Raw genomic sequence first — 144179 nt, 5'->3', positions numbered from 1 at the left:
GCTGGTCAGCTTTTTTAATGCGTGGCTCATCAGTCAATTAAGAATTGTTTCTACTTCATACTAATTATCTCACACACATTGTAATTTAATGTGCTTTGTCTCAGGCACCACAGAGATCGTACATCTCACAGGTTGGAAAGTATGCTTATAATTCACAACTGTAAAGACTTAAATGGAGAATAAGCATTTATTTTAGGTTTCTGAGAAGCTGATGGAAGCATTTCCTTCTGTGGTTCATCAAACTCACTATTGAGATACTTCTTGGTGAATCTGACAGTATGAATGTTCCTATCATAAACCTCTTGCTAATAACAAAAAATATGCCCTTTGTTATGGAGGTTAACTTGTGGCATTTAAAGGTAAGACCGGGTATTTAAAAATGAACAATGGAATCGCGATAAAGAGAAAATCAGACTGATAAAGAGAAAATCAGATTCAAAATTTTTGGACAGTAGGGCATGCAGTAGAAAAAACGAAGATATTTCCTTTGTTTAAACATATATTGCTTTCTAATCCTCAGAATTTGATAGAACTCTTCTGTTAATAGAAGAGTCTTCCCTGGGAGAAGCATTTCTAGGTTGATGAGGGCTTGATAAAAAGTTAAATCTGAACTGGCATATGAAGCAGTGTCTTTAAGCATGCAAGAATTGCCTGTAAGTGTCTAATGTCTGGGTGTACAGTGATGATAGAATGAAGGTGGAGGCAGATGGGGATGTAGGTTTACTGTCCCTGCTTCTTAAGTCCTCAGCCTCTAGTCTTAAGTCTCATGGTTTCACATTAGATTAATTCTGAAAATGGGTTATTTGCTTTTTAAAGGAAACACTGTTACTTCTTTGATCATTCCTTGTATATTAGTATGTTCCATTAAGTAACATTGACTTTTTTTCTTAAACCAGAGATGTTTGCCTCCATTGTATGTAACTGCAGAATAAATGTGGCTATTTGGATAGACACCTCAATGCTGCTTTGCGAGGCAGATGGTGAAAGAAAATGGTGTTCTTTACATGAGCATGCTGTGGTGAAGTAACCAGCATCCCAGGCTTTGATGCTTTTACTGCTTCAAATGTAAAAGTAGTGTTTTGTAACTTGCTTGGGCTCTGTACTCGTACTTGCTTGATACTCCACAGCTCCACACTGTGAGCTGGCCACAGCACTGTGCTGGGAAATCCTGGTGTTAATCTTGAAGTTTTCAAGCGTGCCCCAGAGCTGTGTTTGTAACCAACATTTATGTGAGTTTCAGCTGCTGGGAGTTACTCTGGGAAATTCTGCTACAGATCTGGGGAGCCTTGCTTACATGTAGACGTTTCTACTTCTCTGGGATGAGACACTGCCCCCAGTCCTTAGTGACTAGATCTCTCCTAAACTGAAATTGCCTCTAGGCAGAGTACTGTTTATATACAACATGTTTATTTTTAATAGTTTGGGACTGTGGGGATTTGAAACAAGAAAATGTGTTAATTCGACTGGCAATCGAAGTCTACACACATGATCATACCATGCTCTGAAATGTTTAAGAATCAGCTTACAATCCAGCCTTGGTTTTTTTTCTGACAAAAAAAAAAAAAAAAATTAGCTAAGTTCATATAACTCCTTTTGAATTAAAGATTTTAAGGTTCATGCAAAAGGATAGGCACCCTCAGTAATACCCTAGGATTAGAGCCCCCTCAACTGGATTGGAGGAAATATTGACATTGGAACTCCAAATAGTTCAAGAGTTAGGTTTAATTACTTTTAAAGTAATGTATGTTTACTTAAAACATACATAACTGGTCTCTTTACATATCTTTTTACTTTACAGTAAAAAGGCAGAGAGTGCTCTAAAACTTAGAAGCAAATTTGGGAAATATTGCACCAAAAGAGCATTATAAAAAACAAAGGTGATACTTGTAAGTAAGCAGAATGATACAGAATGATACCTAGGGTGAAAAGAGAGGTGCGACTGGAAATACATTTTGGACAAAGAATAATGTAGCAATGTACGTTTCACTTTCAAGATGGCTTCATTATATTTGTATATAAGATTTGGTGCAGGGAATAGGACAGTTAATATTGTCCAGCAGCCAACATAATGGGCAGTGGGCCAGAAGATTCTTCCCAGGATGACACTTCTCTCTACACCCCTAGAGTATATTTCAAATAAATTAATGCCTAGTATGAAACTTGCATGACCAAATGCAGTCAAGTTTACATTTTTCAGTACTTCATGATTTGAAACTGCTGTAAATCAAAATGACAAATTAATGGCTAACTGGAAGCAGACTTCTTAAATGTACCTCAGTTATTTGTAATCCATTTAGTTCTTCATTCTGTGAAGAGTCAATTCTGAATGTACCCCTGTTGTGTGTATGTTGAATGAGAATATCAGAAACTTAATTTGAGATTCTATGAATTCTTTTAATTTAATCAATACATAGATTTATTTATAAGAAAATACTTAGGAACCATTGCAATACTTTTTAATACTGAATGATTTCTTCTGAATGCATTTTTTTTTTGCCTGGCTTTGATAAGCTTCAGCACTTGCTCATCAATGTCCAGATTGTTTTGTATTAGATCAAATTTGAAATGTTTAGGCACAGTGTTGCCAGTATTCATAATGCTGCAGTACTCATATGCAATTAATCATAGGCATCTGAACAGGCTCTGCAGTCAATGAGGCTAGTAACATGGGCAGGATTGCTCATCAGGCCATTATCGTATGCAATCACACTCTTACTTACAAATAGGTAGCTCTTTACATGTTAAAAGCAGATTTGAGACAGAATAAAACTGCCAGTGGTTTCAAGTTCTAGTAAAACCTTTATTTATTTGTTACAACACTTAGGTGAGATTTTTCCCCAGATTTTTCCCCAGACCCATTCAAATTTCCAGAGCTATCAGTCAAGATCAGTACTGGAGTTCCTTGACTAAAATTTTAAGACTGTTGCTTTTTGCTTGTCTTACCCTTACCCATGTCGATACAGAACTAGATTTAGTCTGAATTTGTGTTGGGGGGGGGGGGGGGGGGTGGTGTGAATTTTTTTTTTGTGGTCTGTTTTTTTGTGTGTTTTGTTTTTTGTTTTTGTTTTTAATTGTATTTAATCTGAGAAGATACAAAAGGAAATGGGATACAAGTGCCCCGGGAATTCTAGTGCCCCAGGAAGCAGTTTCAGGCCTGGCACACGTCAAAGCTATGGCAAGGCAGATTTAATTCCTCTTGCTGGTGTGAAGCTCTCACTGGCCCAACCTATCTTTTCCCCAGTTTTCTTCTCCCACCAGGCAAGGGTGACTGACTGCTGCTAGAAGGGTCAAGGCACTTGCAAGAGTGGAGACCCAGAATTGGGTAATCTTTATGCCCTTCACTAAACATAAGTTTGTGTGAACCAGTAAAGATCTTGGTTTTTTTCCTTGAAATGCTATTTTTAAATTAGAGCTACATAGAGCTTGTTCCTCTCATTTATCCCTGTCTCAACCAGTTCTTTGAAAATGAAAAGTGCGTAAGCTGTACTGAGTCCAGCTGAGTTTTGTGCACTTTAATTCAGCTGATCTGATACAGCTGCATATATTCAGAGTTGGTTCATATGGTATTCTTTCTCTACATAGTTTGTGAAAGCTGATCTTAAGCAGACTTTAGAGCATAAAGCTTTGCTTGATCAACAGAAACACTTTCAGATTTAACTTGGAATGCTAAATTCCCACTTGGAAATGAAGGACAGACTGCAGAAGGGCAGACCAGATCTTTATATGAATAATTTGTGTGTTTTGATGTTTTGGAGCTTCCTGCAACTTCCTGTGTAACTTGAAAGGGTTGTGTATGTGGAACTTTGTGCCATTTTTCTGGTTTAAAGCCTGAAAATAGTCCAAAGCTCTTCCTTGTTGTGATCAAACTGTAACATAGATTCTCTTAAAAACCAACAAGCAAGCAAAAAATCCTGGAAGACCTTTCCTTAGACTTTCTTCTAGAACAGATTCAGATCAGCAGATGAGACAAAGATAATGACACAAAACATTTGGAAACTCTTCCTTTCAGGGACCAGGTTATGCAATGTTTGACAAAGATCCAAACTGACAGCATAAAACTGTTTGTGCATGTTTGAACTGAATATGGAGTAGGATTTGTTTCTTTAATTTTGCTATAAAGCCAGTACAGTGATTGCATTTCTGAAAATTACTTACACTTGTAAATTAGGGGACATAAGACTGAGTGGAATGCAGTGAGCCTGGAGCCTCCGTTGAGAAGAAAACAGTCATCATCTCTCCCGATTTAGGCAAATGGAAAAAGGAAATTATGGGGTGAAGCAATGAGTCACTATCTCATTTGGTAAATGTATGTGCCATTCAAGCCAGAACCCTTGGATTAATTGTAAAAACCCCAGGTTGAACATAAGCCTTTGTCCTGCTGCAGTTGAGAAGTTCATGACTACAGGGCAGTTATGACAAGTGGGTTGCTTCTGACTTTAACGAAAAAATGGGTTAGGCTCCTGCCAGAGAGCCTTGCCAGCTGCTTGTGGCTATGTTACTTGCTGTACCGGTCAAATTTCTAGCTGCCAGATGAAAACTAAAGTTCTTGCCACTTGCTTTATAACTGTTGAAAACAAAGATATTTTCAAGATGCAGTAAAGTGAGCCAGAGCGTTTTTTTTTCACAGTGGTAAAATCAGGATGGTAGTTACTGAAAAAGTCTTTGTATGCACCACAGAGAGCACAGGGATATGCTTGCAAGTACTAGTACGAATTGCACATTTACAGCGGACCTGGGCAAGTTCATGGTTGATGTGTGGCCCCACCTGCTGGTAGAAGAGGAGGAAGGAAGCATGAGGGAGGAAGGAACTTCAAACCTAGCAGCTTCCAGGTTGTGTTTTAATCGTCGCAGAAGAATAAAAGAGAGGACTTCTTTAAAAAAATATTTTAATGGACCAATTGATATTTCTGTGAAAAATGTATTAATTGGGGCATACAGACCCCTCTTTTGATCCTCCGAGATGGCCTCAGACCTGAAAAGGCTTGTATAGCTGAAATGCATCTTTTTTATTCCAGGTGTATCAATTAGTCTAAAAAATTACTACCTTTTGTTACGCATATTGTTTTAAGAAGCTGAAAGAATAAGACAGTTCTATTTTGATGCTGGAAGAAATATTTTTCTGGCTTGGTATCACACTGATTGTAATATGCCTTTGTATAGTTACAGCAGTGGCATTATGTTGAGTGACTTTTCTTACCTTTCTTTAGTCTTCTGTAATACTGTTAATACCACTTGCTGACATGAATGTTCCTGAGGCAGACTTAAAACAAGGCAAAGGTGAAGTAGCCTGCTCCTCTCCTTTGGAATCATCTTGAATCTGTTCCTTTAGCTATGATCCAGGAACATCTGAAAAAAAACACAGGTTAGCAAATAGTTCTTACTTAGGTTTGCATATGATAACATTATTTTCTGAGTTTCAGCAACGCATGGTCCTAACTATTTGCCAAGAATGTATCACTCTGCACCCCAAGCAAATAACCATGCCTGCTTAAATAGTTGTGTGATGCCATATAGCCATCCAGATTTTCTTATCTGAAAGAACACAGTCTTGTAACTGCAGCTGGCTGTGCACTCTTTCACATCTGTGTCTTGCTCCAAAGCCGCTTTCTGTGATGAACATCCATGAAATCAAACTGAAGGCTAGAATACAAAGAGCTGCTTTATTTTCATAGCTAAGAATGAAAAGGGGAGTTACAGGATTTTAAAGAAATATTTATTTTAGCTGGAGAAGGATTTTAAGTCCTGAGAAAACTTTGGTGAAAGTCTAGGTACTTCAGAGAATTTAAAGGGAATTTTTTGCTTTAAAAAGAGTAATATTTGTGGTTAATACATGCTAACTTGCTTTTATGCTTTCAGCAAAATGTATGTCTGAAAGACCGTCCCATTTTGTGGTTTCATTAATAGGAGGGGTTTTTTTGTGGGTTTTTTTTTAGCTATTACTTTTTTGGTTTTTTTGCACTTTCCTATAGAAAAGCCTCCATCCTTGGACATTGCCTGTAGTCTTTTGGTAAAGTGTTATCAGGTGTAACTTTTTATACTAACTTTACTGCTTTTTGTTCAGTCTTTTAGGAATGCTGTATACAGCAGTCCACAAGAATAGCACCAAAATGCTATTCTTTATTTTCACATACTGATCTACTTTGTAAGAGTTTTTGTGTAAGACTGCATTTAAAAATAATTATCTAAGCTGATGGTTTTTCAGCAAAAAATCCCACAGATTCTCAGGACAGAGTTTCAAAACCACACTACTGCCTTGAGTTAGGGAAAGATTTAATTGTGTATGTTTTCCTGCGCTTTAAAAATATCCTTTAAGACTATCTTGTACTTCAGAACTGCTATGTAAACTATGACATGAATGATGAAAAAGGTCTTTAACAGTTCAGTTAGCTGTCAGATAGTTTGCTTGTATAATCTGCTAGATCGGTTTGTATACACTTGGCATCATATGCTGCGTTAGAGCATTTCCCAGAGGTTGATGCCTGAGAGATTCTTCACTACAGATTGTGGATGTAGGGGGCAAGAAGTGAGATCTACCCTTGGCGGGGCTGAACATGCCAGTTTCATCTGTGCTGGAAGATCACTCTGTGGTGTCCTGGATGGGAAGATGCTCCTGAAAAAGGCAGACCTGCTTCAGGAATTGCATTACTTCTGGTCCACTCAGCTTCCAGAAGCTCTTCAGCAGCTATTGTATTTTTCAGTAAACAGGCCAGGCGCAGATGATGCTGATTTTTCCCTATGGCTTCTTTGCCTTTGTTTTGTTTTGTTTTTAGATTGAGTTTCTGTATAAAGTTCTGTATTCTAAGTTTTAATGCTTCCTTCTAAAAAAACACAGACACTTAAAAATGTAAAGATACTGGCCAAATGCCAGACTATTCCACTTAAACACATCAGGTTGATGTAATTGAAAGAGTCTCTTCCCTCCTTTTTCTTCCTCTTGGGATCAGATACGTTAGATGAGGCATGTTCAAGCACTTTTGTGCCATTGCCTCCTGCTCACCAGCTGGGAAGGAAGGGAGACTAGTGCAACCTGAAATCTGTAGTCCGAGGAGGGATTGTACCTCCCACAAAGCATGGCTGCACCAGGTTTTTATGTTGTATTTACAGATATATTGGTGTAATTTATTTGTTGGGTTTGGGAGAGAAAACTTTAGTGCTGGCACCAATTGGTTCCTAGATCTCCTCATCCAACTGGGACAAGATTAGTGGGTAGCAGATAATCACGGAGGATTATTCTTGGTGAAGAAACTTTTAAATGATATCAGACATGGCAGATCCGTATTTCAAGGTGTGCTATGGCTTCTCCAGCAGACTGTCTCAAATGGGAAGTCTTAATTCAAAGTTACCTTTTAATTTCCAAGCTCTCTTCCTTCCTAAGCTGTTTTTGGGTGGAGGTAGACCAAAGTGCTTAAATTAGTGGTTCCATTCACTAGTTTCCTAATTATGGACTGTGGTAGATAAGGCTGCACAGTTGTGTCTGGTTTTGTTATCTTTTTATCCAGGAACATTCCAGAAATGTCCAGTTAAGGACAAGGATTTGCAGTCCTTTTCTTACTTGCATGGGGTGTTCAACCCTGCGACCACACATTCCAGTCGTCTAGTGCTAATTTGCAATTTTTCATGTGCTGCGCTTGGATGGAGATGCAAAAATGTCTGTTGTGTTTATGAATTTAGCCTCGAATTGTCTCCTCGCTGAGATATTCCTGCTTGGCATAGGTGAGGGGTGACGGAGGCCATGGCAAAACCTTCCATCACATTCCTCTTTCCTTCTAAGTGACTGGTTCACGCTTGAGGGGCACCTGCCCTGCTGTGGTCTGCAATGGGCTGTGAGGCTCCAGGACACCATGTGCAGTGGGAGTGCAATCTGTTCTCCTGGTCTTCCCGTCTCCACCAGTGGGAGGGTCTTCTGTTGAGGGGTCAACACTCTTTAAGAGCAACTCTGAAACAGGATACTCTTGGCTGACAAGGCTTTGTGCCTCTTACTGTAGTAAAGTCTTTCACTCTTCATTTGATATTACACTGTTTTCAAATTAGCCATTCCCTTGACATTTTGAAGCAAGTTATTTTGGGTACTTTGGTGTCGAATCTGTACAGATGTTGGAGTATAATTTAGAATCTGTTCTTGCCGGTTTAAATCTAGTCCCATTGTTCTGAAGCCAGAATAGCATGGCTAGTTGTTAGCCTACATAAGCAATTTTCTCATGGAGAGAAAGATTTAGGGACACCTTTAGCTCCAGAGCAAGCCAGTTCTGAGAATAAAGGGTTTTTATAGTCGTCATTGCAATTGGCCTGGTCAATAAAGAAAGTGTTAGGAAAGTATATGCAAAACAGCAAGTAACAAAAACTTCATCTCAAATATCTAGAAATAAAGGACCTCTCTTCACTCGGTGAGGGGTCCTTATGGGCACAGAGGGATGAATGTTTGAATTCTCTTTGCTGTGCTGTATTTATAATTTATTACCATTGGTTGAAAGATTAGTGTGCATTCCTCACCACTTTCATGTTTTTCTAACTTCCTCTTGGGTCAAATTTAGTGCTGACAACTCCATCACCCTTCTGGTAGTCGGAGTAAGCTGCAGTCCCTTATGTGAAGTGAGAGACTTTGACAATCCTGTTATTATCAGCACACTTTTGGGGAGGGGGGGGTTAGAAAATCAGTTGTTTAAGTATGTTTATTACAGAGTGACTAGCATGAAGTTTTGCTTCTTTAGCCAGTTTCCTGCCTTTTGGGAGAACTCTGTCTGCTAGAGAAACGTTGGGCACTTTTCTGTTCTGTGTAATGCTAGTCACTGCTTTGGACTATTCTTGTAGTGATAAAGTCTCTTGTATCTTTAGTATTAAAACTTGGCACTGAAAAGGATAGTGGGCTTCCCCAGTGATTTAAGATGTAGGACTTTGAGTTGCATGTACAGTTTAGCAAAAAAGGGGAAGATGGTTACCAAGTGTTACGCTTTTTCTCCAGATGTTTCCTCTAAGACAAATATCTAGGGTAAGAATACACCAATAAGATGAGAATGGTTTTGGTTTTTTGGTTTTTTTTTTTTTTGTTGCTTTTCATTGTCTGTTTAAACAGCTAGTCAATCTAAAACTGGTAAATCATCTGGTAGTTGAGATGGGGCATGTCCATGCTTGTTAATGTGAGCTGCTCTCTTCTAAACAGATTATTAAAATGCATTATTCAAAATCCCTTTGTATGCAAACTAAAAATAAGATTATTTTAAAGTACTGATGTTCTTGAAAATATTATACATGATTGTTTTGTTGGGTTTTTTTTGTTTACTTGAAAGACTTGTTCATACAAGAAGCAGCAGGATCCTATTCTACTTTCCTGTAAATTGATGGCAAGATGCATTTTAACTTCAGAAGGAACAAGGTCAGACCTATAGTCAAGGTTTAGCAGCACTGGGGTAAATGCGCGTGATTATTACTCCCATTTCACTCAGGCAAAATTCCCATTGTCACTAGGGTTTGGAGCACAAATGCTAGCTCTGTTCTAAAGAGATTCCAGTATATCAGTTGCATATAAAATGAACATGCATCAAAAACTACACAGGAAACACTGATGTAAAGAGTAGTGTCTGACTGTCCTTTCACAGATTTTGGAGACTCAGAAGGGAAACACTAGGGTCCTGGTCTAAGGCAGGGTAGAATTTTACTCAGTAATTCCTGTACAGAGCTCATAATTTCTGGATAGATTTAGGGCATGTTCCTAATTAGTCTAAAGTTCTCCCTTTAGTAGTCATGTAGATAAGTTTTTAGCCATTTGTATGTCCATTATATAGTAAGAATTGCAAATTTAGTGATAGGTGTATCTTCATTTGGGACACACACACACATTTTGTTGTTTTTGATGATAGCACTATAATTTTCACCAAGTTATTTTCTTCCACTGTATTCAGTCCTCTTAAGTTTGAAAAAATGCATTTGAAAAATTTGCCTAATGCTTCTAGATCCTTTGGCAAGGCTGTGTTCTTTTATTAGGACTGCCTGTTTTGGTAACTAATGTGATGGTAATGAGGGTTTCTTATAATTGAGGAAATTATATGGTGACAGTTGTAATTCTATATTCTGTTATTGTAACAGATTTCTACATTTATGATAAACACAGTTTTATTATCTTGATGTATGTGCATATATATACAGTAAATTGCACTCTATAGTAGGAGAACATTTTTAAGATTGCAAAACTATGCATCTAAAACTCGTATCTATATGTGTAAATGCACCTTCTTGTATTGTGTTCCACCTGATACAGTTTTTAATTACTCAGTCACCTGACCCCTTTTCCGGCTTATTCTTTTGTTCTTCATTGTGGTCTTCACTGAATGAGAATTGTTTCATTCTGGTTGTCTAGTTTGTAGTCTTAATACTTTTCTTTGCAGCCTTCAGATTCCTGTCTGGAAACAAGTTTCTTCATTGCCTCTTCTGTTTTTTTGAGTAATGCAGCTGATAACAGCTTCATGAAACTTCCTATTCACAAACACCAAGTCATCTTCAGGACACTGTTGTGAGCAAAGGTTGGATCATGATTCCTGTGAGGAATGAGGTAGACCGAAAAGACAGTTAGTATAATGACCGCTGGTTCAAGAGAGCTTAAGGTTAATCTCTTTGTAATAGGGGCATCATGTGGAAAAACGATTTAAAAAGCTGAATCTGGGGATGGAACTTAACTTAAAGAACTCTTAAGTCTTAACACTTAAATGTTCATTGAGATAACAAAAAACAGGAATGAGAATTGCATTAGGTTTGATAGTGCAAGACATTACTCATCTCAAGGAGTACTATCTGCTCATTACAGCTGGCTTCAGTTACAGAGTACCTGGTGTCCAAGAAAATTCCTTGCAAAACAGATCTTCCTGGCATACCTCTGCCTATACCATCCAGCTTCACCAGCTAGAATCCAAACATAAAAAGCTCAAAGCAAAAGCATTGCTAAAACGTGAGTGTACAGATTCAGCAGATGTTGTGACATAATTTAGTGTTCTCCCTTGTTTCGAGATTCTGAGAATTCATATTTTCAAGTTCTCAATACTTTCTTGTACATGTAAAGAATGTCTTGCAAGAGTAATATGCATTACAGGGGCATGCACATTCTATGTACCTTTTGGGTTAGGTTTTTATGGTGCGTCACTAGTAGTTTTGCATTTTTTTCACTGTATTGTGATTGTTATTCACAGTGCAAGTATTTGTGCAAATGAAGGCATGAAGTAATAAATTATAGTCCTTGAAACTTGATTTTAGTTTTCTAATGCCAGTCAGTAACTTGCTTACTGGAAGGATTTTGTGAAGATCTTCACTCTGCTACTTTTGTAACCATCTTTACCCTGCCATGCTGTAAAGCGCAACCTTATTTAATCAAAAGGTGTGGCAGTGCAACTTCATCCTACTGTGATAAACGTATTTTTTCTGCATTACTCTGTTGCTAACATCCCACGTTACATTTCTGTTTTGGGAAATACTGGTTTAGAAAGTGCAAATCAAGGTGGCCTCAGAGTAGATGATAGATGGTTAATGCGGGAGGTATGAAAAATATTCTTGACACCTGGCATGGTTATTCATTAACTTTCCAGATAAACTAAAAACACGGGAAGAGTGTTGTGCCATGGAAGAGTCTGGCACCAGACCTCTAGGTCAGATTGGAGAAATTGAAGGAGATGCTTACTTTAGATGAAGTTGTCTGCACAACCTTTGTGGTTTTTAGGTTCTTCATATTCTGTGTCTTGTAGGTTCTGATACATAAATTGCAGGGTCATTGGATTTGTAAGTACAAACGAGACACAGGAGTCTGAAGAACCATGGCATTTGGTCTTTGAAAACCCCGAGTGTGTGAATGCATGCTCCTATGAAAACCCCAAATTGCAAAAATCATTTGTAGTGGGCTAGAGAGGCATTTGACGGATTACGTGCAAGTACATACATGTGTGTTTCATTATTTGATTGCCTTAGGAGACTGGTATTTAAGTTGGCAGATCTACTTATTAAAAGCAAAGCTCTTTGGCTGGCAGGATTACAGTATGCCTGAAGGAGAAAGAGACCAAATACTGGGAGAAAGAGAATGTGTAATGTGCAGAAAACATGGGGAAGCTATAAAGCCAGTAGAAAAAAGTAGACTTAAATGTGGTTCCAATTTGTTCTGTTGGTTTCAGGTTGATAGCCATGCAGAAGTAAAAGCATGAAGTTCGCTCATTTCAGTATGAATTTAATGTTCTGGAAAATAGAGCTTTCTGTCACGTTAACTAAATTTGGTCACCTGTTTGCAGCCTGTCAAAAATCTTTAATCCATGCTTTTTTTCCTGACTCAAATGAAACCAACCAAAGCAGCTTGCTCAGAAATTTTATGAAGCACTGTCAGACTGTGGCATAAGTGGGCACTCTAACTGGCTCTGAAACTTTGTCCTTAGACTCGATTAGCTTGATGCAAGACCACAGTACTGACTCCCAGTATATGTTAAATTTCTGCATGTAATTTGGTGATATGTAGCTATTTGGGACAGGACCCAAACAAGAAAAAACCCAGAGCAAAACGAAGCCCAACCCAACCTTTATGTGTGTCAGTTTAGAACTAAACTACCCTACAAGGCTTTGGAAGCAACAGCCAAACAAGTTGAGTATGTGTGTTCAGAGAAGTCTGACTTCTAGCTTTGCACCTTCTTAGTCAAGCTGTGTCCCTTCACAGCCTCAGGCAGAACAGATTAGAACAGTCATTTGGTCACTGGCATTGGAATAACCAGCTGCCTTGCTCTGTCTCCTAAGGCTTCTCAGTTTGAGAGCAAGCTTTGAAACGTGGGAAGCTGATTGGTGTGTTGAAACACACACACAAAAAAAAAAAGAGAAGCAGAAGGGCAAGCTCCCCTGAGACATCAAGAAAAATGCTGTTTAAAAGTAACAATAATAAACAAAAAGCGTTTCTGTTAAAACAAGACTGAGATTTAGATGATTGCTTATACTGATCTCTCTAAAAGAGGCTATTAGGTGCACATTTACATGAAATATTATAACACTTTGGGAGGTGGCCAGCTCCTGTTTAGCAGTTCTGAGTCCTGCAAGAATTAGATGCCTGGCGGTAGCATAGCAGAGCTTGGGTGAGTTACACCAGTGTCAGCCAGCTGTCTGCTGCATCTACCATTTTTGAGGAGCTTTATCTTATGAAAGCCTCAATAAAATTCTCTGAAGATGCCACGGCTGACCTAATTAAAATACAAGTTCTTCCAGCTTCATGTGCAGATTTGGAAGGGTAAAATTAGAAGGACAGATAGGTTAAAAGATGCTTATTCTGATGTAGCAGGCAGTTCATGTGAACTACAGTCAAAACTGGAGAGTCATAAGCCAAAAAATCAGGTCAGTTTAAAATTAATGCATTCCTCTTCCTTCTGCTCTCAACAGGGAACTGTTTTTTGGAAGAATTCTCCATCAGGGAGTCAAATGAGACATCCTTTCACTTCTTGGCATGGCCCACATTTAAATAAATAAATAAATTCCTTTACAAAGGTAAAATGAAACAAGAAAGAGGTGTTCCCTTCTGGTAGGGTCAAATAAAAGTTAACTCTGGTTCTTTGTTTTGGCAAGACGACCAAGAGATTTCTCTGGAGCACAATAAAAAAATTGACAGGTAAAGCTTCCCTTTTTTTATTTCCCTCTCTCCTCCCCCTCCCCAGTAGGATAGCAGGAAAACAATTAGGATATACCTGGCCTTTTGACAGAATAGCAGCCAATTCCCAGTCCTTGCTGGCTAGCATGGGAGAAGGCTTTTTCCTTCCAGCCAGCAACTTTTCAGCCTTGCAAACCTCCACCCATTTCTTAGTGAGTCATAGCTGGAAGACCTTTTCACATGTTTGGTCACATCTTGTGCAAGTCAGGGATGTATTTTTACTTCTTTTATTGCATCCTATAATCAACTTTCTGAAACAACGGAGTGTCTGTAGCTTTAAGCTCTGTTTGTACATATGTGGAAACAGAAATAGATGTATAGATAGGTAGTGCCATTATATTTTCAGGTATGGATGGGTTAGTTAGAAGACTAGCTTATTTTCTTGGCAGGAGCAGGATGGTGGAAAAACTCTGAGGTTCTTTATGTGTGTGACCTGTAGAAGCTCTGTGCATTTGCAGCACTTAAATATTCAACAGATCAGTATTTCTTGGCTTCAACAGATTAGTATTTCTTGGCATGCTCATTTATACATTCAGTACTCCCCTAAGCTCAGAGGCAGTCAACTTGAGCATTGATCCTGGTCCCCATTAGTTTTCTACAGGGAAGTCGGAGAACATCAACAGCGTTTCCCCCTGTGCTGGAGTAGGCCAGTGTAGGGCAGCTGCTTGGCAGAGGCAAGAAAGAGAAGCAGCAGATCAGAGTGCTTCTTGCTCTCCTTTTGAGGCTCTGTAGAGGACATAAAAAGACCTTCTGCCTTGCTGCCTTCTTCTCTGTAATAACAGCTTTCTCTTTTTCACCTGAGTTAAAAATCACGTGGAAGCATGCACTGCATGTTTCAAGAAGGACGCATTTTTCTTTGTTTTAGACCCCATAGAACTCTTTAACACTGTGGGGTTGCAGGAGGTTGCAAAAGGATTTCTCCAGGTTGAAGTGCTTAGAATTATGTATAGGTTTTCTCAAAGAGAGGCTTTGCCTCTTGCTTTTAGTCTTTTTACAAATACATACTTCCAGTGGAGGCTAAAATCCTATTCCCTACCTCCTTATCCTGACATCAGTTAATCTTTGGCTTGCTGATGGTAATGTAAAATCATAGCCAGTTTTCTATGCTAGCTTTTCATTATGACCATCTTTGTTGCTATTTTCCTTTTTTTTTTTTTTTTTACACACTTCCTATAAACAGATTTTGCACTATATGAATTTCCACAACACAATGTGCTATACAGTACACAAATGAAGGTCTTTGTCCGGTCACAGTTAGCCAGCCAGTTGAGACCCTGACTGCTTTGCAAAGGTCCATGAAATTCATTCACCATTTTAACTGCTAAGGTCTAAATTAGAGTTACTTCAGCAATGGAGTGTGAGCAAACAGTGGTTTATGGAAGAGAGGTCTTTAAGTTCAAGCATTAAGCACATGTACTTCATATTCTGTGATGTGCTTTTTGTATAGCTTAATGGTTGAGATACATTGGGATGAGAAATCAACACTGACATTACTGTGCAGAGAAGTCTTGCTAGGTGTATGATGCAGTTAAAAAAATTGTACTACATACAGACTTAGAGGGTTTTTTTTTCCTTATTTGAAATTAAAGATGATGGTGGGATTAACTCTGTTAATCCAGTTCAGGAATTTCCTAATAATGTTCTTTCTATGTATGTCAGATCAGCCATGGTTTAATGGTCCTTAAGGATTAACCCAGTTTTACTTTCTTGCAAGACTGCCTTTCAGCATTGCTGTATTTCTGTTGCTACAGCTAGAGCCCTCAGCTATGGGGATTTTTCTCTCGCAATTTTTTTTTTTTTTTTTTTTTTTTTTTTTAGGAGGAGGACAAAGACTTGATTTGAAATACATTAGTTTCCGGAATAAAAAAGTCTTCTGATGCTGGATTGCTATTGCCATTGTTTGCATTTTTCTTTTCTGGGTGACTGCTTTAAACTCATTATTTATAACTTTCTGTGTACTTACAAATGTTTTCCATAATTCCCAAAAGATGAAGGAGCTGTTTTTGGCTTTTATCTGCCAGCAGCCCTGCCAGTACTTATATGTAAATCTTCCAGATCTAAACAACGTGACTTCTCAAGCACTGTAATACACTATCTTTTTTTTTGCAGTAGTGAAGAGCTTATTTTTTTCCTTTAGATTGCTTGTCTGTGGATAGTTTGAGGGGGATTGTTGCCATTTTTAATCCCATTAGTTCCTCCACAGTAAAAAGGTATCAAAACAAAGTATTATTGCAGAGCAAAACAACATGCTGTCCTGAATTTTTATGTATTACAATGACTGAATAAAAAGAAAATGATTTAAAATGTGCTTCTCAAGCCAAGTGAACTGGCCTTGCATTAGAAACATCTTCATAGTAAAAATAAAAGGAAACAGGGATGTTTTACAAGGTGGGACAGGTCATTGTGGAGAGAGTTTTGACATGCCCAGTATCTTACAGTGAACAGCCATCCAGCAGACCTATCTCAGTTACAAAGAGCAGATAATGCTGGAGCACCATTACTAACCATCATCATGGTTATATGGAAAGGGAGTTGAGGTTAGTAATCTCAGTAGGATAGTGCCAAACTAGTCAGAAGAAAATAAATGTCACTGCTTTTTAGATAAAAACTGTTCCACATAAGGAACTCTGTCTGTGAAGTTTTACCTTGTGGAAGTTACTGAAATCATCTCATCATGACTTTCCACTGGTTGGCCAGAACCAAAATTTTCAAGTGCCTCTTGAGGTGGACCTCATCATTCCTTCCCATGAAAGACAGGCAGCTGTTTCTCTCTGATGAAGATTGCCAGGAACAAATGAGTACTTATTTCCTTCCCTGTTTTGTAGGAAGAACTGAACTATATTTTATGAATTACTTTTGCATAGGAAGCTGAGTTGAAAAGAGATGATAAAAAAATCAGGTCTGAAGAGGAAAGTAAACAGGAGAATATGAGCCTATTGGACGACCTTGTGTCCTTTTACAATCTGGATAACATTCCAGGTAAAAAGAACCTCAGCTTTTCACCTCAGTTCTCTCCGTTGAGAGCACTAGGCTTTCTGTGCTGAAATGGACAGGGTAGTTTAATGGGAAAAGTGCTATGTCATTATGTGGAAAGAGGTGAAAGCAGGAACTGAAATTGCACGTGCAGCCTTAGTTCTTTGTTGCCTTAAGTTTTGAGTGCTTGACCTTGTGGTGTTGATGCTCTTTTAATGTAGTTTTTTTTATGTGTCTCTGTAGTATAGCCAGCATCAGACAGAGGAAGCTTTGCTGCTGATTCGTTGTAGAGTGCCTGTAGTAAAATACAATGTAAATGTATTAACTTGTATATAGTTTCTTTAAAATAAATTATGCTTTTATTAGAGTTCCACTGTTTTAACAAAAAAAAAAAAATAGAGTGCAGAAGTTAATATCATGGCTTTAATATCCTTGGGAAATATGAGGCAGAGTTTGTGGGAAGACAGCTGGCATCAATTCTAAGAGATTGCTTAGTTAATCATAAGACCTGTAAGGGAGGTTTTGTTTGTTGAGAACTATCACAGGTTTGTTCCGATTCTGATAAGGACTTCCAGGTACTGCTGCAATCTGGATGTTTAATGATAAGAATAACCCTGAAGGTTGCACTGAGAACCTGGTAAGTAGGTCACAAGATGTAGCTGCCAGTGGAACATGCAGTTTGTCCTCACACCTGTGTTATCCACACTACACGGTCTCATGTGTTCTTTCTTGATATAATGTGTGGTTTCATGTTAAACCACTGCCAGAAGCTGTAATGGTAAGTTTTTCACTGCCAGTTAGTATCTCTGAGGAGAATTGGGCAGAATTATTCAAGTTCTTGCAGAGCTTGGCTCTTTTCTAGCACTGGAGCAGTGATCCAGAAGGAGGAGAAGGGAATGTAACATGCAATGTTTTGCATTTCACTGGGTCCAGCTTCTTGGTTGACCCTGTCCTGTCCCTCCCTTGCTGTGACCTCTGTCATCATCCCCTTGCTTGTGGGGATGCAGTAAGTTGGTGCCTACACAACGTTTTACTTCTCATCTGTTGATATCTCTCTGACTGAAAACTGCTGGCAGGGAACCTGCAGGCATCACCAATACACACACAAAAAAATAGGTGTTGGCTCATTAAAATATTTTCTTTCTCTGTCCTCAGTCACACTCTGAGACCATGCTGGCTCATTCTATTTAGAGATATTAACCTGTTCTTTGGTTTAAAAAGATGCTCTTGGGGACTGTAAGAACACTGCTACCCGCTGTGTTTCTGAATGTCACACAGGGTTTGGGGTGATCCCTGAGAATGAGGGGTAAGAGGGAATTATGCCTCAGTCTGCCACCCCTGGGAAAAGCATGTGAAGCTTCTAGCCATGCCCAATGCTCTACACCGTGGAAAGGAGGTGAGGTGCACCTCTCCCAGACACTTGTAGTGTCAAAGCCGCAGTGCCAGCATCTTTGGGGTTCAGCTGCAGGGCTGTCTGTCTTGGGCCCCCTCTGCTCCTCAACTTACTGAGTGCCCTCCTCTGGTTAGAAACAGAAGGGCATCTTTTACCACATTCTTGCTTATTTCTTATTTTACTGTTTCTGCTTCTCTCACAGCTCTTTGAAAGAACAGTTGAATAACCAGGTGGTTTTCCCATCTTTCCTTTGTGTTCTGGGGAGAGGTTCTTTTGCAAAACAGTTCACGCATTATGTATGGCATTATAATGCAGTGTACTGCATGCCAGAATATTGAACATGGTTAATTTTCATAAGCCTTGCAATTTTTCTGCAGAACAGGCCTGCTCATTTCTCTAATTATGTTAATACTAATTGTAAATAGTTGCAGCCATTTCAAAACCTGAATTCAGAGTTCTGGTTTGAAAAGGAATATTGCAAAAGCTCACCCATAGAGGGAAGCAGAAGACTGTCTTTACAGCAGCCTTAACTACAGACTGCTTTTTAGAAATTATCTGTGCTTCAGTTGAAGCCAGCAAAGAACATCTGTTGTCTTAATTATAGCTCCTATTTCTAAGAAGTGTATTCTGTAGCAGATGAGAAAAGTGCCTGACAGCTCATAATTTATAAAGTTACGGCAGTCTAATCTGATAGAATATTATGTACAAAATTCCTTCTCTGTACAGACAGTATCACTTCCCTTTCAACAGATAATAGAAACAGGACTTCATGAAACATTAATAAGTGTGAAACATGATTAGGAGCCAGTATTAAAATTATTAAACTATTATAAAGGAATATAGTACTTGCACTATGTTGCTTGGTGATTTTATTTTTCTGCTTATGTGTGCAGCTAAGCTTCCTTAAAGCCAGACACTGTCTTCTTTTTTTTTCTTTGTTTTTCTGTCCGCGCTTTCATTTTGTCTTACCTAGAGGAATTGTTTGTTGATTAAGGCAGCAGCTCTGTGACAAAGATTCATTTTTGTGTCAGTGTACAGTAAAGAGACCCAGATTTCTTTTCAGAGAATTGGTACATTAGAAAGTCTGACTTTCTATACCAAATAAAAGCTTTATTCTGTCTCGTTCTGCCATCTGGATGATTTTCTTTGCCTGGACTTCTTTCTCTTCTGTTCCATAGTTGTTGCCCCTTATTCTGCTTAGCCCTGAGAGTGCAGGTGGTGCAACTTTATAAACAGGGTTGAAGAGAGGAATTAGTTCTCTGGGCCCCCTAAACTTCCTGCATGCTCACTGTGCACATGGTATTTTATCAATCAGATCATTGCCTGCATATATGTGGTGATAACCCTGGAAAGAATCTAGGCAAAGTATTTGACTTATCTCAGTTACAGGATTGATTTAGACAGACAACTATGTCTTTTTTAACATATGTGAAGCCAGAATAAAATGAAGTAACATTCAATTTATATTCTAACCCTCCTAGATGCAGTGGATTGGACTATAAATGGCACAATCAGAACATACGTACGCATTTGTCCTCCTGGAAAATGTTGCGCCTATCCTTATTAAGTGCCACATATGTTAAAACAAGTTGTGTACATGCTTCTACGAAGTCAGATTGAAATGCCCTGTTTCAAGCTTATATGCAATGTTGTCAGTACCTACCTCACTCAGAGGATTCTGGAGATGCTTTGTGTTTCGGGTGATACACTGGGACTGTCTGGACTTCAGAAGGTCATGCTGGTGAGAACTTCTGCTGGTCATCCTTTGGAATAAGCCCCTTGGAAAAGTTCTTATCATTCTCTGTTACTGGTGTAGGATCACAGCAGAAGTATAGATGCTTTAAAGAGCTATATGAAGCGTATTAACCGAGTACTGTTTATCCCTTAAGGTCAGATGTTGTCATTGAGATGCCCTAGGAATAATGTTTTGCTTTATCCAGGTGTTTCTCCATTGAAGATGAAGGGAAAAGAGTGACAGCTGGTGCGATAAACCATTTTTTTCAGTACAGATCTGTATTTCCTTCTGTGGCTAAAATCAGCAGTGTACTATTAACAGAGAACATCTGAATGCAGTTGTCACTTTGTCCTCTGGTTCATATCCAACACCTGCTGACCAGTGGAAGAAACAGGCTCTGCTGGCCACATAGAATTGAAGGATTTTAGAATTGGCAGCATTTCCATCCAGCTTCCCAGTTACACTCCAGTCACGTTAAGGTCACCAGCAGGCATCGTTTCCTTATTCCTTTTCATAGCTCTGGAGTCATTCATATCTCAGGAAATCTTGACTCACAGCCATTTTTCTGCCTCCATAAAAATGAGTTTCTTGTGAGCCCAAAAGGTGATAGTGTTGGTGGGCCAGAACACTTATTTTTCTAGTGCTGGTATAGTCTTCACATCTTCTCATTTCTCCTGGATCTAGTCTCCTCTGGCTGCCAAGGCTTCTGTGGTATTCTGAGTCCACAGTCTGCCTGATTGACGACATCTCATAAAAATAAAAGGCAAGTAATAGTAGACAGATTTATTAAGCCACTTGCAATGATGTGTCAGATTCACTGAACCTTAAATCTCTTTCATATTTTTCCATGAACAGTGTAGTCTTTTAAAATCTTTCTAATGTAACCAGTACCGGAGAAGGTGGTTGAGCCTGAACAGCTCTTCCTCCCGCTGTTTTCAGTGATGCTTCTGTTGCCAAACTAAATCTTCTAAGGGTAGAAGGGTCTGAGGAGCGATATTTTTCTCTTCTAGCATTTGCAGATTAATTTACTATTTCAGTCCTTGATTTGAGACATACTATGACATCAGTTTCTTTGTCATTGCTCTCACCTTCTTGTCTTTCATCCTTGCCCAGTGAAAACCTTTTGCTAATAGCAGTTGGGTAGTTCTGAACACTGTTCTTCTGATAAATGCTATTAGGCTCTTCAAAATTACAAATGCAAGGGCAACGGTTCTCAAATCTAAGAGTGAATTACTCTCTGGTATTTATTTGCAATACCAGACTTATCTTCTGTCTTGGTCTGGCATTAAACCTGAAGCACAGACCTCAATGGAAACTTTCTCTGTAGGGTCTGGGTTTTTTTTTTTTTACACTTTCACACTGCTCTGCTGAAAGTCTCTGTACGAACTTGCTGCTTCATAAGGCTATAAAGAAACATACACAGGGCCATGGAATGACCTTTCACTAAAAGCTAGGATTTTGTGTCAGTAAGAGTCGTTTCACTCAGCTGGGTTGTGAGACCTCTGTGGCCTTTCTTCCCAGCTGATGGAAGCAGGTGCTGAGAGGGTATCTGGCCCAACTGCCACTGCAGGGCCCTGCTGTCACCCATGGGGAGGCACCTCCTGGTGCTTCCCAGTGTGACAGGATCTGAACTCATGTTTCCACAGGCCTGTCTTTGATGTGTTCGCACTGCAGTCTCCTGAAGCACTTCTGTCTCTGCTCTGGGGGTCTCTAGCAGTCAGCACAGAGGAGCATGAGGGACTGCCTCAATTCATGCTGCCTTACAGGCAGGAAAGCCAAACTGCCCTTGTTACCAATGCACCTTCACTTGAAGCTGACACTGTATGTAATGACAAATGATTAAATTCAGCCATTAGGGATCCTTACTAAAATTCAGATTCTATTTTAAGTAAGATGGGTGAGAACAGAGCAACATTTTTTGAATTCGTTTCTCATATCTAGTAGAGTACACAACTGCTGACATAACAGGATTTCACTAAAGAAGGCAAGCTCCAAATTTCCTGGAGTTTTGAATGGCAAGCATCGACACATGGAACTTTGTGGACACCTCTTCATTGTCCACAGTTTGTGATGCATTGTGTACTGATGGTGCCACTGGCAAAAGTATTTTAGGTACTCAATCAGCCATTGTTTCAGTATAGTTTGCTGGCTAATCCTGTTGGAGGCATTGTCACAACTTGCTTGACAATGACCCTAACCACTGTGTTTCTTCTGTGTTAATTCATGTGCTTATGTTTATTATAGTTAATTCCAGTGCTGGTTAAACCATTCACATTTGGACATGCTGTATGACTTTCAAACAAGGATATGTGTAAATCTATGAATACATAATTCACTATGCTAGAGAATCCAGTTGCATGTATAAAGAGTAAATCTGCATACACATAAGCCAGTTGTGATCATCCTAAGACCTGAGCTCTCAAATATTAGGCTTTATGCAGAACTGTGTTGTCACTGAATGCAATATGTATGTGCAAACATAATGTAATTTCTGAACAAAAGAAGAACATGCACGGAGTAATCTTGACTCAAAGCTAAATTCCAGTTATGATACTATATAGTTCCTGTAAAATATTTAGAAATCAAACTGCTTTCTGTGGTATGTATTGTTACATTTTAAGTTGGGGGGGGGGGGGGGGGGGGGGGGTGGGGTGTTTTGTTTGTTTTTTGGGGGGGGGAGGTTGGTTTGAGGAATTTTTTTGTTTGGTGGGTTTGCTTTTTTTTTCATTTTCATTTTAATATTCATATTCATTCTGCTTCTAGCAGTAATGAAACATTTGGCTCAGAAGCCTCAGAAGCCAAATGCCAGTTTTAAGTTTCTGCTTGTCGTTGCCAGGTACTAACTCTAAAGTATCTCTTCTTACTGAGAACCCTTCCAGAAGGTGCAGCTGTGTGCTGGTTTCATCTTGCACTTTGTGGCTCTGTTGGCAACCTTTGAACATAGTATGCTCCTGTCTCTCACACACTGCCATTGCCTTAGCACTGTTCAGGCCTGTCTGTGTCAGGGAGAGGGAAGAGTTCATGATTGAAGCAAACCCTGGCTTGTGGTTCATCTCACTGGTTTTCACTGTGTCAAGGTAAAAATAAAGCCAGTGGAAAATTCAGCTTTTATCATGTGTCATCAGAAGCTTCCTTACTATCTGGAGACCCACTACCAGACTTGTGACTAGAAAGAAGACACGAAAACTGTGTTAAAGCTTTTCAGAACCGTAATATTTTGGAGAGTGTGGAATTTGAGAAAAATTACAGCAATTCGGGGGAAAAATGATTGCTTTACATGAAAAACTGATGCTGGATTTTAGCAAAGGGATCTACAAAGTTGCTCAGCTTATTAGGAGTGGATTTGGTTCACCAAACCTCCGTGCTATACTGCAGCATGCTTCAAAGCAAAAGATGTTTTTGAAATCAGGTAATAAATGCAGGTTGCATGTGAGCTTTTTTCACTTCTCTTTTATTAAAACTGATGTATCTGAAAAGTTTTCCTTTCCCTCTGTAGATCTTAAGATGCATGCTGAGTTTTATTCTGGAACACCTTATCTAGAATCAGGAGTTCTTCAAGGATAACTTGTATTCTGCCTCTGAGTGTCAAAGTGGGTGTTTTTTTTCCAAAATTAGGTGTAGTTTTGTTTGGTTTAGCCTCTGCCATTTGCTCATTTTGAAATTGAAGGGCACTGTTCCAAAATTGGGCTGTCTTCTGTGTAAGTGTTCTAAACTGGCTTCAGCTCTGTAAGTACTGCTAAGTCTTTTGTTTTCTGACGGATATGTGTTTCGTGGGGCCTTTAACTGAAGATAATTTTCTATTTTGTGCAAAATTTGGGAAGTTTAAAGTACAAATCAGTACGATGCTGTGAGTTAATTATATTGGAGATGGCGCAATAAGTAGGAAATCCTAGAACAGGTGGGAGGTTAAGTGATTTTAATTTGTTAATGTCATCTCCTACATGCTCATGGAGGGAGTGTTTTTTTCAGTGTTGCTGAGTGCTGTAACTGTGTGAATTAGATGCATTCTTCTGTTACTGCTGTGTTGAAGATAACTGCAGGCTTTATACCTGCCATCATCTGTTTGTATATGTTTGTGTCTTTTTGCTGTAGAGCTTATATTCACCAGTGTATGCATAGTATTAAAAGAGAGGTGAATATCATGTGGTTTTAGCCAAATACACGAGTAATTTACAGTTTATGTATTTGTGGCATAAATTGTTACTATTTTAAAGGCTTTCTTCATATCTAAAATTTCAGCAGTCTCTTTGGTAGCTAGAAACTCATAATTTTCGAGAAAAGGAACTTGATATATGGAGGAAGAGACACCAGAAATCCCATAAACTCCTAAAATTTTAATATTTTTCAGATTGCATATTTTAGGGTAGCAGAGGAGTGATGGAAATCTTCCTTTTAACCAGTGTGCCGTTGGCTTTACATACTGTATGTTCTGTAGTCGTTAGAGGTTTTGCATGAAAAAAAAAGGTAAATGCATAGCTTCCAAAAGCCTTTCACTAAGTTGATTATTGATCCAAGAACACTGTACAATGAAGAGATTCTGTAACAGATTGTGATACAAACCTAGTTTATAAGCTAAGATCCTGCTTAAAGTGTACACGAAAAGAATAGAGCATCAGGATAGTTGCCGTAGGAGGCAGTCTTTGTTTAGGTAATCTAGGTAACGTCTACATCCACCTCATTCCTTATGTCCCACAGAGACAAACCAGTTTCTGTAGAGTCTTTTTTCACCCTTCAAGGGCTTCTTCCCATGAACTGAACCTGACATTGCGCTCTCCTTTTTGCTTTGCTTGGACTCCATCCCTTTTGTAGAAAATCAAAATTTAGTGTGAAATAGAATTATTTTTCTAAATACACCTTGTTTATAGGTCTCTTGCCATCATTTCAAGGCACAGTTTGGTTAATGTGAGAAAGCATGGTTCTCTTTGCTTTCAGTAGCCTTAAAGGACTATCCCTGACCTGCCTAGCTTTCACCCAAAATGTTTCAAATGCCTGTTGCATTTTACTTCTGTCCTCTGTCTCTGTTTCTCCTTGTGTCTCCTTTCTTTCCTCAGCTTCAGTTTAGACTGTTGCTGCATGCTGCCTCTAGCTGGAAGTATGAGGTGAACGTCTTTGTTCAGAGGTGACGCAATTTCATTGCTGTTATGCAAGAGGGAGAATGGTACTTAATGTAACTAGCAACCTAAGGGAGCAGAAAGTTACTTTCATACGTAAAAATATGTAAACTCTGTTCTTAAAACCTGTTCTTCCTCTGCTTCCATATAAGGGATGCATTTTATGCCCTTAGCATTTTGTGAGTCTGTTACTATCTCATAATTCTAGCTTTTAATCGGAGCGTTATACTAAGTCAGCTATCTGACAAAACTTTGGAGTTTATTATGTCTACTCGTTTGCATTTTTCAGCTACCTAGGGTGCCACCAAGGAAGGAAGTACTGTGGTTTTTAACAGAATCTACCCTCTAAAAAGCTAAGCAGACAACCCTTAGTTACAGTGCTGTCTTTTATTGCTCTATCATGTCAGTCTAGTATCATGTTTTCCTTCATTTTGTCCAGAACTGGTAATATAACTAGTATGTAGTCATCTTACTTATTCTTTCTGAGTGCAGATGCGGTATTAGAGCTTTTTTGATCCCCAGGAATTTCTCTGATTTTTCACAAGTCATTAAAAAATAATATAATCTGGTCAGAGATCTGCTTAGGCAACTCTTTAGGGACTCCTGGATGCTCATTTTCTGGGCCTCCAAAGTTAAACTGTTATGACTAACACATGTTTTTCAGTTTGAATGAACTAGAAAGTATTTCATCATTGTAAGTGTAAGTAGTGATAGGACAAGGGGTAATGTCGTTAAAGTGAAAGAAGGTAGATTTAGATCAGGTATTAGGAGGCAATTCTTCCCTGTGAGGGTGGTGAGGCACTGGCACAGGGTGCGCAGAGAAGCTGTGGCTGCCCCATCTCCGGCAGTGTTCAAGGCCAAGTTGGATGGGGCTTTGAGCAACCTGGCCTAGTGGAAGGTGTCCCTGCCTGTTGCAGTGGGCCTGGAACCAGATAATTTTAATGTCCCTTCCAACCAAAACCTTTCTGTTATTATTGTAGCATCATTCTTCTTTTTGCAAGGGGCATGTCTCAGTCTCCCAGTATGCACCGCTTCCATTGCTAGTTTGTAAATAATTGTTATTTATTGTCTTTCATTTCTCTCCTCAGTTTTCTTCATGTCCAGACTTCTTCTGTGTGTTCCTTGCTGTCTTACCAATTTTTAATTTTTGCATCTTTAAAAAGTTATATATTTTTTTGCTTCCAAAATAGGGTGAATTCTGAGCCAAAAATTTCTTTTTCTCAGTTTTGGTACATTTAATTTTTGGCTATCTCAAAGGTTTTCATTAAAAACTCTCCACTCATATTTAGCTGTTGTAGTTTTTAGTTTTGGTTTGTTGGTTTTTTTATTTCTTAATTATCCTTATTTTTTTTCCAGTTTCAGTCTTTTAGGAATAAAGTATGTGCATTTATGTATGTATGTATACATATGCATGCAGGCATACTTGTGCATGTGTGTTTAAGGATTGCTGTCTACTTGTCCATGGTGAGTTTGATTCGGCAGGGATCACCATCGCTTAGGCAACTGGCAACTTTTACTTCAGTGATTAAGCTTTGTTTATCAATCATAATCCATCAATCTATGCTAGATGTTTCTGGCAGTAGTTTAATAATATCTTTATGTAAACGGTCTTTCTTTCGAGGAGTTAAACAGGACTGCTCTAAAACTTTTGAATTACTCTTTTGGCAAAAATAGTGCATTGAGAGTAGAACATCCCTCACATCACAAAGCTAGAACATTCCTTTATGCAGTGTGTTCTCTTTGTGAAATGAGTGGCTTGCGTGAAAGCTGACTTTGTATAAAATCTGTATGCAGGTTTGTTTGAATCTGCAAAATGTCCCTTTCTGATTATGCTGCTGTTGATTCCTAACCAGTCATTGTAAAAGAAAGTTCTTGCTTTACGTGAAGCACAACACTATTAATAGTAGCATGCTTGGAAATTGAAAGGAAACAGAAGTTACTGAACTTTTGTAAGAGTGTGAAATACAGGTCTTTTTAAGTCTGTTTTACCCAGGGGATCAGCAATTCCCAGATGGTGATGTGTTTAGCTCCCTCATCTGGTGCACACTGGGTGTAAACGTTTCAGACCAAAAGACTTCCCTTCCTTGCACTGTATTTCTGCCCATCCATACATTGCAAACTTTCATTATGTTTTCTTTTCCTAGGCAATATGGAGAGTGATTCTAGGACTGACTGAGATCCCTAAAAGAATATACTATAAAAATGGAATTGTCATATTTAGTCAGCTTTCTAATTATTTGTGGAATGTTCTTGTTTAGGCCAGTGGGATGTTTGTTCCGTTCTTAAAAATTACCTGGTTGCATTATGTGTCATGACTTTCCTAAACAGAAGTTGCATTCATCTGTAACTTGGCTTATATCTGTTCTTTTACAGCTTTTTCACTTCCAGATCTTACAGAACAGTTCGCACCTCCTGATGTTGCTCCACCGATTCTTATCAAGATAGTGGAGACCATTGAAAAGAAAGGTATGCTGAAGAGCAATTTACCAAGATTTTTTTTTTTTACTTATGTGAGCCAAGACTGCAGAACTAGATCCAGAGCTGGCATTTCCCCTTTCTAGAGCTGCTAACGCAGCTTGACAGACATGGAATAATCTCATTTAAGGTTTCTGCTCAGTGGAGGCTACTTGGACTATCTTCCTTGTTTTCACTGAAGTAGTGAAGTTGTAACAGTATCTTTCACATGAAAACACTGTACTGGTGTATTCTATTCAGGTGGATTATCAGACATACTTCTCTCATACACAGTGGTGTGACACTCGCCTTATGTACACAGTGACGTTATGGTTCTGTGGATAATCAAAAATGACTTGTTACCTGTCCTGTAGAAGGGGCTGTGTGTGTCTGTTGACTCATAGGGTGCCAGAAGTCATGCTTGTAATGTAGAAGCCTCATTTAAATCTTTGAACCTGTTAGGATGTGTCAGAACTTTTGTCATGTCCTTGTCCCATTCCTGTGGGGTGGCCTAACTCAAATTATTCACTTTTTACCCAACTAAAAGACCTGGTGTTTCCAGCGGGCATGCAGAATGTCAAGGAAGATCTGGCTCCCATGTTTCCCCTGCAAGCTGTTTTTTTCCCTTAGTCTTGGCTTTCTGCAGTCAGCCTGTGGAGAGTTGTACAGAATATGTGGGACTGCTGGCAACTCTGATTTTCCTTGTCCAGCTCTTCCTGCAGACAGCAATTTGAATGTACAAAGAGGTGTCTTACAGCCTTAAAAAGCAATCACATTCCATGTGTGGTAGGTGGATGCTAGTGGGAGAATGTTGCTATTTATGCTGTAGGCACTTATTGAAGAAAACAGAAATATGTTGTATCATGGCAACAGTCACTGGAATATTAATGTATCCCATCAATTTTGTTTTGAAGGTCTGGAGTGCTCAACTTTGTATGGAACACAAGGTTCAAGCAGCTCAGCAGAATTAAGACAAATTCTTGAATGTGGTAAGTATAGTTCTCTTCCTTAAAGCACTAGTTAGAATTTGTGGTCAGACTGTTTCTCTCTTCTTTGCTCCCCTACTCTGCTTACATACATGTGCTGGCTGGGAATAATATAATATTAAAAAGGTAAGTAAAAAATATTTGTAACTTTTACACTTAGTATGAAACATCTTTCAGTTTTACAGGGTTTCTTTTTTTCATGGTTTCACTGCATTTTTTTTCTAAGAATAATTATTTTAATCATTTCTTGGTCACTTGCTTGTTCAAGGACTGACAATCTAGCTATACAGAGAAAAACAAGATGTTTTATCAGAAGCAAGATAAAGATACAGTATTCCTGTAAGGCTGCAGGTTATTATTTTGAAAACAAATGTCCATTTGTTTGCATACAGTTCTCTGTGTGCATTTTTTTGGTCCAGCAGGTGGGGAGGCAGTAGATGCACATTCCATGCCTGCTACAGAGATAATACTGGAAGGCAAAGAGAATTTAATTGATGTTGCTGCAGTAGGCTGGATTCTCAGGTTTGGGGCAGTAAAATGCAGCTACACCTCTAACACCCTACACCCATTCAAGTTTCCCAAAATATATTTCCTTCTCTTTTTTGGACTCTTTATTTCTACTTCAGGCCAGAATATACTGGCATGGCAACGTTGTCACAGTATAACAGATTGGGAGTTGATGTAGAAGTGCTTGATCACACCTTTGCAAGCTGGGTCGCAGTGTCAGGTGTGAGCTTCCACTTACAGAAGAAAGCACAAAAATACAAAATGAAACTGGTTATGTGCCATGTTGCTAAAGGGACACAAAGAAGGCAGATTCAAACTGTGAATTAGCTCTCTTTATTTTTAGTAATTGCAATTATTAACAAAATGAACAACGGCTGATAATAGGAGTTGTCTGTTCCTTCAAATCAAAAGAACATCCTCTCCTGATGGTGGTGGGAGTGAAGTAAGTATATGAGTGCAAGCAGGGAGAGGAGATGTGCATGCGATGCTAGCAACCTAAGCTGTATTTTTAGTATTGCAATTTCTCAGTCCAATTAAATCCAGATTTTCTATGGCACCAGTATGGATGTATCTCTTAATTTATCTGAATCCCTTTTTAAATCTCTAAACTGAGGTGTACCTTTATGGAAGGTTCATCTCCTGAGATCAAGAACATGTTTACATGTGTTTTTATTTAGAATGTAATTACATTTGGCAAAATGAAACAGGACTTTACTCTTTAATAACAGTGTATCTTTATGGGTTCCCTTTAAGATATCATCGGAATCTTCCAGGACAGAGCTGGTGCAGTGTGTGGGTGTCCAAATGTATGGATAAAGACAGATCTCATCTCCTCTGCCTATTGTCTTTAATTAGCAGAGCACTAATTCAGAGTGCAAAGTTAGCTTGGGTCTCAAAGTTGTGAACTGCATTAGGGTGCTATTCTGCTTGTGGATAAAATGTTCCCCATATTAACTGGATAACTGCCCATTAGCTTCAATACAGTATTATCTAGGCAGTGGCAATCCCAGGCAAAGCTACAGGTTGGGCAGAGAAGCGATTGAGAGCAGCCCTGGAGAGAAGGACTTGGGGGTGTTGGTCTTAACATGAGAAACTTAACATGAGCCAGCTTCAGTGTGCACTTGCAACCCAGAAAGCCAACTGTATCCTGGGCTGCATCAAAAGGAGTGTGACCAGCAGGTTGAGAGAGGTGGTCCTGTCCCTCTCCTCTGCTCTTGTGAGACCCCACTTGGAGTATTGTGTGCAGTTCTGGTGTCCCGAATATAAGAAGGACATGGAACTGTTGGAACAAGTCCAGAGGAGGGCCATGAGGATGATCAGGGGACTGGAGCACCTGCCGTATGAAGACAGGCTGAGAAAGCTGGGACTGTTCAGCTTGGAGGAGAGAAGGCTGTGTGGAGACCTCATAGCAGCCTTCCAGTATCTGAAGGGGGCTTACAAGGATGCTGGAGAAGACTCCTCATTAGGGACTATAGGACAAGGGTTAATGGGTTTAAACTGAAACAGGGGAAGTTCAGGTCAGATACAAGAAAGAAGTTCTTTACTGTGAGGGTGGTGAGGTGATGGAACCGGTTGCCCAAAGAATTGGTAAATGCTCCATCCCTGGCAGTGTTCAAGGCCAGATTGGACAGAGCCTTGGGTGTCATGCTACAGGGTGAGATTGGAGTTAGATGCTCTAAAAATCCTTTCCAACCCAAACTATTCTATGATTCTATGATTTTGATGCATAATTGCTGTTGTACAATTCATGCCCACACTGCAATTTTTTATCATGTGAGCTATAACTGTTTTTTTTTTATCGTGCAAATTCCTTGGTGTCTGATAAAATTGAGCTCCTACTGCAAGCTTTCCTTTGGGGAAACCCGAAATGAGGTAGAGTAGCACTGAGTTTTTCACTACCCCCTCTTGGCTACCTGTTTTTCACAGTGTAAGTAGACAAACCGCATATCTGATTCCTGTACCTCTCTGTCAAATCTGGATCAAACTGGCCAAATAGATTCAGCAGTTACTTTACAAGGGACTTGGCTAGCCTAAAAAAGTTGGTCAGCATTAATACCTCTAAATTCTTGTACCAAATGTATCTTTCTGTAAACATTTAGGAGTTTACTGCACAAGAGTTTGTTTTAAGGTGAACCCTAATCTTGCTTGCCCTAAGTAAGCATTCGTGTCTTTTCCTATTTTTATTTGTGCTGCTGATATTCCTTGCTCCAGCACTAACAAGTAGTTCTTTATGCAACACTCCCAAGTATTAGCCCAAGTCATAACCATCCTGGAAGGGTATCAGGTTTTACAAGATAAATATTAACGGTTGCATAACACACCAAGCACCAAGTTCTGCACGTGTATATTTGTTTTGACTTGCTCACATGAATATTTACAGACTTGGAGCCCCAAGTTGTTAATCAAACTTCCAGTTGTAATAGAGGTAGCTGTCAGTAGAGAAGCTGCATTTGCCCAAACCCTTGATTAATACTTACTTCACACACAGAGTATTTACAGGTAAAACAGAGAGCTGTTAAAAATATTCTGATGTTCCATAGCATTGCCAACATGCAGCAAAGTCACTGACTACGGTTATTCTGAGTTCAGCTCTGTGCCGTATGTGACAGAAGGCCACACATAGCTGTCGAAACCATTTGGTTCATCAGATGTCAAAGGGCTGGCCATGCTGTTGAGCACTGTGTTCTTCATCTCAGAAATGTTTCTTGGTGTCTTGCACTCTTTCTTGTAATTTGTTCCCCATAAACCAGATAGAAGTTAGCAGCTTTGGATTGGTATAATATCATGAGTTTGTGTATTTTTTCCAGTTCCTAATGTTTAAAAAGTATGTTGCTCTTTCCCTCTAGATGCTTCTTCACTGGATTTAGAGACATTTGATGTGCACACTTTATCAGATGCTCTCAAGAGGTATCTTCTGGACCTGCCAAATCCCATCATTCCAGCAGCTGTTTACAGTGACATGATTTCTGTAGCTCAAGGTATGATTATCACATCATTTCAAATGTCAGGCAAAAAAGCTGTTATTAGGATTCTGAATAGCCAGTGGTCTAGCTGTCACCCACAGAACAAGGAAGATTCTGCACAACCTGGCAGCATTTCAGAAAACATATATACCTTCACCATTTTTAATAAAAGTTGTTTCAATTCAGATGTAGACATGCATTATTTAGTTACCTATCTAAGTAAACATAATGGAAAATATATGGGATAACACAGTTCATTTTAGTAAGTAGAATGACTATAGAAAAACTGGGGTGAAAAATCAAGGACTTATCTGTATGCAGAAAGCTAATTTTTAACTTTTTATCAGTGCTGACAAAGTAAATGTATTAGAGGTCATGACATTCTGCAGTATGTTGGAAGTTGCAGCTTATGAAGTAAGAAATACATACATGTAAGATTCATCATCTGCAGTGGTCATTTCAAGCAAGTACAGGTTACAGGCTTTCAGCTTGTGGACCAAATAGTCTGTTATGTATCTCAGGACAGGATATTGTTACTGGTAACCTTCAAAGTCACAACAGCACCTGTGAGACTTATCTAGTGCATCTCAGAATTACCCAATCATGTGTGACACTAAACATAAGGCAGACTTCTACCAGTACACTGTGAACACATTGTGGTTTTTACCAAAATGCGTATCTGTTTCCATTTGACTTTTAAATGCTTGTTCTTTTCTCTTGCCTGAGCCATTTCACTTTTTTCAAAAGGAGAAAGAAGTCTTACTGCACTAATGAAGGACAGAATTTTTTTTTTTTTCCTCTAAAATTGATGCTTCTAAAGAAGTCATATGTAGTTTCATTTTACTTGTTGAATGTTCCTGTGCTGATATTAAGAGCCTTTTATCTGTTTGCTTGCAGAAGTGCAGAGCTCAGAAGAGTATGCTCAGTTGCTGAAGAAACTCATCAGATCTCCAAATTTACCTCCCCAGTATTGGCTCACACTCCAGTATTTGCTCAAACATTTCCTCAGAGTTTGTCAAGCCTCCAGCAAAAATCTTTTGAATGCAAGGTCTCTGGCTGAAATTTTCAGCCCTCTGCTTTTCAAATTTCAGATAGCAAGGTACGTGGGTCATCTGTATTCTATTTTGTACTGTACATATGGGTTGGTTTTACATAAGGGTAAGTTCAATGAATTAATTTCCTGACCTTCTAATGTGGAGGGCACTTCTGTAAATTTTTCCAATTTCCTTTTTTCTTACAATTTTAACAAACATTGGCAATTTTTTGTAGTTCTTACTGCTTAAACCATCTTTTTCAGCTCTGATAATACTGAATATCACATAAAAATCCTAGAGGTTTTAATCACAAGTGAATGGAATGAGAGACAGCCTGTACCAGGTAAAAACTATTTTTAATTTAAAAAGTTATATACCATTGTTTTCTTAAATATAAAATTCAACCTAAGGACAGTAAATGCTCATCATTTTTTCTTTTTTAATAAAAATCTCCAGGTTTCAATCAGATATTTGATAGGAGGAAGGCAGAGTTGCTGACTCTTTACAAAGGAAATTGTTAACTCAACACTTCATAGGTTAGTTTAAAGTAAGTCCTTTTACAGCTTATTAACAGAGAATATCCAAAAAAAAAGTATAGGGTGATGGGGAACAGAAAATTGGGCAGGCTGTGGCTTTCCCACCTCTCTAGTCAAAGTACAAGGTAAAGTTCATGGCAGTAGGATTTGTAGAGATGCTTAAGATTTGAAGAGCTAGAGCACAGCAGCAGTAAAATGCCTTATTTCTCCTGTTTATAGGTGGGTGCATTGTATAATCGCCTTCCTCAGCTACTGAAGACAAGTTTAAAATGGCTAACATTTTTGTTCCTACTGCTGTGAAATGGAAGGCTTTTTCAGCCTTGCCAGCTGTAGTATTTAGGAACCTTTCCCTAGTGTTTTGTATCCATCTGTTTTAAGCTACTTTATACCTATTTGGTTTATTCAATTTTTGTCAAAATAGTTAAGCAGGCATTTCCAGAACCACTGTGTATTTTTCTTCTTCATGTTTCATAGCAGCCAGGAGAGGCCAAACTTGTATGGACACTAATTGTCCTTTTTTACCAAGAATCAGCAAATAACTGCTAATTGTTAAAGAATTCTTGTCTTTGTCACCTGCTACAAGCCTGAAAAGGCAAAATACATTGTTGAATCCTCTACTCTTCTAAGGAGCTTGCAGGTAGCATTTTTTAAATTACATGTTTGCAACTGCCTTAGAGTGTATACATTTATATGGCTAGAGGCAATGGTTGGGAGATTACAAAGGTAAAGTCAGCAGTGAGAGTTTCTTGAGTTTCAAAGTGATGAGTTTCTTAAGTTGACCTTAAGAGATCACTTGGTTGCATATCTTCCTGAGTTGCTTCATGTGAGGGAAGTATAAAAGTGAAAGACGTTGGTGTTAGAACTGCTAAAAAGGGCTCTTGAGAGTATCATTAGGGCACTTGAAGAATGTGGCTCTATCCATCAGATTTATGGGGTTTGACTCTTACTAGAACATTTGTACATCTACTAAGCTGAAAAAAACCCTCAGATAGAAATTTTCAAGCTTTGTAGTTCTATGGTTAGCTATCCACTGCTCTTTAAAACACTTGAATGATTTTCAAAAGTTGAGTCCTGTTAGAATGTTACATAAGTTCACAGGATTAGAACATAAGTCTGATTTTCACACCAAAATTACTCAATGACCAATCATTTGAAGTGCTCTTGTTTTTATAGTCCTCATAGAAGACTGTATCTTTCAGAATTACCATCCTCAAGATTATTGTTTGTAGGGGCTTGAGTTTCCATAAAAATTGTTTAGAGACACTGTAATAAAAGGAAGATTCCTGGAAGAGATAACTTACTTGTCATATAAGTGTTCTGAGAATTACAATCTGTAATAGAATTTTAGAAGTGCAGAAGTTAAGAGGTTTTAAGTAGAAAGAATCTTGTTGAAAATAATGAAATGACAAGTAAGTGGTAACCCAGAAGCCAATCCTGCCTGGTTTCTTCTATTTTTCACAGGCTGGAGTGATAGCTTCTACTTCTGTTATTCTCAAGCCTGGATGAAAACACTCCGTCTAAAACGAGCTGTGCATGAAGTTTTATTGGTATATTACACAGTACATAGATATATTTAGTGTTGGAGATAACTTAATAGAAGGAAATCTTTGCACGGCTGTGGGTTTTTTTCTTATCACATCACCCACTAATTATCTTTCTTGCCTCAAAGCAACAGAAAGTATGCAGTTGGACCTTATGTATGTCTTAAGATTAGTGTCTTAAACTGGGTATCTTTAATTGGACATCTTAGAGCTAGAGTGATGCTTTGCACAGGTAATGCAAAAACGAGTTACTCCTAAGCCACTACTTGATTTTTTTTTTCATTACAGGACAGCTCCAGGCTGGTTTTCTTTCTTGCTGTCAGTGTTCAACAGCAAATGATGCATTTAATTTTGTGAATTAGAATAGTTCTTAGCCTTCAACAAAACTTAAAGTACCAAAGCTGAAGTACCTGTTGTGCCTACGTGTGTACTAGGTGAAGACAAAATAATGTTGCAGGAGAAGTAAGACTGGAGAAATGGTTGGTGTTTTGAATAATTGGTAACCAGATCCATTTTCTGATTCCTGTCTCATTGTTCAAGTTTATCATTAGGATAGCTGAAAGATGGTGGGCAAGCTAGGTGATGTAGCATCCCTTTTTAACACCTGAATTTAATGAACAGCCAGCCGCACATGCTTTAATTTAAAGAATAATGCTGTTTTAACACTCAGAGGAAAAGTTCATGTCGCTAAATACGCTATTCAAAATGATACCATTCAAAGAAAATATCTTAATTGTAACAGAGATAATAGCTAACAGTGCTGCTTATGTCTCACAGAATCTCATACATCGTACAGAGGTGTGAAGGCCTGTGTGCTTTAAGAGGTAAATATTGAAAAATAGGCTATATGTGCAGCTATAGAAGACCGGATCATTTTTTCAGTTCATTTTCATGGATCATAAAGGCTCCTGGCTTTTCTGTCTGGAGGAGGCCTGCCTTGGATGCCAGTCTGAGTTGTCCATGGGGCCTGATGGCTGCTCCGTGCAGTGCAGTCAATTTGGAGCTGGTGTCTGGGAAGGCAGGTCTTACGTAGGAAGGTGGGGTGATGGGAGAGCTCAGAAGTGATTTTCAGGGGGAACTCGGGCAGATGAGGGTCTTTGAGGGAGTGTTAACATGTGTGGAGTGGCTTTGGGTGTGTGAGATTAATGTGTTTCATATCACAAGAAAGGCAAAGAGGAAAGGGGACATGGTGGGAGAGCGAAGGAACATGGCTCTGTGGGCAGAAAGGCTGGTGAGGAGCGGAGGGAGAACTACCACAGCTCCCAGAAGGAGCTGCCATGGCTGTATCTATGAGTTGAAGCCTCTAATAGCCTGTGCACTAACTCAAGCTGAGCTGCTCCATGTAGGCTGCCTATCCTAGTTTATTCCTGTTTCCCAAGCTTGTAAATAATACTGTAAATAATAGCTCAAGCTGTGAAATATTGCAGTTTTAAGCATGAAGATGTAGGGTTTACTCTCACAGGGTCATAGCTAAAAGTAAGGTAGTGAGACTGCCTTACATGTAACTGCTCAAATACTGGGGATGTGTTGAGAGTCCAGGCAGTAGACACTTCGCTTTTAGGTGCACAAAATATTACCAAGCGTACTAGCATGACAGCCAGCACCAGGCAGTGTGAAGGCCAGCCTTGTTCCTTCTTCTTGGAATCCAACACAGAGCTCTGCCTGACTGCTTTGGTGGTCAGGCTCAGCCCACAGTCCAGTTGGTTTTGTCTTAGGGACAGAAAAAATATTGTACGAACGCGCTCCCTTGTCAAGACTTTGCTGCATCACATCATGGGCTGTGCTGGACTGTAAGCAGTGCTGAGCGTGGTTTGGGGCTTGCAGGAGGCAGTCTCGGGGAGAGCTTGTGCTGCAGAGGAGGGATGTTGCTCTTCCGCCCATCACCCGGCAGAGGGCTCCCCTTCTAAGCTAATAAACTCAGGCTTTGTACCCGCTTCAGAGGACAGCAAAATGCTTTATTAATCACAGTGCTTAGGAATGCCGCTGTAGTCTTGGTTTTGATAGTAGTCTATGCTTTATGTTTCTCAATACCTAGTTGAATATATTTGGTAAGACTGAACCAACATGTACAACGTTTCTAGAATTTTGTACTGATTGATGTATGTGTTTTTGTATGTAAGTATATGTAACACACAGCAAGCCTATCAAACCTTCATACATCATTTTTTTGGGGATGGGGGAAAGAAGCTTTATAGATAGAAGAACGCCAAATACGACTGAAAAAAACATAATAGGTTGATGAATTTCTGCAAATACAAATCAATAGATTCAGTTGACACCACTCAAGGTCAACTTACAACTAATAAGTATTAAGATAGAGCCATTGTGTGACAGTGCAACTTTTTGCATGCCGGTATGTTTTTTTGGTAAGACACTTAATTCCTTTCTGTAGAATGATTAGGAACTAATTTTTGCACAAGGCAGTGGAATACAAAAAGAATAAAATAAAATTTATTTGGGAAAAAGCTGTATCTTTTATCTCTGTGTTGATACCTGTGCTTTTTAAAATTATAAACAATTCAGTGAACCAGGTTTGGGTTGTCTTCTCTTCTTTGAAAGTATGCTTGTTGTGTATTGTCTCCCTATAAACCAAGAAGTGTTATCAACCCCTTCTGTGATTTTAACAGTAAACAGGAGGCATAGCGGTTACTGTCAGAAGTTAGATTAGTGCAGAAACACAGGTTACTATTCCCATTTGAAGTAGACTGTACATTTATGATTGTGCTGCATTAAATTATATACAGAACTGACAATTGTTCAAGCAGGCAATGGCTAAAATGAGAAAAGTAGGGGGTTGTTATGGGTGAAGCTAGTCAATCAACTGTAAAACATCAAAAATGTACTGCTGATATTTGGAGTTTCGTTATTAGGTATAAGTGGTATTTTGTAGCATAGGAGGATTTTGGTAGGTGAAGTATTCAGGAGGTGAACACTTTACAATAGCATTTGACTGCCTTAAGGAGCATAAGCAAATCTCAAGGGATGCAGCTACTAGAAGTTCTCACAGTTTCCAACAGGAGGGAGGAAAATATTAATGCTCTTCTTTTCTTTCTCTAAACTAAATCTTGTGGTCTGCTTCTCTTTTCACTTTGAATTTATTTCCTTGTAAAAGTATGGCTGGCAGAGATGTTAACCTCTGTAGGCAAAGGGGAGTGGGCTCTTCAGTTGCTGCTCTGTTCTTTAGCCAGTCTGATTTCCACCAAACACTGGGGCAAGGAAAAAAAATTTACCAAACTGCTCCCTCTCTATGCAGTCCCTTTTCATGCCTGCCTGCCCAAGAAATGAAAACCCTGATGTACTGCAAAACACCAAGGATACGGACAGGTGTTTTTTCTATTATTTTCAGTTTATAGGGAATGGATAAAATGCCTCACAGCATCACAGCAGGGGTCTTCAAATAGCACCTGTATTTGTGATCCAGCATGAGTGTGAAAGAAGTGATGCTGTGCTTGCAAGCAGGCTATTCTGCTTGCATGGGGCTGTTCTGAGAGATGCAGCTCTTTTCAAGAAAAAATTTTATTTTGCTTTTTTTCCAGCAGTGTTAGTAAGCCACTTCCTGCATTTGGCTGTTCATGGCAATTTTATCAACTTTAAGACTGCACTCAGCAGCCAGTGACAGAGACTATTTTAAGACCTCTTACAATGGTCTTCTCATTTACTTAGCTAAAATGAGAAAGTTAGCTATGCATTGGCCACTTGTTAGCTGATGACAACTTTTACTTTGAATCTGCCCCCCCCCCCTCCCCCACCTGAAATCCTGGCTCAGCAAATATTTGAACCTGCCCAAGTTAATCATGAAACTGAGATCTTTATCAGCGAGAGACGTGAGAGCTACTGAGGGTGGTGGTTTCTTTTTTTTTTTTTTTCTTTCCACGGTACTAAAGTCAGGTTCACTTTTTAATGATGAACCAGAGTAAGTGGATACCTCCTGCACAGCACAGAGCTCTGAGCAGTTGAGCGAGAAGGCTTGGATTTTCTCACTGCATGTTACAGCTCTTTTAGAGATTTTTATGGAACATTGGCAGAGCAGCCTTTTTCCAGATTTTTTTTTTCCTTCATTGCTTCAGAGAAGCTTCCTAGTAAAAGGAGGTTTTGAGGGTATTTTTTAAGGAAGATTTTTGTAAGAGGAAACCAAATAATTTTTCAGGTTATTGGATTGTATTTTCAGGCTGTATTACAAGGGCGAGCGTTTGTGATGCATAATTTACAAAGTAAGTGATTTTGAATTTGTGTGTTTTCTTCGTCACCTCGTGGAAGTACTGTACTATAAGTGATTACTAGGTAGAGCTGTCATGGTCTCAAGATATGTCGATGAAAGTGAGGTATCTCAGTACCTCTCCAGGTTATCTAGAGCATGGGGAATCGCCTATCTGCCTCCTGTCTTTTCTTGCCTGAAGCTAGGTTAGTCTGAGCTGAGCACTAATGTGATTATACAAGTGTGGGCAGTTCAAAATTTGGCCACCAGTGAAACCCTGGAGAAGTAACTGTTCCTGAAAGCCTTTATTCAAAGGAATAAAATATCCTGCTGATCCCACATGAGATCTAAATGCAGCAGTGTAGTCTTTGTAGGAAATCTTTATAACTTGATTTAAATAATTACCTTGGTAACTCAACTGTTTGGGTAGCAGGTGGGCTAACCCTCCAAGTTCAGTGTTTGGGCTTGTGTCTGGGGTGATTTTAAGTATCCTATTTCATTTTGGAAATGGAAGGAATCTTTAGAGCATGTCTACCTAAAAGGGGAGGGGAGTCTACTTCAGAATGAATTTAAGGTTGTTAATTTATAAAGCAAGCTATCATGCATTTTTTTGTAGCTGTTGGTACTCCAGACATGTTCTTGTATGTTGATGCTTGTCTAGAAGGGGTAAACTGCTGAGCGGCATAGAGGGGTGTGGATATGTGTGAAATATTTGGGAAGGATATGAATTGTGTTAATTTTTTTTAGTGACTATTTGTGAGATAGAGCATATTTCAGCTGCACCAGGCTTTCTTCTGATGTAGGCACAGATAGTTGCTACAGCTACTCTTTGTTGTGGTTATTTTTGGTATCTGGTTTTCTGCCCCCATAGATTATAGTGAGTATGAAGCATTCACATTGTTTTACATAGCATGCTGCTGGGGAATTAATAGTCTATTCTGTGCATGTTTCTTCCTAGAGGTCTGAGAGTTATAGTCTGTGATGGGGGGAGTTAAGAAGGAATATTTCTAAACAGTAGGAGGACACTGGTGACATAAAGTCAAGTGAGGAATGAGGCACTGACAAGGGACTCTTGCCTTTAAAAACAATTAACTTGATAAATATCTCAGTGAGAACAGTGTAGAGAAACAGTGTGAAAAGGCAGACTAAATCTTGTATCCTGACAGACTGGCTTTTTATGTTCAGCAAAATCACTTCTCAAGATCTTGCATAGTTTTGACTTTCTTCCATGATTTATGCAAGTCTACTGAATGTAAGATTACAATATTTGGGGTTTCAATTAAAAATTAGTTTAGATCAATTGGAATTGTATTTTATTACAAAATGATGGGGGGGGGAAGATATCTCTGCACATAGCACATTTTATATAATAATATCAAGTACGTCAGACCTGAATGTCCATTAAAATAATAGAAATCTGCACAATTTAAAAACATAATCCATGTTTCATTATGTGGCAATATATATGCCTCTGTATGTATGTGTAAACTGAATGTGTAATACACATACACACAGAGTCATGCTCTTTTCCCTTCTGTATCTTTAATATGTGCAAAAAGTCCAGAAGCCTTTTAAAGCTTTTTGAATGGTAAACTTCAGGCATCCAAGCAGGAGAGTGCAGCTGAGATGTGACCGACCTACTTCTAAAGGGAGCTGTGTGTGAGTGTGCATGTGTTGTGTGCGCCTGTGTGTAAGAGCTACGTGCTGCAGCATATCAGCCTTTTGTCATCCTGCCAGGATTGGACTGTACCATGCTGTAAAGTTAGGAAAATGAGATGGGAACAGGGGCGAGGAGAGCCCAGTTGTTCCTTTTCTTTTCAATACCAGGTTTATATTGCAGTTCTGCTAAATGTACATTCTTTCTGAAACTGAAATTGTCTTAAGATTAATGTAGAACAAAATGAGGAAACAGGAGTGGTCTGGTGACATTATTTTGACATGATTGGCTGAAGATTATGATGTAATAGGTTACAGTGCAGCCCCTTATAGGTTTTAAAATGAATTCCAAGACACCATTACAAAGAAAGCCTGACTCTTTTCTTGAATCTGAGCTCACTCAGTGAAACTTATACAAATGTACAATACTGTCTGGAATATGGAAGAACTGGATATAGAATATCCTAAGACAGATATAAATTGTGGCACAGACTTGATGTTTTACATAGAAATGGATCCACCAGGTAAAACTGCCTTATTATGGAAGACTTAATTCATTTTGGTCTTTACAGTAGCTGCTGAAAAATTTTTAGTGGATATGTAGGATTTCTTTACTTTGTTATTAATACAAATAGTTTTTTCTTTTTTTTTTCTTTTTTCATAAATTATAATTAAATTTTGGTTTAGTGCATGTACTTAGAATCTTAACCTGTAGAAATACCTGTCTGCTTACGTAATTTTTACTGAATTTACCTGTTTCTCTTTTGATTTTATTCTGTCAGATGTAGTTCTAGTTGTGCTGTTGTATCCAAAAAATTTTGTATTTCTGTTATTATTTTTGCTATCTCTGTTCTTTTAATCACACCGTAATTAAAAGGAGATGCTGTGGTAACAGTGTTATTTCCTGAAACAGTGATGCAAATCATTGTTTTGTTTGAGGGAAAAAAAAAAAACTTTAAAATCTAGCAATATTAATTAAAGACCTGATTTTAGATGTTTTTTTTTTTTATATCATATAAAATACTATGCTATATTGATGTACACTGTAATTTTAAAAGTATAATTTTTTGGTAGCTGGTCATAGTGTACAGGACAGGGATGTCTGTAAGGAATGATGTACTTACTGGAAAACTAAAAGAGCTGGGTTGATTTTTAATCCTGATTCCAATGTAGTTCCCCTTGCTACTAAGTCAGGAGTGCTGCAGTATCTTCTGTGGCACTCACTGGTATACGTGTGCAGCTTTGACATTGAGAAGAGGGGGATGTGGTTTTTAATCAGTCCTAGCATTTGGAACACAATTTAGTCTGTAGAATACTAAGATTAACATAAGGGATATTTGGGTCACAGATGGGTTTCTTGGAAGTGTTGGTTTTGGCAGATCATCATGCAGAATGCTGAGGATGACAAAACCCCAATTCTTCTTTAAATATGCATTATTGCTGTGGGTTTGCATCTTTTATTATTCAGGTTCTAGGTGAGGAATCAGCAACATTCCTCTAAGGTCATTACAAAAGAGGCAAAAAAGAAGCAGTTTTATGTGCTTTATTATTTATATTCACCTGACCATAGTGAAAGAAGGTAGAAGCAAACTTCAGATTATTTTTTTTTTCTCAAATGCTTTCTTCACAGGGAGAGAATATATGGTGTTATATTTTGCTTAAAATATATTATTGCAAAAGTAGCACACTTCTTTTGAAACACTACATCTTTATTGTGGACTTGTATTGTTTTCAGTAAAATATCTTAATTCCTCTAATGTCTTTTAGGGATTGCTCTAATGTCTTTTAAAGATTATTAGTAGCAGAAAACACTATTTTGTGACTTTTTTTTCTTTTTTTTTTCTCTCATTCATGTAACAATGTGTAATTCCAAGTAATATATAGTCAGGTTTTCAGTGAGTTATAATCAACTTTTTCATGTTTTTTTCCTTTCATTTGCAGCACTGCCTCCTAAGCCACCAAAACCTAATAGTGTAACTAACAACAGCATGAATAACAACATGGCATTACAAGATGCTGAATGGTACTGGGGAGATATCTCAAGGTAAATAAGCTCAAGACATGTATTTCATATGTTCTTGCTATGCTATTTTGTGTATATGTATTATGCTTCAGTATCAAAAAATTACAGTTCTAAGAGCCAATTTGAGGATATTTTCCAAAACGAATGTATTACAGTTGATTTTAATCCAAACATGACTAAAAAGTTACTGGCAGTCACATAGAATGTAGTATGTGAAATGATTGTTCTATTACTTTAAGGTACAGTATATGTAATGCTAGCATGACAGGATAGCACAAAGTAAGGATTTTCTTCTTGTCTTTCATTCAGAACCTCAACTGTAGGAACAGCAGTTAACAAGCCAGACTAACAAGTGCCATATATTAGCAACATTTTTAACTGTACTATATATAGGTATGCTAGACCAGCACTGGCTGCTCCAATTGTGCAGGCTTGTATGAACAAGCAGAAAGACCTTTGCGTGAATATAATTTCATCCAACAGTGAGAGGACATAGAATATACCATTTTTATATCGCAGTTGTTCTCCTGCAATGTTAACTAAGGTATTGAGTAACTGTATTTATTAATATGGAGATCAAGAAGATTTCTAAAACCCACAAGTTCAAAACCAGAAGATTTTAAAGCTCAGTGAGAGGATAAATGAGTGAGAAGTAGCTGAAATGATTGGTTACTTTTGCTTTCATTTTAGAGAAGAAGTAAATGAGAAGCTCCGAGACACTGCTGATGGTACCTTTTTGGTACGAGATGCTTCAACCAAAATGCATGGGGACTACACACTTACGCTAAGGTAAGATTAATTACAGTAGGTCTGTAATACTTGACAGTAAATGCAATACTGCATTTAAAATACAGTGTTCTTTAGGAAGTAGTACTTGAATTATGCCTAACTTTCCAACAAACTTTATTTGCAGGAAAGGAGGAAATAACAAATTAATCAAAATCTTTCATCGAGATGGAAAATACGGGTTTTCTGACCCATTAACTTTCAACTCTGTGGTTGAGCTAATAAACCACTACCGGAATGAATCTCTAGCCCAGTACAATCCTAAACTGGATGTAAAATTATTGTATCCAGTATCTAAGTACCAGCAGGTAATTTCATCTGTTTTCTTTGTGTTTCACTTAAATGCATAGAAATTACTGCACACTGGGGAGTCATTTACTATGAAGAACTTCAGCTCTGTTAGAACTTGAAAAAAATGAAGTGGATATAAAAATGGATATTTTTGTTTAAAACCAGCTCCACAGTTTACATATAAATAATTAAAACTTTAAATACTGCAGATACATTATTAAGAAATAAACTTATGTTAATAAATATTCCACTCCTTATGATGAAACATACAATTTTCAGTATAAAGCTGAACACTTGCAATGCAAAGTTGCTTTTTGTCATTTATTTCTCATTTGCATATTATGCATGTAATATGTTATATCTCCATGCTTATGAAAGAGGAGTCACATTTCCATGTAACTATCTAGGCATTTTTTAGCAGTTCTATCCTGAAAATGTATGCAATATAATTGTTTCTTTATGGAATATCTTTGCATCTGCTCGCCATTCCAGGATCAAGTTGTAAAAGAGGATAGCATTGAAGCAGTGGGAAAGAAATTACATGAATATAATACCCAATTCCAAGAAAAAAGCCGAGAATATGACAGACTTTATGAAGACTACACAAGAACATCACAGGTGAGCTGGATTTGAAACCAAAGGGAGAGTGGAAGACTTCTGTAGATTTAGAATGTTATTGTAAATTCATGCTGCTATCTTCCTCCATCCTCATCCTCTTCCCTTCTGGCACCACTACCATTGCCTAAAAGAGGAAACATACCTGATGTGCTTGCTCAATAAGTAGAATTGCTTATTGGTGTCTGAAAAGTCACCACCTGTAACGTAACCCATGCTGTGCCTAACTCCGACACATGCATCCAAAACAGGCATAGAACTGTCCTAATATACGAGCACTACTGACCTCATCAAGTTCTGAGTTACAGTTTTCAATGCACATTTACAGGGAAGCATTGCATTTTATTACTGGTTTTTGAAGGGTATGGTTTCACCTGTACAGAGTAGAGATGGTGTGCAGATACAGTGAAGGAAAGAAAAGCTGCCTCTGTCCTTCTTTCAGTTCAAATCAATTATTAGCCAAGTCTTGAAGTTCCAGTGAATTAATGCAGTTTTACAGACCCAGAATCAAGACTGCTTCTTAAAATGTGCAGGAAATATGCCTAAAAAATATTTGAAGAAAGGTGAAGAAGTGCAGGCAACTTGAACATTTTAAAATTGTTTAAAAGACTTGACTAGCTATGTAGAGGCAGGAGGATGGACTAGATGACATCTTGAGACCTGTCCAGGCAAGTACCTTACTCTTTTATTTCAGAAACCCAGATGTGCCTCTAAAGACATTAGTTGGTGCAAAGGGCAAAGTGCCTTGCCATAAGGCTCTAATCCTCTCAAATTAAATATAGTTATATGGAAAAAATATTGTAGGTAGCTCTTTGTCTAGCAGTTTTTCTTTCTTCAAAAACCCCATCATGGTTGTCTTTTGCACAGTTCTGTTCTTCCTGTGTTGCAAGGCTCTGCAGGCAGAATGCATTCTGGTAAAGGGATATTGAAGTCTTCTTTTACAATATACTGAAGTGTTTCTGTGATGCAACCAATAAATCATCTCCTCTATCTGATAACAACTTTAATAAAAAATATTTTATTTTCAGGAAATTCAAATGAAAAGAACAGCTATTGAAGCATTTAATGAAACAATAAAAATATTTGAAGAGCAGTGCCAGACACAAGAAAGATACAGTAAGGAATACATTGAAAAATTTAAACGGGAAGGAAATGAAAAAGAAATACAAAGGTCAGTATTTGTATTTGCATTTCAACTTGTATGATTTTGAAGAAAGAAACAGTGCCAAGTATAGATCTGCAAGATGGCAAGTTTGAAGTTGTTCATCAGGTGTTCATTTCACATCTACCCCATTTGAAGCAAAAGAAGCTTCTTTTGCAAAATGTATAGCTACATCTAGAGAAATAACCTGTTTTCTTAAGTGTCTATACCATTGAATAGCAGATTATAAAGTTATGAATAAGATACCAGAGTGTAACCTATCATGTTATTCCATTCAGAATCATGCACAACTATGAAAAACTGAAGTCTCGAATCAGTGAAATCGTGGACAGCAGACGTAGATTAGAAGAGGATTTGAAGAAGCAAGCAGCTGAGTATAGAGAGATAGACAAACGTATGAACAGCATTAAGCCAGACCTCATACAGCTGAGGAAGACAAGAGATCAATACTTGATGTGAGTATCAGTATCAATTAATAGAGGTTTTTTAAGTGTTTTTTTAATCGGTATCCAACTTCTGTGACAAAAAAAATAATTTTATTTGCAATTACTGTCCAGGTGGCTGACTCAGAAGGGTGTTCGTCAAAAGAAGTTGAATGAATGGCTTGGAAATGAAAATACAGAAGAGTGAGTATTAAAAGATTTAAATATTTCTGGTATTCCAAATTGTCTTATGTTAAAGTGAGATTAAGCATATTTAATTCCTAAACCACAAAGCGGAAATCTTAAGCCTAGGTCTCCTGTAACAGTGCATACTGTTAAAACATGGCAGGCCTATATAATGCAAGTATTAGAAAGGATTCTGTCTCGCACTGTACTCTTCATTATTCAGGGAAGTACATAATCAAGTTACTATAGCAAAGCACTGCAATGTAACCTGTGTCTTTATTCTTACCAGAAAAATAAAGGTCATAAGGTGTTAGTATCTTATAGAGATGCCATATGGATGGATTAATTGTTCAAAAGGTCTCTGAGGCATGGGGTCAGCTTGAAGGCTTTTTCCAGCCTTCAAGCATTGGTACCATGGTGCTATCTAGTATAGAGTTACCCACATTAGTGTGTCACACTGCTATTGGATGTGGTAAAACTGTATAAGCTGAAGAGTGGTCCTTCTCTGGTTTTGTGGTCTAATTAATTTTTCTGGGAAATGGCGGGGTGGTATTCTGACATTTCAAGCAATTCAGTTTACTATAGGTTCTGACAGGAGCTTGGCTAATGAGTATGTTTCACTTCATTCCTGAGAAAAAAGCAAAAAGCATCTGGGTGGTGTGAATGTGGACCAAATTTAAACAAAAGCGGTCCACAAAATAGTATCAGAAGTATAGTAACAGTGAAGAATAAACAAGTAGAAAAATCAGAAAAACGAAGTTGACCGAGTAATATTCATATCAACATTTTCTGTCTGTACAGTTTCTTGTGCATGCCTTTCACAATGCCTGGCTGAACACATAGCAAAAGTAGCAGACTGACAATGACTTTTCAGTGGATTACATTCTAGCCTTGTCCACGTCTGTTTTATTTTGTCTTGGTTTATTGAGTCTCCTACTGTTATCCTGGAAATTGTGCTTCTCTGCTCTGGCTGTACTGGTAGAAGCAGGGGATAAAAATGGCATACATGTTTTAAAGCCATATTGTATGCTCAGTCTTACCACAGCTCAAAGATGATGTAATGGAGTATATGTAGGCACCTGTTTCCAGTGGTACTCCCATCACTTTAAACAGTAGACAAAGAACAATGCCAGGCCATGGTTTTAGTGTAACATTAAAACAGTAAGTGTAACTGTTTAAAGAAAACCTTCCTGTTTTCTCACTCTGTGACTCCCCTTGCCAGGGAGTCTGGTAAGTGCTCAGATTTCTGCTGGAAAATGAAACTTTCAAAATATAACTTTTTTCCTAAAGTTGTAATGCAGTGAAATATCAATTATTTTACTTTGAGCAGCAGGTAAAACAGGAACCTCTGTCTGTATGCTCTGTTTGCAAATAGAGCCACTGCTGAATGCATTTGAATGTCATGCACGACAAAAGAGTATACAATGGGATAAGAGACCTAGAGAGAGTATAGGTCTCTCTAGGGACCTTCTTGTCATCTGAAAACAAAAGTTCATTCTTGTGTGAGAGTTTGTGTAGACTGAGAATCTTCAGAAAGACAGAACTGAAGATTAGTGAGAAGTCACGTTTTCTTAGACCAAAGAAAACTGATTAAAAACCTATAATAATACATTAGCTAAGCACAGAATGCAAGCTGAGCAGGAGAGGCAGGGCACACCAGTGCAGGCTGCTGGGGGAGTGGGGAGCTCTGGGACTGCAGAACATCAAGGTGATTGTCCACACAGCTGAGCCAGAGACAGCTTCTTTCATGGTGGGCTTTAGCTCAGAGGGTTCTTTATAACCTTTATAGTTGGTGGCTGTTTCAGTAGAGAAGGCCCTATATTATATGCTCTTGTCATAGTCTATAAGTTGAGAGAGAGCACTCTACTCTTCCACTCTTTCCACAAAGCCATCTCCTGTATAAATAATTAATCTGTCTACCTGTGCAATTGCTCATAGCTTTCCCAAGCAGCAGCTGTTGTTGATACATATTGCATGATTTTTCACTGCTGACCAAATGTTCTGATCTTTGGAAATAAAGCTGACTCAGAGGGGATTGATTTTGTTGGGCTTGCCAAAACAGTTAGCTATAGTACTGACAAACTTGCAGCAGATTCTGAAATGTAAAACAGCATCCTTTTATGTACTTCTTCAGATTTACATGAGTGTTTTTAAAACAAGCAAGAGCCAGAATTTACATTTTATTTTTATGCAGTGGTTTGAACAGTGGTTTACATCCCTAATTTTACCAGGAAGGCATTCTAGTAACCACTGACTTTTTTTTTTCTTTTTTAAAGTAATATGAAGTGGGGACTACTTAATTCATGGATTTTGCTCTGCTGTGTGTTTCACAAACACATTTTGTCCTGTTTCAACAGCCAATACTCTATGGTAGAAGATGATGAGGACTTGCCCCATCATGATGAGAGAACATGGAATGTGGGAAATATCAATAGAAGCCAAGCTGAAAATCTGCTGCGGGGAAAACGAGATGGAACATTCCTTGTTCGAGAGAGCAGCAAACAAGGCTGCTATGCCTGCTCTGTTGTGTACGTACCCTAATTTGTGAATGATGACATTTGAGGCACCTGCCGTGAGCCGAGGACACATAGACAATTTGAGTATGCTTGGATCCTACTAGTCCTTTGAGCTTAGCAGCACACTAGCAAGTCCTGAGGCCATCCTTATTGCTGCTCCATTTCTTTCACAGCTCGAACCTGTGCAACTCCCACAGATGAGCCTCATGCAAAAGAAGGGAAACCAAAGCACGGACACATTCCGTTCTGTGCAGCTGCTAAGTCCTGCCTGTCTCCTCCCTCTCTAAGCTAACACAACATCTGGGAATTTGGGTTAAACCTAGGCTTTTACCATTATCCTACCACAGAATACAGGAATTCTGTGTAGTGACTAGTATCTTAAAATTTATTGCCAGTACCTTATTTTTTAGTTTAACTTTACTGACAAACCAAAACCCATTTGTTTTGTTTGTTTTTTTTTCCTCTTTAGGGTGGATGGAGAAGTAAAGCACTGTGTGATAAACAAAACACCTACTGGATATGGATTTGCTGAGCCGTATAACTTGTACAGCTCACTCAAAGAACTGGTGCTACATTATCAACACACATCACTTGTGCAGCACAATGACTCTCTCAATGTCACACTAGCCTACCCAGTATATGCACAGCAGAGGCGATGAAGATCTTAATACTCTGGGTTGTTCGGGTTTTTTTCTGTAGAAAAGATTTGACAACATTGAGGCCTCTGGAGAGAAAAGGCTCCTTTCAGCCTTACTCAAGAATTTGAGCTGCAGTATCAAAGCTGTCTGTCTTCAGATGGGACTAGAGCTTTCTTTCACAACTGCAGTGGGAGAAATCACAGTACTAAGCTGTGAATGTATGTTTCTAATCTGAAGTGCTTTTTTTTTAATTAAGAAAAGAAAAACACAAGAGAGAGAAATCCGAACCTGATCTCCCTGCAGGGACATAGAGGCCTTTAAGCTTGGTGCTTGTTTACGACCACTCCTGAAGCTTTACCAGCTAGAACATTGGATTCTCCAGACACAAGGTATAAGAGGTCTTTGTCATTTGATTAATGGAATTTTCATGGTCACAACCTGGCTTGGATTTGGTGTTGCTGCACTCAGTGGATCCAGACACACAGCATTGTGGATTTTTTGGTTTCTGGTGAATGATATGTAGCAGAATGGCACTTTTATTTCTAGGGACACTTTAAGAGGACTTCAGTTACAGTATGTTGTTCCGAGTAATTGTAATAGCAAAGTGCCAGGAAGTGTTTTGTTTAGATGTTTGAAATCCAGTTTTAAGAATATGAAACTGAAGAAAACGGGACTTTCAGTGGCATACAATATATAATTATGTACATAGTGTTGGATGACTAACTATCATGGATGGAAACTATCAATACCAAACTGCATCTTTTTTTCCTTTTCTGTTTGCTGAAAGCTAAATTCTTAGATCATGCTATGCAATACTGAATTTTCTTTAGGCTGTAGTCTTTTCTCAAGCATATCTACAGGTTAGGCTTGGTTTTCTTTCTTGATTCCCTGTCTTCTATTTCCTTTTGTTCTTTTGCCTGAGAATATATTTCCTGATGATTATTTTTTGTTACTCATTTTGTTGTTTGTTTGTTTTTTGGTGGGTTTTTTGTTGTTTTTGTTTTGTTTTTTTGTGGGTTTTTTTTTTGTGGGGTTTTTTCCCTTTTTTTTTAATGTACAGAAAGCCAGCAACAGTTGGCTTCAGAATTAAAACTATGAAATATTCTACAATTTTCTTTGTATAGAATAATGATCTACTAGCTCAGAGTTTTAAGAGTTAGTATTTTTTTTTTTTTACTATTTTGTTGGGCAGTGCCTGATAAGCTTCAAAGCTGCTTTATTCAATAAAAAAATACATGAACATTATGAAACATCACTGAGTCCAACAATATTGTTTCAGAGATATCTTTAGAATACGGTACCACGCTGTTTGCTTCTTAAAGCATTTTGAACTTCTGTCATGATTGTCTTTGTATTTGGAAGATGAAAAATTGTGTATCCTTCTCTGATAGCAATTGCAGAAAAACAGGGGATATTTAGCTATTGGAGAAGATAGTTTGGATCTTAGAATGATTCCATTTTTCACAGTAAATAAAAGACTTCTTGACCTACTGTGGCAGAATTTTTGTCAGCATGTAATGGTATTTTCATTTCATATGAAGGAACTTTCTCTAACCTGTTGCCTAAGTTTGTTTTTTTTGTATTAGTATTGTGAAAAAGAGACTCCCACCTTTGCTGATAATGTTTGGATACAACATGGAGCTAATTAAGACTGGAAAATGTTTTTCAAATCATTAGGTTATCACATTTAACTTTTTGGATTTATTTCCATAAATTGTAGGCTCATACTATATCAAAGTGAATATTTTATAATTTCCGGCACCAGAGACTTACAGAATCATGTTTGAGTTAAAGGAAATGAATACATGAATTCCACTAACGCAGACTTACTAAGAATTCTGGGATAATTCACTGTGGGTGGTTTGCAATGGTTGCTTACTGTCCTGACCACTGAGAAAATTCACACATTGCAAACTGATAAAGTAATGAAGTTCAGAGAAACCTTGGAAATATTCTGACTAGGTGAACATACAGATTTATTCTTCCCCAGATGCAAAGGCAAGACCCATTACTATTAAAGAGCGTTGTACACACAACTAAAAGAGTAAGACCCATGGTGTTCTCTCATAATAGCTCTGGTTTAGAGATACATGTGTTTAGTTCAAAGTATGAGGTACTTCCTAAGCTATTGGAAGTAATGAGAGGAAATTTGCCAGTCTCTGGTAGTTTTCATATTATTTTTGATTCTTTACATTATTCCTTCATTTCTGAAGCTGTAAAGCTTTTGATTTTATTTTGATTTTGTGGTGGGGTTTTTTTCTTTTTTTTGGGGGGGGGGGGGGGGGGGTGGAGGTTGTCTTTGCTTCCCTATAGGTATGATTCCTGATACAAATTCTGGTAAGAAAGTAAGATTCAACCAACATTAGGATTTCAGGATAGTCACAACTTCAAAATTATTCTGAATATCTTTTTCTCAATAGAAATTTAGTCTTCATCCCTTCCTTTATTCATTCCACACTTTTCAGGCCTGTAGAGTCATGTAAATTCAATTTACTAATAACTGGCTTTTACTATGAAAAGCACCATCAATTACTCTTATCATGCCAGTTATACTACTGGGCTTGAAGTTATAAATTAGTTCGATATACAACAGTTTAACACTTGTAGCAATCCAAGATACTCTTTTGACATATATTAATTTTTGAATGTTAAATATTTTAAGAGTAAAATTGTATTTTTTTCTCTATAAGCAAATATATGTAATCTGAATTGATGTTTCACGTAGCATTTGTCAAGAAATTTTATCGTAGTTAAGGCATTTGGATCTGATTTTCCTCATAGTAAGAAATCCTCTGCTATGTCAGTGGGCCTTATCCTTAGCATGCCCAGCCCAGTATGGAATATAACTTTTTCCTGTCGTGCTCTTCATCTGTGGTTGTAGCAGAGAAAAAAATAGTGTGTGTACAAATTTGGCACTTGCTTTTCTTGCACAAGCAACTATGAGAAATAAGCACTATGTTGTGGGGATGAGTGCTTAAGACTCTTATGGGGATATCCTGCCTACACAGGGTCTGTGCAATTTGCAAGGATCACTTACGCCCTCAGATTGGTTTGAGTGGGTTTTCTTTGGTACTTACATATTGCATGGCATCTGCATTTCCCTCTCTGCTTAATACACAGTGCTAAGTCCTGTCAAAGGCCCTGTTCACTGCAGAGTTGTTTGTCCTTAATGTACCATGTTGTTCACTCCAGTTTTGATTTGGTCTCAGACTAATATATACAGAAAAACCCCATGTGGGTATAACTGAAGAAACACATTGTTTTTCTGTATTTCTAATGACATATATTTTTTCCCATCCAATGTAATTCAAGGGTGGGATTTATTTGTCATGTATTTTTGGTTTGGAGTACTTTTATTTTAAATCCCTGAGTTACGCTGCACTGCAGGCCTTTGAAACATATAAGACATAACACAGAGAGCCAAAACCCATAAGCAAAATTAGGAGTTTCTGATTTCCCTAAGTTTAAATTTGAATTGGCAGGTTTGGGGATATGTATCTGTGCATATGTGTGCACACTTGCTGTGTTTATGTATGAATACCAATATAGGTGCATTTTCACCAAATGTGATCATTTTGCTGAATTCAGTAAGTGATATAATTGACTTTGTTTAAAGACACACGCACATGCACACTAGACCTTTGTGAGTGCAGCATGTTTCCAAATGCAGTTAGAAAACTGAGTTTCTGTGTTGTTGGATATTTTCTTAAAAAAAAAAAAAAAAAAAAGAAGCTTGTCTGTATGGTTCAGTTATCTGAGAAATCTTGTCAAGCAATCTGTAAAACCAAATCTTAAATTTTCTATTTGGTGTCAACTGTTCTGTAGTGAAGAAATGGCTTTGTCTTGTAATTGGCAATGAAATAATAATGCTTGGGAAAACATTCTGATGCTTCTAATGGGCAAAACTTCTGCCGATTTTCACACAGTGCTTTTGCTATGCATGGTATTAAGTTGAGAAAGTGAATCCTGATACTGTTTCTCTTCAGGGTCACTTCAGAAATGGGCAGCTCAAACCACAATGCCTCCCGTGGGACAGGGTTCCAAAATGCAACATTTGATATGGAATCATGTTGGATTTACTGCAGTTGAAGACTACAGTGGGCTGTGGGAGTTGGTAACATTGCATTGTACTTGTCCTAATGAGATTGCATTAGCTGCCCAAGATGCTGCTACTTTATTTTTTTTTTATTATTCTTGTTTTTAAAAATAAAGCTCTGTTCTGTTAAATGTCTTTAAAACATTAAGATTACTTTGTCTTTAAATGGTCTTTGAGGAGGTGGAGGGTAAAATAGGTTGGAAATTGCCTTTTCAAGGCAACAGTGTGACAGCATGCCTCCTTGAAATTTCGTTCAAGCTATAGAGTTGATGGAGCTGTGTCTTGTTTTTAAGTTGCTTTAAAACTTGTACTAAGTCTTCAAGCTGAATAAAGGTTGTTTTGAAACTGCATTTCAGTTGTTGAGTCTTCAGTAAGGACTGATCTGTTTACTAGCATCGTTGGCCTACTTTTCCTGTCTATATATGGCCTACTTTAAAAATGAGGCCCAAATGCTCATATCATTAGAGCAAATTAGGGGGCAAATAATCTCATCTGACTCACAGCCATCCTGTGAACTGAATGGAGTAGCTGAGTAGCTCCAAAATAGTTTTGTGTCAAGCAGTGGTAAAATGACAGAACTCATCTGATACTCTTGCAAAAGCAGTACAATGATCTATGATCTTCTTTTTATACTGCAGATGAAGTTCTGGTTCTTCTGAAATCAGTGTGAGTTTTGCCACTGATTTCCATGAGGCTAGCCTACCAGCATTTATAGCTAGAAGTCATTTACTGGCTTCGTGGCTGCATCTAACTGTGAAAATCAACATGAGAATGAAGAAAAGGAGGGAGGATGGGACTGAGCAAGACTGACTCTGAGCATTTTTTTCTTCCCGTTGTTATTGATGTATGTTATCTGACTTCTTCAAGCCCATTCATACCTTGCCCTAGGAGAGGTCCTTTTGGGAAGTCAGCCAGCCACCCTGGAAGCAGAAAGACCTTCATATTCCCATTCTGCCCAAGGTTTCCATTCCAAAATCTGCCGACATTTTGCTTGCAGTAGTCACACAATACCCCCTGACTGAGGTTCTCAGGCAACACAGGCCACACCATTGCCATTGGCCCTTACAGGTTCTCACAGGAAACTTAGATTGAAAGCAATTATCGTATTTTTAGCCCACTTAATAGAAAGTAGGGCTAGATCTCTGATGAATGTGTCTGTTGCAGTTTTTCTCAGCAAGCTGATTCTTTTAAACAGACACTGAGTTTATGTTGTTCCTGCTCCCTGAAACAGTGTTGAGCAACACAAATAATTCAGCAGCCATAGCAGCTCAACATCTAAACATAAAGTTAGCTAGGTCATAAATCACACATTGTTCATCATCAGCTATTGAGAGAAATTAAGAGTGGCTGATCATAATCAGCAGAACCCTGCTTTCCGCAGGTATCTTGCCTGTATCATACATTGTAGAGAAATCACTCTTGGCAGATTGGAAAGATAGTATGCAAAAATGGCATTCTATGTTTGCTATCTGCAGACAAACACATCCCCACTTCCCCTTGCTGATCTCTTGCTAAGGCTCAATGGTCATTTCTCATAGGGAATATTAAAAACTGCTTAAATCTCTGTGCAGTTGCAAGTGGGTGTGATAGGTTTAAAGGCTTGGGAATGTTCATTGTGGGATTTTTCCTACCCAAGCCACTCGACTCGTGTGAAGCCGCATGTGAGTAACTTCACGCAAATCCCTTTGTCTGAGCTGTGAGGCCAAAAAGGGAAGAGGAGATGTGAAAACTTCCCACTGCTGCCTTCTCCAGGCCTCACTGTAGGGACAGGTGGCATCTGCTTCCCTCAGCCCCCAGCCCCAGCATCCTACCCCAGACCCAGCACCCAGGATCACGCAGGGACTTTTTGGGGATGATCACATTTAGGAAACACCTCACATTTACCCCATGGGTCTGACACAACACAGGGGCCCTTGTTTCAGAGGTGGAAACCGGGAAAGTGGCAAACGGTGAGGTCCTGCCAGCACCCTGTTGGAAAAAAGGCTAAAAATAATCAGTGGCGCTTTCCCTGCAGGATGGCACACAGGGGAGTGGCACTGGACGTGCTCCCTGTCGGACACGGGCTGTACAAAAGGCACTAGGCCTCCTCCATCGCCTCTGGAACAGCAGGAAGCATAAACTGTGTGAGCGCTGCAGAGGACGTGGTTCTGGTGTCTCTTTTTTAATCCCTTTGAAGGACCTATGTCCTCAAATGCGTAAGGTACCAAAAATAGAAACGTGAGGGACTTTCTGCGCAAACAGATGCATCGATCCGCCACTATTCAAACTTTGGATAATCTTTGCCGGGACCAGCACTTTACCCTCTGAACAGCAATCAGATAATCAGAAACGTCCCGACACTTCTTTGAAAAGGCAGGTTTTTACCCATGGCTGCACCAGGCCATGATCCCTGCCAGAGCAGCACTGCCAGGACATCTCTTGTGAGGTGTCCCTCCCTCTACAAAGAATTACCTTTACATTCTAAAAAAAAAGAGGAGTTTAGGGCACTGATTTAAACATGTGCAAATATTGACAGGAGAAAAAAATTAGCAGGTAGCACACAAAAGGATCTAAACCTTGCCATCCTCAGGTCTTTGAACAAACTATATCGACAAAACTGACATAAATATAGTTAATTCAGTTGCTGGTCTCACTGTCGTGTGTCTTGTACTCCTAATTCCTTAGAAACTAGCCTGAGAAGAAAGTTAATGAATTCATACCTGAGAGCATTTCTTCCTCAATAAATGGTTATTTCCTACATGATTTACTTTATTTTTCTACAACTCTCATGCCTGGTGCAAACCAAGCATTCTGCAAAGGTTGGTGCATTAATCCTTTCCGTTTAATTTTTCCATGTTGCTGTTACCCAAAGTACTCCAGCAGATTTGTCTATGGGGTGGACCTTGCTACAGGGAACTGCGCGGCTGGTTTGTGTGACAGGGTAGTCCATCACACCTGCCCATCCAGTACCTGCCGCAGTGCTTTTTACTGATGCAGGATTTCATGTGCCCTCAGGCCTGTTATTGCGCTCAGGGGAAAGAGGCGTAAGTTTCACCTGTCTAAAAGGTGGGTGTAGCAGCTCTTAGCAGCTTGTATGCTGTGAGGCTGAATGGGAATAGAGACCTGAAAGAGCGTGAAGTATGAGAGGAATGCAAGTCCAGCAGCTGTCAGAGCCAGAGCTGGAGCCAGCTAGGCCATACCAAGGAGCAGAAGTGAAGGGAACAGGCTTGCACCTCTCAGCGCACCCTCTGGGCAGGAGCACTGACTGCTGGGGTTCCAGGCACCTCCCACCTTCCCTGTGAAATCCATGCAGGATTATTATTCTATTGGGTAAAGTCTGACAGTTAAATCCAGCGGCTGTTCACATGCTCAGTTAATTTGCAGCTTTTCCCTGATTGAGGAAGACACTGAGGTTGAACATTTTGAAGTGGGATTCATCTCACATAATTTTAAGCACCTAAAAGAAAAGCTTGTCGTCAAAGCCATCTGGTAAAGCTCTCTTCACAGAGAGAGCCAGGCAGTTCCCCAGTGTGATTCACCCCACCTACCACAGGCACTGTTCTTAGGATGCGGTTAATCATGCTCTGGAGTCACTCCATTGACTGGAGGGGGAGCCCAGGCAAATGGCTTATGCTAGATGTGCAACTTTAGGGTGGTTAAGGTTAGATGAAATCTTTCTTTTCTCTGCTGATAGGCAGTTCAGTTTTAATCTTTCCAGCTGCTCGTAGGCATATTGATAAAGGGCAATTAGTTTGGGGCTGGAAGTTTAGTTGGTTTATGGAATTTGGGTCTTTCATAATAATTGTGAACATGGCAGACAGGTTCAAAAGGATGCTCCAAGGATGTATTCTCCTTGGAGCTGTAAAGCTGGACTCCACACAGAGAAATGCAGATAAGCGGTAATACCAAGATACTGCCAGCTTCTCTGCCTGCTCCAGGGCAAAACCTGGCACTGACTCGGACCCAGCTTATCAGTGCCTTCCAATGGCCTGTCTGTATGATAGCTATAGGCATGTCTTTTGGGGAATGACTTGGTCTCTTGCCAGCCGTGTGGTCAGCTGAAAAGACGTGGCAGAAGATGCTGCTGTTTTTTCCAAGTGAGATCAGTTTGTTATTCACCATATCTGTATTCCCTTTCTTATCCAGGGGAAACTTAGGGAACTTGACTTTCTTTCCTTCCAGTTGATCCACAGCCAAGGACGCAGGGTAGGATATTGTGTCAGTGAAACTAAGATAGGAAGGACTTCAGTCAAATCACTTTCCATTTGTAATGAGCTCTACCTCGGGGCAGGAAAGCCCTGTGAAATTCCCCATGCAACTACTACATGGAAAATTCAAGAAGGCCCTATGATTTTGTGGAGTACAGGAGTATACGCGTAACTGCCCCAGTTAAACCAAAACTGTCTCTGAAGAATGCTGAGAGGGGTCTGCAGACTGCATGGAGAGTTTTCCTGTCCATGGAAATGGAAGATCAGGTTTTGTGTAGCCTTAGTGGCTAGAACAGATGCAGTGACAGGTCAAAGGTAGGAACAACATTTTGAGCAGGAGCTTCACGAGACTTGAGATGAAAGATGAAAAGCTGTTATGCAAACAGCTGTTGCTCAGCTGATAACAGGCAATGTAAACAAGACAGCCTCGGACTGTTGAACAACCCTTAAGCAGCAGGAGCCCTCAGGACATGTGAATAAGATCCTCAGAGTGGGTTCACAGCATTACACCTCTTTATGGTAGGCACTGTAGGTATCCAGACAAAAGAACAAAGCTTCTAGGTGAAGACAGAGTGACCCAGCAGGTGAACAAATGTGCACAACCACTCCTCTGCTGGACTGTGAGCATTTCAGAGGGGATGAGAGGACAAACTGATTAAAAACAACAACAGAAAAGCAAACTGGTGTACAAACGCCGTTAAATTATGCCGATGTTTCAAAATGTCTTTATCTTCATTACCAATAACTGTTATTAAAACTGAAATCATGTCATAGTCTGTCCATTTCTCACTGTAATCTCAGCATGCAGATGAACAAGCTCTCATCCATGGCTCTGCAGTGGAGAAAATGCCTCTTATCTGGCTGGGACACCTGGGCTGCCAGCAGGGTGGGGCCAGAGGCTGGACCCAAGTGGCCTTCCTTTAGCCCCTTGGGTGTTTGTGCACTCTTCTGGCCAGCTGTATGTGACAGCTCCTGGCCAAGGATGGCTAACAGCCATTTCCAGAGGATGGGAACAGAGAGGAAGGGTCTTGGTAAGAATTCTGTTCACAAGAACTTTTCTTGTGGTGTTGCATACAGAAAAGCACATCCTCTATTAAGATAAAGGAAGATCCTTTACTAGGGAAGGCGGTTAGCTGTGGCAATTAAATGAACAGGTTTCCCTCCCTTATTTTCAGAGCACCTATAGCAATGTGAATTCACATGCTCCCTCAACATGCCTATGCTGCAGATACTATGACTATAATACCTTCAGGCGCACCCAGGCTCACCCTGACATTTCTTAGGTGAATAAAACCAGCAACATGGCCTCAGATCTGAAGACAAGCTGCCTGAGAATGTATTCAGATTCTTAGCCAGGCAGTGCCAATAAATAGTCTTCATTTCAAAATGCCACACTCACCCCATTATTATGTTCATTGATCTCTTGAAAATGGTATAAAATTGTTGAAAAGCATCTTGAGAAATCCATATCCATGACTCAGTAAAGTAGTAACCACACTGCACAAGTGAAACAGACTGCTGTAGGAGTTTTCCACATAAAATACACTGGAGCTTGGAAGGTAAGTCTCAGCTCCATCACTGCATCCCATCCTTATTGTACATATTATGATTTCTAGATCACATTTGCTGGATTCACCTCCAGTCAAAAAGCAAAGACGGCAATCTTTATGACTGTCCTCAAGGTTTAATATTCCAGCCATTGACAGGGGAACCAGATGGATTAGGCCAAAGCTGCTCCCACCCACACAGCCAGGGCTTGCTTTCTGTGGCAATGGGGCTGCAAGGGAAGGTGGTGGCTGGTTTATGCCGTGATATGAAGTAAGGGAACATGCCTGATCTCAGAAACTTGCAGAAAGTGCTCTCATATCTGGTAATACATATGTAGTCTTTGACTGATGCATGTCCATGCCCAATTCAATGTGTATGTTTTCTTCTTTGAGCTGTCATATTCGAAGCTTTTTCACTCTCAAAAGGCATCATCACAAGTTAGGCAGCTGGTTCCTTGGTTTTTTTGTTTCATGTCAGCTCTGCTCTGAACAGACTTGAAGCTGAAATAGCTGACTATATGCTCCCATGAAACAAATAATGGATACCTGTGGGTATCTGCCCCAGCAGATACTTCACATCTGAAATATCTCTTCACTTTCACGTCTAGCTTCTGAAGCGAACTTAACTCTGGAACTTCAACAGCTGGCTCCCTCTGAGATTGAGGAACCATGAGATGTGGAAAAGAAGCTTTTCTTTCAGTATTTTCCTGAGCTACCTATTTTCAGTGAATCAATTTCCTGAGAGAGCTACTTGAATGCAAGAGGGAGGGTCAAGGCAGAGAAATATGACAAGATTGTTAATGACTAGCTTTTCCATTCATATAGTCTTCTAAAAGCCTGGGTTCACTTTTCTTTTTAATTTTTCTATGCAGATCATTAAGGGCAAAATTTTCCACCCCAACATCTTTATCAATTTAAAGTTATTGATGCATTTGTTAGTGATGGTGCATTTGATAATCAAAGGCTACATTCCTGTGTCAGATAAATGGCCCACTCAGCAACAAGATGTCATCATTCACCATCCTTTCCTAGGAATTAATCTAGTCATGGAGCTTGAAAAGACTAGGAATGTAAGGCTCAGCATGTACATACTAGAGTGGATCAAGAATAGCTCTGCAAGGACAATTACCATTAAAAAAAAATCCTTACTTGTTTGATGTGAAACCGTAACAAGGGTTATAGGTTCAGCAGAACTTTTTCAATGTTCAAAATTAAAAGCAGGTCTCAGTTTTCCAGGTACTATAGCCTGCTAGCTAACAGTGACCATGCCAGTAGTCATTTAGCATACATGAGGTCTAAGAGAGACTCCAGTGAGCAGTGGCTGAAGTCAGAAACAAGGCATCCTAGGTGAATACTCTTCCCAGCAGACTAAAGAGCTACCTTCAATCCACTGGTGGTTCTATTCCATATAAATAAAAATATTCACTGGGATATAGAAACTGACTATAATGCCCAGTCATTTTGGCATTCGCCAGAGAGAAGGGAAGGCTGCATTCTTATCCCTGCTTCAATGGTTACTCCATGCGTCCAGCATGAAGCTTCAAGCTTCTTGAAAAGTAAGTGGGCTTAGGCTGAGGCAGGCAACATGGCTATAAAGATAGTGGTGTTTTTCTCTAAGCATTTTGGTTTCCTGTTTTTTCACTGAGTTTTACAGCTCAAAAACTGACATATAGATTAGAACTACTTTTAGATCAATACTTACATTTCAAGGCCTAATTGATCTGCAATGTCAATCTGTCTTTGGATTCTAAAGGACCAGAGTCTGAGAGGTTTGTCTGCCACAAAAACCATCTTGTGCAATTGTAGAAATCACAGACCTTCTGCTTTGAACAGATATAACTTAAAAACAGAACAGGAAACCAAACCCAGCCAGTTCTGAGTATGACACAGAAACCAGACTGGACTGGTTTTCATAACTGTACTTTGTACAGTCACAAATCAAAAGTGTTTCAGATCCTCAGTTTTGGTTTGGCTCCTTTTTACTAAAATGCTCAATACTGCCTAGTTTTTTGGATCAGAAACATGAACATTTGTATACAGCAGTAACAAAAAGGCCAATGAATATATTAGAAACTTGTATGGCTCTAAAAATGTACCACAGTTAACCAACTTCGCTGATTGGAAGCTCCAATTCAGAAAAAAAAAAAATCAAAACCCTTCTCTCCAGATTACTCCAATCCCAGCACAAATTCATGTGAACTAGAAATTGACAAATACACATGATAAGATTGCATATGCCAAAAATCTCTTTAGGTTTACTGACTCCACTGAATCCCAGCACAAGAATCTCCCTGGAATTATCTTCATTCCCTATATATAGGTTTGGCTGCCATTCAGGTTACTATTTTTACTGTTAAATTAAAGCAATTAGCCCTGTCCACCTGCTAAGCAAATATATTTTAGAATTGTTTCTGCTTTCTTTACCAACATTTTAAACTGTGACTGAGCAGAAATCACTGTTCACAGGTCTTAACCTTGAAGATATGCATGGTCTGGTAAAGCTGTCATCTGCATGCAAACAGTATCAAAGCGCAAAAATCCTGAGTGAGTGACAGAACTGCACCACAGGTATTAATGCAAGTTCAGTAGAAGTCACATTAAAACTTCACTCAGTTCCTTTTCGAGGGTATTGAAGGAACCCCTGTTCCAATGCTGTTCCACCAGCAAAATGGTGATCATATTCACCAGACAATCTGTTTGACAACTTTCTCAATAATTTATCTAGCACTTATGGTACTGCATTTGTAAGTGAGAAAGTGTAAATTATCAGTCACATTTTATTTTGCTGCCACAAGTTCCCACAGAGTGCTTTTAGACTAGTGTCACAGAAACCTGTTCCCCTTGTGCGCCTGACTGCATGCACCCGGTGTACCTGAATGCTATTTGCAATGGGAAACAGAATTTGTATTTCCCAGCTAGAAAGCTCGACTATTCTTACAGATACCTGAGTTTCCTGAGTATTTTGTCCATTGAATCTGAATTATAAATGCTGCTTAAATATTGTTCCCATGTTGAGGATTTCTTTTTTAAATGCTCTTCTGCATGTTCTCCCTGCCTGAAAAATAAGCTGAGGGGAAGGAGGGAAAGAGGGCAAACTGGCAGTCTGATCAGATACTTGACTTACGCAGTCACTTTCAGTATGGGATGAACAGTTGATAGGAGAGCAAATTCACAGGGGCTGGTGATAGATATTCTTGTGGCAGTCACCTGGATCGGGAAGGTTCAACATTTTGTGTCTCTGTTTCATTGTGGAGATAGCTGGGAGTGGTGGGAAGGCAGTGTCTTTTTTCGTTAGTGGTAAGGGCAAAGGGAGGTGTACATTTCCTCTTCTAAAAGTGCAATGTATGAAGCTGCTTGCTGGTTTTTGTAAGCATGTAGACAGACATATAGGACAAGTCAGTAAGAAATTGTCACTGCTGCACCAGCTTGCACCATAAGCACAATCAGTCAGATGTCCCATACCTACGTTTTTTTTTTCCGGTTGACAGAGGAAATTCACACCTCAGTCTGTTGCTTTATCAAACCTAAATCTGTGAGAAAGCCTTTTTATAGAACCCAACCTAAGCTTCATAAATTGGTAAGCAACTCAGCTGTTTCACAGACAGTGGAAATCTTACACTACATATGGCTGTGCTTTCCTTCATCTGGAAAAGCAAATGGAAAAGCTAGCAAAAAGTACCAGGTAGGATGACAAAGATAATTGAAGCTGTAGAGTAGCTTCACTGTGAGGGGACATAAAGCACTCAGGTGCTTTAGTTTGGAAAAGAGGCTGATGAGGATGTGGTAGATACAACCACTTCTGAAAGACACAGAGAAGGCAAACAGAGAAAATCTAGTTACTGCTTCTCAGAACACAAAGTCCAAGAGCATCAGACAGAGTTAAAAGGTGGTTGATTTAAAACACATGGGTACAAATAATAGGTACTCTTTGACCTGGGTAGCTGTGAATACCAAAGAGTGACTACACAAATCCATAGCACTCAAATCCACCAGGACTTCTGAACAAAAAACGGCTGTTACAACCACAAGGCAATAAAATCCTTAGGCTGCAGGTAGAACTGAAGAAATGATAAACCAAGAAAGCTATTATAGGGCAACTAATCAAGTATCTGGAAAAAAAAAAAAGTACTGAGAGAATTCAGACCTGGATTCCAAATTTGTAAAGGATTTAGGGGTTAGGCTCATTGTAACTTCAGCTGCAGTGTTCAATTCCACATAGGTATTTCAATCGCTACATTCAGTGAGGTGTTGTTATGCTTTGGCCTTTTTGTTTCATAATTTTGATTGAAACTTGTGACTTTTTTTTTTTTTTTTTTTAATGTGTCCAGGATCTCATGACTATTGTAATAAAAGTTTTGGAAAAATCTGTCAGAATTCCATCTCCACTGCAGAATGTGCGACTTTCAAACTTTGGGGTATACGGTACCATAGCTACACATACTAAAATTACACCAAGTATTTGTCAACATAAACAAATATGCAGATATTCTTACGGTGTTCTTCTGACCTCTTGCTTCAATGGTAATTGCAAGCTTAATTTCTAGTATTTCCCAGCTTTTGCAGAGGCATTCTAAGAGGCTCAGTTTTAAACAAGATTGAACATGTTCACAGCTGAACTTTAAATGGGTTCTGCATCCCTGTTGAAATGTTCTGCTTAAATGTTTGATCCTTAATGCAGTCTACACTCTGCCCACAGCAAATGTTCCTCCCAGCTGCTGTTCTTCTCATTAACAGAAAAGGGAAGATGAATTAAGGTTGGTGCCACCCAATATGCAGCAGCCTATAATAGATTGGATAATTGCCTGCCCATATATTCAGAACTCATATTGCATGAAAGTAACTCTCACTTTGTTAGAAACATTTTCCTGATCATCTAGTCCTTTTAATTTCCAGACATTAAAATAGGGTTTCCATCTCCTTTCCATTCTGAAAAACCCTCCCCCAAAGGATAAGTAGATAATGATTTTTTTCATTATTACCCAGTGCTTTAGCTATAAAGGAAAGTTTTGTCTTGGAGTGGAAGGGGGAAAGCAAAAGCCACATTTAGCCCATTCATCCCTGAAATATAACAGGTCAGTCATGGCATTTCCATCTGATGCATTTCTAAATTTGACAGGTGAAGCTCAGTCATAGAAGACAGTATGCAACATGGATCTGATAAAGTTTGTCCTATTCTTTGATTAGTTTCACCCGGTAGACTTTCAGTCATTTTACTTCACTTTTGGCCTTGTGTAAGATTAGCAGTTAATTGGCATGAGCCTTAGCAAAACTTTTTTGTCTATCAGACTAGTCAGTTCACAGGAACCTCACTGATGATGACTCTCATCAGCTTGCCTCTTCAATCTAGCTGGCTCTGGGAAGAAGTTGAAGCAATTCACCTTAAATATTAATGTACCAAGAATTTATTCATCCCTTCACTGAGAATATGGGTGGATTTTTCCCTCCTTAGATTCTTCCTTTTTCCTTTTGTTCTGTCTTTTCTTGTGGCCTTCTGACTTCTACAATGACTAAGACAGTTTATTAGGCAAGCTTCTGAGCTGTATGAAACTACTCAGTGCAAGTTTGTCATTGCAATTGGTCACATTTCTTCTTCTCTGTTTCAGAAAAGCCTTACCTCTTAGCCTTTTGCCACAAGCTTCTTTGCAGTGGGGAAGAAAGGCATGGTGAACACTCAATCCATAAAAACTAAAAGTGAAAAATTAGACATAAACACAAAAAGAAAAAACCTCTGAAATTTAACAGAAGCGATTTCCACAGTCTCTGTAATAACCAAGGTTCCATGTTCAGTACCTGGGAGAAATGATCAAGGACACTGCACTTCTTGAAGAATGTCGTGATATTATAACCACACACTAAGTTCAGAACACCAGTATCACTGCCATACTCTATCAATATCAATCTCTTTTGTGGGAGTTATTCTTCTCTATAGAAATAAGTAAACAATCACAGGCCCAGAGCAAGGAGAAGTGATTAGGGGGGGTATGACAGCCCAGTGGCTAGATCTCTCACCAGGGGATATAGGAGAACAAGGTTCAAAATCCTACTCTGGCATCCATTTAATTATTTATATACCCTAATAGGCACTATTTGTCTACTTTAATAGCACTAACAAGAGACCTCACTTGGAAAAGTCTTGCTACAAGTACCTATTAGCATCATGGTGAGAGTATGCCACTGCATCATGAAAAAGATTCTTTTTTATTCTTAAACTGACTCAGAGACAGAAGCTCATTAGCAATTACAGAATCACAGAATCACAGAATCACAGATTCCTAAGGGTTGGAAGGGACCTCAAAACATCATCTAGTCCAACCCTCCTGCAAGAGCAGGGTAATCTAGAGTACATCACGCAGGAACTTGTCCAGGCGGGCCTTGAATATCTCCAATGTAGGAGACTCCACAACCCCCCTGGGCAACCTGTTCCAGTGATCTGTCACTCTCACAGTAAAGAAATTTTTCCTGGTGTTCACATGGAACCTCCTATGCTCCAGTTTACACCCATTGCCCCTTGTCTTATCTCTGGACATCACTGAAAAAAACCTAGCTCCATCATCCTGACACTCACCCTTTACATATTTGTAAACATTGATGAGGTCACCCCTCAGTCTCCTCTTCTCCAAGCTAAAGAGACCCAGCTCCCTCAGCCTCTCCTCATAAGAGAGATGTTCCACTCCCTTAATCATCTTTGTGGCTCTGCACTGGACTCTTTCAACCAATTCCCTGTCCTTCTTGAACTGTGGGGCCCAGAACTGGACACAATATTCCAGATGCGGCCTCACCAAGGCAGAGTAGAGGGGGAGGAGAACCTCTCTTGACCTACTAACCACACCCTTTCTAATGCACCCTAGGATGCCATTGGCCTTCTTGGCCACAAGGGCACAATGCTGGCTCATGGTCATCCTCCTATCCACCAGGACCCCCAGGTCCCTTTCCCCTTCACTACTGTCCAGCAGGTCAGCCCCCAACCTGTACTGGTACATGGGGTTGTTCTTCCCCAGATGCAAGACTCTACACTTGCCCTTGTTGAATTTCATCAAGTTCCTCTGGGCCCAACTCTCCAGCCTGTCCAGGTCTCACTGGATGGCAGCACAGCCTTCTGGTGTGTCAGCCACTCCTCCCAGTTTAGTATCATCAGCAAACTTGCTGAGGGTACATTCAGTTCCCTCATCCAGGTCGTTGATGACAATATTAAACAGCACTGGTCCCAGCACTGACCCCTGAGGGACTCCACTAGTCACAGACCTCCAGCTGGATTCTGCCCCATTGACCACAACTCTCTGCCTTCTTCCTTCCAACCAGTTCTTGATCCACCTCAATACCTGATCATCAAGCCCACACTTCCTTAGCTTATCTATGAGGATGCTGTGGGAGACAGTATCAGATGCCTTACTGAAATCAAGAAAAACCACATCTACCGCTCTACCATCATCCATCCACCTAGTTACTTGCTCATAGAAGGCTATAAGGTTGGTCAAACATGACTTCCCCTTGGTAAAGCCATGTTGGCTGCTCTTAATGACCCCCTCATCCTTGATTAGCCATTCTAGTGAGTAGGAGACGGGTGTTCTTCCCTCTTGGGTTTTCTCCTACCAAACAACAATAATATTATTTATATTTCATTTACTTTCGTGAAAGAAGCAAATTGTTGCCTGCCACTGATGTCATAAAAAAAAGCACTTCATCCCAGCTGGTGAGCTGCCTCCGCTCAGTTGATAACTTTTCAGAATACAGAAGGAAGCCAAGGACTGTTGCAAATAGGCTTTGAAGTCACCTGAAACAGGCTTCGCTTGTGGAACTGTTCAGAAGTGTGGCATCACCTTGTCTCATCTACATCCAGGCAAAACAACCCCAAGAGGAAACATCCAAGATTTTAAAAGCTCAGGATGAGGGTGGAGGGGCCAAGAGCTCTAGTCCCAGAATTGAACTTGTGGAGGAGTCTTTGTTACAAATCAGCTTAGCTGAGAAACAATTTTTTGAGGATTACTGAAAGAACAGCTAACAGCAGGATAATTTGATTAGAGATATGGAATTAAATGAAGGAATGGCTTAAAATAAACTGCTTAGAAATTTTAAAGCTATGAGTAATAGGAAAGACTGGGAGAGTGCTTTGGAATTTTTTTTTTTTTTTTTGTTAGAGTTTCAAAGAAAGCATTCAGGAAGATTTGCTACTGCAGGAGGCTGTGTGGAGGAAGAAGTCATGCGAGCATGAGCGTAAGGAGCAGGGTTGAGGAGCTCCTCTCATGGGAGAGGGTGCTTGGTGGGGCATGGTTTAGGAACAGCCCTGTACACATGGAGTGTTATTCCAGTGTGGACTAGGAAATACTTTTCTTGCTGTTTACCTCAGAGGTAAACTTGTGAATGCCACTGGAAACCTGCTAGAGAAGTTAGATAGTGAAGCTATATGTATATCTATCTGCACACATATCAGTGATGTATGTATCTCTTTGGAATCCAGTTATACCCATATATAGTTTCCTGGTTTTATTTATAATATGTTAAGAGCAAAGCAAAGTTTGAAGGTGTATTACTCAATGCATTGAAGGTTAGACTTCACCCCCAGGGCAAATATGGGCAGATAAGTATTTGAGCATATTAGCCTGCAGCCTAACATAGTTTTTGAGCTGCACGAGTTGCATTGCTTGAGCTAACAAGGGTGAAAAATGATGCTTTTTAGACTACTAAGACAGGATCTCTGAGGAATCAAGAACAGAGTTCAAAATAAAGGGTAAGTTTATGATGCAGATTGCTTTTTCTGCCCAGCAAAATTTGTGGGCAAAATCCCGAATGGTTGTGAATGCTGTGGTGTAGGTGTGGTGTAAAAGCTACTTGCTCTTTGCTCACCCAAGTGGGGTTTCTAGTTCTAGTTGTGCCAGTGAAGCACAACACACCTGGAGTGCTGCAGGGCAGGAAAGCACAGAAAACTGTGGGTTTGTAGCTGACATGCATAGGACCACCATGGGTGGATGGCACTTCAATCAGGCATTCCTTGTCCAGCCAAGTCCAGCTCTGTTGCACAACACCAAATCTCTGCATTATCCCAAGACTGCATCTGAGACTGTCTGGGCTGTTGTTGACAGGGAGATTACAGAGGTTTCAACCTCTGCCCACCAGCAGATATGTACTTCTCTACCTGCACTGTCCCAGGACCTGATCTGCAATGAGCCTTTTGGCTCAGTCCTCCCAGAGGGGAAGTGCTGAGCACCTACTGATCCTTTTGACTTGTTGAAATTCAAAGAAAGACATTCTTCACCACTATGAATTACACAACAGCTATCAAGCCTAAAAAAGAGGAAACACTGAATGAGACATATTTCTCTGTTACATCTTTGCTATTGGCGTGCATGTCAGACAAAGGGCAGGTTTGCTGTACAGTTAGTGACTCAAAGCCACAGTTTTCAGAAGTTCTCCACTGTATACTTGTCAGCTCTCTGCTCACTCACTACACTCGGAATTCATCATCCATGATACAGACAACACTTCCACTTGACATTTCATCTCAAACAAGGAAAAAATTCACATTTCAAAGTCCGTGACTAAGAAATTCTATTATCCACTTCAAAGGTGTAACTCATTGAGGTTCTTTCGCATTATATCAAGAATAATCTGGATAAAAAAAGTAGATAATAAAAATTGCTTCTCTGTTATGGACATTCTGTTCTGTAGGCCTCATTAGGCCTTGGGTATACAAGGCCTCATCACAACATCAAGTAAAAATGCTTATTTTCTGACTGTGGACCATAACTCTACAACTGTGCAGGCAACGCTGTTCTGTAGTCCTGTGCAGACAACACTCTTCCACAGTCCCATTCAGACTCCACCTCGACCTCATGAGAACAGCAGCACACACCTATGCGGAAATGAAAGCATGAGAGATACCTCTAAGAACTTTTACTGCAGGATCTTTTCTATTTTTTCTGGAAAAGAACTGTACTCCTACTGTTCATTACTATATATAATTGCCCCCACCCTTGGATCTGTAAGCATCAGACACCAGATAGCCTGCCTAATCTGAAAATCGAGGAAGAACCAATACTTCCTCATGGAGAGTTTGGAGGTTGTTAAATGTCCCTTTCAGATGTTCAGCAGATTGATAATCAAAATAATAATCCTTCCCTCAATTCTTAGTTTTAGAAATAGCCTCATGAGCAATAAGAAGTAAGCATTAACAAAAAATAAAACCACTAATATAAGAACTGCTCTCTCAAGTCACTAGTCCACCTTCACCTACTGCTTTTTCCTCTGGACCTCACTCTCTGAAGTACTGAGCCCGATACTGGGAGAACAGGCTCACTGAGAAAGAGACTTAGGTTTTCAGATTAGGAGCAGAAAAGCACCCAGAAGCTTTGAAGATTTTTTTTCTTTTTGCACGACTCTGCTTGTCGTTTTGCCAACTTTCCAATTTTTCCCTTCAACATGGCCAAAAACTTCTAGGCTGGATTACTTTATCTTGCAACTGCAGCAAATCTGAAGGGCCTAGTCCTTGTAGGCAGGAAAAATGGGTATCCCAGTTGGGTACCCCAGTGACATTTCTGATTGTACTCTTCATTTCAAGTGCCTCAACACCTCACATCTTAATAGCTCCTACAGGGGGTACTTGATGTTCCCGATGACCTTCTTAACCTTCACTAGACATAGGGCTGCACTGCGCTGTTGGAGGCAAGAGGTGCCTTGTGGCATAGCTTTTCAATGGTGCTCGGACCAGCAGAACTGGGACACACACTCTCCCCCACCTCCCCTGAGCCGCTTGAACCAGCAGAATGATTCTGAATCTTCTGTGGTGTGGAACTTGAAAATCAGGTAGCCAAACTCAGCTAAGATTAAACTAATCCAAACTCAGAAAAATATTTTTTGATTTATTTAGCAAGACATATATACTTTTAAGACAGGCCTTTCCACACTGATTTGTCTTCATTAACCTCCAGGAATGTCACAGTTTAAAGAGCTTTTCACTAATTTCTTCTGTATGATATAAATCCAAGAGAACTTTGAACAGGATTAAATACGTTCAATAATTAAGGTTCAGCTCTTAGAGACATTTTATCCATACAGTTAACTAGATGCAATGAACTCTCTATTGCATACATGCAAGTATTTGTAAAAATCAGATGTATGTTCTTATTTATGTACTTTAGTATATGCACTGTCCATGATACAATAGATCTCCTTTATGTAATTTTACCAGAGTGCAATGTGACAGAATCTGGACTGCTCCTCAAAAGAACCAAGAGATAGTTAGAAATCTCTGGGATGCACTTAGTTGCCATAAGGACAGTCTATGCCATACAGCACACCATGCATGCAGGTGATCCTGCTGGTCTTTTTCCCCTTTCTGTGCTGATATCGACGTCTCAATTTGCCGTTTAGGTGAAAGACAAGAGTCCGCAGATCAAAACGCCCAGATTTCCAGAACCAGAGAGTCAGAAGGTTCTGGAAGGTCAAAAGTTAACCAAAAGACTAAATGTTCCTAAGTACAGGGAGTCCGCACACACCAGACATTGCAAGTCTGAAATTCTCTCTTCCTGTTTAGATTGCAATAAAAATAAACTCAGTGCAAATTAGCACTTCTCTCAGATAAGATAGCACTCCTTTGAGAGCATGGATACTGTGTCAAGGAGTTAGCTGTTTGGAATCCAAATGTTCTTCCCAAGACCTTCCAGGGATTTCCATCTTTTCAAACCTCTTTGGAGACTACAGGTATTTCATTAACCTTTGCTTGTTCTGCTGAAGATAAAATGCAACTCAGAAAGAAGCTGGTTTTATCCTCACTTGAAGATTAGGGCATTACCTGGAACACCCCTGAGCTCTGTTTCTGCCCAGGTCCACTTTAGCCAAGTGCTTTGCTTCAGAAATAACCTAATAAAAACTTTGTTGCTTGTTCTTCAATTCCATTAAAGTAGTAGTGATCTACCTCCAAAGTCTTGGCCTTGGAGCTCTTTTGATCCCCACTCTTAGTCTTTAACTGCAATTCCTGTAGCAAAAGTTCAGAGACAGAATGGGCTACGTTATTCAATTGGGTTTCGTCACCCTTTTTCCCAAACAGCTTTTACAGTAACTGGTTTTGCTTGCATAGTAAAACCTAAAATAAAAGGTTGCATTTATAGCTCATTGCATCACCAACCGCAGCAGCAGGCCCCATTAACAGCCACCTAGCTCAGGGAGAGCTGCAGTCCCAAATGCAAATCAGTTAAATGCGAAGGACTGGCATCTAATGGTACATAAAATTAGTTTACATTGTCGAGGCCACAATTGCCTGTCTGTTTTTGAAAGATACTTCTATCAAATTTAAAAGATGTAAAAGGTCAAGCATACCATTTTAGGAAATACAAGGTTAAGGGAAGAGCAAGAGAAGGTGATTCAGCTGCATGCTCCTTAGTTTATGATATTCGTAGATTATTCTTTCATTAACTCACAGAACAGATGAGAAAGAATACCTGCTTGTTTTCCCCTTACACCTGTCTCTACTGCATAGACTCCACAGGCTATAATCCAGCTTCAAGTAAAGTTAACTTTGAGTGCTACTGGTAGGAACAGAATTTTATAGACCTCTGTGTTGGTGGGAAGCAACGTTTAGAGATTTCTTACTGGGAATGAGTCAGCTGTGGAAATCTTTTTCCCTACACACCTGAAGCTTGGTTTGAACCATTATCAGACAACAATGCCAATGTCAGATTTGAAGTGCAGAAGAGCATCTAATCTCTTATGAGGGAGTTCTAGTAGTTGCAAAAACAGGGAGCCACCAAGTGAGACTAGAGTGCTTTTCACAAGTAGGGAACCAGAAAATTATTCTCTTACATATTCCACTTTTCAGTGTGAAATGGAAGGCTGAAAGCCTGTCTGTAGATATATTTCCTTTGAATTAGAACAAAATTTAAGCTGTTTTTCAGCAAGTCTCATGCAACATGCTTTCTGAGACAGGGTTTTGTCTGTGTTCTTTTCTTTTTTAGGTATTAGGATTCAAAATTATCCATGCAGTTCATGTTTGCTCTATTCTGGGGAAAAATCAAAGCATAAACAACAGAACAGTACTGCACCTGCTGGAAAATTAGGCCATTAGGAAAAAAACAACTACCTTTTTTCAGAGATGTCTTGTTATAGGGACAGTCTGATTATCTGATTTACAATGCTATCTGTAGCAACATGATTTACACATTTTTCCTCTGACTTGAGTTTTCTAGCATGTTTTACGTTTATCCAGCTGTATCTCTGCTGAGATACTGATTGCTGATGATGGAAACAGTCGAAGTACCTCAGCACTGTCCCTTAGGTTTAGCCTGTTGGAGGATCAGCTGTCATCTAGTAAACCAAGGAGGCCTCACCTCGTCTTCACTGGCATCTTGAATCAATTCCCACTAGTGATGGAACTCTGATCTTTACAATATGATGGCTGTTCTCTAGATGTAGTGATCACAGAGGCTGCGTTGATGTGTTGGGGATGTGTTGTGTGTTCACAGCTAGGTGGGAACAAGCTGTCATAGCACATTAGTGATGATCAGCAGGACATAGTTTAGATTCTTTCAGAAGAACCCACCCCAGAGCATGTGGCTCTTCTGTTTCACTAGCATCCCTCAACCCAAGCAGCTAAGCAAAAAAAAAACTTTAAAAATCATATACAAATGCAATTAAAGCAGGTAAACTGGTTAAAAAATCAGCATGCAAACCATAAAGTAAGTCAAGTTTTACTCAGAAAAGAAAATATGCGAGTTCTGCAACATCTGGCTAATACCATTGATTTTACCTGACAGGCTTTCAGCTAATGGGTAGCTACAGAAAATGTCCCAAGACAGAGGTGTAGATGTATCCCTCAGGGAAGGAATTGCTTTGTCCTGAACTCTTGCATTGTTTCTTCAGGTCAAAAAGCTCCAGAGTGTGAAATTATGAAACCTGTAGATATCTGTATTCCAACAAAGTGGGCACAGCTTCTCTTAGGAGCATTGCCTTGAACTAGAAATATTTCAACATTAAGTGCAGTAAGGGCTTGTGATGGCAGCTTTTTCCTTTTCCTTCAAAAAAAAATCTAGAGACCCCTTTACATAACAAATACTTTGGTTTCACTCTAGTAAAGCAATCTGCTATGCATTGGGTTCTATTTTTCTGTTAAAAAAAAACAAAACAGCTGCATGAGGCAACAGAAAGAATTGTTCTGGCTTTGTCTTGTTCAAAACAGATACAAAAAAAATTGTTATGAAAATCATCCCTCAATGCCTGATAAAAATAGAACTGCAATTTATGCTCCCAAATACTACCTTTATCTTAAGGTTCTTAAGGAGCATTTTCAGTAATAATGGCTGATTTAGATGGATTCCCAGGGTGCTGGATCATTGCCGATGACATTAATGGTTTAAGGCTCCCTGAATTTTGATTGATTGCTGTAATCTGCAGAAACTATCTCAGGACATAGATTTATTATTATTAAGACTATAAAATGGTGTCAGGGTCAAAGCAAGCTTATGATTTGTGTTGTGATGCAAACATTGCACAGGAGAAGATGAAATCTTTTAATAAACGTGAAATTCAGGAGAGAACAGTGCTTTATCTTGTTTAAAGAATCTGTGGCCAACCAATACAGATTAAAGCAGCAGAGAAGGTGTATTTAGGCTAAGGTTGCAAAGCAAAAAATAACCTTCCACAGCATGCTGAGTCCATTGCGTGCTATTCCACCCACTGATTGAGACTGAGATCTTTCAAGGTGTTTCACTAAGTACAACTTTATCTCCCCTTCCTTATTCTCTATCAGTACTATCTGAGTTGATATTCTTGATTTCATGAATCATTGTGGACCTAAATCCATATAAGAGGACAGAAAATTTAAAAATTGTTTTTCTTGGTGATTTTTTCTCCATAGGACTCATAACTAAAGAAGAGGGAGATGGAAGTGCACTTAACTCCATCAGAATAAGCCATTCTGGATATCACTGGGATTTTTTCTAACTTTGTGCATGCTCACAAGCAGTATCAGTGCAGCCAGTTTCTTGTACAAACAAGAAATACAGGTTTATAGCAAAGCAATTTATAGCATTGCATGGAAAAGATGCAAAACTATCTTTGATTGCTTTTCCCCTTGTGACTAAATAAAAAGGGAGTTTTCAGATCCAAGACTAGTAGTACAGCCAAGAAGAATGGGAGACTTACTCTCAGAAATGAAGTGTCAAATGGATGCTTTGCCTTAGCCCAGTCTGTGTAATGATGGGCTAATAGGTTATTTATGTAACTGAATACCTGCAGGCAAGAGTTTATTTTCTGCAGCTGACATCTACTGAAGCACTGAGAGGTGCACAAAATCTAATAATTCACTTAATTCTCTTTGTTCTGATCAATTCATGACTTGAATAAGAGACTACAAGTAAGCTTCAAAAACCATGATGCTTATTGCAGGCTGGCACAGTTTTACTTTCTTGCGTTCTACCATAGCCATCTTGTTATAACTTTTTATGTTATTATTGAACACAGTCCACTGTGATAAATAAGATGCAAAACCAGAAAGAAAATTCCATCTTGGTCTCTATAAGCTTACAAAAGTAATTTTAAATGTAGAAGGAACTAAAGAAATACAACACAGGAAAAATAAGTAAAGTGCTTGGGTTTTCCAGTGGCCATACTTTTCCACAGTAGATTGTGCTTTTGTGTAAATACTTGTAACTAACTGCTACATTTCATCTCATCAGTGTTCACTGGAGTTGAGTCAGGCTAGCAGAGGGGTAGGGGGAAAAGAAACAGGCAGGGCAAGGTGCACAAAGGCTGCCACAACAAGATACGGATGTGACCAAAACCCAGTGCCTGCACAGCACGTAGGCAACCACCAAGAATATAAACTGTGCCAGTGCACAGGGTTTAATAAATGGTCATGTCAAGAGGCTGCAAAGACGCCTCGTATTCCTGGAAATGTAGCTACTGAGCAAGAAGCCCTGGAAGATTAAATTGTGTTTGATAATGGGGGTCACAGAGAGAGAGTGGAGAGAGGAAAAGAAGGGAACTTGTGTCTCGGTGGGACTTAAAGGAACCTTTCGCATCGGTGTCGCAGTTCAGGTGTCAGAAGAAATGGGAACCTGTCAAGAATGGCTGTAAGTACTTTCAAGCCCTGGTCACTCAAAAGATGTTATACAAAACTGATGAATCCTGAGAAAAATAACAGTTTGTTGAATATGAAAACTTGTGAAAGGGTGCTTGAAATGATAAAATTCCTCCAAGTCAAAATGTTTCCAAACTTTCTTGGTTAGCCTAGTATCTGTTGAGCTATCTTTAAGAGTCTGTTTAGAGGTTGTCCTTCATGCCCTGAAAGCACTACAAATTAACTGCTCCCCAAAAGGCAATGAAGACTCTATTTGGAACAAACCTTATACGCACAGCGCTGATTCTTTCAATTTACTGTAATATTGCTAGAGTCAGGCAGCTGTCCCTGGCAGCTTAATGCTCAGGAGAACATGTAGATACGAAGAAGTTTGTCTGTAGGAGTTCAGCCCTGCATCTTTGGCCACATTTGGGAGTCCTGTGCATAAAATCTTCTGTAGAGTGGGAAAATAAAAAATATATACATGTAAGTGTCCATGATTTTCTAGCTATGTATGTGCAGAGTTATATATAAAAACTATACGACTTTAAACCATCTATGCAACTGTAACCTACATTTATAATTACAGCTACAGAACTGGAGAACTACAGATATAAATACATGCACACACTTGCTTTTTCTTGTAAAAACTCAGAAATTACCCTGACAAATGCTGTGACCTGATGAATTCTAAAACATTTCCAGAGGCTCCAGATAGCTGCCGTACTAGCTGGAACTTTCTAGAAGCTTGTTTCTTCCTTTTCTCTGCTCTCTGGTACTACGCTGAAGCTATGCAGACCTTGTCAGCGTTTTTCACTTGCTGACTTTCTTCTTAACATGTTGTGCAGCCATCATAATTTCTGCAACAAGCACAACATTAGTTAAGTAAATCCCCCCGCTCTGCTCTTAGTTCACCCCTCTGCATTACAGCCAGATGAAGGGATCTGCTTATGGCCGTAGACAAACTTGGTAGCAGGGCACTGAACGAACGCCAGATCTTTTGAGTCACAACCCAACTAAACAACGCTCAGCATTGCTGATAAGATTCCTGAAGAATGTTTGGAAGCAAAAGGTAGTATTTGCAAAGTGGAAATGCATTCCAAGGTTACATTCTCAACTTCATGAGCAGGAAAGGCAAAGCAAGAAGGCTGCAATTATATATTTCTATATATTTATAAGTACATATTTAAAGAGAAGGATGGCCCCTAACCTCTATTCTTTCTAGTGTCTGGTGGCTGTGATCTCTAAATGGGGCATACCCTGGGCACCCCTGGTGTCACCTCTCAGCAGTACCACCTCACACTATATCATAGCAATCTGGAGGCACTGCAGTGTGGAGGACTTAGAACTGATTTGCTCTCAGTGACAGAGAGACAGCTTTAAAAAGAAGCTCCTGAAATCCATGGATGAGCAGGGCTGTCTGTAAGGGAGGTGGTTGACTCCCTCCTCAAAAGACACAAAGGATTTCCAGTAAACAAGGCACACAGCTTCCAAAAGAGACTCAAACAAAAATATCTTCAGATTTACCATAGCTTTCTCTACTGCATGCCTTCTTTGCCATTTTGGTGTATTAATTTCAGGTTATGGAAGAAAGATAGAGCTAAGGTTTGAGAATCTAAGAAAGGAACCTGTGTCTGGCTCCCAAAACCATATGTAAGGCACACATGCAAGGTGACCTAGTCAGCCAAGAGGAGACATACTCTGGGGCGCAAGACCCACTGCAGGATATCTGTTCCCTGTAGGACTGGTTCTGAGCTGTGCAAGGTAAAGTAGTCTACATTCCTCTAAAACAGGGCAGAGGAATCACTGTCCAGAGCTGCAGGTAAGCATTGCATTCGTGCATCAAGGGAGAAGTAAGCTCTAAGGGTGGATGTCAGCCTTCATCCCTGGAGTGCCTGGACCCCTGCACCTTCCTCCTAAGGCAGCAGGGAGACAAATGACCTGGAAAAAACTGCTAGTCTATGTAACAAGTGTTTAACAGGAAGACAGCCACAGAGCAAGGAGTGGGGAGGCTGGGAAGCAAAGGAGCTATTATGGGCTACAAGAATAAACGGACCTGCTAATCATCCAGATGGAAAGGAAAATTAAAGGTTAATAACTTATCCAATTAAGTCAGCCCATTTGTCTGCTTCCAGAATATCCATAAGCAGACCACAAATCCCCCTCATTTATTCTTTATTTGCATTTTCCCAATGAGTATGTTGCAAGACTGATTATACTATATGACCTGCTCCCCCTTTCCTTCTCTTGCCAGCAGGGCTCCTTTAAATGGCTTTTCTTTCCCTGAGAGTCTCTCCCCCTCTCTTGTCCCCATCAACTCGGTTTTGCACACTGAAATTCCTCAGTATCCTTTCTTGAGCCCCTTCAGGTATTTTAACGAGAGCCTTCTGTAGCTGGCTGCTACTGGCCTTAGGGCATTCTTTTTCCCCTCTTTTCTGACTGAATGTTCTATAGTGAGGGCACAGGAGAGACTGGAGTAGCCGTGAGGCAGCTGTAATGAAGAATTATCTAAAAAAAATTAGTGTTTAAGGTCACACAGGCTTCTTGCTCAAAGAGCCTTTCCTGAGTGAAAGTTCTGTTTAACTGAGTAATGTTCTGACAGTCAGCATGTCCCTCTTCCTTCTCCATAAGACCAGACACTTTCCTGAAGGATACATCTCATTTAGGAGGGTGTCATTTGGAGCTTCCTGACTAATGTAACCCAGAAAATGATGCTGGTAGGCAAACCTCCTAGCTCAGACAGACCTCTGCAACAGTCAATCCATGGAGAAGTATCCCTTCATGCCCATGCATGAAGGACCACCTCCATGCCAGGATGACAACAAAAAACTCTGGAAACCCTTTTTTCCTTCTTCCCAAATGTCAGTTTAATCCATTTAAAGTATTTCATCTGTATATTATAGATTGCTCTGGAATTTTCTGTCATAACTGCTGTCAATGACACAAAATAAACAAGAGTGTATAGTATGTGAACCCACTGTCACCGCTTTGTCTTATCTCTCTGCCAAAGGAAGGACGTTAGGAGTCTTCTGCTCCAGATACCTACAACCCAAACCTGCTGCCTCCCATAGACTTGTGAACACAAATTTTCATTGAGGGCACGTAAAATGAACACCCACAGGAAAGAATGCTACTGTGTTCCCTTTAAGCTGTAGTACTATCCAGAACTAACAGTACCACTCATTACAATGTTTGTATCACCCCAGAAAGCAAAGAAAGAGCTGTATGGCAGCTGACATCAGTGCTACAGGCTTGGCCCAGTGAAAACAGAAGTGCATAGGTAATGCAAAGCTAGATAGACAGACAAATAGACAAACTTACTTTCAATGTATCTGAGACTTCTTTGAAGACTGTGATGTTCATTTAGTTCTAATAGTACCTTGTCCCATAGGACTACACAGCAAAGTTTGGTGCAACAAGTAACGAAGCTGAAGAAACCTATCAAACAATGCAATAAAGTTTATTATGATGTGATGCTAAGAAAGAAGAGATTTCACTAGCTGGTGAAGATTTGTACTGGGGATAGATCCACCTTTACATATTTTCCAGATTTTAAATTTCCCTGCTTAAAATGCACCCAGCCTGAAACTGGAGTCTATTAGTAAGAACTATTACATACACTTGCATAACTGTCCTCTGTCCCATTCACTGCATTTTTTTCCCTCCTCTGTTTCCATGGAAATGGAAGTAAGAAGGTCAGAACATGGTATAGGCAATTGTTTTAAAGATGCTTGAAAGGCTTTGCTGTTCCTCAATTTGATTTTTTTCTGAGAATGGAATTAGGAAAGAAAGACACTTTTGTTACCTTTTGGTGGTATTTAATTTGACTCTGTAATCCCAGGAAGCCAGGAAAGGCTGTTTTACTTCCTTCTACACCTAGGAAGAAGATTCTTCTTGAGGAAAAGTGATGTGGTGGGCAGCCCTGCTGTCTATTTCTGAACACGTTAGCATGGTGCTGTCATGTCACATGCTATGTGACACTGCTATGCAGTGCCTAAAATGTCTGAGACAAGGGCTCTATAAGTACCTGGGAAGGGAGCTTCAAGACTAAAAAAGTCTGATTGCCCATAATGAAATGGGAGTACTATTTACCTTGGGGATGTTTTGATGCTAACTACCGTTACGCTTGGAAAGTACTTTGAGATCCACCATGGGAAATGGCTCTAGATAAAAAGCATTTGCCTTGTTGCTACTACTAAGCAGAAGAAAGATAAAGGTATTAGACTGCTCTCTTTTGATGATTTTCTCCGATTTTATTGTCATGCTGCTAACTTCCATTTCCATGGAAACAGGGCTAGGGAGGCAGTTTGTAGCCATGTGCAAGCTATAGTTATTTGGGAATGACACATGTAAATTTTAGCTGCTGGATGTTGGCTGATATCTGTAAAAATTAAAGCACAATACAAGACGAATGACAAGAGGAAAAGGGACAGACACAGGGAAGGAGAGGCAGAGATTTCAGAGCTGGTGAACACTTCTCCTTCCTAGTAATTGTTATGGACATTTTGTACTTTCTCTCTATGTAACTACCTGAATTTGCCAGGCCTGTACTTGGACCTGGCCTCCTTTCTGTTATTTCTGTTACAGCTAGGTAACATTTCCTGCCCTGGTGCTGAAAGCCCCCAGAAAAACAGAGGCCCCCCTGTGCTAGAACCATGCAGACCTGGAGCAAGACGCATTTCCATAGTGGGAAGGAGAAAAAAGCCCAGGAAAAGTAAAATGATCTGGCTGGATTCACACACAGAGGCTGGTGTAAAATGGTCTTTATCCAGAGCTCATCGCACAGCTCTCCGCCTGCTCACTGCTTGCTGTACCAGTGCAGAGGCAAACATGCCATTGCCACCTCTTTCTCCAGGGCTTTCTGTGCTCTTCCTGAACCTGCGATTTCCTTCCAGAAACTAACTTTCTTGCCCAAGTATTAATTTTAAGTTGCTCTTCTAAACCCCAGGCCTACAGCAGTCTACAAACCATTGCTTCATTAGCTCTTTTACCTGTATGATTGTGTTCCTCCCTGCAGCACTGCTCAGACAGAGCACTGGCTCAGCTAAACCTGGTATGGAAGAGTCATCTTTTGCTCTTCGTAGTGCATGCTAAGCCCCAGCCCATTTGCCAAAGCCACCAGTAGTCCTTCAGAGAGAAGTTTTGCCTGTGAATTTATTTTTTCTTAGAGGTTCCTGATCAAACTGTTCCTCCTATTAACAGTAGTGAGGCATTGTGATAGCAGGACAATTCTGTAATCTCCAACTCACAGTTATGGATATTTTACCTTTGAATTGCTCAGCCTGATAACACTCAGATTGCTCCACCTTTCCACTGAATTCTGTGATCAGCCACCCTCTTTGCTATCAAAGATGTTGTCTGCTGTCATGTAGGGGGCACAAGTCAGACACCACTGTATCAAAAGGGAAATTCATGATGGAATTATTACATTTTAATTACTTAATCTCAAATAAGGTCTTCTATCTAAAACATATGATATTGAATGAACAAATCTTCTATTTTTCACAGAGCAGCAGACACATCACCTTATCGACACCTTACAGTGGTTATTGAGAAAGGTATTCAGCACTGGTTACACTGGATCACAGAGATAACCCTTTAACTCACCTGCATTGCAGGAAACAAAGTGCTGTTGCAGGGCGAGAAAACACAGGATAAAGTCTAAAACACATCACTGCACTACCTACTAAGAAGGAGAAAAATAACTGTTACAGCCAAACCCAGGAAACAAGCCCAAAACCAAGTCTCCTGAAGAAAGACTCGGTTGATCTTTCTGATGATGTGAGAAAGGACTACATTTGAGCAAAGTGGAAGGGATGAATTATGTACTGGAGGCTTTAGTAAGTATGCAAAAGGCTTATATGCTTTTCTATTTGGATACTGTCAAGCCTAAGCAAGATCCAAGTCTCATTTAGGATGTGTGTGTGTGTCCCATTATTTTTTCATTGAACTCCCAGGGTCTATGTATGATTCTTTCCAGTCTAAGAACAGGGAGACTGAAGCACCCTAAGTATCCAGCAAACCCAAAAGCTTGTTGTTCTGTAACTACTTAAACATGTGGGTAACCAACCATGCTCTGGTTGGTCTTTATAATGTTGGAGCAGGCAGCACAAAATCTCCTAACAGCAGATTAGGAGATTTTGTGATCACACATCAATGCATCATACTAAAGAATTAATTTAGTTTATCACAAAATGATTCTACTGTGTTAAATTTGGCCTTCCCCTCCTCCCCCCCCCCCTTTTTATTGTTGTTGTTGTGCACCAGGGCACTTTTAATCATTTGATGTTCTTCTTTATGTGCTTTCCAATAAGAAGAGAAGCACAGAGACATTTAGAGCATTTTATATTACAGTGAAAATGAATGAAGGGATGTAAATTCATTTTACGGTATAGCACTATTCCCTTTGTACCTTAAAACTCAACGGAGTAACACTTCTTTTCTGTGTGTTAACCTCTTCTTCCATCTTCCACCTACCACATACCCCTTCTTTGCTTCACAGCTGAAGTGTACCTTGAGGGAATGTTGCCCCCTCCTTGGACCATCTAAAAGCTGGTAAAGAATTATATAGCAAAGAAGACTGCTGTCACTGGAGTGCAAGCTGTCCCAAAACCATTCCTGCAGGAAAAATCGGGTTTGCATATTGAAAGTGAAAATAAAACAGAAGGCATGAAAAAGATTAGCAGATCCAGATATCCTCTAAACATTCCCCAAATCCTCCATCATGGATGCGTCAAAGGCAGGGAGATGTCTCAGTTCTCCCTTTGTACCAGCTAGATTTCTTCCCACACTCCAGACTGCCCCAACTTCTACATCCACTTGTCAGCCCTCAATGCTCCCCAGTCTCTCCAGAAATCAACTTTGCACAGTGTCAGGGACTGGCAGACGCATGTGTCAGGCATCTCTGGCACTGCAGAACCCCTTTCCATGTGTGAGCAGCCACATACTGAGAGCACACAAGAGGATGTGTTTCCCCTTCCATATTTCTGCACATTAACAGAGTCAGGCAGCAGAGAAGCTCTGTAGGAAATCAGAGTAACCACATGTAAGTGAAACCTATTCCAACCATAGCTAATGAAAAATACCTATAAGCACCATTTCTGAGAGAGCTTGTCAACACCACCATGAAGAAGGCGGCTCACTGGTTCTCCTAAACCAGAGCCTGGACTCTCCTGTGAGTGAGCACTTTTTGGACCTGACTAATCCTATATATTAGGCTTGGTTCCAAAGCACTTCTGAAAAATGCAATTATGATGTAACCAGATAAATATTTTCTTTTAAACCTTTTGACCATCAGACAAGCCCCTGAGACTAACTCATGGTATTGCAACACATTTGGTAACACTTACAGGTTAGCATATACCTCTAGACTATTTAAAAACATCTGTGCTTGCTCATGGGATATGATACTCAGTTCAGAAATTGTTTAAGGTGTTTAAAGGGACACTTTTGAAATATATTAATTCTGATTAGCACTACAATAACAGGAAGGGGGTGAACTCTGAGCAAAGACCAAATGGAAGTAATAAAAGATACCTGAGTGACAAACAGTGTAGAAAACAAAAAACCTCATGACAGAACTCTATATTAAAGGAGTTTGCTCCTGCAGCATCATGAGAGATTACAGTTCAGCAGGGTGTCTGGATCCTCCAGGCTGTTTTGCCTGAGCTAAAGACTGAGCATTAGATGAGCATTAGGTTCAGCTGAAGAGCTGAGAGTGCTGAGCACTTAGCTTCCAATGGCAACCCCAAAATGTGGCACCCCACATCTGGAAGCAAGAAAACAGAAACAATCCTATGGTGGCATGCAAGAGATTTCTATTCCACTTGTGCCAGCTGTTCTTTACTGTCTCACCAGGCAGCAAATGTGCCACAGGGTGGCGAAGGAAAAGGCTCTGGGAAATGTAGATGACTCAATCATTTTGTGGATGCCTAATGTAGATGACTTCATTCCCCAAAATAACTGAACCCAGAAGAAACCTTTAGCAAGCAAAGAAGGCTCCTGAATTCAGTGATTACAAGACAAATGGCATTACATTTGACAGGTGAGTTATTTCTTTAATGCCTCCTTAAAATCTTTTCCATTATAGTCCCTAGACTAGAAGAACTTACAGGATGTTGTAAAAGAAAACCCTTCCTTCAGGAAAGTTATACTTTCTTGGGACGATTTTCCACCAATTGTTCCAATGGTACAAAGTTATAACATTGCACTTCTTTTACTAGCTTTGGACCTTGACCAATTTTCTTTTTCTTACACTGTAGAAATCACCAGGACTCATGGGTGCATGTGTGAATAAAACACATTACTTGCAATTGAGCCGTGTCCAAATTTTTCCTCCTTAACACACTCAATGAGAAATGAAACCAAAACACGAAGAGGAAAACATGTCCCAGAAACGGTAGAGCCACTGCTGTTACTTCACATGCCAGTGGAGCCTCAGACTACAACCTCTCATAGCTAAACTAGCCTTCATTACTCTTCTGTGGCCTCTTCTGAATGTAAGTCTATCCTATGGACAGCTTACACACCCTGGAAATGAAGACCCTCTCTTCGTGGTGGAAGGAGGCAAAACAGTGATCTTGTTGTAATTCTTCCATTCCTTGCCTATTTCTCATCTGAATAGCTAAGTTTGCAAACAGATTCCCACAGCATCTGGGGATCAGTCAGGGGCATAGTTATGTGCACAGAGACAGAAAGAGCTTTTTGCAGCTCCCCAGACTGTAATCTGTCTCCTTGATCTACTCCCACTGAATACCAGATAACTGTCCTGATTTTGTTCTCTTAGGAATCTAGAGTCTAGGGGAACTGCTATGAGTTTCAAAGACTGGAGTTTCTGAAACAGAAATGGTGCTGCTCTCTCTCCCTCAGAAATAAAAGAGAAGGGGAAGAAAAACAAAAATGTGAAGGAAAGAGAGACCCACAATAACAAGTACAAGGCAGGGGTCAGTATACAAGGCCCAAAGCTATCTTTCTTTGCTGTGAAAATTAGGTATCTAGCACCTCTCAGATACAAAGAACTTAACACAGTTCTGGTCAGCTCAACCAAGGAAAACACCAGTGTCCCCAAAAACATTCCCTGTTTCCTCTCTGTCTGGCTGGTGGTGCTTTCCTCTGGGAAGTGCTCTGGTTTCCTGGTGCCATTCCATATGCTGATACCTCCCTGGAGGCTTAACTGCTTCTGTCACCTCCATAGTCTCCTTGACCCAGCATGCTCACTCCTTGTGCTTACTGTGCAAATAACAACAGAAGTAGAAAAAAGTTGGACCCAGGAAATTCTAGAAAGCATTGGCTGAGAAAATAATCAGGAGCCCACTAGGAATCCCTAGCCGTCCTGGTATTGAACTATTCCAGCTTTCCATCACACACCTTTGGCAATTTTTTTTTTTTTTTAATCAAATGAACTATCTGAAATATTTCTTACAAAATCTTTCCTAGTTTAAATATTTTAAAATTGATTAAACTACTTTCTACTTGAAGAACTGAATCTCCATGCTATTAAAAACCCCCCTTGCTCTACTCATTTCCTTTTATTTCCTTTTTAGGTCATGGGTTTAGGATTTTTTTTCTTTATTCCCCCCCCCCCCCCATTCTTTGAAATCTAATTCAAATTGAGCACTTAAGGAAAGAAAGGTGATACTGTATTCTGTACAGTCTTCCTCAGAGTTTGTCAAAGAACTTGGTTAGTCAAATGTTGGCCTTCGTCAGGAATTAACACTCTATTGTGATAAATTATGCTAGGTTCTGGAAGCAGATATATGGGCAGTAAGATCTGACCACTGCATTTATTCTCTAAGACCCCTCACAAACCCATTTATCTAAAATTGCAAACCTATCTATAGAACCTGTGGATGAAGTTCTTAGATTAAGAAAAGGAAGAAAAATGCCATGGTTTCAGAAAGGTGCAGAGGATTGTAGTCCTAATGACAGAACGAAGAACAGAGACCGGAACAACCATTTCATAATGATGGTTCACTTTTCATTAACCTCTCAAAATGATGTCAGTGGTTTCAAATAAGTATGGCCTCACAATCTTCCCTGTGGTGGAGCAATTATGACCTGCTATTGAAAAAGTGGCCTATTTTCTTCATCCCAAGGAACTGCCATCTCATGATTCAAGCCAGGAAGATGAATCAGATGTTTTTGCGGTCTGTTTCTGACTTTACGTGACTGAGAGAAAATCATTCAGCCCCTCTGTGAGGCAATTTCCTCATCTGTGGAAATAAGAGTATTCCTGTTCATGCAAGAGACACTGCAGATACAATTGCAAAGTGCACTGTAAGCAACGGGACAGGGAGCTGCACTGTACTGAATGTGAAGATTCATTCTGTACAACCTCTGAGTACCTTACTGCTAACCAGCCATGTCTGCCAAGCCTTCAAGTCTATCACCCCAAAACTTTGGTGTCCATAATTGCTTTTCCACAGGCTTACAAACATGGGGCATGCTTCTGGAGCTATTATCAGAGACAAGCTGAACTTCAGCTGTGTGTCCCAGACCTATTTTTTTTAAGGTCTCCTGCTGGCTTTTTTCACTTGGGGACTTTGTCTTAGGAAAGGGTTAAGCTTTAGGAAAGGCTTTTTTGTGTTGTGTATGCTGTAACCCAGAAGGACATGCTGACTTCAAAACTCTGCTTTCGAGCAGCAGAATTGTAAATACGTGTGGCTTGCACTTCAGAAATGGCTACAGGGTTGAAAGCTGGGCTGGATGCTAGGAGGTTTTTTTTTGTCATGGACAATTATATTTGCAGTTATGCATGGTCATGAAAATAAATCAGACTTTATGCTTTGTGGCAAAGGAGAAAGCTTGTGGGACTCAGTTTCAAATGACTCCTCAATGAATCAGTTACCCTGAGGGGCAATACCGGCAGTTGCTGGTGGTGCATAGTGGGCTGGGTAGAAAAGGAGGATGTCTATCATTGACATACAAAAGGAAGGCAGTCAGTTTCACATAAAATAAGCACAAAGGAGATTAACATCCTCTACTGTTTGTGTATTAAGGGCCTGCTTTAACATCTCTTGGTTAAAGAGAATAGCTCCTCAAACAGATAAGTTTTATCAAGCCATGCAAATAATCACTCCAAGGCCTTCTCCGTGGGAAGATACACATCAAGGGAGAGATTCACCAGTCCATCCTCTCTGCATGGTTGTGTGTGTGCATCTTGCTCACATAGGAGCAAGTATGTGATTGTCGGTGTTGTTTATTCAGCTATTTTTCCCCATCAGTACTGCAGCTTGCATCTAGCCTTAGTGCCCTCTGTCTTCTAACCGCTGATCAGCAATTGAATATTTGAAATATTATTGCTAGGACATCTTGAATCTAAACCAGCATCCTGAAAAGGAAAGCAGCCACCAAAGAGCACATGAAAGTTTTCATGCAGAAAGGAAATGAATAATTGCTCTTGCATAAAAACAAAGCAAGCTATTAATCTTACCTGCAAGCCAAAAGAGGGAAATTGCAAAACAAAAAATACCCCCTGAAACGAACAAACCAAAATCTTGTCATCATCTGAAAGTACAGCCAACTCGAAGAATACCTCGTACTGCAGCTCCAGTAGTTGCCTTGCAAGGGGCACAAGTAAGAAGTAAGTCAACCTGCTCGTAGAAACTCAGGCAGTTGCAAAGGAAACAAGAGTTGCAGAGCCACTTCAGTTTTGAGAAGTTGCATCCTTTCTCCATGTTCTGCAAGTGCAGAAGAAATCCATTACCTTTTACTGGCTTGGGTCACTGCTGTTTTTCTACAGGCTATTCTGGACACTGTAAAGTTGAAAACATCTATTATATGCTCTGTAGTATATGCCTTTTAGTTCTATATAACATGCATGCACATAACAAAAATACAGAGGAACATATATAGCTTCAGGTGGGTTAATCTGAAATGCTGTATCTTTGTGAAAATCTGTTGAGAGAGAGGATTCAGTGTACCAAAGAACCAAATATTAGGCAACATTTCTCAGCAGAGGAAAACCTACCTGGTTCCATGCAACCCTGGCAGTATGGAACTGTCTTTCTCTTTTTATTTTTTCTTGTGATTTTTTCTGACTGTGGTGCTTTACTGACACTGGCTAACCTCCTAGCTCCCTTGTGTCCACTATGCGCTTCCACCAAACCACATTTAGTGCTGTTCTCTGGCCATAAGGACATCACAATCTGACCCTTTGTGCTTATACTTCAGTTTGAGTTTTTATTAATTTGAATAAAAGATATGTTTTACTTTCCAGTGTACAGTTCTTAGCTTGGGATAAAAAAACGTTTAATGAAAGCTGTGCTGCCTCCTCCCACATGGAGAGGGATGGATTCTGTAATTGCACGTGACACTATATGCTTCTGCTACTCCTCAGTGACCACAGAAGTAAATCTAAACAGATACAGACAATAACACTGCAGCCTACCCATGCTAAATGTTATTCAAGCAAGCCAGTATCCATCCATGTGCTTCTACTTCTCATCAGCCTGCCTGGAGAGGCAGTTTTGGGCATTATAGCCATGCTCTTCTTCCTTATGTGGAAATGATAGGCAGCTAAAGTGGGTCATGTCTTTACCGCTAGGTTCATGGGAAATTTTCGTCCACAGATGGGTCATTATATAATGGCTTTACTGCAGAGTAATGTACGATTACTGTTCTTGAGATACTAAAAAAAATCAGATAATACTGCTTAGTCCTAAGCAGTTATCAGGTTTTGCTTCAGTATGTTGGAAATCCTTTGCATAGCAGAAGCCTAGTACACATGTATATATAATTTAAATTGTATCTAACATAAAAAATGGTAACAGAAATTTGCTGATGAGGGTGGTGAGTCACAAGGGATTTACAAGTAAAGTTTATATAATTTCTTAGGAGGAAATTATTTTCCCACTCTTAAATGAGTACAGAAAGATCCCAGAGAGAAGCACATCCACATAGGTGAGACAATATAGGCTGTAAAAGGCTTCCTGGAGGCTGGGAAGGGAAGGGCACTTGGGATACAGCTAGTTTTAGGAGGGCCGTGACAGGAAGGACGCAGGAGGACTTCAGTACTTCTGTGAAAAGCCTTAGCAGCGGTGTCATTTTAGGGCTGGAAAGGAGCTGAACAAGGTGGTAGGGCAGTGTCAGGCTCTGATCCAAGGCTCTGCTGCCTCCTGCACCCCCAGAGGGCTGAGCCTGTTCTGTCAGGATTCACACCCAAAATAGGAGAAGGGGTCCACACACTTATAAACAGCCAGTTACCAATACTGCAGAAAACACTGAGCTTTAGCAGTGTGGTGCACACTCAAAGGATGTAGAGGGAGACAGGAGGCTTCTATGTTACCGCTGTTCATTGCACGAGCCTAAAGTTTAGCTCCTCAGGCAGGAACTGTGGTTGCTGAGAGCTGGTGGAGAGCTTATCCTGGCCACAGCTGTAACACAGTCAGAAAATGGTATCTTTATCTGTGCTCAAATCCAAAGCTAATGTAATCATCAGCAGTGCATTTTTAGCACGGGGTTATATTTGACCCTGTTCTCTGCTACCATCCCTTATTTGTTTAATGTCAGAGTGTGTTTGGAGCTGTACAATGGTAAAATTAAATATAGTCCCTGTACTGATGATGTTATGTTCATAGGACTGCAAAAAGTTTACTTCTCAGACTGCATGTAAGAAGAACTAATTTACCCAGGAGCTTTTGATGAAGTCTGCAATAAGACCACAATGCAGTCTCAGTTATCAGCCCGAGTTCTTACCTTTTGTAAGTCTGAAAAACATTCACTTTTTGAGCTGAAAATGTTCATCTCTGCTTTCTGGTCAGAAATAAATTAGTGAGCTTTATCATTTCAATTGTCATTGAGTTATAGAAGAGTATAAAACATGTATCTTTTTTTGTGTTGTAAAACAAATTCTTGCCATGCAGTTGGGGTTATTTCAAGATAAACAACAGCAAAAAAAACCCATCTGAGATCTCAGAAATAAAATCTGGCAAGGCCCCAGTTCAGCTACAGATTGATCCCTCGTGCTGTCTTTGCTCAGAAAAATAATTTAGCATGGACAACAAGTTGAGTATGGGCTCACATCCCCTTCAGGTCCATGCTAAAGTTATAGTTAAGTGTGTGACAAATTATTGTGTGGGGTAGGAATGGTCTACTGAATTGTGTCCCAGCTGTATTTCTTGTCTGGAAAAAGAAAATGTCTGAACAGGAGCTGGGATAAAACTAGGTTCATAGGACAGAGAAGAGACAGGGTAAGTCTGCAGTGAAGACTTGACCCAAGTTCTTGCTGTAGCTCAGCAATTCCTAGAGCTGCAGAATCTGGGAGGCGAAGAGGGAGCATGGCTGTGTCATGTGGGGATGCTGGCCTAGCACTGCCCACAAAATATTCTCAAAATGCAGGCAGTCCAGGACAGACAGAATTATTAGATGCTTTTTCCTCTTCGGATCTTCCAGTCTTCCTCACCCCACAATGACAGATCAGGGAGCCAGTGAGCTGTTCTGCAAGAACAATTTTACCCCAGGACTCTGCATCTGCCCAGCAACCAGTTTAACTGTGTCAGTTTAACTTCAGCTCAAGCTGAAAAATCACAAAACAATCCTAAATTAACAATTCGATTTTCACTGTGCAAATCTAACATTTCTGCTGCTATTATGTCCCTTATCTCTGTTTACTTTTTAATAATTAGGACCCATAAATGATGAGCTAATGTGACTCTCTTGTTCACATTTAAAAAATAGACCACATTGTTACACAATCCATAAACACCAAAATGTCCCATTTTCTACTTTTTTTCATGGAGGAAGACTCTTGAGAACTTGTAGATTCTCAGCTGTCAGGGTCTGCTTTCCCAGGCAAGGAGTCTGTTTCAGGCTTGCTCCACTCCTGTACAGGATTTGGAACTATTTTTGTCTATCTAATGTGACTTTCCATATCACAGCACTTTCTATCAGGATGTAAATCTCTGCTTTCAGGATGGTCCTCTTCATTTGGAAACCACAAGTTGTGCTCAACAAGCTAAACATTGGACCTGATGTGAACTTGTTAACTAATGTGACCTAAGCAGAGGCAGCATCAGGTTGCCTCCTCAGCTGGAGGTCACTTTGCGAAGTCTGCAGAATCCAAAAGCAATGTGAACAAAGCTTTCCTGTAAAACAGAGACACATTAACTCAAGGTTCAGAGTACAGAGCAGCTGTATGAATGGAAACCTCTGATTAGGGGTTGCAAAAAACGGTTAACATTTAGCCAGCTTATCTGCTGACAAAACATTGCTAAAGCTGTTCCTTAGGTTCTGATTTCTAAATGGTACATAACACAAGTAGGGTATCATGGGGCAATTTCTTCTGGGTCTTTCAGAGCTGAGCAAAACCATAAAAATACACTGCCAAGTATATTTTGTTCAGCTTTAGCTTGTCTGCTTTTCAATTCTGTTCCCATCTTTGGTGTTCAATAATGCATATGAGGTATCTGTTCTTTCAACATTGGAATGAAATGGGGAGGTGGAAATGGTTTAAAACCTTTTAAATTGCTGAAACCTTGTTTGTGTAAGGTTTAAAAAGGCAGCTAAATAGTTCTGAGCAAATAAATTAAAACTCTGCTGAAGACTGATTTGAGAGATGAGAGCGTGCACTGCTGCTGTTAGCCCAGCAGCCTTGCATGCAAACATTGGAGCACACTTCTGTGTTTGAAGTGTTAACAGTGCATCGGCGAGGTGCAGCACCCTAATGTCGAATTATGGCACCTCCTCATCTATCAGGAGGAACAGAGAAAAGCTGGAGCAATGCTGAAGGAGCTCAGTGTTGTCTTCCCCCCACTCAGTGGCTCAACGCTATGTTATATTGACGGTGCACATATTGTGTGTTCCTGCTGGGAGCCGCCATGGCACCAGGTCTGGAGAGGGGACCCCAGTGCAATGTCCTTGTCCTCACTGCTCTTTACAGCTTCTGCCAGGGATTTCTTCACATCAGGGGCTGATCTGGGCCAGAGCAAGAGATGCAAGGCTCAGAGCTTTCCCATGCTGTCTGCTAAGTCATAGCACTAAGCCAGGGCATTAGAAACACTGCACAAAGCCATTCAGTGTCTATCAGGTTTTTACCGAGTCTCCAGTTACTGTCTGTTTTATTTTGTTGTCTTTCCTTCTGCCTATCTCATGTTGCAGTTTCAGTCTTCTGGGATTCTTGCAGAAATGGAGCTGGCTTAAAAACTTACCAATTTGCAAAAATTACCTCTTGCTTCTTGATCAGCTAATTGGCCATACCATGCTGGGCTGAAGCAGATTCATTCTGCTGATTTGTGGTCATGGGAAATAAATAAATGCTCTTTACCTGAAGTAGAAGTGGATTGACTCCACCTATGTGCATTTACCCCAAATTGCATCAGTGTGAGATTTCATAGAACAAATGTCAATGAATCAGGTCCCTTTTTGAATTGCTATTTCTAGGGTCACTGGCAAAATTTGCTAGGGTATTGGTTATCCCTGGCGTGCTCAGGAGGCCAGAAAACGCTTTAGTTGAACCATGGTTGTTTTCTCTGGGGTATTTTTCAAGCATTTGTGGTGACAATATGGCTGGGGCTGCAGAGAGCTTAGCACATCCCTGGGTACCAGCCTTGCTCAGTTGATCCCATTTCTGCATCCATAAGTCTGGATTTAAGCAAACTTCTGGTTCTGGTTGTTGATTTTTGTGTACTCAGTTGACAGTTGGAAGAACCACAAGGCTGGTTTTGTGGTTGTCTGCAGGTGAAGGATGCATGGCTGTTGTTGCAGTTGTCCGTGGGCAACCCGAAAGTATTAGACTGCCTGTGTGCTGCTGTGAGTGTGAATAGGCCATCATTTTAGCAAATGCCATCCTACTGCTTCCTGTGCTCTCCCATCTGCCCAAGCTCTTCTCTTTCTGCTATGCTGCAGTCTCCTTGAAGGCAGGGAGCTCCTGTTGGCTTTGTGGCTATTCTCTCCTTGGCATGGTGGTTCCAGGGGCACAAAAATACTGCCAGCTCCTGCAGTAATAATACTAAATGATTACTACTGCTGCCATTGCTGCAGCAAGCAAAGGTGCAACCTAGGGGTCTGAGCTGGACTAAATGGCCTGGCCTGCTGTGTCCTGTCATTAAAAGAGACATAATGGGAGCAAAGAAATTAGGTATGGCCCTGTGGAGTCAATATGCCTATCTGTTAATATGCTTATCAGTTAATATGCTTGCTTGCTCAAGAACAAGTGTTGTGAGCCTTAGGCTAAGATCTGTAGATGTTGTGCTGGGTAGGTACTATAGTAGCAGTAAGAGGGAGAGTACTGAGGACATCTACACTAGCTCAGCTCCACTGTTCATACAGATGTGGTGAGAGGGCACAACCAGAGGTGTGGCCATTTTCTTCTGGAGGGCAGTGGGAAAAAGGGAGCAGATTAAGGATGGCATACGACTTCTTCCCAAAGGCAAAATTAGAATAAAGAAGAATACATTTGAAATTGAAAGACACTTTGAACAACAAGACCCAGAAGGAAGGAAAGGAAGGAAAGGAAGTGGATTTGACTTGGCTTTCAGTATTTCAACTTTATTGCTTTGATAAGAGATACAGAAAAATTGTGAAAGCTTAAAAACTGTCACAGGTTGAGAAAATGAAACACCTGCCCCTGAGTAGTCATTAGCATCTCTGTGTTGTGAACAGAGATCAATACTACTTGTCTGCAATGGCAGATGATTCTGGCTTTTGCACTCTTAATGTCAGCCCTAATTCCCTTCTGGTTCAAAACTTACCTGCAAGACTTTCCTGGGAGAAGAGGCACAAGTGGAGCAGAATGGGTGGTGTGGGGAAGAATGTGCCCAGTCAGCCTCTGTACTCAGCCCAGACCCATTCTGGCTATCACTAAAGGAGGTATGTAGGCAGATTTAGGAAGGAGCTTCAAATGCCTACAGATGATGAGTGGTGGCCAGCGCAAACATAAGCTAGAGTCAGGTCTTCTTAGAAAAATGCAGTGTGAGGCTCATGTTCAGGAGCACTGAAGAAATTAATGAGGAAGATATTAGTGTCATTTAATCATACATCTTGCTGAATGTAACTTTCCATTCAGTATATAAATTTTTAAAGCTATCTTTAGTGGGGATAGGATCTAAATTTGAAGTGATGCTACTGGTATAATGATCTGATAAAATGAAAAATCTACAGTGTTTTATTTTTCTTGTCTTTAACAAGGACTTTTCTATAAATTAATGTAGGTACAGACCATGAACCTTGTGCCACTTCAAGGATTTTCTTTACTTAAAAGGCTGTTTAATAACTCTCCAGATACAGGAATCAAGCAGAAGCTTAAGACATCTGGCTGTGCTCAGTGTGCAAGCATGAAACAAGAGTGAGACAAAGAAGTAACTACTGAAGGTTAACAGGGACTCAAAAAGACACTGGACAAGAAAAAAACTAGTAGACAGAGGCACATCTAAGTCAGCGTATCCCCTGAGCTGAAGTACTGAAGGATGAGAGAGTGCTTGGGGGAGTATCATATGGCCTGCCATTCTCCTATGGAGACGGATCCCACTGATTTTCTGCAGCATATCCTTAATAAAAACAGTTATTTCCTCCCCTCATTTTCCCTCCAAAATAACAGAAACATGGAGGATTAAGGGAAAAGAACTCATGAGAAAAGCCAAGTGATCTCAGAACAGAATATGTTTCTGGTCAAATATGTTCTCCTGGAATATGGAAGACCCAGCTAAAAATCCTTCTTCACTGCTGAGTAAAGAACTTGAATGCTGAATCAACCACAGTCAAGAATGGGAGCCCCATCTTTGGACTGACAATTCCCTCTTCAACATTTGTGTTTTTCTGCTGTGGTTTTCACAAGGAACATCAAATGCCTTCAGTAAATTTTGCTGCAGAAATGGCAAATTGTGGTAATCACATAACTTTGTGCTGGACATGAAAAAACGTTTCTAGCCCTCTTCCAGTATCACACAGTATCCACAGTATGGAAGGGACCTCAAAAGATCATCTAGTCCAATCCCCCTGCTGGAGCAGGAGCACCTGGATAATGTTACACAGGAATGTGTCCAGGCAAGTTTTGAATGTCTCCAGGGAAGGAGACTCCACAACCTCCCTGGGCAGCCTGTTCCAGTGTTCCGTCACCCTCACTGAGAAGAAGTTTCTTCTCAAGTTTAAGTGGAACCTCTTGTGTTCCAGTTTGTACCCATTACCCCTTGTCCTATCTGAGTAGAGCCTGGCTCCATCCTCGTGACACTCCCCCTTTATATATTTATATACACTAATAAGGTCACCCCTCAGTCTCCTCTTCTCCAAACTATAAAGACCCAGCTCCCTCAGTCTTTCCTCATAAGGGAGATGCTTCACTCCCTTAATCATCTTAGTTGCCCTGTGCTGGACTCTCTCCAGCAGCTCCCTGCCCTTCTTGAACTGAGGGGCCCAGAACTGGACACAATACTCCAGATGCGGTCTCACCAGGGCAGAGTAGAGGGGAAGGAGGACCTCTCTCGACCTACTAACCACCCCCCTTCTAATACACCCCAGGATGCCATTGGCCTTCTTGGCCACAAGGGCACAGTGTTGGCTCATGGTCATCCTGTCGTCCACTAGGACCCCCAGGACCCTCTCCCCTACACTGCTCTCTAACAGGTCGTTCCCCAACCTATACTGGAACCTGGGGTTATTCCTGCCCAGATGCAGGACTCTACACTTTCCCTTGTTATATTTCATCAAGTTATTCCCTGCCCAACTCTCCAGCCTGTCCATGTCTCGCTGGATGGCAGCACAGCCTTCTGGCGTGTCAGCCACTCCTCCCAGCTTAGTGTCGTCTGCAAACTTGCTGATAGTACACTCAATTCCCTCATCTAAATCATTGATGAATATATTAAATAATACTGGTCCCAGTACTGACCCTTGAGGCACTCCACTAGTTACAGGCCTCCAACTAGACTCCACCCCATAGACTACAACTCTCTGGCTTCTCTCCTTCAGCCAATTCACAGTCCACCTCACTACCTGATCATCCAGGCCACACTTCCTCAATTTAGCTGTGAGGATGCTGTGGGAGACGGTGTCAAATGCTTTGCTGAAGTCAAGGTAGACCACATCCACCGCTCTGCCATCATCCATCCACCGTGTTATTTCCTCATAAAAGGCTAAGAGATTGGTCAAGCATGATTTCCCCTTGGTGAAGCCATGTTGACTGCCCCTCATAACCCTCTTATCCTTGATATGCCTTAAGATGGCACCAAGGATAAGGCGTTCCATCACTTTCCCAGGGATGGAGGTGAGGCTGACAGGTCTATAGTTACCTGGGTCCTCCTTCTTGCCCTTTTTGAAGACTGGAGTGACATTTGCTTTCCTCCAGTCCTCAGGCACCTCTCCCGTTTCCCAAGACTTGGTAAAGATGATGGGGAGAGTGGTCTAGCAATGACTTCCGCCAGTTCCCTCAGCACCCGCAGGTGCATCCCATCTGGACCCATGGATTTATGGATGTCCAGATTGCTCAACTGTTCTCTAACCCATTCCTCATCGACTAGGGCAAACCGCTCCGTTGACCTGACTTCATCTGAGGTCTCAGGGGTACAGGGCTCTTCAGGACTGCCTGCAGCAGAGTAGACAGAGACAAAGAAGGCATTCAGTAACTCTGCCATCTCTGTATCTTCTGTCACCAGGGCACCCATCCCGTTCATCAGTGGGCCTACATTGCCTCTGGTGTTAGTTTTATCTGCCATGTATTTGAAAAAGCTCTTTTTGCTGTCCTTGACCCTTCTCCCCAGGTTTAATTCTAAGGAGGCCTTAGTCATCCTAGCTGCCTTCCTACGTCCTCTAGCAGCAGCCTTATATTCCTCCCAAGTGGCCAGCCCCTCCTTCCATGACCTGTAAACTCTCCTCTTCCACTTGAGCATACCCAGCAATTCCCTATTTAGCCACGCAGGTCTCCTGGCCCTCTTCCTTGACTTCCTACATGTCGGGATGCTCCGATATTGAGCTCGGAAAAAGCAATCCTTGAATGCCAACCAACTATCTTGGGCCCCTTTACCTTCAAGCAGCCTTGCCCATGGGATTTCCCCTAGCAATTGCTTGAAAAGGCCAAAGTTTGCCCTGCTAAAGTCCAGGGTTGCAATTCTACTTGCTATTCTACTGGTCCTACCACACAAGATCCTGAAGTCCACCATCTCGTGGTTGCTGCAACCAAGGCAGCCCTCAACCCTTACTGCTTCAACCAGATCCTCCTTGTTAGTGAGGATGAGATCCAGCAGCGCTCCTCTCCTGGTTGGCTCATCCACCATTTGCATGAGGAAGTTATCATCCATACACTGGAGGAACCTCCTGGACTGTGGCTGGGTTGCTGAGTGGTCCTTCCAGCAAACATGAGGGAAGTTAAAATCCCCCACGACGACCACGGTGATCTGATATAATTGACCTCCTAGACACAGGTAACTTGGATGAAGCTTTGTGTAACCTCAATTTCACTTATGAAACCACACCATGAGCTTACAGACCTGCCTCATCTTCCTTGCATTGTTCAGAACAGCTGCTGTGCTTACATTGTCCACATCTCTGGTCCCTAGGAGTGCAAGCATCAGTTTCTATTGGAAGCACACTAGATGATGGCAGTGAAAAGTTCCATCCCTGCAATGCTGCCAGGTCTGTTAGGAAAGTGGTTTACTTTAATTGCTTTTGAATTTTCCCACAAATATCTGCAGTGACCACAGGCTCTTATGGTCTGCTGGCTATGGCATCTCTGGTTTCCCAGCTTTTGTTCCAGATTGGCACAAATGTGTCCTGGAGAAAACTTTTGCTGAGATATGCCTGCTTTTGCATATGATGTCGTCATGGTCCATTCACTCCATCTCACTAGTCTTCAGAGGCAGATCATGCCTTGCCCCAGTTGTTCACCCTCCTGACAGAACAATTGGTATGAACACTTGCAGTTTGTTGTTTTATATAGCTTGTTCTCAGACTCTTTTTAACCTCTGTCTTGAAATTATCTCATAACTACTTTGATTGATGCTTTCTGTGTCATTCAGTTGCCTGTATTTCTTTCAAGTAGATGATGTCATATTTTTGGTGAACTGCCATGCTTCATGTTATGATTCCCTTTGGAAAAGAAGCCAGCTAAGTACATCTCAGTCTCCTAAAGTGTATATTTAAATGCCAGCCCTGCAATATCAGTGGCAAGTAATGAAAGCTTCCAGAAGCTGACAATAATGGCTTTAAAAAATATATCTAGTCATTCGTGGTCACTTCTATTTGAAGGTTTTCCACAGCTGGACACACTGGATGTATTTCCCATGTACTTTTCACATATACATGGTCCTGCCAGCCCCTGTTTCAGTGTGGCCTTGAACACAGAAGCCACCTAATGCCACTTCTTTAGCCTCTGTCACATCTTTCTGTAGATATCGCAATATTTTGGGATGGGTAGGCAGTCACTGACATTTGGAATAGCTATGCCATGTTGAGGTAACTATATAGCACATTTGTGTAATAGTAATCATGAAAGTTTACTTAAATCTAAAGGTTCTGGGGGAAAAACGTGGAGTAAGTTTACCAGTGCTACTAGCTTGTAAACTGACTGAATCCTTCCAGTGTGGCTGTGTTTTATTACTTCTGTCTCTGCAAAGCAAGATCATGGACCTTGTATGGTCAGTGGATTCCTGCATGTGGCACCGCTTCCAGCTGCAGTCCTGCACTCCTGGATGGTCCCAGAAGACAGTAAGAATTTCTGCCACAATTTGCAGCAGCCTTCTCTAAGCTATCATTGTATCTGTGCCACCAAAACCTCATCTGCTATGATGCAACTTCCTAAGAATCTTGGTTTTGCAACTTTTTGCTAACACTGAAAGTCTTGCTCTTAGTTTTTACCCCAAATGTCATTCTTTGCCATTTCTATCAACCTGATGACATCCCAAATATGGTGAATTAGCTCTGATAACATTTACTAATATCTATCTTTGGCACTGCCTGCCAATGATGTTTTGCTGATGTCACATCAGTTTATATTTCTCCTTTTGCGTGCCTTTGATGTTGAGTCCTTTTAGTGCTTTGTTTGAAGCATAAGAGTCTCTGGCAAATAGCTTGTCTGATTTCTAAGCAAGAAGCATGCTACTCATCCATCTCTTGGCTTCTGTAACAATACAATCTCCTTTTCCATTCTCTTTGTGACTCCCATTGTTAGTTGTTTTGCTCTTGTAATGGAACTGATTTTCTGGGAATCAGTTCCTATAATAGCCAAACTGTTTTATCTATTATCACATGTAACAAGTCTGGAAGACATCCTGGTACATCAAAAAAAAAACAAACATAATAGCAATTTACAAGCCTTCTGTCTGCCTTGATGGAGCAGAACATTCAGTTCCTCCTGCTACACCTTCAGTTTGCCATTTGCCTATGAGAGAAACTTCAGGGTTGTTAGGGTCACATTTTCATAAAAGTGAAGGTTTCTTTGTTGTCTTTGTTCTCTACCTGAAATCCCAGCCGCCTTCTTTCCCTACATCATGTTTTTAAGCTACTCTGTTTCTGGTTTCGTAAGCATGCTATAATACGATTTTAATTTGCTTTGGTTTGTTGCCATTTCACTTTCTTTCCTTGCAAAAGGTTCAGGGTACCTTCATGACATAAAATAGGGAGCCATGTCCCACTGTCTTTTTGGCTTTTGACTTCTAGTTTATCCCAGGCTTCAGCCCTTCTCTTGCATCTGATACTCCACTGAGCTTTACAGGCATCTTCTGTTCATTTGTGGTTGGTGGTTTCCTTTGCTGTTTTGTGTTGCATATGTACATGTACTCACTCCTTGGATGCCTACTTGTTTCTGTTTTGTTCCTTTCTTTCCCATGTTGGTACAGCTTTTCCGTCATGGCACTCCTAGTGTTTTCTCTGTAGCTTGTCTCCTCTCTTGTTTGTGTATGCTTTCCTGTTTAGACCACCACATTTTCTTTGAGTGTAAAATTGCCCATTAGCCGTGCCCAAGACCATCAGTCTTGGTGGAGTTAAACAGCTGCTTGAATTGTTTTACTTTGAATACTGTTGCATTTCATGCTGATTATGAATCTAGTCAAAACTGCTTCACCTTTTCCAAGCTGCTTCTTGCTCAAGTCAGTCCTTCTGCGTGCACTGCAATTTGATCAGTCTCTCTTCTCTCTCTTTGTGAGCACTGCCACTGAAAAGATAGATTGCTGGTTTATGTCTTTGGGGAACTGAGTATGCTTTTTGAGCATTTCTAGGAATTTGGATGGAGCCTCCTAGTCTGCCACTGCTGAATGCTACTGATTCAGCAGGTGATGGCCTTTCCCACCATTCTAACGTTATAGCCAGCTCTTAATTTTGCTTTCTTTTCTAGCCAACCCCTTGCAGTCTTCTAGTTTTACTAGCACAATCACAAAAAAAAAAATAGTTTTGCCAAAATAATTGGTAAATTCATCCCTTTTCAAGAGCATCTGCTTGGGAACAGGAAATTGGTTGCTGCCACAAGAACCACTTTCTTTGTTGGAGGAGGGTTGCTTGGACTGTTGGGAGCACTTTAGATTTTCTGGGAGGTTTTTTTCATCCATGATTTGTGTACTGTATTGGGAAGTCTTCTGTCATTGTCAGCTGTATTTTCCTGAAAAATGGCTGTGTCTGAATAAAGACTACAGTCCCCTTCTGCTCCCTCAACTGAGGGACTGAGTGCAAAATTGCTATAGCTTTATAAAGAGAATGAATAATGACTGCATCAAATTCTCTCAAGACAAAACCTGCAGGGAAAATTGAAGGTGTTATTCCAAACACTACAATATTCCCCAACCTGCTCAAACTGGGCAATTCTATGCTGTCGATAATTTAACAATGCCTCATAATGAAACAGTTTGGTCACTTTGCCTACAGAACAGTCCATGTACCAGCTATCTCTAAAGTCTATAATATAACAAATTATATAACAAACGTAACCAATGTTGCAGGAGACAACATTACGCAATAGATTTGTACAGTGTTCTGCTAGAAGTGCTCAAAAAATATGATAAACATAATTAAAAAAATAGTCTAAAATTAATCTGTCTATTATGAAGGGGAGTAAAAGGCAGAGAGCCTTAAGAAGTGCTTCCCACTTTGTGGAAAATGGCTCCATTATCAAGGCAAAAATGTGTTTTACAGGAATTCTTTCCCAAATCTCTATGATAATCATGTTGTGATTAGAGCAGTGTAGTCACATTCATATAATGCAGGGAATTCCTCCTACATTTCATCTGGGTAGCAAATGAAGGCTCCCATGCTGCTATGCATGTGCAATGTGACATTCCTAAAGTGCAGGGTATGAATAGCAATCTAAGAACATATAATTCCCCTTGCTTAGGCCCTGAACTCTTGTAGGGTGCTGCTGCTCCACTGAAGGTAGCAGGCTCAGGGGTCTGAAGAAATCAGGTAAATTCTATGGGGCTCAACAGAGCATCTTAGAGAAACACTCTAGGCTTTTTGCCTGTATGAAACCCCAAGTACCAGGAACCTCCCATGTAGTCTGCACGTCACTCTGTGGTAGCACCCATTTTATTGTGTGGCTGAACTCATCAGTTTCTGACAGCAGTCCTAGCCTTTCAACTGCACTTGACTGTAATCTGGTGTAATCTTGATGGTTGCTAGTGAATCAGCCCCCTTGGGCAGGCTTCCTACACATCACCTAAACTGGTGAGCAGATAAGCATGTTTGTGAGAAACTGTAGCTTACAGCTGCCTACTCCAACAGAGAGGTTTTCTGGGTTGGTAAGTGTTTGGTTTAAAGTTAATGTTATTTTGATCATTTATGTCATGGCACTGTTGGCACAGCTGCTCAGGAAGGAGAAGGTGGGACAACAGCTTCCCACCAACCTCCGTCATGCTTCTCAAAGTAAGAAGTACATGGTGGAACAAACCTTACCCACCTTCCAGAGACTCTTCGCCTCATGCTAGAGACTCTTGGCACTCCCTCTCTGCTTAATAGCAGAAAAAAACGTTGTGATGTTCAGGGCATGAACTTCTATGCCTGTAAAATTTTCTCTGTAGTCTATAGTCTGGATTACAAATGCCAGGCAAATTATAATAATATCTCTACTGCTTTTAGATATTGATCCCTCAATCTACTTTGTAAAGAAAATAACAATTACTGTAAAGAATATTGGAGATTGCAGCCTCAAGAGCCTTCCAGCTACAGCTGGAGACTGGGAGACGGGCTTATCTTCTGACTCATAACCCAAACAAGCTCCTCAATGCGCATTGTACATGGGAATAGATGAGAATGCTCTGGAGGAACAGAGCCAGGAAGAATAGTACTGAAGGTAGATAAGGTCAGACCAATTCTGGTAATAAAGGCTAATTAGTAAATCTGCAATGGAGTGTTTCAATAATGTAGGCTGCATTGCATCAGAAAAAGGAAAGACAGCGTACCACGTGTCTAAGGGGATGGAAAAACCCTGAAGGGATGAAGTCAGCATGACTGAAGAACTACCTCCTTTACTTTACCATTGAAGGGCTGCATATAAGACCCATCTCAGACACTTAGGGTTTTATTTACTCACCATTTTTCACCAAACAGATTCTGGGTGAATCCGGAAAGGGAGAAATCAAATTTTGTTCAGCATGAAAAGGATGTCTAAAGGTCTTAGACATAGGTCTAGATTGAAAGTTGATGTCCCAGCAAAAGCTTTAGCTTCACTTTAAAAAGATTTCCAAGACAAAAGTGAAAAATTATATAAGTGTTTGAAAATGTAAGTATAATATGTTCCATTGCAATGAAAAGGAAAAATATTAATGCCATTGTCTGAAGAAAGATAAAGTATGAATTATACAAGTCACACCAGAGATCCATATCAGATTTGGCATCAAACATTACTGAGAGTAATAACATAGCAGTATAAGAATATTTCCAGCGAAAGTAAAAGTGAACAAAGGAATAATTAACAAGTGTCTGTAATTTATATTTGTGTTTGCATGTCAACAGGCCTGACTTTTCACACTATGAAGGAGTGGGAGTGAGAATAGCAACATCTCTTTTGCTTTATATTGCAGTAGTATTTTTATGAAGCCCCCCACGTGAGCCCTCCCTGTGATGGCTGAGACGCAGCTGCTCAGACCTGTGGCTGTGAAGTAAGATGAAAGACATTATTTAGTGTTAAGAGATGACTTCAGCACATATGGAGTTACAGACCTCAGTGTGGAGAGGCTGATTGCCCTTTAGTACTATCTGCTTGCGGTACTTGCAGCACTGCAGACAGGACTGTGGTGCACAGCACCATGTAGAAACTCAGCACTGTGTGATCCCCAGACCAGAGATAAGGGTGACCCTTTGCACTCTTCACATCGTTGCCACTGGGACAGCAGCTACAGGTCATGCTTATAGATCAGGATCCCAGCGACTGAGTGAGACTCTGTCTTAATGAATAGCAAAAGACTGTCCCTTCCCCTAGGAATTTATTTTTTTCCATCAGGAATGCAGGCTAGAAAACCCTGCAGACTAGGGAGACCAGGATGAGTGAAGAGCTGAAGAAATGGTGAGATTATGTAGGGCAAAAAAAGCTCAGTATGAACAGAGAGTGAAAGGATTTCATGAAGCCCTTTTCAAAGCTCTGTGTTTTCTGTTTCTTTTATTAACACCTAGGTAGCATCAATTATTAATTAACACATGAAATAGGGAAGCTTTTGTTAAAAAATCCACAGTCTTCATTCCTTTTCACTCAAACCACTAAATGCTACTGAAACTTCCCCTTTTGTTCCATCAGACCTGCAAGATCAGAATGCCACTTCTAGCATTTTTAGCTAGAGTAAATCAGAAGTCTATTTTTTTAGCTACCTGCTGCCTCTCCTCCCTTTCTACCTGCCTGTAATGATGCTACAAGCATGGACTTTTCCCACAAATTAATAGGGCAGTTCAGATCAATATAAATCAAGCAGACGTGATCTGCAGCAGTCTTGGTGTGCATTTTTGTTAGGGGACCAGCCATCTCAATGGCAGAGCCTTTCTTTCAGAACATCCAGGGAAGGGGATACTTGTCTGGGCAGCAGTTGACCCTGCCAGCTAGAGGCTCCTGACTGTGATGGGTGCTCCAGCCTGGATTTCTGGGCACTCCAGCTGTGAGCACACCCTGTCCTTGGGCCTTTCTGAGGAGGTACTCAGCAACAGGTGAAATCAGGTGATATTGCTACAGTCTCATTTCCCCCTTTCCAGGAATCCGCAGGCTCAGGGTATGAGCGTGACAATGAGCTGCAGAGTGGAATAAATAGGAAGATATATTTTGTGAATTCCAGGAAGACTTAGTCACGAGTTTCTCCCTGGACAGTATACCATTTGGATGTCTACCCGCCAGCAAGAAAAAAACAGGTACAGATTTAGAAGCTTTTATTGGAAAATCAGATTCAGAAGAATTTACTCTGTCAAATGACAAGTTGTGAGTAGTAGTGTTGACTGACAGTTGAGTGCTGATGCTTACAGAGACATTTAGGCTACATCTATGCAGTCTTGATTATCCATGAAGGGAGCCTGGAGCCTCTGATCAGCTGGTGTGGGGTGACTCATGTTCACGCTCTTCATGATCCAGCCCCCCCTGGAGCAGGCCAACTGCAGCAGAACTCAGAACAAACCTTGTCACCTTCCCAGTGCCCTTCATATTCATTTGCCAGTCTGCCCCTGTGTCCTCACTGCCTGTGCTTCCTCACTGCCTGTGCTGCACTCTGCAAGGAACACATCATGAAAAGGCAGAGCACACCATAAAAAGGCAGCACACATCCATCATGACTCCCTGGCAAAGCTGCTCCCGCCCTGTTTGCACCCACAGCTTCTTGGAACTTGACAGAAAGAGCCTTTCACTGGAAGAGCCTCAGCCTGGGGGAGTCAGGGGAGCACTTGCTTGAGGGGTACTACCCAAGAGGGTTCAAGTCTGGCTCCTAGGTATGCAGACTACACTTGCTTTTAGCTTTCCCCAACACAGACTCACTTGCTAAATAACCTCAGTTTTGATTACAACCTGCAGCAGTCCTTCCCTTTTACAGAGAAGGTTTGGGGTTATGGATACCAGTGTCTGTTGCTGCTGGAACTAACCATGTGAGATCTTCAACCCAGGATGTAAAATGTGCAAAGATGGAAGGCCACCTATAATGTGCCTGGCTGGGAACTGAGAACACCCTTTGAGCCGCATCTCCAACACTTCAAAGGCACTTCCTTGTAAAAAAAGTGTCAGACTTAATGGAGCCATTGATTTAATGGCTGAAAAAATCCATTGTGGTCACACAGGTGATAGATCATTGCAGTGCCACTCTACTGGGAATGTTTATCTACATGATTTACATTGCACAGTCAGGGTTACCCATGATGAGGGAGGAGCTGCTGGTAAGATCCATGTCCATGCTCCAGCCAGTGATGGACTCTAGAGGGCATCTGGGATGACTTTGACCACTTCAGCCCCAGCTTTCCCCTCTGTGCCCCTGCAACATGCTAGTTGTTCTTAGTACCGGTTCAAAATAAGACATATATTTAAAGAAAGAGCCTTACCAACCCATGAGCACGGTGTTTTGGTCTCAGGAAAGCAGCAGTTTGTCGTGCATGCATGGGACGTAGGCGAGCTCAAGACTTACATAGGTAATGTTGAAAGACTGTTGGGCTGAGGTGGTGAACCCTTGCACAGCTCACATCCTCGTGGGCTGCATGGAGCAAATCCTGGAGCAAAGTCCTCATCCACCAGTTCTGGGTTTCTGGGAGGGGTTAGTTGGTCCATGACACAAAGCAGCTCAGAAGCAAATTAGCTTATATGCTGTCTGGGCAATCATTGTGTCAGGGCTGGAGGGACAAAGGTTCATAGGAACCCATGGTGAAGTGCCTTCTTTAGTACCCTTCATCCCCTTTGAAAACCTGGAGTCTCCAGTCCCTCACAAGCTAGAAATCCCTTAGTTGGGAAAAAGTTTAGCTATGCGTGCCTTGAACACACCTGTGTGAAGAATGAGATGGAAATGTTGCTTTTAACAATGACCCCAAGATGATGTACATATATGCTCTCCTTGTCCTGGAGAGTAGCAAAACCACTCCCCTTCCCCCTCCCTGCCCTGTGTTCAGCTGGAGACCTCCAGGAGGAGGGAGAGCTTTCCTTTAGGTTTCTGGTGAGTCACCACAGTGAGTTCATGGTTTCCTCCAGCGTTCTTGTCACGTGCCCTGCTGGGACCAGAGGGGGCCATTAACCCCTCCGCCCCTCCAGGTGCAGCCAGGGTGCTTGGCAGGGGTACTCCTCAACTAACCAACTGCCCAGGCTTTCTGATTGCATTCCCAATGGTCCAGGTGGCCGGCGCAGCCTGACTGAGCATGCCACCAATCACAGACCCTCCCCAGGGTCGCTTCCCATCTCCCGCATCTTCCTTTCCTATAATTAAGTCCCCTGACTAATTTCTGCTCATTGTTTCGCTCACAGCATTGAGTCAAGCAGCTGTACCTGAAGACTATCCAATGCTGCACAGCAAGGTGCCTTTCTCCCATGTTAATGAAAACAGGACCCTGTTATCAACAAGCCACTTCCTGACACTATATGTTTGGCTGTATTTGCTATACTGAAGGATATTATTCAGAAGCACATACTGTATATGCCAACCATTACATTTTAAGACAAAGCAAGTACAAGATATTCACAAGAGCAAAACCTTTGTTACAAAAGAAAGCCTAGCTGGAAAATTGTATTTCCAATTAAAGGACTTGTAGTAAAACTCAGCTGCTGGGTGGAAGCACAGGTAGCATTTTCCGAGTCATTATTGAGCCAATTTACCAGCATGATGTGAAGGGGTCATAGCACGTTATCATGTAAAAGAGAAATAAAACAGATCTCGATCATATGGTACTCATTAGTTTTGATGCAAAAATGATAGTTATTTTTCTTAGGTGAAGTCAGTACAGTTTTTTAAATGACTTCTCCTTTGTTTCTGGAAAAAACCACATCCTAGCCTAGGTTGTAATTTTGATTTCAAATGTACTAAGGTGAACTAATGTATGGATTGTCACCTGCAGCAGGCACCACTTAACACACATCTTTCACTGTGGGTAGGACAGTAAGGGGGAATGCTGTTCTCTGGTGCACCAGGGGAGATATTGCATTACTGCAATCACTGTGAAGTGGCAAATGTTATTTTAATGATGCCCAGCTTGGTAGTTTCCCAAGGGTGAAATCAGTATCTTGATGGTTAAGCTGAAGTTACCATTATGTTACTGAGAACATATGTATAACCTCATTGACAATACTCAGAACACTGAGCTGAGAAACGGAAATCTCTCTATTGAAAGGCTACAGACATCCAATTCATCTGCAATATAGAAAAGACATGTTCATTTAGATTGGAAAGCAGCAACAAAGTAGAGGTAGCTAAATGTTCATTATAGGTTCCTTAAATGTTCATTATAAATGAACATTTAAATATGTTCATTAAATATAAATATGTTCATTAAATGTTCCTTATGCTGCATTTGAGCATAAGCAGTAAAAGGTCACTCTGTCTCTAATTCAATTTCCGTTGTGGCAATCTACCTGCTGTCCTGTTTACAAATATAGAGTCATCTTAAGCACTTTTTGCCATGTGGGCTAACATTCAAATTGTGCTTTTTATTGCACTTGTGTGTTTTGTAATTAAGTAACTGTGGTACCAGAAAACTACTGGTCAGTTTATAGCTTTACATTCCTATGAATGGACTATTTGTTACTGAATTCTTTCCTAAAGTCTTACATTTATCTCACATCTTCAGAATATTTACTTGGAAAAATCCCTGTTCCTTTTGAATCTGGGGGGCACCTTCTTGCAGCTGATGCTAGGGACTTCTGAGAATAACAGTCCAGGTTTGCTCCTTCAGATCAAAGCAGGAATTACATTTACAAGGTGCTTTTAGAAACACACATGAGTCGCAGTGTGACTGGCTGACCCTGCTCTGCCCACGGATGTCATGTTGTGGGATGGAGAGGATTGTTTCTGATTTCTTTATCAACTTTTAAAACTATAACTTTAGGAACAGTGTTGGTTTTCCAGATTTCTATCATCTGGCTTGCTCCTTCTTGTTCTTCTTAAACTTTGCACTTCGCACTGTTGAAATTCCTTGGCACTGAGGATGTGAAGGTAGCCAGAACTTCCATAGTAAGGAAAACACTGGTTAATGTCCATATGAAAGTCAAGGTCCCACAGAAGTTCTGTCCAGGTAGAATGACATGGGCAAGAAAATCCTGCAGGAATATGCTTCTAACTATGGTGTGTGATCATCTCTGAAGAATTATTACTAATGGTTGGAAGGTATGGTGTGCTTCCCTTCTGTGAAATGCAGTCAACTTTCTTCGTAATTTGCCATTATCACATTTACAGTCTCAACATAACTTTTTCCCAAGCTTTTCCCTAAGGAGTCATCAGATTTTCATCCTCACAGGGAAGAAAAGGATACATCCAGCTATCCATAAGCTAACATGGTATCCTGCTCCAAGCCCATGTAAGTGAATGGTAAAGCGTCAACAGTTTGCCACCTTATGGGAAATTGGTCTGGATATGTATATTGTTAAGAAAAAGCAGGAAACCTACAACTGAGATCAGCTAAAGAACATAAATTTCTGGAAACTGCTTATTCAGAACATCTTTACGTTTTCTAGTATCTGTGCTGCAGTACTTAATGTTAAAATGTGGAAAATCTTTATAGTTCAGCAGAAAAAAAACTCCACTGTCCTTTGATAGCAATAGACTGTCATGTACAAACTTTGGGTAAGGACTTCCATTCTGGCATTCTTTACTCAGGTTAGATTAACTCATTAAACTGGCTTTGGCCTTACACTGATTAAGGTCATGGCTAAGTCTTACTATTTTGAAAGTATTATTTCATGGTCATTAAGAGATGCAGAAAATAACTTTGTCAGCATTTATACAGTTATTCTTGTAGGGTGGAATATCTTATCAATCAAACGTCATGAAGTGATTTGCATCTCTCACCAAAAGGTAACGTATTTGTAGGAATCCTTCATTTGCCACTAGAAATTCTGCTATTGCCAGGGACATGTTTGCTTCAGGGATGAGGAGGTAAATTTGAGCTGAACATGGACAGTATTTTTTTCGAACAAGGAGGTGAGAAGGTGATATAGACAACTGCCAAGTCACTGTTCAAACAGGTAAGACGGTATCATTTTATAACCTTTTATTTTAAAAATGTGCAACTTGCATTAACAAAAAGAAAAAACAAAACAAACAAAAAAATTAAAAACCCAGCACCCAAAACCACAAAATTAACCCAAAACGCTCAGCCATGAAAGTTGCAACATACAGATCTTGCAGATTTTTAAGAACAAGCAATTTTTTTAGGAAACATGAGAAGGAACAGACTGTTTTATAGCCAAGTGCTTCATAACTGCATTACTGTAACTTTTTTGGCTGAATGGTGACTGGCTGGAAATCACAGTAATGCCACTACACCAGTAAAGTACAGGACTTGGTAGGTATTTCCTTGGCTCACTGAAGATGGTAGCCTTTTCCTGCAATCCTCTTTGCCACCAGAATCATCCTCTATAGAGTTAAGTTCAAAAAAACTGACAACAAAATCCAGTTAAGCATCCAGATGAACTTCTTTTCATACGAAAACTTTTAAAAGTAAAATCAGTAGTCATAGGCAATAGTTAAAGTGAGATTGCAGAAGTTGAAAATAGAGCTGCTATATGAAAATACTTCTAATGTTGCTTGAACTGCAACAGGTGTTCAACCACTGGTAATATACATGAAACATAATCCAAAAAAAACAAGTTTAACAAAATTTTCTTTCACTCCCGCACCATGCTTTAAATGCATGTTTTGTAAAAAAATTTACATTGTCATCTGAAAACCACTGTCTTGTCAGGGATTTGACACATGGAAGGCGGCTCAGCCTGACTCAGAAAGAACTGAAATGCAAGTCCCAGCTCAAAGTCAAAAGCACTCCCTCTGCAAGTGTGTGTGTGTGTGTACCTGTTAACTGCTTATAAAATGTAAGTAGTTGTTATAATAAAAATAATAATTATGATACAGAAGTCCCATAGCAAATGCTAATGGCTCTGTGAGTGATGAGGAAAGCAAATGTTCAAGAAAGTATTATGTGAGCAGAAACCAACTTAAATCACCTCCTGATCACAGGATGATCCCAAAAATTAGAAAAGACTGTCTTTGTGTCATCTAATAAACTCATCAGATAATTGATCAGGGGCTTTTGTCTAAAAGATTTTTCCATTAGAAAATGTATTTTTTTGCCATTAAATGCTTAAAGTGTAGCAAAATTCAGCAGAGAGAAAACACTTTGACCAAAGTTTGATAATATTCCAGATAATATTTTCAATACAGAATTTGTTTGAAATGCAATTATCTTGTTAACAGAAGATTTTTAAAACCTTTTTTATTGCTTTACTTCTGTATTTCCTCACAAGTCAGTAGTTATACATAATGTTATATAAAAATGCACATGCGCAAACAATTCAGAAGATACACACTTTAGAAAAAATAAACATTGTAACAAAAATATTTAAGATTCACATTTCAAAGGAAATTTGAAGATATTTGTATTTCTGAACAAAGAAAGTAGAAGCAGATTTTGAGAAGAAGATTAATTTCCATCACTCTTGTGTAAGCTGTTCCTGCAGTTCCCTGAGCTCTCTGTTTCTCAGCACTGCAAACCCACACAGAGGAAAAGAGCAATGTCTGAAAGCCTGTTGATGTTTGAAAACTCATGTATATTCAGTCACCTTTGACTTTCTTATTCACTTTCCATAGGCACTCGTGCATTTTGAGTGTTAGTGTCATGAATACTGGGGAACTAGATGATCACACTGCATCACTCACCTCTCTGGAAGTGTAAGAAATGTCAGCTACAGCTGAAGTACTTGTAAGCAGGGAGATCATGTGAAAAGCTGTTTTTCTTAGGACTTGGGCTTTCTGTAGATCTGATGGCTTTATGCAATTGGCAGTGTTTTGTGACACGTCCAGTCCTCACATGGGGCCTGTGATTTCGTTGGCCAGTGACAAAACAATGGCTCACGTGAGCTGGGTGGGTGTGGGTGACAGACAGTAAACCTTTGTAGGGAAGTTTGGCACATGTGTACCTGGCAGGTCTACTGTAATTAATGATTAAAAAGAGTCACCATACTACTTAGTCAGTAAGGTGTGTATGAGCAGGAAAAATCTGTAAAGTCTTTTTGCCTCCCCCACTCGGCTGAAGCCCCAGTGCATTATAGCTACCACAGGGAGAAGAAATCCTTCAATTGAAATACAATATTCACAACTTGAACAACCTGTTCTTGCTGTATATTTGAAGTTAAGATTCTTTTGTCTGAAATTACTGCATTCAGAAGTGGACCATCACATCTAAACTATTCTTGATGTGTAAGTGTGAACAGTTTTGCAAAGCTAAATAAACTTACCTATTACTCCTTGGACAAAACAGCTGAAAGTAATTTTCCATGTATTTCTGTACTTGCTGGCTGCTGTGTTATACATCGTTGCATTAAGCAATCTAACTTCTGAGATCTTGATGTGTCAATAACCACATACAAGGTAAAAAATGTACCACCACTGCAGTGGGTTGACCCTGGCCAAACTCCCAGCCATACACTCACTCACTCCCCTCTCCCATAGGATAGGAAGAAAACAGAATGTGAAGAGACTCGTGGATTGCAATAATTTTTTTTTATTAGGGAAAACAAAAGCCACATGCACAAGCAAACCAAGAAGAGGAATTCATTCACTGCTTTCTGCTGGCAGATGGATGTCCTGCTGCTTCCTGGAAAACAGGACCTCAGCAGGCATAAGGGTTGCTGTGGGAGACAAAAACCATGACTTCAAACATCCCTCTTTCGTCCTCTCCCTGAGTATGTGTTGGTCAGTGTGATGTCAAATGGTCTGGGATATTCCTTTCAGCAGTCGGGGTCAGCTCTTCTGGCTACGAGCCCTCTCAGCTTCTTGCCCACTCCCAGCATGCTCTCTGGATGGGAGAGGGAGTAGAGACAAAGCCTTGGTGCTGTGTTCAACCATATTCAACACATTGGTGTGTTATCAAAACAGTTTTAGCTACAAATGCAATATGGGCTGCTATGAAGAATGCTAACTCCACTCCCACCAGACCAAGTACAATCACAGCAAAGGAGCCTTGCTTACCTGCAGTGTGCACACTGCTGATTGTAATGGTGCAACATAGATTCAAGAAAGCAGGAGCCTGCTGCAGAAGCCATCACACTGTCATATCACCATTTCTTCCCAACCATATATTTCCCACTTGTAATATTACACAGTAGCACTGTGACATTTCTTCATGTAAGAAAGAAGCCTGCCTTGAAAATAGCATCCCTTACATACACTCTCTGTGTCTTCCAAAACACAGTCATTTCTTTGGCACGCTGGAACCTCGATCTTTATCTTAATACCAAGCAGCACTCTTGGGATTTCATGAACCTTTGTCAGCAGCATGTGATTAAGAAAGAAAATTTAGCTGGCATTCTGGGGAGACAGAGTATGTCTTGCAGCAGAGCAGCATCTGCAGCAGCTATGATGGCTCTGTGGGCAGGACTTATAAAACGTAGTGTGAAACAGGCAGCTGTCCTGGCAAATGTGAAGTGGAAGGAAGATGCAGCCATCAGTCAAACTGTATTTTTACAGAATATTTTTCCACGCTGCAAGCAGACACATTGGACAAGTAAAATATACCTGAACTGCTGTAGAAATCAATGCAACACTAAACATTACTATGGAAAATGCTCCCTCAAGAGTGACAAATGGTCACAGAACTGTCCATTTCAGTGTTTTATTCCTTGTAAAAATTTTGGGCAGTACAAATATAAAATGTTTACCTGCTCGGCCTTGCAGAGCACTCCCATCACAAAGGCAGAAATCATAGTCAATTACAGGACAATACACAGAAATACAATAAGTGTTCCTGTTCATCTTCTCTCTTCCACCTGAAAAACAGTATAGCCAGGAAGGCCCTATATGGTATGATTAAAAAAGGCTAAAACACCTCATTTGAAATGCTTTTCCAGGCTGGAGAGCTGAACTGTAAATTTTAGTGCCCCCTGTTCCTTGACACTGTCTGTCAGTCAGTGACATGCGTGCCTTGTTATTCTAAAGGAGGGTAGAGGGGTTTAAACATATTTGCTCTCCTATTCACTTTCCGTACCTATATTTTGTTTCTTACTGCACTTAACATGTGCAAGATACTAATACATTGCATCTAGGAAAGAAAGTTGAACTTTTACCTCTAAAATAACATATATACCAATTATCAGCTTTAAAAGGTTATTATGAATGGGGAATTTTGTTCACCCTTCTCTCAACACTATACCTACTAGATATGAGACCATTACAAGGGAATAAGTCACTGATCAGCCTACCTGGTTGCCCACAGTTAGCAGTGGGTTCACAACATGTCTTCAAGCCACAGACCTCATATATAACTATGTGTGTTTAAGGGTCAGCTTGACCCATTGCTAGTGGTTTACTGCACACCTGCAACTCCTCAGCTGAAAGCCCAAAGTTAAGCTATATCAGATATTTAGAACAGTATAGATTGCAAAGAGAAAGAAGTTAAAGAAATGTTCAAATTTTCTTCACCCCAAGCAAAATTCAATGGTAGGGTTAGAACTGAACTCAGAAGAAAAGCAAGGAACATTAGGTGCAGTCTGAGTGTCTGTACAGATAAATTCTACTGTAGCAACCCAATGAGTAAAGAAGACACTGGAAAACCTCAGATCTATTGTTACAAATTTGTTTCATCTGCCACTGCAGACTTTAAGGCTTAATCTTCATGACAAGTCAAGTTTTAATAGGTGTGGAATCTCTTTATAAATGTACTTTGCTATCACTGGACTTTATACTATGTGTAGAATTGGAAATCAAAAACTATTAAGAGTTAATTTTACTATTCAGTGTCTCATGTGGCAAGAAATTACAGTGAAATTATATTCATGAAGATCATTTGTTGGAAGGAGCAGTCTCACATTAGTTGAGGAACTGAAGTAACAACTTACTGAAGGAATTTCAGTTGCTCTATGACAACACGAACTAAATAGCATAAGCCTTATCAGGAACCAGGAAGTATGATGAATTTAAGGATCTTAATGAAAAATGGTTAACAAATAACTGCTAAGTTGGCAAAAAAAGAACAGTACAGCCAACTAAAAAAAAAAAAAAAAGGAAAAAAAGTGCCCAACACAAACGTCAATCCAAAAAATTAATGAAACAAGAAATTAAACTACTTGAGTAAATACCCTGATGAAGAAAGCTATAGTAGCCATTACTCATTAACTCACTTGTAATAAAAAATAACAATAACCTGCTAATAGCCTTTGCAAGGGGTGGTGATTTTGCAGTTAAGGGACCTTTGCAGGTCAGAATGGCTTTTCCTTGTGCAACTTCACACACACAATCACAGGCAGCTTTCTAACTCAGTCTTTCATGTATGATCTTTTTGATGGCTGCTGTAGTCATGGAGTTACACACTAGGTGGGAAAGACATCCTCCTGTGCTGGTGAAGTTCTCCTGCACTAGCTGAAGTACAGTGTCATCATGCATACTTCAAGCCTCAAATGCACAGGGTCAAATGCCTTTCACTGATGCTTAAATCACCACCTTTTACTCTGAGAGAAAACATAACTCGTTATTGTGGCTCAGTTGACGCACATGAACTTGCTCCTCCCAAGGACTGAGATCTGCCCTGAATCCTGAGTGGGCAGAGCACAACCTCAAAGTGTCTAAATGGCTGAGATAGTGTTTTATTGGTTTCCTCTTGTGCAGCGTTTGTACAACAGGAGGGAATTGACAGCACTCAGTGCAATGGGCTGCATGAGAGCTCTGGATGAAGATATAGTTGCCTCCTTCTCATAGCCAGCCAGTTGTTATGTTTACCCTAGACACATAACACATACTAGGTCTGTGGGCTAGCAGCAAATTTTTTTTTAAATTGCGTTGCAGGACAGAGCTGTGGGTTCACCCACTGATGCTGCTTTTGCAAATTCCTCAGCCTTTCTTGTCCTAAACTCAAACTACTGCACGTCCAACCTCTCCCTCAGAGTGATTGGCAGCTGGTGGTTGATTCTCCAGGATTTTCTCCGTGAACCCTTCAGATGCAGGACGCGCATTGCTACACATCAGACACTTCCTCATGAGCCTTTTCTCAATTTGTGCTTGCCCCTTCTAGAGGTCTAGTCAGTAGACTCACTGGAAACCTCCCAGATGCTCAGGCACTGGGATGCAGCTAAACTTCAGTTCTTGAGGTTCCCAGTTAGCCAGGGGCCGCAAGTGGAGGACACAGATATGGCTCATTAGAATAAATGCTGCCTGGGAAAAATCAATTTTACCTGTACTAGCTCAGCCCAAATCATCTGGTCCCAGAAAAACACTTTCAGTACTGAAATCGCTTTTTGATCGAGTGCAAGTTCGCTATTTGCGAGGTGTCACATTGTCCTGGGTTCTGCTGTAACAGATATTTTTCTCCTTCTCTGTAGCTGGTGCAGTGCTGCGTTTCAGCTTTAGTCTGAGAACAATGCTGGTAACACACTGACGTTTTTAGCTGTTGCTCAGGAGCGCTTACCCTGATCAAGGACTTTTCAGTCTCTCATGCTTTGTCCGTGAGGAGGGGCACAAGAAGCAGTGAGGAAGCAGAGCCAGGACACCTGACCCAAACTAGCCAAAGGGGTATTCCATATCACTGCACATCATGCCCAGTATATAAACTGGGGGAGTCATCAGGAAGGCCCAGAACGCTGTTCGCGTCAGGCTGGGTATCAGTTGGCAGCTGGTGAGCAACTGTATTGTGCATCACTTGTGTTTATTGTTTTTTTTTCCTTTTCCCCTTTCGTTTTTATATTCTCTTCCCTTGTTATTTCCCTTATGATTGTTATTATTGGTGGCAGCAGCAGTGGTTTGTGTTATACCTTAGTTACTGGACTGTTCTTATCTCAACCCATGGGAGTTGCATCCTTTCAATTCTCCTCCATATCCCTCTGTGAGCAGGAGGGAGGAAGAAGTTGGGGGAGTAGGCGAGAGGCTGCATGGTTCTGGGTTACAGGCTGGGCTTAAATCACTACACAAATCTTCTCCAATATAACCAGATAAGCCCTTTTTTTCTGGTGATACCCTGTCTTCCTTCACAGATCTTCTACACAGGCTAAACCCTGAAAGCCCTACTTTTTCTCAGTCCTGGAAGAAAGTTCCATGTCCCAGAGTCAGTGGTCTCTGATCTTTGGTCTCTAGCTGTCCATGTTTCCTGTGGTAGTTCCATCTCTTCAGTTAAAAAAAATTCAGTGAAGCCCAACCAACTAGAGACATGATTATCACAGCCATAGTTTACAACTGTCTGATGGCTGTGATGGGTGTCCTCCATCACATACCTGCATAAACAGTCAGAAAACAGTGCATTTGGAGCTGATTCTGCCTTAACTAGTACTTCATAGGAAATAGACTCAATGCAGCTGCTTCTTTTCAGGTAGGCATTAGCAGCACCCTGTGGCTATTGTTCCCCGCTATGCAGGAGGTATAAGGTGCAAGACCTGTGTGTTGTACATCAGCCTTGGATGTCACTAAGGTCCCAGCTACAGAACAGCTGTGCTACAGAATGCAGTGATCCTACTGTGTGGCTGGCACTTTCATGGGAGCATGGTGTCGGGGAAGCAGGACCTGTTCTTTGTGTCCCCTGCCTTTATAACAGGAAGTGGACCTTCTGCAATGCTTCTGCACCATTTCTTGCCCCAGGCACAGGACAATCCTCCAGCAAGTCAGCAAAGACACAACTATCCAGGTGGACCCTATCAGCAGCAGGACCTGCTCTGTGATGACATGGGCAAGACACCAATGAGTCATCTCAGAAGACAGCTGTTTGCTCAGTGGGATGCCTTCCATCCTTTGGGTTATCCAGTGTGAGGTCCCACTCCCTCTGCATGAGCTCAAATAGTTTTCCTGAGCTGTGAAGGAAAGCCACAATGGGCAAGAGATGAGGAATTGGATGCAGAAAGTTGTAGGATTTTGAAAGCACCTTGAATAAATAATTGTGTCTCTTCCTCTGCATCTTTATAAAGTGGAGCCCTTTATAGCATCCGAATTTGATCCACAGCTTTGGACACAAGAATATGCATAGTAGACAGAAATTATATGTAGTAAATTTAGATCAGGAAAAAAGATGCCCAGTTCCTTAACTTACACCCATCTGTTGCAATGTACCTTTGATATAAAACCAATTTCTTAAACACACACGCACTTCCCAGCTTTCTGCTGGATTCAGCTCTTCTACTTCAAATATGAGAAATACTCGTTAAACTCATATAAACTTAAAAAAGAACCTCCAAGAAACTCTGACACTGATGGCGCATGTTCCTAATGAAGAGAAACTCAACTGAGATTGACTAAGATAAAGGATATATGTTGATGTGACCTGACACCAGAAGCATTTCTGTCACAAAGTGAAGGCTTTTTCTGTGCATGGCAGTGTATGCTTACCTCTGTAAAGTTGTTTGTAGCAAGATCTATATGGGAGTTGTCTCATTATTTACTGTGAGAAGACCCCAGAGAAAGACTTGAAGGATAAGCCACAAACTGCTATCTTTAAACTCCTGTACTTGACCTTTTCCTGAGATAGTCCCAACCGTAGGTCTACACACTAGATCTAGTTCCAGTCTCATGCTTAGCTCCCCATCTTATAACTTATTCTTCTGAGCGTCTCATATGATTCTCAAAGATGTTTCAAGACTACACAAAACTGGTTATATTCTTTTTGAAGAAATGTACGTAAGTTCTGTCTTGAATTTCAGCTGGAGATGGAGTTCAAAATAATGTGATTTCCATGATGCCTCTGTAAATACATGCGTGGTACATACAGGTAGGTATGATACACATGACAAACACCTATAAAACTTTCTGCTGCTAGTTAATACCTTGTGTCGAAATAAAAAGCAGTTAGGAAAATCTGCCATTTTATTTTGTAAGTAGACAGGTTTTGGTAAGCCAGGAAACAGCTGTGATCTCCGAGATAAGGAGTTCACACCTGTGGGGTGAACCTTTCAAGGCCTGCCAGTGTAAATCTCATTAGTTCCTTCCAACTGCCTTGTTGCACATCCTTGTTTTCATGGGAAAAGCAAGAAGATGGTGTTGTTTCTGCAGACAGTACTTTGTTGGCTCCAGACACATAAATTAAGTGGTTCACTATAAAGAAAGAATACCTTCATACCTGTTTTGTTCTCTGCCATTGTCAATGGCATGCACACACTAGAGATTATTCTGCTCAAACCCTACTTTCATTTTCCATGCCTAACCTAGAATGGAAATGAAATAGCTCTCTTCCAGCTGATGACTGTATCATCTCAAACAAATGTTTTCAGTTCCAGATCACTGGAAGACACAAACCTCTCAAGAAAATATCTGTGGCTAGTCAATTAAACTAGTCAATCTCTATGACGGCAGGGGCTAGATTGGAGAAAACCAAGGTACCATTAGTGATGGTACTATTGCCATCTCAATGAAGGTAGATTTTCAAAGCATTACCTAGAAGACAGTGGCTTGGTAATGAAGATTCACAGATAGATATCCATGTCTCTTAATAAAGAAAGTAGAAAGTACAGTTACATACCACAATTCAGAGGATGGTCTTGCACAAACAAAAGACAGGAAAAAGCTTGAGACTGCAGCTGGAATGCTTTTATGTGCATGTGCGTGTCTGTTATCAAGAGCTCCTATATATGAATCTTATGTGTGGCCCAATTACACTAGGGATTTGTTCTTCCCCTGTTTAACTGGGTTTTAATGAGGAATCTCTGGAGAAAGAAAAAAGTGACAGATTGTCTGTTAGCTACTCCTTAATCATTCTTTTGGAAAGTATAGAACAGTTCTTTGGAGAGTAGGGAGCACGTTTTTTGGATGACATATTTTCCATACATAAATATTCAGGGAAGAAATTTGAGATGTAAAAGCAACAGGTGACAATGAGTTCATTAAACTGAAATGCCAGTGAGAATCAGAGTGATGACTCTATCCAAGTTAGAAGTAGGTCACTGAAATTACTCGTATCACAGGACTGAACCTGAGGGGGACCTGGATTACTGCCCTCACAAAACAAGGGACTGGAACTTCATTCCATGCCACTTGACAATATGCAGATGTAATCACGCAAAAGTCAGAAGCAACATGCACTGTAATTAATGCTGCGTTTGGCAAAAACCATACAACGAAACAGTAAGATAATTTCTCTTCATTTTCCTTCTTTATTAGATTAAAAAAAAAAAAGTGTACAAAACTAAATCAGATTTACAGGACATACTGTGACTGATATCAACTAGAGATCACTTTTCAGCTGTACCTGTTGGAGGAGCTGACAACCATTCTTATAGGAAGTGGTTTGATCAAACTGAAGTTAAAACTTCCTTGTCAGGCCCCTTGCCCTCTCACATAATGTAGATGTGTCCACAGTCATATTGTTGCTTCAGATGCAGACCCACACAACTATTTAATAAAAAAAGAAAAAAACCTCCTGCAAACATGAAAGAACTCCTGAAGATTAATTCATCCTTCAAGGCTAATGTTCTTTGCTAAACATCCCAATGTGTTCCTCATAATACCTGGACCATTTGTTGATCTTCGTAATTTGATGATGACTCCATGGCAAGATTATATCTGTACATGGATTATAAAACACTCAGTGACAATGAACAGATGTGTGAGAAACTTTACCACGATCAGCCCTATGCATGCTCTTTGATCCTTCCTCAGTGGGGACTTGATTGCATTTTGAGACACATCAATAGATGATTTTTAATCCACCTAGCATGATCCCCATAAATTGCATCATTCAAGTGTTTTAATCAAATTGTCATGCAGGATGTCTTGAAGATGTCAGATGTTGTATCAGTACAGTTACCTGTACCTATAGGTCACAAGACCAATAATCATGTCAAACAAGACTGTTGCCTTTTTTTGACAAGACCTGAATTCAGTGAAAATAGGAGTAACATAAACTTCTATAATTTGTATCATATTAATTCAGAGCTAATTAATATAAACTGAAATATGAAAATATTCTGTTCTGATAAGGTAAAAAATGAATCCAAACAATTAACTTTAATTTTTCTAAATGCAAGCTCATCAAAATAGATGCATCTCACCTGATTGCATCCAGTTTTTCATCTAAATGTATCAGAATATAATTTTTCAGTGGAAGAATGTTTACTCTGAACTCTTTTGTCCAGCTGTGAAACCAAAGTTCTTAATACTAAAAATAACATGGAGGTAAAAGATGATTGAAACAGTTTTCTCACAAGTCTATCATCAGTATCGTCAATACACCGTGCATGGTCCCTCAAGGAAGCAACAAAAATGTTGAACAAGACCGGTCCCAACACCGCTCCCTGAAGGACACCACTCTTTACATGTTTTGGTGCTCTTGCATAGCAGAGCCTGGGCATGAGAAAAGTACCCAGATTCCATATGGAGTGCTGTTATTAACATTGTCCTTTCTTGCAATTTATTTCTACACTTGCAATGAAAAGCCTTGAATAATCCAGGCCCTAGGACAATGAGAAGAGCATGCAGCAAGCTCACTGCCCCGGACTTCAAGAGGGCAGACTTTGGCCTCTTCAGGAACCTGCTTAGTAAGGTTCTATGGGATATAGCCCTAGAGGGCAGGGGTGCCCAAGACTCTTGGTTGATATTCAAGGATCACCTGCTACAAACTCAGGAGTGTTGCATCCCAGCTAGAAGGAAGTGCAGCAGGAGGGCCAGGAGACCTCCATAGATGGATAAGGAGCTGCTGAGGAAACTTAGAGGGGAAAAAAGAGGCTTATAAAAGGTGGAAGCAAGGACAGGCAGTCTGGGAAGAATACAGGGATGTTGTCCAGGAAGCTAGGGACCAGGTTAGGAAAGCTAAGGCCCAGTTAGAATTAAACTTGGCTAGGGGTATAAAGGATAACAGGAAGGGATTCTACAGGTACATTGCAAATGAAAGGCAGACTAGGGACAATGTGGGTCCCTCTCTGAAAGCTATTGGGAGAACTGGCTACCCTGGATTTGGAGAAGGCTGAGGTTCTTAATGACTTCCTTGCCTCAGTCTTCACTGGCAAATGCTCTGACAACACCACCCAAGTCTTGGAAGTCAGGGACTGTGAGAATGAAGACCTTGGGCCCACTGTAGGGGAGGATCTGGTTGGAGACCATGTTAAGAACCTGAATGTGCACAAGTCCATGGGTCCTGATGAAATCCATCCGCGGGTCCTGAAGGAGCTGGCAAATGAAGTTGCTAAGCCACTGTCCGTCATATTTGAAAGATCATGGCAGTCAGGTGAAGTTCCTGATGACTGGAAAAAGGGAAATATAACCCCTATTTTCAAGAAAGGGGAAAATGGATGACCCAGAGAACTACAGAGCAGTCAGTCTCACCTCTGTGCCTGGCAATATCTTGGAGCAGACTCTCCTGGTAGGCATGCTAAGGCATATGAAAATCAACAAGGTGCTTGGTGACAGCCAGCATGGCTTCACTAAGGGGAAATCCTGCCTGACCAATTTGGTGGCTTCCTATGATGGGGCTACGGAACTGATGGACAGGGGTAGAGCAGTTGATGTCATCTATCTGGACTTGTGCAAAGGGTTCAACACTGTCCCACATGACATCCTTGTCTCTAAATTGGAGAGACATCAATTTGATGGATGGACCACTCGGTGGATAAAGAACTGGCTGGGTGGCCACACACAGAGAGTTGTGGTCAATGGCTCAGTGTCCAGCTGGAGACCAGTAATGAGCGGTGTCCCTCAGGGATTGGTGTTGGGACCGGGATTGAGTGCGCCCTCAGCAAGTTTGCTGATGACACCAAGCTGTGTGGTTTGGTTGATACGCTGGAGGGAAGGAATGCCATCCAGAGGGACCTTGACACGCTTGTGAGGTGGGCTGATGCCAACTTCATGAAGTTTAACCATGCCAAGTGCAAGGTTCTACACCTGGGTCGGAGCAATCCCAGGCACAGCTACAGATTGGGCAGAGAAGAGATTCAGAGCAGCCCTGCGGAGAAGGACTTGGGGGTGTTGGTTGATCAGAAAATGAACATGAGCTGGCTGCAGTGTGCTCTTGCAGCCCAGAAAGCCAACCGTATCCTGGGCTGCATTAACAGGAGCATGACCAGCAGGTCAAGCGAGGTCATCTTGCCCCTCTACTCTGCTCTTGTGAGTCCTCACTTGGAGTATTGTGGGCAGTTCTGGTGTCCTCAACATAAAAAAGACATGGAACTGTTGGAACAAGTGCAGAGAAGGGCCACAAGGATGATCAGGGGACTGTTGCACCTCCTGTATGAAGACAGGCTGAGAAAGTTGGGGCTGTTCAGCCTGGAGAAGAGAAGGCTGTGTGGAGACCTCATAGCAGCCTTCCAGTATCTGAAGGGGGCCTATAGGGATGCTGGGGAGGGACTCTTCATTAAGGACTGTAGTGATAGGACGAGGGATAACGGGTTAAAACATAAACAAGGAAAGTTTAGATTAGATATAAGGAGGAAATTCTTTCCTGTTAGGGTGGTGAGGCACTGGAGTAGGTTGCTCAGGGAGGTTGTGAACGCTCCATCCCTGGCAGTGTTCAAGACCAGGTTGGACGAAGCCTTGGGTGAGATGGTTTAGTGTGAGGTGTCCCTGCCCAAGGCAGGGGGGTTGGAACTAGATGATCTTGCGGTCCTTTCCAGCCCTAACTATTCTATGATTCTATGATTCTACATTCAGCCTTGGTTAATAAGAATCTTGTTTATTTTTGCCCCTGAAACCTGTGCCAGGATAGGACAACAAGGCAGAGGAGGAGGAATTGAGAAAGTTACTAAAGTGAGATAACGAATCCAAATAAACAAGCACACAGCCCTCCAGACATATTTTAAAAACTTACCTGGTTTCCACACAACAACAATCTGATTTAGAAAACAGAGTTTCAATTCTACAGGCATGAAGCAGCCTGGCAAAGAGAAAGGGAAAGACCAGACAGTCCTAGGCAATAAGTGGGACGTTAGGCACGAGCATAAAGCTGCCAGCACAAGTCTGGAGCCTTAGCATACAAAATCATTCTTGCTCTTACCATCTTTCAGTCACAGCACTCAGTGCACAGAACAGTTCAGATTTCTTCAGTGTTTGAAAGAAAATCTCTGTTTCTTTCAGCCAGAGAAACTAATACACTAGTACACTAGCAAGCAAAAGGCTGATTCCTCCTAGATAAAGGGATTTCATATATATATTCAAAACCCCCAAACCAGATAACTGGCCTTCCTGCCTTGTGGCCAGACAGGAAATATGTAACCAAATGAATGAGATCTATAAAGGTATTTCTGGTAGTGCCTGCCTAGGAATAACCAGCTGTCACTGGCCCCAGATCCGAGGTGCTAAACCTGTTTTGCTGGTGCTTTACTTTCAGCTCAATCACCTTCACAGGGCTGTGGAGCTCTGAATTGGTGCGGGCTTGTTTTACTCACCCACATTTGTTCAAAAACTAATCTGTGAAAGAGTAACTTGTCCTTGCAAGCTCACTAGAAGCTCAGATCCATGGTGCAGGTCATGAGGGAAGTATTACTGCTGTGCTCCATGACTCCGACACTGAGTAGAAATGTGCTTTGGGTCCTCGCACCTCATCTGTGTGAGATTTGTGTTGTGGGTTGAATTGATGGGGCATAGAGCCATAGGTGTTCATAACTGCGGTCTCCCCTGCCTTTCCTTCAGGCCAACCCTCTGAGGTTCTTTTCAGCATGACCATAAGCCAGCGTCCTGAGAGATGCCCACCCACTGCTTGCTGGCTCAAGCTGCTGCCAGCACTGGCACTGCACCAGTGGGAGCTTGGTGTCACTATACAGCATCTACAATGTCACTGTATGGAGGGGATTAACAGAGAGTGTAGGGTGGGTGGGATTCAGCAGCAGGTATGACATCTCCCTCAAAGTGAGCATTTTTGCTGGGAGGGGTCTTCTAATACTTATATTTGTGTTGAAACTGATGCAAACACACTATTTCCCTGTTACTTGCACACATTAATCTACATCAATTAAAACAGCATTTTAGCATAATATTTTACAGGTCTAAATTAAGATTCAACTTAAACTAAACAGTCAACAGTAGTGGGCTCTTGGTCCATGCCAGTATTCCCTGGCTGAAGGGCAGCTGAATCTGGCAGTTCACTGATGGGGCACAGTTTGCCTGTTTCCCACTCTGCACATAAGACATGGAGGTAATGAAGGGTGATAACACTTCGGCATAAAGCCAGGGACAGCCTACAGGCCCTATCTCCCATTGCAGCAGGGAGGGAGCACTGAAAAGCAGCTCCAAGAGTGGGCAGAGGTTTGCTGCCTGCTCCCGCTGGATGCAGCCCAGAGATTCCTGACACATGAGCCCACAGAGACCGCCTGCGAAGGGCTCCCCGGGAAGCTGTGCCCCACTGCACCAGGCCTCTGGTCTATTTAAGGCTCCTCTGGCTTAGCAAATCCTTTGATTCCACCTTTGTAGGCAAGCCAGGCTAGCAGTTTATTATAGTCATCATAGCCTGTGCAGGGTTACATTCTGCTTACCTTCTGTTAGCTTTGGATTTCATGGCTGCGCTAAATAAACTTTGCTGATTTTGAAATAGCTGAAATAGCTGACTTACATAAGGACATATTCATTGTCATACATCCCTGCCAATAAATAACCAACCTGCTGACCTCAAAGGAGATGGACACAGCAGCATGAACATTGTTTCCAGTAACACTGCCTGGAAATTTTCCAGGTGATACTTTTTTTTTCCTTCAGAAAACACTGATGTGATAATATGAAAAAGCCAGGAGAGAAATACTTGGTCATTGGTTATAGCTTTCAATGGAAAACTGCAGAACCAGTGGCTTCTTATACGATAGGCCTGTATGATTTATGCTGTGTTATGCCCTTACCTAAAAGTTAAATGATAAAGAAGTCAGACCAAGATGTCTAAGTCTAGCCAAAATAAGGCACAGAGACCTTTTATACATAGAATATTTCATTTAAAGGCATTCTTAGCATTTCCAAATTTAAATACATGAAGAACTAAATTTTGTAGTGGTAAATGCCAATTTTTTGAGTTCTGATGTTGAGCAAGAATAAAAGGCAGGACTGAGGTGCTGAAATCTCTTCTGGTATAGAAGTTTTGCTTCTGGGTTGATTCCAGCCCATGGAGTGCAACAAAGCTGTGGAATAAATAATTGCCCACAAAGATTTTGCAAAGATGACTAGGGTTTTCCCAGGGCTACAGGAAGTTGAGGGCAGCAGGTCATTGGTACAAAATGGCTACTTAAAACATCTTGTTTCACTATCTAGATGACAGATAGAGCAATGGGGAGAATGATTTCTCTTCCCGTAAAGGGGACTTTTTGAGGGGTGTCACTCTCAGCACAGAAGGTCTTCATTCCAGTAATGCCCAGCTATTACAGGGGGACAGGAATATTTCACAGTTCATTGTAAAACAGACCAGCAGTCTCATGTTGACCTAGCTTCCTTTTGTCCACTAACACACTAAAACATCTCTTTTACTTTTGCCTTTTTTTTCCAAGAAAGCTGAGAGGACAATCCAGTTTTGTCAGAAATAGGAATTCTTAAATAATTTAGGTATTCTTCCATTCTTTCATTTTGATTTTCTTTCTTACTTGGATTGAGGATTTGTTGGTACATTCTTTAGGGTTGTGAAGACATGAAACACTCCTACACAGGTATCTGAAATCAATGTCTTCCCTGCATTTTCAATATCTGGTGAAATGTTTGAGATTATTACAATTATTCAGAAACAGACATTGAGGGTAATTAGGTTCTTACTACTCAGACCCTGACAAAAATTAGACCCTAATCCCTACTACTACATCTCGGAAATGGAGGCCATCTGCCCTCACTCCTTGAAAGTACACAATCATTTTAGTGAGTTTAAAAACCTGGGCCACATTTGAATGAGTTTTCTTTTGCCAGTATTACGATCAACAAAGCTGGGAGGCTTTCTTTGACTCTGCCTGCCTCCAGCCCAGTCTACCCAGAACTGGTTTTGCCTCCTCAGTGGCATTTGCTCCAGCTCTGCACCACGGTGATGGAAGTCCACAGTCTTGAGCACTCAGCCCTCAGCCATCCCTTGAAGCAGCATAGTCCTGTTTCTGCATCTGTGGCATTGTTAATTCTCAACCACTCATGAATCAATGAGCTTAATATTTTTATTATGTAAACAGCTCATTTGCCTTTCTCCACTATCAATACCTACGTCAGTGGTATCCAGCCAGCAACAGAGACCATCTCCTGGCACTTGAAGTGAAACTGAAGTGTCATCACTGTAGTTAGTCTTGCCATCCTTTCCACATTCCACACAGCCCTCAGCAGGATGAAGGTCCTAATGATGAAGCCACATGGTAAAACAAAGAAAATTCTGGATGGACTCAACAGTCAAAAGTATAAATGAGAAAAATACCTGAAGCCTATGATGTGCTGAGTGACTCTATGTGATCAAATCTACGTGTCGGTCTAAACGCCGGTACTCTCCTGAGAAAAGTGCACTAGGGAGCATGTTTAAGCCCAGCCTGTTCCTCAGCTCTTCTTCAGGTGCCCTACATTGCTGGATATGGCACAGGGGTGGCCAAGACCCCAGCTCAGCCCTTCCAAAAGGATCCTTGTGGCCTCTGTCTTTCCTATTTGTCAGTAACGTAGCAAACTGCTGTTGTGTGTACCAAACCAGACACCAGCACAGCTAAGGCTGTGCCAACAGATGGCGAGATCCTAACCTTCCCCTCTTTCCCATCCATTCTGCTCCAGGTATGCTAATGCCCGCTGCTATGTCATCTTACGTCCAAGTTAGTGAACTCAGACTTATATTCAAAATACAGGATAGAATTACCTCTAAAAATCTGACTTTAGGTGCCTAAAAGTTGAATATTCAATATTGTGACAACTTGTAGAAATGCTGCTGATTTTATCCAAGCTCATATTCATTATGAAAGTTAATATGTACTTGAGATTAAAGGAAATAATATATTTTAAAAAGTTAACACTTAAAAGAACTAAAAAATAGTTTTTTTTCATGCTGGTTGGTAGTTCATTTATTTCACTGTGTAAATGTGGCACAATCCATCCCCTTTCTTGTAAATGCAAAAGATGTAATAAGATGCTTCAGATTTGCATGGGCTTTTCTTTTGTAATTTGCAGTTACTGTGTTGCTCCTACAAAACTCCAGACCGATTTTTAATAATGTCTTCAATAGACTATCTATCTTCATTAATATTTGTCTCTTTTTTCTCATAAAAGTGTAAAAGAGCTTGAAAGACAAAACATCCAATTTGCAAGACAGCAAGACAAAACCATGTTGACCCTACAGGTAATTGCCAGGCTGAAAAATCCAGAAAGTATGGCAACTAAACTCAGTACCAGAGGGCTCTGATTATTCACCATAACAATCTTAGTTGTCTTGTATTTTTAAGATCTAGACATGAAAAGCAACTTGATTTCTACCTTTATCCTCAGCTGTGTGAAATGAGTGGCTTTGCACTTGCTGAACACAGGGTCTTGTTAACTTTCACATTTCCTTTCTTTGACCCAATCCCCAATTAGCAGTGGATAATAAATATTTGCATTTGAAATTGATAACTTGGTCTGCTGTTCTGAGGAAGGGGAAAGATAATTAGTTGCATTTCTGTCTTTTAAAGGAAAAGGATTTTAGTGTAACCTCAGAGCTGGAAATCTGAAAACTTAAGGCAATACACAAATTTAGCTCCACAGGGGCAATCCCAGTTACATTGAGTGCACAAGGGGCTATACTCCAGTGGACCTTGGTGTTTCCAAGCCATGTGAAGGATGGCTCATGTCCAGTGAGGTTAGCTTCCTTGGCATCCATCTTGCCGTGCCCCACACCATCACAGGGGACCTGCCATGTCTTCTCCTTTTCTTTTTAGTTTCTTCCTCAGTTCGCCCCTGGGGAGAACAGATCAGATCTTCAGCTTGTGTCACAGAGAGGAGCAAATGCATAAAAATGATTTGCACCGTGAAATCTGCTTTGATGAAAGTCTGGCCCATTAGATCTGAAGTGGCTCCTTTACGGCTTTATCTGGGCAAAATCATGAGTACCTCAAAGACAGTTTCATCATTAGGTCTCAGCTGCCTGGGTTTAAAATAAGCTCCATGTTATTACACTAATCAATTATTTTTCTCTTTTAATTCCAGTGTGTCTGCACAAAGCACACAATAAAATATGGACAGAAGGAATTGCAAGATGAGATAAGACAGAGGCTTGAACATTTTTCAAATTAACCCAATTGCTTTCTGTCATTTGAGGAGATAACATGCTTTTTCCTCTTGTGACTAATGAAACCAAGGCCTCAGAATTCCCCAGAACAGGAGGGTGTGCTTGGCCCCAGCTCTGCTCCTTTTGCGATTGCATGGGACAAGCAGAGCACCCCAAATGGGGCCCCCTACACTTGCCAATGGGAAGCCGGGGCAGACATACCCATAGGCAGGTATACCTGTTTCCACTGCCCAGCCACAAGAGTAACATGCCAACTCTCTTTCCTGACCATATCCTAAGGGCAGAGGTTTCCACCCACAAAAGTGAACATTTCTTCATCCTGGTGAAGCCCAACCAAGCACTGAGCTCAATCAGAGCCATCAGCTACATGTGGTCCCAAATCTTTCAAGCCTATAAATCTTCCAAACACCCGCATTATTTTTTTCCAGGGCATATGGTACATCAGAGTTTAAATTGTATTCATACAAGTTTTCTCTCATCTGCCCAATGCCTGTATATGGCCTACAGCATTTAAAAATGCTTCGGGGCTTACGTATTGTCAACAGCACAGTGAGCCAGGATTTGTACCACAAGGGTTAAGCTGTCATTCAGGCATCTGAGAATGGTAGATTGAGCAGAGTGACATCTTGTGAGGACCTTCAGGGGCCTAAGGGATTTAACAGGAAATGGTGAACATCTTCTGGGAGCAGAATGGAAGAAATCATGAATAGTTTAGATTTGTTTTTATAAATCAAATGGAAAAAAGAAAATAGTCCAAGATCACATTTGTTGTTATTCATGGATATTTCACCTTCTTTCATTATAACCTTTTTTAGCTCTTTTAAGTACTTAGCAGCCTCCTGCTACTATGTGTTATGTGCTGTGGCATTAACTGTTGCTTCAGAAATCTGGAATTAGGGTCACTACATAAGGAAAACAAGGTCTGGGAAATCAGATATAATTCCACCTGAAGGCCCATTTGAAGCCAATACCTGGATGAAATTTATCTGTTGCCTATGCACAAGGCCCAAGCATCTACATATGCAGTTATCCAGACAATGTGCACAAGTGAAACAGCACAGAACACTTGTGCAAGCTGTTTCTGAAGCCACGTTCCTGTAAACAGAGCACATATACCCTCATCCACTGGGGGCAAAGCACACTGCTTGATTCTAAGAATGTGAGTAATTCCCATTGCCTTTGCATGGTGCACCTGGGCAGATGAGCTGTCTGTGCTTTAGAAAAGCCTTCAATAAATTTTACTTGATTTCAGCAGGACTGCACATGCTCCATATTAGATCTCTGCTTTAAGTACTTTGCTAGAGTCCTTCACTCCCAAGACTGCCTCTACTTTCTTTTTTTTTCCTAGAACTGTGAGCAATTTACACAAAAGTCTTCATCATTTTTAATTATTTGTGGCTGAAAGGACAAAAGAAAAATGAACATGCTGAAGCTGCTTGTGAGAAGGGCTTAAGGCAAGAGGGACAAAAAGATGGTGCTAAGTGTATAAGGCACAGTGATGTTAGACTTCTGACAGTGGACCTTCATGCCACTTTCACCCTAGCTGCTCTTGCCCTTAGAATTCAGATGCTCATAAGGTGGAGACTACAAGCACAGGGTTTGGGGAAGGACAAGATGACACAGCAGGCTCAGAGACTAGGCTTGCAGCAGCAGTAACCAGCAGCAAGGGTCCCTGCTGCTTCCCTGCAGAAAGCAGCGTATTTAGGTGATGCAGAAGCAAAGCAGCTCTTTTCAAAGTGACTGGTTTAGTCCTGCTCTGCACAGACCTAGGCAGCCCTCAGCCTCCATCCTGGCAGCACAGCCTGCCAGCTGGGACCTTAGGGGCACTGAAAGATGACTTCTTTCATTATACACACATATATCATCTTGCGTTGACTACAGATCCTAGCTCAGTGACTGCACACAAGAGGATAGTTTGCAAGGTCTCTACCAACAAGCAACACTTTCTTCAGGGCACAGATGTTGACATTTGCTTTTCAACACCTCCCTGTAACTTTACACACACGGTATGGGTTTATTTTGAATCAACCTATCACAGCATATAGTTTATAGGTCTCCTCAGACCCACTTCCAAGAAAGGACTCGGACTGTGTCACCCCACACCACTACCACCTCTACTCCATGCCTGCTAAGGTTGTTGTGCCTCAAGTCAAGCAGGAAGAGTATGTGCTGGTAGAGCTCACCCTCTGCACTGGGATGGACCACCATGAAAGCCAGGCACACTCCCTGCAAAATTCCCCTAAAGCACATTGACTCACTTTCCACATAGTTGCAAAAAGTATGAAATACTACTCTTGGTTCAGCCATAGTACCTTCCCCCCCACTGCACCACCTCTCTAATGAGTTTTTCAAACTAGCCAACCTGTATGGCTTTAAGACTGCTCTATTTAGGTGAAATGGGTAGATTTATACCTACCTTTGAAGACAAAGAAAAACACCTGAGGACTTCCAGAGCAGCCTGTCAATTTCCTGACTGGGAAAGGAAAGTACCCAGCTGTAGGCTTCTGCACACCTTCCTGTAACTATCTGCATGCTTTGGAGATAGGCCTCAGGCTACACATAAGGTCAAGGTTTTGGCTTGTGCTCTTGAGGGACAAGGTGTCTAGTCTTAAGGACTTGGTGGTACCCCTCAAAACACAGCAAGCAAAGTTGGTTTTCCTATGTCTGGACACAGGTTTTTGCAGTATTTTGTTATATTGAGAAAGACACTGTATTCTGTACTCAGAGATAAAGATACCTGTGTATTTCCATGTTTCTGAGAACTGGAGGGATGAGAGAGGAGAAAAAATGTTCCAAACATGCTCTCAGAATGCACGAACTTTAAACACCAAATGATTTTTGCTGAGGTAATTTCAAAGCAAGCTGCGTAATTTCGCATCTTTTAGTCATGTTCATGACTATTTAGGGCTGTTGTGCTCATAGAGAAGGTGGAACTAAAGAAAAGAACAATCACCAGTATAGAAACACACTGAAAAATAGGACCAGCCCCTTGCCTTATTTATCCTGAAACAATCCAGTCATTCATTAGAGATGCTGGACTACCTCCCCCATCATTGCCTAATCAGAGCTACCACCATACCCTCTCTCCTGCAAAAGGGGAGGCAGCCCTCTGAATTTGACTAGGCATCAACTCAGTGGGCACTTGCAGTGCCACCTACAATAAACCCCAAGGATAAAGTTGTGAGTGTCAAGGCAGAGCTCTGCAATGATTCAGGACATTTGATCTTTGGTTGGGGCAAACCATGGTCAGTGACACTAGAGAGAGAAGATGCTTTACACGGTCTGTACATACGTCAGCCCTGGGGTCCCAGCAGGCCCCCTGCAACTCTGATGCTCCAGCTGTCATCTGCTCCCAGGCTGGCATGGAGTGATGGCAGGCTGAGCATCTGGTTCTCGACATTCATGCTGGGTTTCCATAGCTGCTTTCCGTAAACAGTATGATCTTTATTTCTATAGTGCACATGTATTCTTCTCTGAGATCCCTGTTTCCATCTCTTGTCTAGCCCCTCCACCCTTCCTTATGCTGTACCACAGTCTTTTTCTCCACCATCTGGTACAAGGAGCTCATTTGTCAAAGGGACAAGATCTTTGAGAATGTAAAGGAAGAAGCCCATCAACACTGCTTTCATCTCACCATGTTCGTTGGAGGTGAGCCAGGTGTCGGCCAGCCATGGTGAACTTTGCAGGGCCGGTTTGTTTAAGTACATTATAAAATAGATGTTCGTCAAGGGCACAGTGCCCTCACGTCAATGGAAAAAGAACCACCCTGGAACGAAACCAGATATTTCAGAATGCCACTTCTGCCAGCCAAGGCAGCCACCTGCCTGGGGCACTCCAGGTGCAAGGGGACCACACTCAACCCCTGGCTACCACTGAGAGCAGGGACAGTGCCAAATTGCTGCTGGTGTATATAGCTGAAGCAGAACACAGAGAGAGGCAGCACCAGGTTGACCGCGCTGGAGTTGACCCCAGCTATCGCAGCATCTGCACTTGCTACCACACCAGCTCCCTCGTCCTGCAGCCTTGCTCTGCATCTGGACTGATAATTTTGAGGGGCACTGAAAGAAATGCAAGTCTTTGTTCCTCTTGATGGTATAAGGCCTGGGTGCGTTGTGGAGTTAAACCCCACACTCCCTACCCTGAGTACAGAACCCCACATAGGAGGCATCACAGATGAGCACTTGAAAACTTCAACCCAACCACCTCCAAGGGCACTGCATGCAGTGGGGAAGCAGGGGATTGTTTTATAACTGCAAACCACTGTAATGGTCTGCACAGGAAGAGCAGAGCACTCACTTCGTCACTGCGTGCTCTGATGCAACGATTTACTTTCTTGGTTTTCCCCCAGATTCCTTGTGTGTCCTGTGCCTTTCCCTGGCAGCAAGGCAAGGCCAAAGGATCAGAAAAAGGTACATTTTAAGGAAGCACAGAACTGCATCTGGCAGACCACACCAGAAGAGACTGCACTGAGGAAAGCAAAGCACTGCAGTGCACATTGCTCATCAGCATGGACTGGCCAGGTGATTCACTGCTCTGGCCAAATGACAGCCAGAGCTACAGTCAAACTATCATGGAATGACATGGACTGTGCTTGCACCACACCTTCAGAAAAGTTATATATCAGCATGAGTATTCTCCCCATATCTTTGCATTCACCCAAAGCTGAACTGTTTCAGCACTAACAGATTCTTAGTAGAAGCATGAGGGAGGAGGAGAGATTCGGGAAAATGTAGGAGCTCTAGAAGTGATATAAACCAGCCTTCCTATAAAGTAAGGTAGTGAAAATCTAGGCAGAACTTTAAATAAAAGCCTTACATTAATCAAGAGAGAAGGCAGGGAGGCTTCCAGCTCTCCATCGAGAAAAGGCATGAGTTTCCAGTCCACATGGTGTCTGTAAATGTTTAATGCTCTGCTGTTTAGAACTGATTATTCCAGACACAGACATCAGATCAATGCACTTTCTCATGTTTTATGGTAAGCAGAAAATACTGTGACAAATTTCACAGCTCTGAGTCAGTGGGGAATGGATAAATGGAGAATGGAGGGAATTTGTTATAGGGTTGATGGTGGTCATATTGCCCCTTTAGAGTTTGGGGGATCCCATGTGGGAAGACCTGGCTGGTACTTTGGCAGCAACAAGGAGTCAGTGCATCAGCAGCCACTGTCCCATGCTGTGTCCCACTCCTGTATGCAATGACAACTGTGCCACTGCCCAGAAACTTTAAGAGAGGGCCTTTCCCCATCCTCTCTATGCAGTGCCGAACGCAGCATGCATTGCCTATTCTTTGCCCTCCCGACCTCTGAAGAAGGATTATTCAGTTCTTATTGTCAGTGGCTGAATGGAAGAGCTATGCAGTAGGTCTGAGTCACAGAGACGTGATGAAAACAAGCTGGAGAATTTAAATGCCAGCTGCTGTCTGATGCCAAGTCAAAATTAATCAGGCTGCTTGATCACTGTTGTGATTGCTAACAGAGAAGTGTATGTATATTAACTTGGTTTCCTCTCTATTGTCCAACCTGCCCTGGGGTTGTATAATTTACAGGTAATTAAGTTCAGCAAAGGTTACTGAAAAACAGAAAAGGATGCCAACCTAACTCTCTTTTATTCATCTGCCAATGAGACTATGGTATAATTTACCATTTAGCTTTGGAAATCTCTTCTATAGATTCATGATAAAGGGAATTTTAACAGTGCCTAAACCAAAGAGATCCTTCCCATCCCTTGGAAGGAATTGTATCAGACTAAAAATCACTTAGGAAAATTACTTCTGCCAGTAACAGGCCATTTAATTCTAAGACTTCACAACATAAGTCTTTACAGAGCTCTAACCCTCATAGAAGCCAAGTAGGAGTATGCGATTTTGGGTGCACAGAAAATTTGCCTAGATAGGGCACTAGAGGGAGAGAGAAGGAATAATCTTCTTCCTGCTGCTAAATATTAATCTTTATGCTACACAGATTCTGGGCTAACGTTTAGATCCACACTGATCTGCAAGAGCTCTCTCCAAAGATGTTATGATGCAGCATATTTATGGAGTAAGGCTACTTGGGCATTAGGTGGCTTTCTGGCCAGAAAGTTTTCAAAGTTAGAATAGTTGTTTCCTTAACAAACCAAAAACAAACAAACAAAAAGATAATTTAAAACATATTCTTTTGCAAGAAAAATGTATTCCAAACTCTGTAAGAAACATAATCATGAATGTCCTCCTGGATTTTGAAGTTAGACAGCTAACTGATTTTTTGTGTGATTGTAAAAATCGCTGATGTTTGGTTCTCAAAATTAACTAAATATTCAAAACCAGGTGTAATAAGGTAAAGATATTAGTTAGGTGCTCTGATCCTGACAAAGAGCACCACAATGCATAAAGGAAGACCAGCTTTCCATCTGAATCTCCATCTCTTTTTCAGGAGAATGTAAAGCACCCACACTTACAACGTTAGAGTTTCATCCTCCCCGGTATGCTTTCTGTCAGTGACTGTTGGCAGCTGCTAATGGAAAACATGATCCTTGTTGAGTTTTTTACCTCAGTCCAGCCATCAGTGGTTTGATGATTTCCTGAGCCAGATGTCACACCAAGGCCATCAGCTTCAATAGCTCTTGATGGAACCTTCCACCTTATTAGGTGTTTTGGGTTTTTTTACCTTTTATACACCTGGGCCATAAGACATCCTGCGGCAATGAGTTCTGCTCATGTGCTGCATAAAAAAGTACCGCCTTGCCATCAATTTCATAAGTTTGTTTTGGGGTTTTGTTCTTTGTGGTTTTTTTCACAGTGATTTCATTGACCTTGTTTTTCAAGTGGTGCAAAAATTTTAACTAGAAATGTGTACTAAAGATTCTTCTTAGCAACATCAAGGCCTGATTGAGATAAATTAGAAAATGTTCACATAAGATGGGGTTCTGCCAATTTAAAAAATATTTTCTTCATTACTTCCACAATTCTTCTTTTGTTTAATTCGCCTTGTGCACAGAAAGACTACGGGCTTACTGCCTCTCAAGCTATTCCTCATAGCCCAGTGCAGTTGCACAGACCTCCTGTGCTGGGCGAGTTGCACCTTTGTGAACAAGAATGTCACTTCTAGGGCCTGAAGTACGCCTCCAAAAAAATATTTTTCATTCCACTGAAGATAAATAATTTTAGAATGATGCCGTGAAAACCAATGGAGTTAGACGAGATTCTGTTTAGGTCAGAATCTGCACTAAATACCCCCAGGGAGCCCATCTCATGTTAAAAAAATGCATTATATTTACTCTCGTTGCCTGCTGCATCTTGCCAGTGGGTGGCATGAAGCCATCATCAGGGTTAGTACCAGGACAGAGTAGCATTTTAAAATGTTCTGAACATAATTGACTCAGTAGTCAGCTTTCCAGTCCTAATAGGCTGGCTGTTTCAAATTAAATTCAGTTATAGCAGGGCCCCTAGTCCACATCAGAGGATAAGAGCAGGCAAAATGAAATTGGAAAAATGGAGTCAGTTTGCATTCCTACTTAGGAACATGAAGACAAATCAGCTACTCAGAAATCATCAGCTATTAGTTTATTGGTAATTCATGCAGCTTAAAAATAGCCATGGAAATTTGTACCCAGACCACTACGCAGCTATCCCCATCCCCAAAATCAGCTAGCTATGATTGCAGTAACAAGAGAGCCCAACTGCTAGATTCCTGAGTCAGCTCTTAAGCTGGGGCTGGAGAGGGAGTGAAAGGCAAGAGGTGGAGGGCACAGAAAGAGGCTTGCATACATCATCAGCCCCAGATATCTAGACCTTGTGAGTCAGAATCATGAAGCTGACTTGAAAATTCTCGTAAATTCGATGTTTTGTCTTACAGATTTTGAACCTTTAGTTTTGTACCTTTTGCATACATAGTAGGATTAACAAAGAAATGTTTTCTTAACGAATTTGGCAGCTTACTAATTGCACACCCAAGGAGGCTTTGGGGAAAAAAATAAACACCAAAAGCTGAAAACATGTCCTCATCTAAAGGGAAAATGGGTGTCATATCAAAATAGGAGAGGTTCCACCACTGACATGGAGTAATGGCACAAAACCAGCATCAGGGTGATGGCCTGCTAGCTTTCACCTCAGAGCTGTGAGCTGTGGTGGAGGAAAGCAGAGATGACTGAGCTGGCTGCATTAGTTAGGTAAGATCAGTAGGACAGACATGCCTATGTGGTGCTGCACCAGAGTTAACAGGGCTATGATCTGTCCAAACCCCTGTACTGAGTTTGAGACCTTGGTGCGGCTCACAGGACATTCCTCTACACTGTGCACGGGTATCGGGGAAGTAGGTGCACACCAGCCTAGAGATCTTGAAGTGAAATAGCTAACCGTGCACTTGCTTGTGCGTCTTGTTTGTGGCTTTGGATTGCCTTTTTTAGTGTCATGCCCAGTGAAAAGAACCATCAGGTTTCCTGTGTTTTTTTGCTATAGGTCCTGAGGCTGAGCTGCCAATCTTGCTACAACACAGAAAAAGAAAGGAGAGGAAAAATGTCTCTTGTATTAGCTGTTGTTAAGCCTGGTTAGGGAATTCAGAATATTACTATGTCTCCCAGCTAGAGAATTACTACTTTTACAGGTAAAGTACTGACTTGAACAGAGAGATGGACATGGACCAAAGAGGAAAAAGCAAAATGATTTAAGATCCTCTAGATGACCTTATTCTAGAAATGTTACTTTTTTTATAAATAAGTGGCATGGCATTTTCACAATTCTGGACAAATACTGATCGATTTCACACCTTTGAAGGGCTGAGGCTTCCATATTTCAAAGTTCCAATGAGCTTTTCCAGATGGACTGTGAAATTGAAAGGATTCCATCGCAAACCTCTTGTCAAAGAGCTGAGCTTCAGCCATTGCAGTGAGGAAAACTGGCACAGGCATCACAACAAAGTAAAAGAGCACCAAACTCATTCCTGAGCCCCTTACCCAGTCCTGTTCTTAGGACTTACAGTGTACCCACATGCACATTTTTTGCCAGGCTTTGAGGGACTATTGGCCTTCTGGAAGTTACAGTGGTGATGCATTGAAAGACTTCAAGGCCATTTATAATTTCCTTAGAGGTATACGATTCTCTTGATGCAAACACTTGCAATTCCTGTTAATAGTATGTGAGCGGTGTGTTCATACAAAGAAGCAATATACCCCCTAGTGACTAGATCAGAAAGGGTCTATCCAGCAGACTGAAGTTCATCCATTTAATGGGGAAAAACACCTCTTCATGCTTGCAAGGTGCTGCTTGCATGTTGCTTGGGGACATTTCTTCCTGGGGTGCTGCTGAGTGCTCCAAGGGTCCAGCCCCAATCAAAGAATGACCCGGGTGAGTGCACAAGGTTCATGTTGTTTGTGTGTTACACCACATAGTCTGAACACAGCTCCAATACACCATCTCATCAGCCTTAGGATTAAGCTAATATTATCTAGCTGTGAAAGTAATTTTCTTCCCCTATTTCAGGCACCCCCTGACCTTCACTGCGCTGTGGCACACCATAATGACCATACACACACGAAGAAACCCTGACCAACCCAGCTTAGGTCTTTACTCTGCAGTTTATCACCAGATACATCTTCAAAATTCTTCTCTACTTCATTCTAGAAAAAAGACAGTGAAAAAAAAAAAACCTGTTCCCTGGGGGCACCAATCTGAATTTATTCCCTGACAAAGCACTGGTGCCTGGGAGCCACAAGAACATTCCTGGTCACATGGGTTCATATGCCAGAATGTTCTGCGTTCATTCTGGGCTTGATCTGCAAGAAGTGCAAAGGGCTGGGATCCTCCTGCTTTAACAGAGCGGGTGGGAGTTTAATCTTTTACACTAATGTCTTGCACGGGAAGAAGTCCTTGGCTACTGACTAGTTTTCTTGTTCGCAGCTGCCCCAGAGGTACGTTAGCAACCAAAATTTGGTGCCCTGAGGAGGCAGGTTGTGACCACAGGGGTCAAACTGCAGCAGAGTAATTACGCAGAGGAAATCAGATGCAGGGACGCCCATGTGGACAGGGCTTTCTGGATACCAGGAAGAGCCACTGCCTCAGACATGAGCCATGTGAGGACTGAAACTAGTGCAAAAGTATGCCAGCTGTGTTGACCCCTTGTATGGCTGATGGTCAGGAAGCCATGTTGACCAGGGCACAGAGAAGTTCTTCATCACCTTCACAGCTTACCTAAGCATCTCATTTTCATCACATAAAGAATGGAGGGCATCAGAAAGTCAGATAAGAGCTCTGCATATGTGGGGTTTAGGTGTACCACTGCAGTCCGTCTACCCTGTCCTCTACTTTAGAAGCAGCCAAATCATTGTGCACAGTGGTCAAACTACTAAGTATTTGGGTTTGTTTTTTCTCAAGACTGTGGGCAGGCTGTACCCAGGTAGGACTCAAAGGCAACAGAAGATGGCTTGCGGGAGGTCTACTGAACAGGACAGGGCCCTGAACTGCTTCCACCTGCCTAATCCTACAACATCTGAGGAGGCATCTGTGGGCAAAAGCAAGGCCATGAGAAGGGGCTGCTGCTGCTCTCCATCTTTTCCCTACTCACTGCAGAGGACATAAGGAGAACCACTCTGAATAACAGATACAGTCTCTGCAATAATGTGGTGGATCCTACTGGGAAAAGGGGTTTTCCCCTAAGCACAGAGAAACTACATGGTTTGTGGCTCATAATGCCTTTTAAGTTGCTGTCTTTGAAGTGTTATGTTTTTGAAAGCAACATCTGCCATTGACAGAATACGGGTTTTTTAAACACAACTGGAAGAAGTAGATCCAGGTCCCTACATATTCTTCACTCCAAATCACCTCAAGTCACCACTCTCCACACATTTTCCAGAAGGATTTTCAGAGGCATGTAGCAGGCACTATACAACCCTGAATAAGCTGCTCTGGAAACTTGGTCCCACACCTGAGTACCTCAAATGGCAGCAAAGCACTCCTGAGTATTGAACCCCAGGTGAGGGATGAGGGGAAAAAGGAGAAGTAAGGATCATCTTCCCAGATGCATTAGCTGTAACAAGCAGCCTGAATGACGTTAATCCTAACCCAAAATCTGTGTGCTATTTTGGGCCACTGGCACTTGGGCCATTGCATAGTCTCTCTGCTTTGATCTGTCTGCAAGGGAATTAAAATGGCTTGCCCTTGGTAGATCTTAATCTTCCAAATACTGGTGGCAACCACTCACCTTGAAGGAGGGAGATTCTCAATCACATTTGGGAATCCTTGAGACAGGCAGAAAACAATGTTGCATGATGCTGATTGTCAGACCATCTTGGGTATTGCTAGTCATTGCAACCCTACAGTTGCCAATCTCCCATCTGGAGACTTTAATTTGAAACAATGCCCTGCTTTGCTATAATCTGTCCCAAAGAGGGATTTCTCAGTGTTTTGCCTCTTCAGCAGACTGGCTTAACTGCACCAGTCTGATTATCAGACAGTGCAGTTGCCAATAATAAGAAGACAGCAGTTAACCCAATTTGACATGTCTTTAGGCAGTCACAAGCGACAAGCTTCCCCAGCATAGGGGAAGGCATTTAAACAAGTTGTCCTTGATTGGTGAGGATGAAATAGGGCTGCAGCTCCTTTGTTGAAGCCTGAATGTTCTGTTGAGCGGGTGAGATACATAAACCACATCATGTCATGAAAGGGGCAAAGATTCCCTTTCAAGTGGAACAAACAACTTATGATACAAACAGTGACTTTTTTTTTCCACTCTTCTTTTTTTCTTCTTCTTTTTCTTTTCTTTTTCCAGCAAATCTAACCACACAGTGCACTGCAAGGATGAAATGGAACAAAGTTCAATGGAAAGGATAAACAGGAAGATCTGTAACTCCAGGAATGGGCTGCTCCATCAGAGGTGAAAAGTTAAATGCAACCTGCAGCAATTGTTCTACTTTTAAAGATTAAAATGAATGCCTTGGTAAGATACTTTCAGGAATATTATGGAGAGTGATTAATGCACAGTCTTCTTTAGCCATTATTACCTCCCCCACTCACCCCCAAAACCTTGATCATCTTCATTTCTTCCTTTTATTTTTATTATTTTAAGATTTCTATCGCCACACTGATTTGACTCCAATTTCTGATCAGAGAGAGAGCACAGTTATCATTCCTGCATTCAGGCAGAGATGCCAGTTATGTAGTAATGGATCAGCATGAGCAAAGCAGAGAGGACTGGAGTCAGGACATGCTGTGCAATTAAGGTAACTATCTGCTCAAGACAAAAAACAAGCTTTACAGGCTTACATTTCCTTCTTGCACTCTCATTAGAACACGTGGCAGCAATAATGCTCACAATATGGGAGCTTTGTGGCTGCTTGTTACTTAAAAATAAGGGGGGAAGGGGGTGGCATTTCTTTCCTTAGGGAAAGTACCCTTTCTGTTTCAAGCAGTAAGAGTTAAGCACACCAGCAATGGGCATAGTCTAAATGGAGCCCATGTGCAATTTCACAATGGCTTTTAGGCTTTTTGTTTATGAAACTTCCTCAAAAGCTTCACATATAGGACCAAACCCTTTAGTCTCCCACCACTCTGAGAGTGCTTGGTTGCCTCAAAGGGCTGTAGAAAGGCTCTGGTGGCCCATCCTGGAGAGATGAAAGCAGCTCTGAATGTCCCTATGAAGAGTCTCACCAACCCTTCCTGTGTTGGGAGCCAAGCAGACTCCTTACTGGCCACCTGCAGGAGACCTAGACCATGTCCGCACAGCTCTGTTTGCTCTGTGCAGCTTGGAGGAAACCTTCAGCTACCTCTCCATAAAATTCTTCTGTGCCAATGAAGTGCTGCTTAGCACAGGGCAGGTGCCATCTCAGAACCTTTGTCACCACTGTAAACTTGCTGGACCAGACTGCATTCACATGTATAGGCAGCCCTATGAGGCTTTGGAAACAAAACTTTTGTGCTAAGGTTATGTCATTTTTTATACATATAACACCAGAAAAGAGGCTCTTGTTCCAGCCAGTATTAACTTTAAATTTAGCGTTTTGCTTTCTACATCAATACAAAATCATTGGTCCATATATTCAATTTACTCTTACCCGTTCAGTCCCATTGATATCAGTGGCAATGTATGGGTAAGAATCAGCCATATGGTACTGTAATAATCTCAGTATATTCAGATTTAAAGTGTTATTTTTCATGTGGGTAAACTTTCAGTCTGGAAAGGACTTTGGTAACTATTACAGGAGGGTTTCATGCTTTATCTAGTTATAACGTATTAGGACAAAAAAAAAAAAAAGAAAACAACCCTCACCTTGCAACAATCTGAACAAGATATTAATTGTTCTATTGATAAATCTACTAAATACAGTGTGTTGTTTTGTCCTCAGTCCAGCCAGGACATCTGTTTTCTTGGCTTTACAGTACTTAGCACAATGAATCATTTGCCTCCAGTTATTTGCTGTCCCAGCGTAATCCAGCCATGCCGCATGCCTTGCACCCACAGCAACGGCAGTGGGATCTGCCCACCTCTTTCTCTTTCGACGTAAAATCCCCAAGATTTGTAATTTTCAAAGGCTCCCTTCCTCCCTGCACAAATTGCCCCTTCCCAGACACATGCAGCCTGCTTAGAAATGCCTTCAAGGGGCTTTTCTAGTCCCTACAGCTATGGTTATGTCTTAAGTAATAAATAGAATTAATAAATACATAAATAGAATTAACAAATAAAACAGGTTGTTCTCTCATCCTCATGTAACAGCCCAAAAACACCCTTCTCTGCAAAACAGACTGGTCCAACTCAAACCCTCTTTTGAAAACAAGCCTGGCTCAGGCTACACCTAGGGACAAGCCCCAGGATTGTGCTTGCTGGAGAATGGGCACACAGTCATTTAAGGGGTTTCAAATCAGGTGGGAGCCACTGCCTGAGCCTTCTTGGTTTTTCTACTCCAGGCAGAGCAGTGTCTGACGGGATGTAGCCAATGCACATCCTGGCAGGGCCTGCTGCCTGCAGGAAGGGTGACTGGCTGAAGATGCTGCCAGCAAGTTAGCCTGGCCTGAGGCAAAGTGGGAGAGCATGACCAAAATGTATCTCCATACATGGCTTGCTTTCTGCTGAATAACTCTCATAAAAGATGTTTTTGTTTAAATTATCCAAAGCTTTTCAATGGAGTGTCAGTGAGTGATGAGATAGTGACCTATGTCTTTGGAAAACACATTTTTATATACTGCATGGGGGCCAAGGATGGGACTGGGTCTCCAGGTGCTGGGAATAGCAATGCCAAGTGGTTAGAGCAGCAATATCCTCCTGACTTCCCCGGAGGGAAGTTTTCTGTACATTTGTGCAGCACAGGCAAGAGAAGTAGAAAGCAATGGTAATGGGAGACCACAACACCTGGGAACAGAGCAGACATCTTCTGGTGGGGATAGCGCTGGGGCTTGCAATTATTTGGATACAGACCGCACTGATGCTTTACCCTGAGAAAAGGGTCCTTTTCTCTTCACATCTTCCCACATGGGTCTGGGAAATGAACAGTACTACCTCAGCTGAAAGACACCTGCCCTGCCTGGGAGTCTCCTGCCATCTGTGAGCAAGGGAGGGAAAAGGATTCAACAAAGACTAAGTCTGAAGCCACACACACATCCATCCCAGCAAGATAAGTATCTTACTAGGTCTCCCTGTCCCACATTTGCATCCCAAGCTACAGACCACTGTAGTTTGATTTGAAAGCATTCCAGAGAGAGTGCAGCAGGACAGAGGCAACGGCCTGCCAGGAGGGGGGCTGCTGCCCATTCTGGACTGCCCATCCTCCATCCTTGGCAGGAGGAACCCATACCAAAAGAGCTGTAGAGGCTTGGTGAGCTCCTCTACCCATGCACAGTCTATAGTTTTGGATTTCTGTAGGAGAGGTTTTTAGAGATCTTAGCCATAAGCTCCCAGAGACTTTCCAGCTGTATGTTAGGCTGATGATCACAGTACAAGATGCTATTTATAATCTACAGTACTAAGCACTAGTGCAGAACAAGGGTAAATATTACAGCTCTGCTCAAGCAGTATTCTTGTATCAGCTGGCCTTCGATGGTCAGGAAAACCAGCCTTCAGACCCTCAGCATGTATCCAAGGACCAGAAAATAAGGAGGGAATCTCAGGAACAAAAGATCTTTGGCAGGATTGCTACTGCTTTCTGGCTCTAGTTGCATTTTCTTCTTCACACAGGCCAGGAACTTGAAAACTTAGGCAGAAAATATCAAATAGCTGATGACAAAGAAAAACAGTAAATCTAACAGTTCTGCAGCTTTTCTCAAGAAGTTTGGGAGTTTAATTCATTAAGTGGTAGAAATAGTGCAGTATCTAGAACAGTATGAAAGCTTGGGGTACCACCAACCAGAAATTGGAGAGGAAAACTAAGAGAGCTTTTTCACAGTCCCACTCAAAAACAGTCTGAACTTCAGACAAAAGTTCTCTTCGGCTTTAGAAAAGCCAGATCTCCCATCACTAAAAACCAAACTTCAGATAACTTGTACTTTAAGCAGCTAAGTGGCAATAATTTGTCTACAGTTTCCCAGAGACCACTCCATTTTGATCTATTGATTATAGGATTAAAATATTCACATTAGAGATGAAAAGGAGAAAACTGGATCCCTGGGGACAAATTCTGCTCTTTCCAGCTTGCATAGCTGAAGGATAGGAGTGTTTGACCAAGGGGACATATAACGTTTTAAAAACTGCCCCAGGTCTCCTGACAGCCCTTGTTCTTGGGAAAGCATCTTTGGCTCCCACGCAGTTGCGTAAGTACTGTGCATTACATGAGGGAGGTGCGCCATTGTTTATTTAATAGCTAAATAAACAGTCCCATTAACCCACTGTGAATGGTCAGGGGGAAAAAATGAGATTTTTGCCCTTGGGCCTTTCCACATGTACCTCTCATTTGACAGTTGTGTTTTTCTGTGTGTTTTCCAAAATATCCTTGCATATTTAAATCATGATGGGATTTCCTGAATTCATCTATATCAAGGCATTCATGTGTCCCTTCTCCCAGTTAATGTTCATAGAAAACACATGTAAACCATGCTATTAAATGGGAAACTTATTTCAAATATATTAATAATTCCTTGCTTGGTCAGTTCTCTTCGTCCAAGTAAAGTCTGCTCAGTCCTCAGCCACTGCTCTGCCCTAGGCTGTGGAAGTCAGGGCAGTAATCTGATATACTGTTTCCTATTTAAACTAGAAATTTTTAGCCTTTGCCCAGTTTTCCAAATGCTATGTTTCTAGGGAGTTTTATGTTGGAGCAAAGGCTTGGAAAAGTCCTTCTGTCCTGCAAAGTATGGTCCTCCTGCACCAGAGGCAATGGCAGTATGGCAATGTCAGTCTTTCATAAAACCAAGAAGCAGTCAGGACTTTCTCTTTATATTCCTATTGACAGGCTATTCCAGATCACCACAACTTGGGAGCTGGAAATAAGGGGCTAAAAGAGACGGAAAAAAAAAATAAAATCATAGCATATCAATGTTACTGCTTAAAGCAGTGTAGTGTTCCCAGACAGCTTTCCCAGGTCACCATTTCTAATTCTCCCAGCTCAGTAGGGTATAGCTAAGTGATTATCCCAAATGCTTGACCTCAATTCTAGGTGCTGCAGATTGGTTCTATGAGGAGGAGAAATTGATGTTTTAGTCAAGGCTTTCTCTAACACTGATTTTTCTGAAAGGCATTGCCAAATGTCCTGCCTCCCCCATTGCCATGAGGCACCTCCCTGCTCACCTGTCTAAGCCTCTTGCTGGCCAAAAATGCTCAAAAATCTTACTGCCCCTTGGCCTTTTCCTTCATCTGACACCCTTTTTTATTCTGTGAGTAGCACCTATCAGATCTATTATCATTTAACTTGGGGGGAGAGGGGGGAATTGAAC

General features: G+C 40.8%; 1 protein-coding gene and 2 long non-coding RNA genes across 6 annotated transcripts in view; 2 read left to right on the top strand and 1 right to left on the bottom strand.

Annotated features, from left to right (window-relative positions):
- LOC130597180 (uncharacterized) overlaps positions 1–19823 on the bottom strand; it is a 20096-nt gene extending 273 nt beyond the window's left edge. The window contains exon 1 of the long non-coding RNA XR_008971689.1: positions 19675–19823. This is a non-coding gene — a long non-coding RNA (uncharacterized LOC130597180). The remainder of the gene's footprint in view (positions 1–19674) is intronic.
- The window catches only part of PIK3R1 (phosphoinositide-3-kinase regulatory subunit 1), a 51278-nt gene extending 917 nt beyond the window's left edge, over positions 1–50361 (top strand). Inside the window, exons 1-15 of one of the 4 annotated variants that reach the window (XM_057405471.1) lie at positions 22720–23155; positions 27231–27323; positions 28226–28300; positions 31651–31782; positions 32665–32866; positions 33065–33144; positions 42671–42773; positions 43443–43541; positions 43666–43846; positions 44322–44447; positions 45473–45615; positions 45885–46061; positions 46164–46232; positions 48572–48742; positions 49200–50361. In XM_057405471.1, the coding sequence (XP_057261454.1) occupies positions 23011–23155; positions 27231–27323; positions 28226–28300; positions 31651–31782; positions 32665–32866; positions 33065–33144; positions 42671–42773; positions 43443–43541; positions 43666–43846; positions 44322–44447; positions 45473–45615; positions 45885–46061; positions 46164–46232; positions 48572–48742; positions 49200–49389 (1986 nt within the window). In that variant the 5' untranslated portion in view covers positions 22720–23010 and the 3' untranslated portion in view covers positions 49390–50361. Of the gene's footprint in view, positions 1–22719; positions 23156–27230; positions 27324–28225; positions 28301–31650; positions 31783–32664; positions 32867–33064; positions 33145–38756; positions 39090–40572; positions 41254–42670; positions 42774–43442; positions 43542–43665; positions 43847–44321; positions 44448–45472; positions 45616–45884; positions 46062–46163; positions 46233–48571; positions 48743–49199 lie in introns of those variants that run through there. The other 3 variants (XM_057405470.1, XM_057405473.1, XM_057405472.1) reach the window with 3 other exon arrangements.
- Positions 50362–83129: 32768 nt separating this feature from the next.
- LOC130597201 (uncharacterized) lies at positions 83130–139164 on the top strand. The gene is made up of 3 exons (XR_008971694.1): positions 83130–83287; positions 131708–131879; positions 139096–139164. It is a non-coding gene; the product is annotated as an uncharacterized LOC130597201 (long non-coding RNA).
- Positions 139165–144179: the final 5015 nt, after the last annotated feature.

Source organism: Pezoporus wallicus, unplaced genomic scaffold (genome assembly GCF_028554395.1).
Source record: "Pezoporus wallicus isolate ANWC-B61680 ecotype Strahan unplaced genomic scaffold, APGP_CSIRO_Pwel_v1 scaffold_2696, whole genome shotgun sequence".
Classification (NCBI taxonomy): Eukaryota; Metazoa; Chordata; class Aves; order Psittaciformes; family Psittacidae; genus Pezoporus; species Pezoporus wallicus.
Note: the sequence above shows the minus strand (reverse complement) of the source record. Positions and strands in the feature narration are given on the sequence as shown.